Genomic DNA, 144,179 nt, shown 5'->3' with positions numbered 1-144,179 from the left:
AAATTAAAAAGGCACAGCAAACAACAATCAACATAAAATATAAAATATAAAATATAGTCACTTCAAATGCGTTAAAAAAAAATTTTTTTTAAGTGTCTGGTGCTGGATGTGCGTGTGTGTGGGGTGTTAAAGTCCAGGTCCAATAGGGGCAGGGGAGAGAGGAGGAAGGGAGGGGAGAGAGTTCAGCATCCTGACAGCCTGGTGGAAAAAACTGTTCTGACCAACTCAGCTGCACCCGACCAACAATGTCTGTCTGCCTCAGAGCTGCCTGTGCTTCTACTGCCTGCTTTGAGTACCACTTCCTCCCTCTAGTTACACTTGGCACCAGATTACTAACTAAGGTATCCTTACTCCCTGATAATTGCAGCTCTAACCTCACCTTAGCCCATTTAAGGTCCTTTGTTAAACCCCTGTCCCACTTAGGCGATATTTTAGGCGACTAAGCTGTCGCCGTGGTGTCGCCTGTATGGTCATGAGTGGTCTCCTCAGTCGCCCAAAGAGTCGGAGCGTCTTTCTGGTCGCCGCTGGATTTTCAGAATGTTAAAAAAAAAATTGGCAACAGTGGGTTTGACGCCAATGAGCATAGCTTGACGTATCCTGATGTAGGTGCTGTTGTAGGTTGTCGCCAGGTGACGTAGGTTGTCGCCGGAGCTGACTTCGGTGAATTCCATTGGTCTCAAAACCGGAGACCAAGATGACGTGATTTATCTTCAGTTGTGGCCAATAGGGTCAGAGCTTGTCGTGGGTGGACGTAGGTTGACTTCGGTTGTCGTAGGTTGTCGCCTGTGTGGTCGTAGGTGGACATCCTACTCGCGACGATTGGGTCGCCTGTTGTCGGTAGCTTGCTGAAGCTTGACGTCGACTAGGTGGTAGGTTGTTGTAGCTTGTCATAGACATTGCCATAGGGGGGTCCAGTCGCCGTTTTTTCGGCGACCTGCTACAACTATGACAATCACCGGTAGTCGCCAAAAAAATCGCCTAAGTGGGACAGGTAAGGCTAGGCAATGGTAAATGGAGAATACCTTTCCCCTATAAAGCCACATTACTAAGACACCATGGAACTCCTAACTATTTCCTAATATATGAATTAACCAATCTCTAACCTTTCCACCTTAAAAATTGGCACCACATATACTATCAATGGCCACATCAACCTTGGGAATAACCCAAACTGCAAACACCACAACTTCAACTTTCCTGGAGGCCCTGACTTCTCTATCCTTTCTAACCCATCAGTGACATCCTTTCTAAGTTGCTGGACCTGTTCAGTGTCATCCAACTTCCTCTTATACCACCTACCCAAACTTTTAGCCGGTTTCTCCATTATAGACGGGATTTCCTCTTCATCTGCACAGAACTTTTTCTCTACTACCTTTCCTCTTGCCAAAGAAATACTCCATGACTTACGAGGCTTAATCTTCAATCTAACCCATTTAAGATTATCATTGAACTTCTCGAACAACGTTCTTGTACAAGCTACTGTTGTGGTCACCAAGGTCGTATCATCCATATATGATTGGAGGGAGGCACAGCGCGTCCTGCCATCTCCCTGCCGACGACCTACCGTGATGCTCCAATCACTAGCCCCATCGTCATTGTAAACTCTCACGGGGAAATAGTACACCCTGCCATAATGCCCATCTCCAGTCTCTGCCATGCTGTGTAAAGTCAGCTGTACTAAAACACATTCGGACATCTTGGACATATGCTTTCACTAAATTTACTATTGATCCTGGAACTCTAAAGAAATCAAGAGCACTCCAAATAGGACCATGTGGCACAGATCCAAACGCATTTGCCAGGGCCAAAAACACTACAAGCAAATCTCTTCTCTCGAGCTTGGCTGCCTGAATCTGGTGCCACACTAATGTGTTCTATGCAACCTGCAAAACCTGGGATTCCTGCTTTCTGCACTGTGGTATTTATTAACCTATTCCTTTCTAAATAATTTGCCAGCCTCTGTGCTACGATGCTAAAGAAAATGTTGCCTCCTACATTTAGGAGATATATAGGCCTAAACTGACATACAGTAACCCTGAAAACTTTCTCCTTGGGAATGAAAATTCACCCTGCTCCACGCCAAATCCTTGGTATAACATGCTTCTCCCAAACTATTCACAAGAATCTAAGCACATCAGGTGCACTGTTATATACCCGGTAAGGGACTCCATTCGGCCCTGGGACCGAAGAAGCCTTTGCACGCCTTATTACGGCTTCCATTTCCTTCCAATTTGTTGGCAAAACATCTAACTTATACGGCGGTATATTGGGAGGGAAACCCATTTCCCTTTTCTTTTCTGGATCCGAGTATGTCCTTTTTTAAATAGTCCTTTAACTCTTCCTGTGAAGCATTGAGCTTTCTGTCATTTCCTGACTTAACGTTCTTTTAACAAACTTAAATGGATCCCTATAACATGCTGACCTGACTTTCTCTTCCTCCTAAGATGTTTTTGCCCTCCTTAATATTGCTAACCAATTTCTTAACCCTTCTTGCAAAACATTACTTCCTTCTCTCTCATCAACTTTAGACTTTCTTCACTGCTTTCTCAACTGTCTCCTTCACTAATCTCTTGATTTCTCTCTCTCGTCTAGATCTAACCACCTGCAATACAATACAATACAATACATCTTTATTGTCATTGTACCCAGGGGTACAACGAGATTGGGAATGCGCCTCCCATACGATGCAATAATTTAAGTAATTTAGACAACAGCAACCCAACGAAACGAAACAATTGTAACAGTTTTAGACAGGGTAAAGTGCAAGTTGATCTATGCGTTGTGGCCATCCGGCTCAGCAGGACCGGTTCATAGCGGCTATGGCCCTGGGGATGAAGCTGTTCCTGAGTCTGGAGGTGCGGGCGTAGAAGGCCTTGTATCGTCTGCCCGATGGAAGGAGTTCGAACAGACTGTTGCAGGGGTGTGAAGAGTCTTTGTGGATGCTGGTGGCTTTTCTGAGGCATCGTGTGTTGTAGATGCCCTCCAAGTCTGGTAGCTGTGTTCCGATGGCCCTCTGAGCTCTATGGACTACCCGCTGTAGAGCTTTCCTTTCTGCCTCCGTGCAGCTGAGGTACCACACAGGGATGCCATGCGTTAGGATGGGCGGCACGGTAGCGCAGCGGTAGAGTTGCTGCTTTACAGCGAATGCAGCGCCGGAGCCTCAGGTTCGATCCTGACTACGGGTGCTGCACTGTAAGGAGTTTGTACGTTCTCCCCGTGACCTGCGTGGGTTTTCTCCGAGATCTTCGGTTTCCTCCCACACTCCAAAGACGTACAGGTATGTAGGTTAATTGGCTGGGTAAATGTAAAAATTGTCCCTAGTGGGTGTAGGATAGTGTTAATGTACGGGGATCGCTGGGCGGCACGGACTTGGTGGGCCGAAAAGGCATGTTTCCGGCTGTATATATATGATATTATATGATATAGGATGCTCTCTATGGTGCAGCGGTAGAAGGTCGTCAGCAGCTGTTGGGGTAGACCAGACTTTTTCAGTGTTCTTAAGTAGAACAGTCTTTGTTGTGCCTTCTTGACCAGCGCAGCAGTGTTATTGGACCAAGTTAGGTCCTCCGAAATGTGAGTGCCCAGAAACTTGAAGCTGGACACTCTCTCCACACTGTCCCTGTTGATAGAGATCGGGGCATATTCCCCGTTATGTGACCTACGGAAGTTGATGATCAGCTCCTTGGTCTTGGTGGTATTTAGGGACAAGTTGTTATCCGAGCACCAGTCCGCCAGGTTCTGCACCTCCGCTCTACAGAGCCTGCACCTTCTTTTTCTCAATAACACCAAGCCTGTCCGCACCATATTGGTAAATAAACTCTCCCATCTTATCTAACTTATTTTCCACTGTCCCTTTCAGACTCTCTAGCGCCTTTACCAAATCTATATTAACAGTTCCCTTTCCTTCCTTTCACTTGCCCCAGGCCATTTAACTCTAGGTTTCAGCCCACCGTTCTTCTCCCTGACTGGCAGATTAACCTCACCACCACCAACATTCCCCTCTACAATGCTTGTTCCCTCCACATCGGTAACAGGGGTGATGATATCCTGCCAATGGTTGTACACTACCCGTCGCTGGGCTTCACTCGACTGACTTCTCAAGAAGTACTATAAGACAATAACTGCAGATGCTGGTACAAATCGAAGGTATTTATTCACAAAATGCTGGAGTAACTCAGCAGGTCAGGCAGCATCTCAGGAGAGAAGGAATGGGCAACGTTTCGGGTCGAGACCCTTCTTCAGACTGATGTCAGGGGGGCGGGACAAAGGACGGATATAGGTGGAGACAGGAAGATAGAGGGAGATCTGGGAAGGGGGAGGGGAAGGGAGGGACAGAGGAACTATCTAAAGTTGGAGAAGTCAATGTTCATACCGCTGGGCTGCTCAACACGATTCCCCTGCACTCCCTCTAACAACCACTTCTCTTCTTTCCCTGATGTGTTCTGAGGCCCTTTGCTGTTGTTACTTTCTGCCAACCACAAGAACAGATCTGGAGCTTCTTTCCCTCTCCCACTGAGCCACTGACCCTTCATTGATGCGCTAATCCTACTCGTAGTCTTTCCTGTCCCGTGGTCTGTAGCCGAGTAATCCAGTTGTGAGTCATCTTCCGCCCCCACTCTCACAGACTCTAGAGGTATCTTTCTTTTATTTGTTGTAGCTTTTCAAGGATGCAGCAAAACTGTTTACAATCGACGCCACTGCTGCAATGAGGTGCTATCCCATAACAGCTCCAGTGGGCCTATTCCTTCCTGTCAGCTGCAGGGGTGCAGTGCTGACGGAGTTCACCGGAGCGCCGCTCCGGCACATCTTTAAGAAAAACAACAAATAAACAGCGGGGAACTTTAACCAGCGGGGAATTTAACCACAGCCGCTCCGGCACCTAAACAATTAGCACTGCAACACTGGTCAGCTGTCTTTCCAAGCTGTCTTATGGACTTTCCCTAGTTGTCAGCATGATGATAGCACGAAAAGGTGGTATCCTAATTCCTCACAGAAGGTATCTACACACCTTTATTGGAATAATATATTTTACATTTAAAATGCTTAGGATGCACAGAACTAATTAAAATGAATGTAGATTACCATCTTGTTAACTTGATCATTTGTTGTCTTCTTACCTTTGTTAAACCTGTACATATTCTGCTTTTTATGTCTTTGTTGCACCAGACTTGATTATTATAATAATTTGGCTGACCTCCTTTTTTTGCAACCTCCATCTTAAGTGCATCCAAATTTCTGCTTCCCAAATCTGAGCTCTCAATGTAGGCGAAGCACCACTGGCCTCACGGACGTATAACAGTGATGACCTCTTCTCCCATCTCCTATGGTTCCCCTCCTCTTGTACTCCCCCAGACAGCCTTCTACCCTCTCTAGATCTTTTCATTTCTGACTGCCGGCAGGACATCAACCAACTTTTCCACTCCCCTTACCTACTCTAATCTCACCCGCTCTGAATGTACAGCTTTGCAGCAGTTTTCACATTATCAAACCCGTCGACAAGGGAGGTGGCAGGGTAGTCTGGCGAGCTGACCTACACTGGACTGAGGGCAGGTGCCAGCTCTCGGACACCTCCTCATACTTAATCCTAGACCATGATCCCACAGATGAGCAACAGGCCATTATCTCCCAAACTATGTCTGACTTTATCACTTCCTGCTATTTGCCCTCCACAGCCTCCAACCTTATCGTTTCCCAGCCCCGCACGGTCCACTTTTACCTTCTCCCCAAAACCCATAAACACAACTGCCCTGGCAGACCGATTGTTACTGCCTGCTCCTGCCCCACTGAAATCATTCCCACGTTCCTCGCCTCCATCTCCTGTAGATGCCCCTGCGACCACAGGAGATGCAACACCTGTCCTTATACCTCCTCCCTCAACTTCATCCAGGGACCCCGACAGTCTTTTCAGGTGAGGCAGAGGTTTACTTGCTCCTCCAACCTCATCTATTGTATGTGCTACTCCCGGTGTGGGCTCCTACATATCTGCGAGACCACGGTAGACTGCGGTCATTTTGCTGAACACTCACGCTCAGTCTACCTTGGCCTACATGATCTCTAGGTTGCCAAACACTTCCATTCCCATTCCCACACTGACCTTTCTGCCCTGGGCCTCCTCCGCTGTCAGAGTGTGGCCACACACAAATTGGAGGAACGGCATATTAGTTCAAGTCTCTTGCTGAGTCCCTGAACATCGCCCAGTCTACTAACTCCAGACGATACCAGAATCGTTCCTCCGTGCAGTCCACACTGTTGGGCCTGTGATCTTCAGTCACTGCCTTCACACAGGAGGAGAGAGCACAGCTAGCGGGTCAGATTGCCCAAAGTGAGGGCGAGGGATGGAGCGATGGGCACCTGTGATGGTGGAATAGCGGTGGTCAAGGGTGTTTAATCCTCTGGTACTGCAGGATATGTGCTGGACATCTCCATCCCGTTCCCACACAGACCTTTCTGTCCTAGGTCTCCTCCATTGTCAGAGTGAGGCTAAACGCAAATTGGAGGAACAGCATCTCATATTTTGCTTGGGCAGCTTACAGCCCAGTGGTATGAATATTGATTTCTCTCACTTCAGGTAGCCCCGACATTCCCTCTCTCTCTATCCCTCCCCCACCCGAGTCGCACCAGCTTCTCATTTTCACCCTACAAACAGCTAACAATGGCCTGTTTCCTTTATCATTGTTACTTTTTTGCATATACAATACAATACAATATATCTTTATTGTCATTGTACCCAGGGGTACAACGAGATTGGGAATGTGCCTCCCATACCATGCAATAATTTAAGTAATTTAGACAACAGCAACCCAACGAAACAGTTGTAACAGTTTTAGACAGGGTAAAGTGCAAGTTGATCTATGTGTTGTGACCATCCGGCTCATGGCCCTGGGGATGAAGCTGTTCCTGAGTCTGGAGGTGCGGGCGTAGAAGGCCTTGTATCGTCTGACCGATGGAAGGAGTTCGAACAGACTGTTGCAGGGGTGTGAAGAGTCTTTATGGATGTTGGTGGCTTTTCTGAGGCATCGTGTGTTGTAGATGCCCTCCAAGTCTGGTAGCTGTGTTCCGATGGCCCTCTGAGCTCTATGGACTACCCGCTGTAGAGCTTTCCTTTCTGCCTCCGTGCAGCTGAGATACCACACAGGGATGCCATGCGTTAGGATGCTCTCTATGGTGCAGCGGTAGAAGGTCGTCAGCAGCTGTTGGGGTAGACCAGACTTTTTCAGTGTTCTTAGGTAGAACAGTCGTTGTTGTGCCTTCTTGACCAGCGCAGCAGTGTTATTGGACCATGTTAGGTCCTCCGAAATGTGAGTGCCCAGAAACTTGAAGCTGGACACTCTCTCCACACTGTCCCCGTTGATAGAGATCGGGGCATATTCCCCGTTATGTGACCTATGGAAGTTGATGATCAGCTCCTTGGTCTTGGTGGTATTTAGGGACAGGTTGTTATCCGAGCACCAGTCCGCCAGGTTCTGCACCTCCGCTCTGTAGTTTGTTTCATCACCGTTGGTGATCAGTCCGATCACCGTTGTGTCGTCTGCAAACTTGACAATGGTGTTGGTGTCGAATGCAGGAACACAGTCGTGTGTGAAGAGGGAGTAGAGCATGGGGCTCAGAACACAGCCCTGTGGTGTGCCGGTACTCAGGGTGATAGTGGAGGACAGGTGCGGGCCCATTCTCACTGCCTGCGGTCGTTCCAGCAGGACGTCCAGGATCCAGTCACATAATGACGAGCTGAGGCCTAGCTGGTGGAGTTTGGTGATGAGCTTGGTGGGGATGACCGTGTTGAAGGCGGAGCTATAGTCTATGAATAGCATCCTCACGTACGTGCCCTGTCTCTCTAGGTGAGTCAGGACAGTGTGAAGAGCCAGAGAGATGGCGTCCTCTGTGGATCTATTTGCCCTGTATGCAAATTGATGTGGGTCCAGTGAGTCAGGGATGCTGGATTTGATGTGTGAGAGGACCAGCCTTTCAAAGCACTTCATCACTATCGGCGTTAGGGCAACCGGGTGGTAGTCGTTCAGGTTGGAGATCTTTGCTTTTTTCGGCACCGGAACTATGATAGCCGACTTCAGGCACTTGGGGACCGTAGCTAGAGATAATGACAGGTTAAAGATCCTGGTGAATACCTCAGCCAGCTGTTCAGCACAGTCCTTCAGTACCCTTCCTTGAACTCCATCCGGTCCTGCAGCCTTGCGTGGGTTGACCCTTTGCAGAGCGCGTTGTACCTCCTGTGTGCTCAGTTGCAAGACCTGTCCCTCCGCCTCGGCTGGGGTTCTTCCACTCAAGGTGGTTTTGCCAGTTCAAATCTTTCATTCATTGTTCTTTATCTCTCCACATCACCATCTATATCTCTTGTTTCCCTTATCCCTAACCAGTCTGAAGAAGGGTCTCGACCCGAAACGTCACCCATTCCTTCTCTCCAGAGATGCTGCCTGTCCCGCTGAGTTACTTTATGTGTCTACAGTATCTTTGGACATGTGCTGATGGTAGTTTGGAAGTGACTTCCCCAAACTGGCCATGTTGAAATCCCTGGTCATGATGGGAAAGGTGTGGGTGCACCATCTGGTGTTTGTTGACCAGGGTGTACTGCTCCTCCAGTGCTGGATGAATGTCTGCCTGGGGTGGGATGTAGACTGCAGTTATAATGGTGGTGGTGAATTCCCTCTGGAGATGGAGGGGTCTGTGCTTCACTGCCAGGTGTTCTGTGTGTGGACAGTCGGGGTTGGACAGAACCACACCATCTGGGCACCACAAAGAGTTTACCATGAGGTCCATGCGATGAATGGAGAAACCCTTGGGAGTTGGCGGTGAGCCATGTCACCTCTGACCTTTATTACAAAGGTCACCTGTCGCCTGTGTCCACCGATTATGTACCACTCTTTGTCCCGCTGTTCCCGTTTTCCAGCTTTCTTCTTTATTCACCCTACAATCAGCCTGAAGAAGGGTCTCGACACGAAACGTCACCTATCCATGTTCTTCAGAGATGCTGCCTGACCTGTTGAGTTACTCTAGCACTTTAGTAGGTGTGGGACAGGACCACTACATCTGAGCACCACAAAGAGATGACCATGAGGACCACGCGATGAATTGAGAAACCCTTGGGCTGGAGGGCTGAGCCTGGGGAGCTGGGGGTGAGCCATGTCCATGTGAAACGGACCACACTGCATTCCCTCATCTCTCTTTGATGAAGCTTTAATAAAGCTTTGTTTCATTTTAGATTTCCACCATTTGTAGATATTTAGTTGATCATGATCAGCATTATGGGAACATCTTCACCTAAAGTGACTGCAGCAAGTTACCACCTTGGCAAGAGCAATGAAGAAAGAGCAATGTGTATTAGCCTTGTTAACAGCAAATACGCATCCTGAAAAATGAACTAACCAAACAAACAGGCTGGTGCTTAACCATTCCAGGTGGTCCGGACACGTCCATAAGATGATGACTTCTACTCATTGTTATGAATTCCATTTTTAGCTCCTTTTGTGATGTTAAATCATGTCACAGTATGCTCAGAATATGTAACAAAATCTGCTTCCTTCTTACGAAAACAGACCTTGGGAGTAAAGGCTGCATTGCTATTGTTTATTTGATATTTTGACGTCTGAAACTAAAGGCACAATAGACACGCAGGTCCACCACAGGCAGATATTGTAACTGCTGGCTGACCAAACCCACCAAATCTTCTACTCAATTGATTTTTTACTAATGTATTGATATTCTTCACGCTTAGACTTAGCCTGAAGAAGGGTCTCGACCCGGAACGTCACCCATTCCTTCTTTCCAGAGATGCTGTCTGTCCCGTTGAGTTACTCCAGCATTTTGTGTCAATCTTTGGTGAAAACCAGCACCTGCAGTTCCTTCCCACAGAAGATTCACACTAATTTTGTTTTGGCAATATGTCAATTATCTGAATAATTTTGATGAGAGTTTTGGCAAAAGGCAACAGATTCCTTCAAAGATGTGATACAAAGCTGTGAAAACTTATTAAAATTAACTCAAATGTAAACCCAATAAAATGTCTTCTGAATCCAACCCCATGAACTGCAGATGCTGGGGCCTAGGGGAGGAACTTGGCAGGTCATTTGCACAGATGCTTCCTGACCCACTGACCACCTCCTGGTCCAAACCATACCTATTTGACATCTCTCTCCCCTTTCTTGATCTCGCTGTCTCCATCACAGGAGACAATCGTTTTCAAATACACAGGACATGATGTTAAAATCCAAAGTGCCATCCCTTAACTTGCTCCCGGTGGTGATGGGAGGCTTAAGCACTCACCCACGCTCCTCCGATGTTGAGAAAGGCTGGGCAGACACGTCATCAGGGTTATCAAGTGGATTCCTACTTTCATCAACGTTTCGCTGACTGGGCCCACGACGTCTCCAGTGGGCTCAGCGGTGCATTCTGGCGTCCCAGAGCCACCCCCCTCTGCATCTGCCTAGCCGGCTTATTTGGGAGACCAGATGGGGTCTTTCCTCCTCAGCCAGAGCCACTGCCTATTCCGCTCTGCCACCCCTGATGTTTCCTTGATGGCCTGGCGTAGGGCTTGTCCGCTGATCCCCAGGTCCTTCATCAGTCTTACAGTTGATGTCAACTATTAACCTACTGATTTCCACAGTAATCTCATTACATTTCCTTCAACCCTGCCTCTTGCACAGTCACTATTACCAACTCTCAATTCCTCAGTTTTCGCTGCATCTGCTCCCAAGATGAGATTTTCCATTTTAGGACATGCAAGATGTCCTCTTTCTTTTGTAAATGTCATTTCCCACCTCCTGTCATAGATGGATCCCTCACCCATCTCTCCTCTGTGTCCCTTAGTTCTGCACTGCTCCCCTTCCTCCCAGACAGAATAAGGATAGAGTTCCCTGGTCCTCACCTTTCACCCCACCATCCTCCGCATCCAACACATCGCCAACATTTCTGTCACCTCCTACGTGATCCCAACACCAGTCACATCTTCCCATCTCCACCCCTTTCCACCTTCCGCAGAGACCACACCTTCCCCAACTCCTTGGTTCACTCATCCCTATCCACACAAACCACCCTCTCCCCAGGTACTTTCCCCTGCAAGTGCAGGAGATGCAACAACTGTCCCCATACCTCCTCCTCACCTCCATCTAGGGACCCCAGCAGTCCTTCCAGGTGAGGCGAAGGTTCACGTGCACCTCCCTCAACCTCACCTACTGCATCCGGTGTTTCCGTCAGCGAGACCAAGTGTAGACTCGGTAACCGTTTTGCCGAACACTTGCATTCGGTCCTCTAAGGGCTACTGGATCTTCCAGATTAGTTTCACTTAGTTTAGAGATACAGCACGGAAACAGGCCCTTCGGCCCACTGGGTCCGAGCCAACCAGCGATCCCCGCACATTAACATTATCCCCCACACACTAGGACCAATTTTTACATTTACCAAGCCAATTAACCTACAAACCTGCATGTCTTTGGAGTGTGGGAGGAAACCGAAGATCTTGGAGAAAATCACAAAGGCCACGGGGAGAACGTACAAACTCCAAACAGACAGCACCCGTAGTCGGGATCGAACCCGGGTCTCCGGCGCTGCATTCACTGTAAGGCAGCAACTCCAGCTGCTAACCATTTTAACCCAAACCCCCCACTTTTTCTCCCCCCACCCCCTCCTTATGCCCCAACTAGACTATGGGGTCAAGGAAAGAGCGTTCACGTCGTGGCCCTGTTTCCACCAATCTTTCCACCACTACGCACCAGAAGCACAAGATGCCATTGTCTGCAGATACTGAGAAGTGTGTTCAGCTCTGGCTGCACAATTTCTAATCTTGTGATGTGGACTCGACAAGAAGATCTAGACTATCACATACTTCTCCCCCACTACCTTCCTCCGTCTGACCTCAATCCTGTTCACATCTTCTGCTTTCATCTCTGACCTTTATTACAAACCTCCTCTCGCCTATCTCTACCGATTACCTGCCACTCTTTGGCCCGCTGTTCCCATTTTCCAGCTTTCTTCTTCTTTCACCCTACAGTCAGTCTGAAGAAGGGTCTCGACGCAAAGCATCACCTATCCATGTTCTCCAGAGATGCTGCCTGAACTGTTGAGTTACTCCAGCATTTTGTGTCCTTTTTCAGTAAGAACTTTTTCAGTCAGAGAGTGGTGAAGGTGTGGAATTCTCTGCCTCAGAAGGCAGTGGAGGCCAGTTCGTTGGATGCTTTCAAGAGAGAGCTGGATAGAGCTCTTAAGGATAGCGGAGTGAGGGGGTATGGGGAGAAGGCAGGAACGGGGTACTGATTGAGAGTGATCAGCCATGATCACATTGAATGGCGGTGCGTACAGGCTCGAAGGGCTGAATGGCCTCCTCCTGCACCTATTGTCTATTGTCCTTTCGTGTATTAACCAGCCGCTGCAGTTCTTTGTTTCTACATACCCGTCTCTTTGCCAGAATTTATAAATAATTACTTGTTTCATTCCAACTCAGGACCAATCTATCTTTTTCCAAATATTTTTCATTCCGTACTTGGAACTTGCATCACACCATTACAAGCTGTTACCACCCGGCTCTCACTCCAACCTGAACCATCTGATTCTTTAGGATCATGGCTTTCTCAACTTCTCAATCTTTTCAGGGGATAGCTGCGCATTCAGTATCTACTTCAAGCCCACAGATTCCACATTTACATTGTCCACATTGTCTCTCACTCTGCATCCTGTATGGGCGTGATTCCATCCTTCCAGTTTCTCTGACTCTTGTATCTAGTGCTCTTACCCCTATTTTCTTTCCATAGTGTGTGTATTTTTCTTCAACTGTAGTCCACCATAATTATCAGGCTCCCAATATCTTCTATTCCGATCTCTGCTCTCACCCTCTCCTGCCCCAAAGTGAGCGATCCCCATTCTCTTCACCTAACCCCTCCACTCTCATCACAACATTGTCTGTCATTTCCAACACAAAAGGCCTTCTTTACTCCAGCATTTTGTGTCTACCTTCGATTTAAACCAGCATCTGCACTTCTTTCTTACACGCCTTCTTTAAGTAGTCCCTTGAGATTCAGGATGACTTGCTTCCCCTCTACTTTGTGGGTTCAGAAGTGGCTAACGAGGCTAATCTGAGAAATGCAGAAGCTTCCGCAAATAGGACAGGTGAGCCTGATGTAGATGGTGCTGGGTCTTCCTTTTCCTGCTTATGGGGCTCTTAATACCATCCTGAATGGTCCCTCTCCACTTTGAGCATTCAAACGTAACCGAGTGTGGATGTGGTGTGGATGGCTGTATTTCTTTAAAGGGGCTAACTAACACCTCCAATAGATTTAGATTTTTTTTTAGATTTAGAGATAGGATGTTAGCACAGGCTACATCTGCCCTGCCACGTCCAGCATTCTAAACAGACTGTTCATTCCATAAGGCTGTGGTCCATTCTCCCACCTACAGCATAGTACAGGTACAGGGCTTCTCAATCAGATATGGCACCGCATGGTAGAACTTAAACAGAATTGTTCTGATAGCAGTTATGCTTTTATCCCCCAATGACAATTAGGGATGGTCATTAAATAGACACAAAATGCTGGAGTAACTCAACGGGACAGGCAGCATCTTTTTCATATTTTCATATTTATTTCATTTTTCAGATACAGCTCGGAAACAGGCCTTTTCGGCCCACCAAGTCCCCGTCGCCCAGCGATCCCCGCACATTAACACTATCCTACACACACTAGGGACAATTTTTACATTTACCCAGTCAATTAACCTACATACCTGTACGTCTTTGGAGTGTGGGAGGAAACCGAAGATCTCAGAGAAAACCCACGCAGGTCACGGGGAGAACGTACAAACTCCTTACAGTACAGCACCCGTAGTCAGGATCGAACCTGAGTCTCCGGCGCTGCATTCGCTGTAAAGCAGCAACTCTACCGTTGCGCCACCGTGCCGCCCATCATCTCTGGAAAGAAGGAATGGGTGATGTTTCAGGTCGAGACCCTTCTTCAGACGTCTCTACCAGAAACATCACCCACTCCTTCCCTCCAGAGATGCTGCCTGTCCCGCTGAGTTACCCCAGCATTTTGTGTCTATCTTCAGTGTAAACCAGCATCTGCAGGGTGTTGGCCAGGGTATTGATCTACTGTGGCACAAGTCACAGATGATTTTAATGGTGGTCATGGGAGGAATGTGTCACAATACACAGTGCATGGCACCCTGCTGCGTATGGGGCTGCGTATGCGTATGGGGCACCCTGCTGCGTATGGGTCAGAGTGCCCATCATGACCCCTGTCCACCGTCGAAAGCACCTACATTGGCCACGCGAGCGTCGGAACTGGACCTTGGAGCAGTGGAAGAAGGTCGCCTGGTCCAAAGAGTCCCGTTTTCTTCTAGGTCACGTGGATGGCCGCGTAAGTGTGCGCCGTTTAGCTGGGGAAGTGATAGCACCAGGATGCACTGTGGGAAGACGACAAGCCGGTGGAGGGAGTGTGATGCTCTGGGCAATGTTCTGCTGGGAAACCCTGGGTCCGGCCATTCATGTGGACGTCAATGTGACACGTGTCACCCACCTGAACATCGTTGCAGACCAGGTACACCCTTCATGGCAATGGTATTCCCTGATGGCAGTGGCCTCTTTCAGCAGGATAATGCGCCCTGCCACACTGCACACATTGTTGGGGAATGGTTTGAGGAACATGATGAAATGTTCATGGTGTTGCCCTGGCCTCCAAATTCTCCAGATCTCAATCCGATTGAGCATCGGTGGGATGTGCTGGATCGACAAGTCCGATCCACGGCAGCTCCACCTCGGGACTTACGGGACCTGAAGGATCTGCTGCTAATGTTTTGGTGCCAGATACCACAGGACACCTTCAGGGGTCTTGTAGAGTCCATGCCTCGGCGGGTCGGCACTGTTTTGGCGGCACACGGAGGACCAACAGCATATTAGGCAGGTGGTCATAATGTTTTGGCTCATCAGTGTATACACACATATATACACACACACACAGCTACACATAGAGCTACACACACATATATACGCACACACACACACACATATATACACACACACACATACTGTATATACACACACACACAGCTACACACACATACACACATATATACATACACACAGCTACACACAAACACATATATACACACACACATATACACATGCATATATATATACACACACGCACACACAAATCTACACACGCACACATACACACACATATATGCACACACACACACACATATATATACACACACACACACACACAGCCACATAGCCACACACACACACACTTGATCATGCAATACTTAACTTAGGCTTTACCTATCTGTCTGAGTGCCAGTCATGATCTGCCACACTGGTCATGGTTTCTTCGCTGCATGAATAGAGTCCAGGGTTCTCTGCTCTTTACTTTGATCTCCTGATTCAGATGCTGACAGTCACTCGCTGAGCCTTTGCTGGCTGTGGCTGAGGTTCTGCACTGCTAACCACCAGGCAGAGCTATCACTAAAGACAGACACAAAATGCTGGAGTAACTCAGTGGGTCAGAAAGCATCTCTGGAGAAAAGGAATGGGTGATGTTTCGGGTCAAGACCCTTCGTCAGGAGTCTCAACCCGAAATGTCACCTTTTTCTTTCCCAGAGATATTGTCTGATCTGCTGAGTTACTCCAGCATTTTGTGTCTATCTTCGGTTTCTGCAGTTCCTTCCTACACGGAGTTATCACCGCCCTGGCTTGCTGATGGGACTCTAGTTATACCTTGCTGTGGCCTTCCGGAAACTTCACTTAGCTTGACCAATTGGACAGCAAGGTGGGAGGGCCATTGCTTGTCTTTAAATTTTCCGATGACACCATCGTTGTTGGACGGATTAGAGATAATGATGAGTCAGAGTTTAGGAGGGAAATCATTTTCCTGATTGAATGGTGCCAGAAAAACAACTTTGCTTCCAATGTCAGTAAGGCCAATGAACTGATTGTTGACTCTGGAAGAGGAAGGGTGAGGATGTACAAACCTGTCTTCATCAGCAGGTCAGTGGTGGATAAAATCAACAGCTTTAAGTTCCTGGACATGCATATCTCTGAAGATCTGGCATGGGCCCAGCACATCGATGTAAATATAAAGAAAGCCCATGAACGCCCTTAGAAGATTCTGGAGATTCGGTATGTCGATAAATGGCGGCACGGACTTGGAGGGCCGAAAAGGCCTGTTTCCGGCTGTAGATATATGATATGATATGAAATACTCCCGTGAACCTCTGTAGGTGTGTGGCAGAGAGCATATTTTACTGTATCACGGCCTGGTTTGGCAACTCGAATACCCAGGAATGTAAGAAATTACAAATAGTGCTGAACACTGCCCGGTCCGTCATGGGATCGAAGCCCCCCACCAACACGGGGATCTACAGGAGGCGTTGTCTCAAAGAAGGACCCTCAGCACCCTGGCCACACTCTCATTCCTGCCACAGGGCAGAAAGTATAGGAGTCTGAAAACTGTGACCTCCGGGTTCAGGAACAGCTCTGTCCCAACAACCATCAGGCCTTCGAACACTACAAACGGCAACAAACGTATGAACTACAAACTGTCTTGTTTGCTCGAGGGACTTCGGGCTTTTGTTTTGCACTCATATTGCTTTTTAAAATTTAGTTTAGTTTAGTTTACAGATGTAGCATGGGAAAAGACCCTTCGGCCCATCGAGTCCACGATCACCCGTACATACACTAGTTCTACCCTACACACAAGTGACAATTTACAGAAGCCAATTAACCTACAAACATGCACCTCTTGAGTATTGAAACTTCTTTTGTTTATTGTGTTATGAGTACTGTATTTACAGACCTGTTATGCTGCTGCAAGTAAAAATGGCACTGTTCCGTGTTCAGTACATATGACAATTGAACACCTTTGACTCTGAAGGTGATGAGTTTGGGCAAGGGTTTAAAGGGATTCTCCAAATAAGGTACAGGCAGGAAATGGAGGCTCCACGCAGACTATGCCTCTGTGGCATCTCTCTTATTTCTCCCATCACTGGAACCATACTAATGTTCAATATGGTATCACTCATTAAAGGGTCTGCATGTGGACAATGACACTGCCTCCCATAGCTATCTTGACTACACTTCTTCCCACCCAATTTCCTGTAAAAACTCTATCCCCTACTCCCAATTCCTCCGTCTACGCTGCATCTGCGCCCGGGATGAGGTGTTTCATCTTCCATTATAGATGAGGCTCTCACTAGGGCCTCCTCTATATCCCACAGCTCCGCTCTTGCTCCCCCTTTCCCCATTCGTAACAAGGATAGAGTCCCCCTTGTCCTCACCTTCCACCCCATCAGGCGTCATATACAACAAATTATCCTCCAACATTTCCGTCACCTCCAACGGGATCCCACTACAGCCAAACCTTCCCATCTCCTCCCCTTTCTGCTTTCCGCAGAGACCGTTCCCTCCGTAACTCCCTGGTCCACTCGTCCCTTCCCACCCAAACCACCCCTTCCCCAGGTACTTTCCCCTGCAACCGCAGGAGATGCAACACCTGTCCCTTTACCTCCCCCCTCGACTCCATCCAAGGACCCAAACAGTCTTTCCAGGTGAGGCAGAGGTTCACCTGCACCTCCTCCAACTTCATCTATTGTATCCACTGTTCCAGATGTCAACTTCTCTACATCGGCGAGACCAAACGCAGGCTCGGCGATCGTTTCGCTCAACACCTTCGCTCAATCCGCCTTAACCAACCTGATCTCCCGGTGGCTGAGCACTTCAAATCCCCCTTCCACTCCCAATCTGACCTTTCTGTCATGGGCCTCCTCCAGTGCCATAGTGAGGCCCACCGGAAATTGGAGGAACAGCACCTCATATTTCGCTTGAGTAATTTACACCCCAGCGGTATGAACATTGACTTCTTTAACTTTAGATAGCTCCTCTGTCCCTCTCTTTCCCCTCCCCCTTCCCAGTTCTCCCTGTCTCCTACTACATCCTATCTTTGTCCTGCCCCCTCCCCTGACATCAGCCTGAAGAAGGGTCTCGACCCGAAACATCACTCATTCCTTCTCTCCTGAGATGCTGCCTGTCCCGCTGAGTTACTCTAGCATTTTGTGTCTATTTCTTCCATAGAATCACTAATTTACAAGCTCAGACTGAATGTCTAGCCCATCTTGTTTTGATGTGGATCGGATATTCCATTTATCCATTATCAGATTGGCCAACTCCCTTTGAGTTGCATCTACCCTGTTCTGAGAGCTGCTTGATTGACAACATTCTTCAGGACTCAGCATGCATAATGAGCAATTCGGCCTTGTTTGCAAAATTTCTGGCATTCCTTGTTTGTTTCTCTTTACGCCGCTCCCCGACACACACACACACACACACACTGCTTAAGATTAAAATTTGTTTCCTCCACACCTCAGATATGACAGGCCAAACTTTTCCATCATAATGTGTGGGAAGGAACTGCAGATGCTGGTTTAAACCGAAGATAGACACAAAAAGGTGGAGCAACTCAGCAGGTCAGGCAGCATCGCTGGGGAGAAGAAATGGATGATGTTTGGGTCAAGACCCTTCTTCAGACTTACCCTTTGTGTCTGAAGAAGGGTCTCGACCCTAAACTTCACCCATTCCTTCTCTCTGGAGATGCTGTCTGTCCCGCTGATTTAGAAACATAGAAAATAGGTGCTGGGGGAGGCCATTCGGCCCTTCGAGCCAGCACCGCCATTTATTGTGATCATGGCTGATCGTCCCCAATCAATACCCCGTGCCTGCCTTCTCCCCATATCCCTTGATTCCACTAGCCCCTAGAGCTCTATCTAACTCAAAATCGCTAGCAGAGGATGGTTTGCTCCAGCATTTTGTGTCTATCTTTTCCATCATAATGCTCGGACAGATCAACAAAGGATGTGAGACAGTGAGATAAATGCATAAGGGAATAGCCCTGGGAGAATTTAAAACTGAACACTGGCCCAATGATGTACCATGTTGTACATTGCTAAGACTGGCATCTTGTACCAAGGTGGCTGAGATCTTACGAACATTATAGCTGTGGTGGGTAGTGAACGAACACGAGGGATAAATCTGCACTAGTCTATTTGTAGAAGATGCATCTATCCATGGCAACATTAGTAGAAATGACCATGCACAGGCATTGTGAAGGCATACAATGGTACAACACAGAAACTAGCCTTTCATCTACAATATCCATGGAGAATATGATGCCAAGTTACAAACAAAACCTCTGCCTGCACGTGATCCATATTCCTGCAATCCCTGCAAATCCACAATTCCCATCCTCACTCTGATGAAAGTTTCCATCGTATTGTGGCATTGAAGCGGTGCTGAGAACAGTTGTTATGAACTACAGCTGAGGAACTGGGAGAGAGAAAACTCAGAACAAAGTTGGCAACTCATAACTGGGCATTCGTAAGCTGCTGCTGTGTCTGCACCCCCACAATTTCCAACATGGCCTGGCACATTCCCTGGATTTTACCATCAACATTAAGCCGGGCGATCAACCATGATTTAAAGACGAGTGCATAACTTGCTGGGAGTAACACCATGCAAAACAAGGAAGTGTTACCAAACAGGCAAAGCTGAAATACAGACAATAAACAGAAAATGCAGCAGGCAATAGGTATCGTTTAGCAATCTCACAACCAATGGATCTGATCAAAGGAGACACAAGAGACATGGAATCAGGAGCAGCAAACAATCTGCTGGAGGATCCCACCGGTTTTTCCATAGATTGTTTGTTGATCTGATCAAAGGCCTGCAGATCTGCCATATCTATTAGTTGATAGCTGATCATGGTGGGCAATTAAATAACTGACAGGAGGGCATGCAGTTTCAACCGAAGATGGACACAAAAAGATGGAGTAACTCAACGTGTCAGACAGCATCTCTGGAAAAAAGGAATAGGTGACATTTCGGGTCGAGACCCTTCTTCAGACTGAGCCTCAAGTAACCTTGCATTCCCTCTTGCTCCACTTCCAAGCTTCAAAGTCGTCATGTGAGTCTCATTGTCTGTGCTCGTTCTCACCTAGGCCACAGCTAACAATGTTGTAGGAAGGAGCTGCAGATGCTGGTTTAAACTGAAGATAGACACAAAATGCTGGAGGAACTCAGCGGGTCAGACAGCATCTCCGAATAGAAGGACCCTTCTTCAGACTGAGTCCGACACAGCTAACAATGGCCTGTTTCCTTTAGCATTGTTACTTTTTTGCATATCTCTCCATATCACCATCTATATCACCCATTCCTTCTCTCCTGAGATGCTGCCTGACCTGCTTAGTTACTCCAGCATTTTGTGTATAAATACCTTCGATTTGTACCAGCATCTGCAGTTATTTTCTTACACTCAGTCTGAAGAAGGTTCATGACCCAAAAAGTCACCTTATCCTTTTCTCCAGAAATGCTGTCTGGCCTGCTGAGTTACTCCAGCTTTTTATGTCTATACTCGCATAGTTTACTCCAGCACCATCTACCAAACTCTTAATATCTACCACCAAACTGGAACAAGTCACCATGTTAATGGAAACACCAGTATCTGCAGGTTCCTCTGTAAGCTACTTGCCATCGTAACTTGGAAATATATCAATGGTCCCTCTTCATCACTGGCCTAGATTCTGAAAATCCTGAATACCAGATTCCTACTGCTATTTAGAAACATAGAAAATAGGTGCAGGAGGGGGCCATTCGGCCCTTCGAGCCAGCACCGCCATTCATTGTGATCATGGCTGATCATCCCCAATCAATACCCCGTGCCTGCCTTCTCCCCATATCCCTTGATTCCACTAGCCCCTAGAGCTCTATCTAACTCTTGTTATGTTCTGAAGGATGTTCTGTTGATGTTTACACAGTTTTTGTCATTGGTGTCCATGTGAAGTTTGAAATGACAGTGTTAGGTTTTATTCTGTCATTGTATTCAAGCAGGTGCTATAAAAATCAACAAAAATGTTAGAATAGTGAGTTGGACCAGATTTAGTGAAATTGTAGACTGAACGGGTGGCTTTGGAATTTTTGGCCAGAAAAGGGCCCTAACTTTGTCTACCTCCTTCCCCTCCTCCTCTGCTGGGCGGGGGCTTCAATGTCGGGAGCCACGACCGCCCCGACGTGCAGCAACAGCAACAGCGTGTTCGCCCGCCCCGGATCGGACTTATCATCGGCGGAGCCGGCCGTCTTCGGAGGCTGCGGGAGCGGCTGCGACTCGCCTTAGGCTCGGCCCGCTGCGGACCGTCCAGCGCGGCCTGCAACCACAACAGCCTGACTGCGGGAGAACGGCAGGAGAAGGGAAAGACATTGTGGCCTTCCATCACAGTGAGGAGAGGACTGGAGGAGACTCACTGTGATGGATGTTTCTTTGATGGATGTTTCTTTTTTTGTGTGTTTTTGGGGTTGTGTAATTTTAATGCCTATTTAATGCTTTTACTGTTGGACTGTGGATGACTGAATTTCGTCCAATTTGGATGACAAATAAAGCTATCTTGAATCTTGAATCTTCTTTATTTCCTGCTCACAAATGCTGGCAAGATAAAGTCTCGACCTGAAATGTCACCCATTCCTTCTCTCCAGAGATGCTGCCTGTCCCGCTGAGTTACTTCAGCTTTTTGTGTCTATCTTCAGCGAATCATGAATTCGGAGCCTGTTGTATACCAGGCACTAACAGAATGGTTCAGGCAGCAGAAACACAGTCTGCTGATGAGGGCTTTGCAGCACGACTCTTTTTGTGGGCACATCTTTTGTGAGTGTGCAACATCTTCACACAGAGGTGGGTCCTTTGGCCTGCTATGGTAGGCACACCAGGCAGAAAACTGTGACCATCATGATCATCTGGAACAACTGCACATTCAGTTTATAAATCCTCTTCTGGTTGTTGGGTATTCCAGGATTCAATTAAGTAGGAAGGAAGATGCTGGTTTAAACCGAAGATACACACAATAAGATCACCACTTCACACATACTCAAAGACTGACTCCAGTTTGCAAAGACTGCATCCGTCCCCACCCACTCCTCCCCAAGCAGCAATTCACACCTACTCAGAGACTGGCTGGAGTTTGCAAAGACTGGCTCTTCCCCCCACCACACCCCTCTGCAATCACCAATTTGCACATCCTCACAGAATCACTCCAGTTTAACAATAGAAATTGCGGAGGTGGTGAGGCTATTCAGAAAACAGAAAAGCCGGAAATCTCCAGGACAAAAATCTCAAGGACAATGTTTCCCCCTCTGCCCTCAAGCTCTGTGCCGAAAAACGGGCACCGATCTACACAGACATTTTCAACCAGTCCCTGCAAACCTGCACTGTCCCTGCCTGCTTCAAGGTCTCCACTATTGTCCCTGTACCCAAAAAGACAAGGACCACTGGTCTTAATGACTACAGGCCTGTTGCACTTACCTCTGTAGTCATGAAGACCTTTGAAAGACGTGCTGGCCCAGCTGAAAAACATCACAAACCCCCTGCTGGACCTCCTGCAGTTTGCATACAGGGCCAATAGATCGGTGGATGACACGGTCAACCTAGGCCTGCACTTCATCCTCCAGCACCTAGATCGCAAGGGGACCTATGCCAGGATTCCGTTTGTGGACTTTAGCTCTGCATTCTACACCATTGTGCCAGAGCTACTGCACTACAAACTCTCCCAGCTGACTGTGCCTGAACCCCTCTGTCAGTGGATCATCTCACTTCCTGACAGACAGGAAGCAGCATGTGAGGCTGGGAAAGCACATCTCAGACCCGCAGACCCTCAGCATAGGAGCACCGCAAGGCTGCGTACTCTCCCCTCTCCTTTACTCTCTCTACACCAACGACTGCACCTCCAGACTCCTCTGTCAAGCTCCTCAAGTTTACGGATGACACTACCCTGATTGGGCTGATCCAGGATGGGGAGGAATCTGCCTACAGAGGGGAAGTCACACAGCTGGCGTCCTGGTGCCATCGCAACAACCCGGAACTCAATGCTCTCAAGATAGTGGAACTAATTGTAGACTTTCGAAGAGATCCCCCTCCCCTCCCCCCACTCACCATCAACAACACCATAGTCACATCTGTGGAGTCATTTAAGTTCCTTGGAACCATCATCTCCAGGGACCTTAAATGGGGGGGGCACCATCGACTCCACAGTCAAAAAGGCCCAACAGAGGATGTACTTCCTGCGGCAACTGAGGAAACACAATCTGCCTCAGGCAATGATGGTCCAATTCTACACTGCTATCATTGAGTCTGTCCTCACCATCTCCATCATGGTCTGGTTTGGCTCAGCCACCAAGCACGACATCCGGAAGCTGCAACGGATCGTTCGCACAGCTGAGAAGGTTGTTGGCTGCAACCTTCCCCCCATTGACGAACTGTACACTGCAAGGGCCAGGAAGCGAGCAGGCAAGGTCATCTCTGACCCCTCTCACCCTGGCCACAAACTCTTCGAAGCACTTCCCTCTGGAAGGCGACTCCGGACTGTCAAAGCAGCCACAGCCGGACATAAAAACAGCTTTTTTCCACGAGTAATAGTTCTACTCAATAACCAGTCTCTTTTTTGCTCTGGTTTATTTTCACCCACATGTTTAGACCGTAATGTTATATCCTTATTGTTTTGATGTGGTTATGCTTTATTCTTAATTGATAACTGTATGTTTGTGTTGTCATTTGTGAGCGGAACACCAAGGCACATTCCTTGTATGTGCACATACTTGGCCAATAAACTTATTCATTCATTCATTCAAAACTGGAGTAACTCGGCGGGTCAGGCAGCATCTTTGGAGAAAAGGAATAGGTGACGTTTCGGGTCGAGACTTCAGTCTGAAGAAGGGTCTTGACCCGAAATGGCACCTATTACTTTTCTCCAGAGATGCTGTCTGACCCGCTGAGTTACTCCAGCTTTTGTGTCTATCCAGGATTTCATTGCGCTGTTTTCAATATGATGCATTCAACAAAAACCAAACAAACATCTCAAAAATCTATGCGATCTTTCTGCCTGATGTTTCCTGTAAAGGGTAGAGATGGTTTCTACTCTCCCAGAATAGAAAGCAGCTACTAAACCCTGATCTGGTAATGTGACACAAAATAGAAAATATTGAAGAATGAATGTACACTAACTTGGAAAGTTTCTGAAGCTTAGAAATTGAAGGTCACTATTAACCTCACCACGTTCATAAACATGGTATAACCAGTTGTGGTGAGGATCTATATCGTATAAGGATGCTATTAGCTTGTGTAGTTGATTAGTGATATTGATATTTTGTTGTAGATGGTTACAAATAACTTGTTGTTTTAGCTAATAGAAAATGAATGCCTATTTTAAGTAGTAAGCTGTGAATTGATGCTGCAGCACTGTTATCGGTAGTAAAGAATGTGTTTATTTGCTTGAGAGTGATTAATAGCAGACAGGCGCTAAAGGCCTCTTTTGTTCTTGAATGGGTGCTTTGTTTCTAGTATTAGTTTGGATGTTGTTGGAAGTAGAAGCAAGGTCGTGCAACTGCAGGGTGGCGTGAATAGTGAGATAATGACTGTTCTTTCTCAATAACTCCTTATATGGGCATGTGTGGAAGTAGAAAGGTTAGTTTCGATCCTCCCTCGGTGATGCGTTTCCCTGGAAGCATGTGACCTGTATTAACGAGTTATGTTTTGTTTTCTCTGTCACCATGTGAATTATCATATCATATCATATCATATATATACAGCGCGGAAACAGGCCTTTTCGGCCCACCAAGTCCGCGCCGCCCAGCGATCCCCGCACATTAACACTATCCTACACACACTAGGGACAATTTTTTACATTTACCCAGTCAAATTAACCTACATACCCGTACGTCTTTGTATTAAGGTTGTTCGGTGGCTGCATCTCATGATGTATCTCTGTCAACACTTCCTCACAGGAACATTTTCACCGCAAATATTTCCTCCCACTGAGATGCACCAAGAAAAACCGACTTCAGAGCACCTTTTGCAGAGAAGTTGAAGAGGAAGGAACTGCAGATGCTGATTTAGACAATAGACAATAGGTGCCATTCAGCCCTTCGAGCCAGCACCGCCATTCAATGCGACCATGGCTGATCACTCTCAATCAGTACTCCGTTCCTGCCTTCTCCCCATACCCCCTCACTCCGCTATCCTTAAGAGCTCTATCCAGCTCTCTCTTGAAAGCATCCAATGAACTGGCCTCCACTGCCTTCTGAGGCAGAGAATTCCACACCTTCACCACTCTCTGACTGAAAAAGTTCTTCCTCATCTCCGTTCTAAATGGCCTACCCCTTATTCTTAAACTGTGGCCCCTTGTTCTGGACTCCCCCACCCAACGTCTGATTTACACCTAAGACAGACACAGAATGCTGGAGTAACTCAGCGGGACAAGCAGCATCTCTGGAGAGAAGGAATGGGTGACTTTCGGGTCGAGACACTTCTTCAGACTTGATGCTTCGGGTCGAGACCCTACCTCAGTGTAGAAGGGTCTCGACCAGAGCCATCACCCATTCCTTCTCTCCTGAGATGCTGCCTGTTCCGTTGAGTTACTCCAGCGTTTTGTTTCTGTCTTTGTAGATAGGAATACAGACAGAAAATGCAATAGACATTCAACAGGTAGTTAACATATGTGGAAAGATCTTAAGGTTTCTGATTTTATTTCAGATTTCTGGGATATGTAGTTTTTCATTTTCACTAAGTGTTAAATTCATTGCCACCTGACTTCCAGGGGTACCAACCTTGAAGAAGTTCTCCTCGAATTTTTTTTCCCCCCAGTTTATAGACATGCTTCATTTTGCTGGGCCTCCAGAACTATACACAGGACTCCAATAGTGGTCTTGTACAGATGTGACATGATGCCCCAGTGTCTGTATTCAATATCCTGGCCGATGCAGGCAAGTGCCTTCTTCATCCAATAGACAATAGGTGCAGGAGGAGGCCATTTGGCCCTTCGAGCCAGCACCGCCATTCAATGTGATCATGGCTGATCATTCTCAATCAGTACCCCGTTCCTGCCTTCTCCCCATATCCCCTGACTCCGCTATCCTTAAGAGCTCTATCTAGCTCTCTCTTGAATCCACTTGTGTCACCAATCGTATGGGACAATGTACCTGTACCTCTTTGTCAAACCAAAATGCAATAATTTTCCATTTATCCGAATTAAACTCCATCTGCCATTCCTTTGCCCATTGACCAAGATCATGTTGTCATCTTAGATAACCTTCTTTACTTTACCATCAATTTTAGTGTTATCTGCAAACTTACTATCCTTGCTGCCTGATTAATATACAAATGGTTAAGATAAATAATGAACGACTGTGGAACGAACTAATACTGTTCCTGTGGCACAGCACTTTACAAACTTTTATCCTCGGTTTCCGACCTTCAAGTCAAGCTTTGTATCCAGTTAGCTGGATTACCCTGGATCCATGTGATCTAATCTTCCAGACCAGCCTACCATAACGGTCTGCTAAAGTCCATGTGGACAATGTCTTCTGCACTGTCCTCGTCAACCTCCTTGGACACCTTTGTGAGATATGCTTCCCAAGCAGAAACTCAAGCTGACCCCCCCCCCCCCCCACTGATCAGTCCTTGCCTTTCCAAGAATGTGTAGATCCTGTTTCTCAGAATCCCCAGCAATAACATACCCACTACTGATGTTAGGTTTATCAGTCTGTCGTTACAGCCTTTTCCTTGCAGTCTTTCTTAAAGAGAGGCACCACATTCATCCTCCTGCACCTGCAGTCTTCCAGCACATCACCCATGGCCATCAATGATCCAAATATCACTGCCAAGGGCTCCACAATTTCTTTCCCAGCTCCCACGATATCCTACATTGCAGGATCAGGGCCCAGGAATTTATCAATCTTTATGCGTTATAAGATCTCCAGCACCTCCTCTTCTGTAAAGTGGACTCTTCAAACATCACTATTGAATCATCCGGGTTCACTATCATCCATGTCTTTCTCCATGAAAGAATAGATGAGAAATATTCATTTGACAATTCACCCATCTCCTATGGTTCCACACTTAGATGACCTTGTTGTTCTCGAGGCCCTATCCTCTCCCTTCGTATACTTTTGGTCCTAATATACTTGGTTGGCTTGCAACCCATTGATATGAACGTTGAATTCTCCAATTTTGGGTGATCAACCAACAAAACCCTTTCCCATTCCCCCTTCCCCTTTCACTAGTATCCCTTCCTCTGTCTTCATATTTTGCGACTTGTCTCTCCTTATCTCACAGTATTTTGTCTTCTTCCAGTCTCTGGGCTTTGTCCACCCAACTTCTGATCAAAACCCTCCTCGATTGTATCAATCTATCATTTACCAGGCTCTGTCCTGCTCTCCACTCTCTTCTAGCGTTCTACCCTACCATCCACCACTACCATCAGTCTGAATAAGGGCCGCGATTCGAAACGCCATCTTATATGTGTATGTGACAAATAAACTTGACTTGACTAGACCATGTCCTCCAGAGATGCTCCAGCACTTTGACTTTTTTGTATAAAATATCCCAAGAAATGTTATGTACATTAAGGGAAAAAGGGTAACCGGTGAGAGAACAAAGCCCCTCAGATATCATAGCGGTCAACTCCGTGTGGAGCCACAGGAGATGGGCAAGGTGCTCAGTTAGTATTTCTCCTCTGTTTTTATCGTGGAGAAAGACATGAGGAACTTGGGGCAGTCACTGGAAGTGTCTAGAGGGCAGTCAGTATGCTGAAGGTACTGACGTGTATGAAGGTAGACAAATCTGCCGGGCCTTATCAGATATATTCGAGGACACTGTGGGGAGCTAGAGAGCAAATTGTAGATGCCCAGACAGAGATTTATGAGTCGTCATTAAATACAGGTGAGATGCTGGAAGACTGGAGGGTGGCAAATGTTGTGCCTTGATTTAAGAAGGGCTGCACAGAAAAGCATGGGAACTGTAGGGCAGTGAGTCTAACAACTGTGGTTGGAGTTACTAGAGAGTATTCTGAGGGACAAGATATACATGGATAACAGCTGATCAGGGATTGTCAGCATGATTTTGTACGTGGGAGATCGTGTCTCATAGATCTGGTTGAGTTTTTTGAAGATGTAACCAAAAAGATTGATGAGGGAAAAGCTATAAACATTGTATATACAGTGCATTCAGAAAGTATTCAGACCCCTTCACTTTTTCCACATTTTGCTATGTTACAGCCTTATTTTAAAATGGATTAAATTCTTTTTTTTAATCATCAATCTACACACAATACTCCATAATTAAAAAGCAAAACCAGGTGTTTAGAAATGTTTGCAAAGTTATTATGGGGTATTGTGTGTAGATTGATGATAAAAAATTTTTTTTAATCCATTTTAAAATAAGGCTGTAATGTAGCAAAATGTGGAAAAAGTGAAGGGGTCTGAATACTTTCTGAATGCACTGTGTGTGTGTATACCCAGCAGTATGAAATTGGATGAACAGCACCTCCTATTTCGCCTGGGCAGCTTGCAGCCCAGTGGTATGAACATTGACTTCTCCAACTTTAGATAGTTCCTCTGTCCCTCTCTTCCCCTCCCCCTTCCCAGATCTCCCACTGTCTTCCTGTCTCCACCTATATCCTTCCTTTGTCCCGCCCCCCTGACATCAGTCTGAAGAAGGGTCTCGACCCGAAACGTCGCCCATTCCTTCTCTCCTGAGATGCTGACTGACCTGCTGAGTTACTCCAGCATTTTGTGAATACCTTCGATTTGTACCAGCATCTGCAGTTATTTTCTGACACTTTTCTTACACTATATATATATATATATATATATATATATATACATGGATTTCAGCAAGGTATTTGACAAGGTTCTGCATGGTAGGCTGGTCTGGAAGGGCACATGGGATCCAAGGAGAGCTAGCCGACTGGATAGAAAATTGGCTTCAAGGAAGGGAGCTGAGGGTGATAGTGGAAGGTTGTTTTTCAGACTGGAGGCCTGTGACCAGTGGTATGCCTTGGGGTTTGATGCTGGGTCCATTGCCGTTTGTCATCTGTATCATTGAACGTACAAGGCGTGATTAGTAAGTTTGCAGATAACACTAAAGTAGGTGGGATTGTAGAGAGCGAAGATGGTTGTTAAACATTGTAGCAGGATCTTGTTTAGTTGGGCAGGTGAGCTGAGGAATATTTGATGGAGTTTAATACAGAGAAGTGCGAGGTGATGCATTTTGGGAAGTCTCACCAGTGACCAGAGCAGGACCTCTACAGTGAATGGCAGGGCCCGAGAGAGCGTGGTAGAGCAGAGTGATCTAAGCCTGCACGTGCACAGTTCCTTGAAGGTGCCTCACAGGTAGATAGGGTGGTCAAGGAGATGTTTGGGACATTGGCCTTCATCAGTCAGAGCATTAAGTATAGAAGCTGGGAGGTTATGATACAGTTCTACGAGACATTGGTGAGACCACATTTAGAGTATTGTGTTGATTTTGGTCACCCCGTTATAGGAATGATGTTGTTAAGGTGAAATGTCCGCCTTAACCAATCTGATCTCCCGGTGGCTCAGCACTTCAACTCCCCCTCCCACTCCCAGTCTGACCTTTCTGTCATGGGCCTCCTCCATTGTAATAGTGAGGCCCAGCGCAAATTGGAGGAACAGCATCTCATATTTCGCTTGGGCCGCTTAAACTCCAGCGGTATGAACATTGATTTCTCTAACTTCAGATAGCTCCTCTGTCCCTCTCTTTTTTTTTCTTCCCCTTCCCAATTCTCCCAGTCTTCCTGGTCTCCAACAACATCCTTTCTTTGTCCCGCCCCCTCCCCTGACATCAGTCTGAAAAAGGGTCTCGACCCAAAACATCACCCATTCCTTCTCTCCTGAGATGCTGCCTGACCCGCTGAGTTACTCCAACATTTTGTGTAAAAAAATAACAAGGTGAAAAGTGTGTAGAAGTAGATTTATGAGGATGTTGCCAGGACTTGAGGGCCTGGGCTATAGGAAGAGATTGGGCAGGCTAGCTTCATTCCTTGGAGTCCAGGAGGATGTGTGATCTCATAGAGGTATACAAGATCGTGAGAGGTATAGATTGAGTAAATGCAATGTCTTTATCCCAAGGTAGGGAAACTAAGAACTAGAGAACATCAGTTTAAAGTGGTGGGAGAAAGATTTAATAGGGACCCGAGGGGCAACTATTTTTACACAAAGGGTGGTAGGTATATGAAAGGAGCTGCCAGAGGAGGTAGTTGAGGTAGGGTACTATCACAATGTTTAAAAAACATTTTAACAGATACATGGACAGGATAGGTTTAGAATGATATATGGGCCAAACACAGGCAGGTGGGACTGGTGCAGATGGGACTGGTGCAGATGGGGCACATTGGTCAGTGTGGGCAGGTTAGGTCACTATCACTGCATAGATACAGGTATGTCAGCCCATCAAATCAATGCTGACCATCAATTATCCTTCCATAAATATGTTTACCATCATTTGGTTTGCAGTCTTCTATGCCTCAGTGATTTTAGTGCTCATCTAGATACTTATCAAAAGATTGTGGGAATCTCTGCTACCACCAGCCTCTCAATCAGCACATTCTAAATTCCAATCACTCTTTAAATGATTTTTAAAAATCTTCCTTATATCCCTTCTAAATATTTTATTTAATAAAATATGTTAAAGTTCCGTCTATGCTTTCAGACAACAAACCACATTAGACAACTTAAGAATGAAACGATGCCTTTTTATTCACGCGTGCGGGTGTTGGAGAGCAACCCAAGTAGTGGTTACATACTCACTGTCCCTCGTGGTCCCACACAAAGGTCCGATCCAAAGCTGTGCTTATTTATATGGGGGGGGGGGGGGGGGAGGTCCCAAACCTCTTTCATCACCAGCCCCTGGTGTTAGGACATGCTCGGACAAGCTCCTCTGCACTTTTAATCCTTTCTGGCACCAGTTCTTGTCTGGATCAGACTTGTCTTTCTGTGTGGTTTTACTTAACAATCGGGCATTGTTGTACTTCGTGTTGTATCTGTTGTACCTTTGTTATGACTCTGGACGGACCACAAGTACACGTGTTTAAAGGGTTAGAATGCTGGAGCTTAAATCCATGCTGTTTATTCCATGGCCACCTGGAACCAGAGTGACTACCAAATCACCTCATTCTCTTATATACACGTTACTATTCAGGCAAACAAAGTAGTCCTTGTGATACAACAAAGTAGTCCTTGCAATATCACAACAGCCATCTCATTTTTTAGTCACACCTTGGATGTTTTTTTCACAACATCACAATTTCAGCTAATGACAGCATTTTATCTTATATACACATATTTCTCTTTTGAGTCATTCCTCAGCAGTTCTAAAACTCTTTCAATAGGGTGGCAGAGCAAACTCAATGGCCTGATTCTGGCCTCCTCTTATGACCAGCACCCCCCCAGAGCCTGACCATTCTTGGTGTATGTCCTATCCTTATTTGATATCCCAAATCTCTTATCTTGCACTTATCAAGATTATATAGAAGCTGTCCAATTTACCAGCTGCTACCACTAATCATAATACCACCATCTGCAAAACTCCCACTTCACCATCCACATCGTTAATCTAAAACATAGCACAAAAAGTAAGGAAATTTGTGTTTGGTAGATTATTTCTTTGTTGTAACAATGCTTCTTGGCAATAAATCTTATACCGTTGGAAAGCCTGTTTATTTCCCTTTTAAATGGTGCCACATTTGTAAGGAACATGCATTTGTGGGATGAGCAGCAGAGCTGAGTATATGGGTTGCGCCCATGAACAATTTGCCAAATCTTCTCTGCCAATGCCAAACAGCTTATTCTGCTGTTGCTATTGACTCTTGTTTTGAGCTTCTGGTACCCCCAGGTGCTGACAATCAGGTGCCTGATTGGCACCTGATTGGCAGCATCTGTGAGCATGGGCCCTGCTACAGTGGTCAGTAGGTGTCTGCCCCAAGAATCGGCATGCCACGTTTGACTGATCTGGATAGGGCCCGTGCGATAGGGCAACTTCAAGCTGGTGTTCCGCAAAACCAAGTTGCGGCATTATTTGGAGTGAGCCCTAGTACCATCTCCAAAGTGAAGGTCAAGTTCCATATAATGGGGGTTGTCAGAGACAGGCCGCGAAGTGGGCGTCCCAAGAAGACGACACCCGAAGAAGACCGTTTCCTCATCCTGTCAGCACTTAGGAACCGTAGGCTGTCTTCTACAGATTTGCAGTCAAGGTTTGTGGGACGATATGGCCGACGGCTCTCTGCCCAGACAATTCGGAACAGACTGCACACAGCCGATCTCCGGTCTCATAGGGCTGCCAGGGGGTCTGCCATGACTGCCCTTCACCGTCAGGCCCGTTTGCGCTGGTGTCGGCAAAACGTGCACTGGAACCTGAACATGTGGAGGAACGTTATGTTCAGCGATGAGTCCAGATTCTGCCTACGGCAGTTGGATCATAGGTTCAAAGTGTGGAGAAGACGCGGAGAACGCTATGCTGATTGCTGCACCGATAGAGTAACATCTTTTAGTGGAGGCAGTGTGATGGTGTGGGGCAGCATCTCCCTCACTGGAAAAACGAGGCTTGTCATCATTGGAGGCAATCTCAATGCAGAGAGATATCGAGATGAGATTCTGCAACCAGTGGCAATCCCATATCTCCACAGTCTGGGACTGAACACTATCCTCCAAGATGACAATGCTCGCCCCCACAGAGCAGGGTTTCTCAGAGACTACCTCCAGAATTTGGGAGTGGAGAGGATGGAATGGCCTGCCAGCAGTGCTGACCTCAACCCCATTGAACACTTGTGGGATCAGCTTGGGCGTGCTGTTCGTGCCAGAGTGACCAACACAACCACGTTGGCTGACTTGCGACAAATGCTGGTTGAAGAATGGGATGCCATCCCACAACAGTGTGTGACCAGGCTGGTGACCAGTATGAGGAGGAGGTGTCAGGCTGTTGTGACTGTATATGGTTCTTCCACACGCTACAGAGGCTCCTGTTTATTAAATGAATAAATTGTTAAATTGCCAATATGTCTTGTTTCTTCAGACTTCAACCATTCAATCCACCAAACAACACCGAATAAGAGTCAATGGCAGAATAAGCTGTTTGGCATTGGCAGAGAAGATTTGGCAGATTTTTCATGGGCGCAACCCACATACTCAGCTCTGCTGCTCATCCCACAAATGCATGTTCCTTACAAATGTGGCACCATTTAAAAGGGAAATAAACAGGCTTTCCAACGGTATAAGATTTATTGCCAAGAAGCATTGTTACAACAAAGAAATAATCTACCAAACACAAATTTCCTTACTTTTTGTGCTATGTTTATATAACAAACAGTCGAGGTCCTGGCGTACACATTCTGATTACAGGCTTCCAATCACAAAGGCATCTTGCATCATCTTATTTTGATCAGTCTCTTATTTTGATTTTAATTTAAGGCATTTAATTAAGTATTTAATTACTTGTAATCAGCCACGTGAAGCTAAATAAATTGGACTTGAACAGATGCTAATTCCAAGTGTGCAATGAGCACAATTATTGTAACACGACCCCGGGATTGCAGCCACACCTTTTACAATTGCGGCGCCGCAGTTGTGTACTGATCATTATAGTTGACACGGACCCAGGTGGTCCACTCTCACCTCCCCGAATACCAAAGTTGGGTTGAGGTGTCCATCGTCGAGTCATCTCCGATTGAATAAGTTGGACGCGGATGAGCTGAATTTGCTGGTGTTTCTCTGCTCTTGCTCCGGTAGTATTATTTGCACTGTGTGGATGGTTAAATACATTCCTGGCTGCACAATGAATGTCAGTGTGTTCCTGGTCCCATCGCTGTAGTTTTGATGCCCTGTGCTTAGAGGGGGGGGGGAGGGGGGATATCAGGAAGAGGAGGGTGCTTTAGCGGCTTTTTTTTTTCCGTGTTTGGGCAAAATTTCGCGTCAACACATTTGGCAAAAGGCAGTGGCGAAGACACACGGACTGGGGCGTTTTCTAAAATAACGCTACCACCAAAATAAATGGCCATTGGCCTATCTGGTTTTTGTTTTTTTTGGGCCTCGTTTAAAGGCGAGCTAATGAGAGGTCAGACTGTCTGCAGAAGGGTCTTGACCCGAAACGTCACCCATTCCTTCTCTCCCGAGATGCTGCCTGACCTGCTGAGTTACTCCAGCATTTTGTGAATAAATCCGATTTGTACCAGCATCTGCAGTTATTTTCTTATACTAATGAGAGATCAGACTGTCTGAAGAAGGACCCCGACCCGAAAGGTCACCTGTCCATGTTCTCCACAGAGGCTGCCTGACCCGCTGAGTCACTCCAGCACTCTGTGAAACGTCACCTGTCCACGTCCTCCACAGAGGCTGCCTGACCGGCTGAGTTACTCCAGCACTCTGTGAAACGTCACCTGTCCACGTCCTCCACAGAGGCTGCCCGACCCGCTGAGTTATTCCAGCACTCCTCTGACTTTTGTCAACTAAACCGGTTTCCCCACACACTCATTGCGCCAAGCCCCATCGAGTTACGTGCACCATCCAGTCACAAACGTTGTGTGCCGGCTTCACACACAGCGTAAGTCGCCTCAGACTCTGCATCACCGTTGATAACGGCGTCTGTGTCCACCCCTGGTTTGCCTCTAATTTTATCTTGAGTTTGCACCGCTGTGGATTTTTTTTTACTCTTCTTGTAGACAAATATCGTGGCGGCAATTTGCCAGAACAGCTACTCTTCCCCCACCGAGTTTCACTTTCGTTTCCCGAATGTAGTTAAAATAATCACATTTCGAAAACCAAGTTGTTGTGACTCGCGTCTTTCTCAGCTGCGGTTTCGGTGACGCCTTGTACCTCTCTCTCTCTCTCTCTCTCTCTCTCTCTCACCCCTCTTCCCTCCCTCTATTTCATTTCACCTTCGCCTTGATAGCGATACTCCAGGCTCGAGTAGAATTTGACACAGAACCAACAGTCAAAATGTCCAGAAAACTAAACTTTAAGGAGAAACGTGAAGTGGGGCTGCAGTTTATAAACTTTCTCCAGGAGATAGGCGAGCAAAACGTGACCGACAGAGCGCAACTTAAATCTATTTACAATTCTCAATTCAGGGGCAGGTAACATTTCATTCATTTCATCCCCGTTCTGTTGATCTGTGTAGTAGTCGCGGCAACAAATGGCTGGTCAGTATTGTTTTTGTTTTTGTATTGGGTTTAGAATTTGTATTTACTTTACATGTTCAAAGACTCCAATGTTGTGCGTTAAGTTTGTGTGGGCAGTTGTGATATCCTCCATTATCTGAGGTGAATCGTAGCCCCCCACCCACCCACAAAGAGTTAAACTGACCAACATGGGGCAGCAGTTCTGCTGGAAGGTGGAGCGGGACAATGAAACATTTCCCCCTCAACTAGGAAATGGATCCATTTGCTGCTGCTTCCTATAAATGACTTGGTGTAACTGCTGTTAACTGTTATTGTCTGTTTCTGCGTCTTGACTTCCTGTTCTAGGGTGTACAGAAAGAAGTAAGGAGCCTGAATTGTGAAGGGCAGTAAAAGTACCAATGAAAAATTCTCACTTTTAATGCAAGGAATATCGGAACCATCAACAGTTTAAAAAATATCTGTCAGCACTTCCTCCTTTCCCCTAACGCAGTTTCTTTAAATGCTGGCACACTGCCTGGATGTTTAGGTCACTGCCCACTGTGTAATGGTTGTTTTGCATTTTGTCTTTAGCTGAACACGGCGCCTTACACCCAGAATCAAAGGCATGTTTTTTTTCCAGAGACGATATTAATTCCTTGTCTCTCCGGAGTTTGTATGTTCTCCCTGTAACCGCATGGGTTTTCTTTCGGTGCTCCGGTTTCCTCCCACATTCCAAAGACGTGCAGGTTTGTAGGTTAATTGGCTTCTGTAAATTGTTCCTATTGTGTAGGATAGAGCTAGTGAAGTGTATTCTTCTATCCTTCCTTTGTCCCGCCCCCCTGACATCAGTCTGAAGAAGGGTCTCGACCCGAAACGTCACCCATTCCTTCTCTCCTGAGATGCTGCCTGACCTGCTGAGTTACTCCAGCATTTTGTGAATAAATACCTTCGATTTGAACTGTTACCATGTTGTATCACTAAACTAAACAAGCTCATCTGAATTAAGATAGACACACAAAGCTGTCGTAACTCAGCAGGTCAGATAGCATCTTTGGAGAGAAGGACTAGGTGACGTTTCGGGTCCAGACTCTTCTTCAGACCACCATTTCTTTATAAATCTTGATAACTATCTTCACTGTCTATGATGCCACCTTATTTAGTGTCATCTTTGAACTTACTAATCATGCCTTGTACATTCTCTTTCAAATCGTTGGTATAGACAACAAACGGTAATGGTCACAGCACCAATCACTGAAACAGATCTGGAACTGAGTTCCAAGGCGAGGAGGAACACTACTAGTCAGCAGACTTAAAATAATCTGCTACCACACTCTGTTTCCTACCGTGAACCCAATTCAGTATCCAGTTAGCTAGCTCTCCCTGGATCCCATGCAATCTAACCTCAGAGAGCTGCTTACAAGAACCTTTTCAAAGGCCTTGCTGAAATCCATATAACCCCTCTCTGTGGCCCTGCCCTTATCAACCTGCTTGAGGTTGAAAGTTACAATGATGCCACAATGTGGAAATGGGCCCACACATGCAGTGTTGTGGTGTCCATCATCCACGTAAGCAGCAGTCCAAACTCCATGTGTACACCCTGTATCCATATCTCTCCAATCTATTAATCATTGCAGTTGCTTTAGTCACAAGCATGAAGCTTGCATCTGCAGCATATTTGGCAACTTCCTGGAGATGCTAAAGTACTCCACTGTTAGAAATACTAGATGACATTGTACGGTGAAAGGGGGAAAGTTTAAAGGAGATGTGCGGGCCAAGTTTTATTTTTACACAGTGGTGGGTGAGCGGTCAGGTGTGCACAGGTACACATGAAGTATTTAAGAGGCTCTTAGATGGGTAATGAATAAGGAGGGATATGATCACATGCAGGCAGAGGGGTTAATATGATTTGGCATCATGTTCGGCACAGACATTATTTGCAGACGAGCCTTAGCTTGTGCTATACTGTTATATGTAAGGTTTTTATAAAGGATTTTTGGAATCTAAGTTTTTTTGGCAATGGCACCATTTATTGAGTCATTGAGTTGTATAGCATGGCCCACCATGTTCGTACTGGCCATTGTACCTATCAGCATATGGACTGGTTTTAATGCATTTGGGGCAGTGATGGTTAACTACTGTCAGTCCAAAGAAGGGCCTCGACCCAAAACGTCACCCATTCCTTCTATCCACAGATGCTGCCTGACCCGCTGAGTTACTCAGTATTTTGTGTCTTCCTTCCAACAGTTTAGAACAATTAAAGTACTATAATGTTGATATGCTGGGAATTCGAAGCTTGTACTTGGTGTTGAAGATACGGCCGTTATGTTTCCAAGTCCGGTGGAATACGACTTGGAGGTGTATTCCTGTGGTTGTGGTCTGATTGAGAATGATCAGCCATGATCACATTGAATGGCGGTGCTGGGTCGAAGGGCCGAATGGCCTCCTCCTGCACCTATTGTCTATTGGTGAACCCAGGCTCCTGCCACTGTAGTCACAGTTGCTGTGCAGTGAACAAAGTGACTCGCCCTTGAAAACAATGCCAACAGGCAGCAAAGTAATCTGTTTCATTTAAGTATGGAAGTGCAGTCCATTCCTTGTATTCCTTAGTTAAAACAAACGCATGTTAGAGACTTAGAATAACACTAGTGTTATTCCTTCTGACAATAGACAATAGGTGTAGGAGGGAGCCATTCGGCCCTTCGAGCCAGCACCGCCATTCAATGTGATCATGGCTGATCATTCTCAATCAGACCACAACCACAGGAATGAGCTCTATCTAGCAATGCATCTCAGTAGTAAAGCTACACTTGGCATGTAAAACATAAAACTGTTTGCAGTTACGTTGTTGGATTTGTTCCTTTATTGTCACCAAATCCGGCATCTGCATTGTCGTGTCTCTTCTATTCTTTTTTTCCTTCTGCTCCCTATTTGCTGAATTACCTAACCTAAGTACGAGGAAAAGCTTGATAAACTGAGAAAGCTGGGGCAGAATGGAGAAATTAATTCAAGATTTAAAGAATGAGAGTTTTGAGGAAAGAAAAAAGAAGAGGTCTGATGAGAATCTGCCCACCGATGATCGCATAGAAGTGTCTAAAATCACGAGGAGAATGGATGGGGTGAATGCAGTCTGTTACCCAGAGTAAGGGAATCAATAACCAGAGGGCATGGGTTTAAGGTGAGGGGCAAGATTAAATGGGGATCTGAGGGGCAACCTTTTTGCTTAGAGGGTAGGTATATGGAGCTGCCAGAGGAGATAGTTGAAGCAGGTATTATAACCACATTTAAAAGATACTGGGATATGTGCATGGGTAGGAAATCGATAGAGGGATAAGGGCCAAACATGGGCAAATGGGATTAGTTTAGATGGAGCATCTTGGTTGGCATAGACAATTTTCACCCACATGTTTAGACAGTAATGTTGTATCCTTATTGTTTTGATGTGGTTATGCCTTATTCTTAATTGTTAACTGTGTTTGTGTTGTCATTTGTGAGCGGAGCACCAAGGCACATTCCTTGTCTATGCACATACTTAGCCAATAAACCTATTCATTCATTCAAGTTGGGCCGAAGTGCCTGTTTCCACACCATATAACTTTGGCTCCAAACGTTAGAATACATTTGAGTTTATACTGTCAGAGACAAAGACAATGATTAACAGTCAATTAGAAACTACCATGAATATTTAAAGATTAGGAGGCAGTGATCACAACATGATAAGTTTTACTCTGCAAATGGAAAGGCAGAAGGGAAAATCGGAAGTGTCAGTATTACAGTATAGCAAAGGGGATTCCAGAGGCATGAGGCAGGAGCTGGCCAAAATTGACTGGAAGGAGGCCCTACCAGGGAAGACGGTAGAACAGCAACGGCAGGTATTCCTGGGAATAATGCAGAGGTTGCAGGATCAATTTATTCCAAAGAGGTGGAAGGACTCTAAGGGGAGTAAGAGACACCTGTGGCTGACGAGGGAAGTCAGGGACAGCATAAAAATTAAGGAGAGGAAGTATAACATAGCAAAGAAGAGTGGGAAGACAGAGGATTGGGACTCTTTTAAAGAGCAACAAAAGTTAACTAAAAAGGCAATACGGGGAGAAAAGATGAGGTACGAGGGTAAACTAGCCAATAATATAAAGGAGGATAGCAAAAGTTTTTTTAGGTACGTGAAGAGGAAAAAAATAGTCAAGGCAAATGTGGGTCCCTTGAAGACAGAAGCAGGGGAATTTATTATGGGGAACAAAGAAATGGCAGACGAGTTAAACCGTTACTTTGGATCTGTCTTCACTGAGGAAGATGCACACAATCTCCCAAATGTTCTAGGGGCCGGAGAACCTAGGGTGATGGAGGAACTGAAGGAAATCCACATTAGGCAGGAAATGGTTTTGGGTAGACTGATGGGACTGAAGGCTGATAAATCCCCAGGGCCTGATGGTCTGCATCCCAGGGTACTTAAGGAGGTGGCTCTAGAAATAGTGGAAGCATTGGAGATCATTTTTCAATGTTCTATAGATTCAGGATCAGTTCCTGTGGATTGGAGGATAGCAAATGTTATCCCACTTTTTAAGAAAGGAGGGAGAGAGAAAACGGGTAATTATAGACCAGTTAGTCTGACATCAGTGGTGGGGAAGATGCTGGAGTCAATTATAAAAGACGAAATTGCTGCGCATTTGGATAGCAGTAACAGGATCATTCCGAGTCAGCATGGATTTACGAAGGGGAAATCATGCTTGACAAATCTACTGGAATTTTTTGAGGATGTAACTAGGAAAATTGACAGGGGAGAGTCAGTGGATGTGGTGTACCTCGACTTTCAGAAAGCCTTCGACAAGGTCCCACATAGGAGATTAGTGGGCAAAATTAGGGCACATGGTATTGGGGGTAGGGTACTGACATGGATAGAAAATTGGTTGACAGACAGAAAGCAAAGAGTGGGGATAAATGGGTCCCTTTCGGAATGTCAGGCAGTGACCAGTGGGGTACCGCAAGGTTCGGTGCTGGGACCCCAGCTATTTACGATATACATTAATGACTTAGACGAAGGGATTAAAAGTACCATTAGCAAATTTGCAGATGATACTAAGCTGGGGGGTAGTGTGAATTGTGAGGAAGATGCAATAAGGCTGCAGGGTGACTTGGATAGGTTGTGTGAGTGGGCGGATACATGGCAGATGCAGTTTAATGTAGATAAGTGTGAGGTTATTCACTTTGGAAGTAAGAATAGAAAGGCAGATTATTATCTGAATGGTGTCAAGTTAGGAGGAGGGGGAGTTCAACGAGATCTGGGTGTCCTAGTGCATCAGTCAATGAAAGGAAGCATGCAGGTACAGCAGGCAGTGAAGAAAGCCAATGGAATGTTGGCCTTCGTAACACGAGGAGTTGAGTATAGGAGCAAAGAGGTCCTTCTACAGTTGTACCGGGCCCTGGTGAGACCGCACCTGGAGTACTGTGTGCAGTTTTGGTCTCCAAATTTGAGGAAGGATATTCTTGCTATGGAGGGCGTGCAGCGTAGGTTCACTAGGTTAATTCCCGGAATGGCGGGACTGTCGTATGTTGAAAGGCTGGAGCGATTGGGCTTCTATACACTGGAATTTAGAAGGATGAGGGGGGATCTTATTGAAACATATAAGATAATTAGGGGATTGGACACATTAGAGGCAGGAAACATGTTCCCAATGTTGGGGGAGTCCAGAACAAGGGGCCACAGTTTAAGAATAAGGGGTAGGCCATTTAAAACGGAGATGAGGAAGAACTTTTTCAGTCAGAGAGTGGTGAAGGTGTGGAATTCTCTGCCTCAGAAGGCAGTGGAGGCCAGTTCGTTGGATGCTTTCAAGAGAGAGCTGGATAGAGCTCTTAAGGATAGCGGAGTGAGGGGGTATGGGGAGAAGGCAGGAACGGAGTACTGATTGAGAGTGATCAGCCATGATCGCATTGAATGGCGGTGCTGGCTCGAAGGGCTGAATGGCATACTCCTGCACCTATTGTCTATTAGTCGTGGGCAGGTGACCATTTGGTTTGAGACAGGACTTGGTGATATTAATGTCTTTATAGTGCATAATTTTCTCTTTTTAACATGTTTTGTATGTTTGCTACAAAGCCTTTCCAACTATACACGGCCTACTAGTATTTACAGCCTATCCACCCATTATCTCTTCCTTGTTAAATACAAAATTGCATTATGTTAATTTGCATGTTTATTTATATCCGAATGTGCTGTTGAGTTTTGCTTTTGTTCAAGAGTCGAGTTAATTTGAAAACTGCTTAATTTAAAATTTAAATTCTTAGTTAGTATTTACAGTGCCCTCCATAATGTTTGGGACAAAGATCCATAATTTATTTATTTGCCTCTCTACTCCACAATTTGAGATTTTTAATAGAAAAAATCACGTGGTTAAAGTGCACATTGTCAAATTTTAATAAAGGCCATTTTTATACATTTTGGTTTCACCATGTAGAAATTACAGCAGTGTTTATACATAGTCCCCCCCATTTCAGGGCACCATAATGTTTGGGACACAGCAATATCATGTAAATGAAAGTAGTCATGTTTAGTATTTTGTTGCGTGTCCTTTGCATGCAATGGCTGCTGGAAGTCTGTGATTCATGGACATCACCAGTTTTGTCTTCTGTGGTGATGCTCTGCCAGGCCTGTATTGCAGACATCTTTAGCTTATGCTTCTTTTGGGGTCTAGTCCCCTTCAGTTTTCTCTTCAGCATTTAAAAGGCATGCTCAATTGGGGTCAGATCAGGTGATTAACTTGCCACTCAAGAATTGGCCATTCTTTAGCTTTGAAAAACTCCTTTGTTGCTTTAGCAGTATGTTTCACAGATGAGGTGGTATGCTTTGGATCTTGGGCAGTTCCTTCTCTCCTCCATACTTTGCTCTTGCCATCACTCTGATATAAGTTAATCTTTGTCTCAACTGTTCACAAGACCTTTTTCCAGAACTGTGGTTGCTCTTTTAAGTACTTCTTGGCAAACTGTAACCTGGCATCCTATTTTTGTGGCTAACCAGTGGTTTGCATCTTGCAGTGTAGCCTCTGTATTTCTGTTCATGAAGTCTTCTGTGGACAGTGGTCATTGACAAACCCACACCTGACTCCTGAAGAGTGATTCTGATCTGTTGGACAGGTGTTTGGGGATTTTTCTTTATTGTAGAGAATTTCGTAAGCCTAAGGTTTGGCTGATGTCTCTAACAGTTTATTCTTGTTTCTCGGTCTCATAATGACTTCTTTGACTTTCATTAGCACAACTTTGGTCCTCGTGTTGATAAACAGCAATAAAAGTTTCCAAAGGTGATGAAAAGACTAGGTGCTGAGAGCTCTCTTATACCTGCTTTAAGGAGGCAATTAAACAGATCTGAGCAATTACAAACACCTGTGAAGTCATGTGTCCCAAACATTATGGTGCCCTGAAATGGGGGGGGACTATGTATAAACACAGCTGTAATTTCTACATGGTGAAACCAAAATGTATAAAAATACCCTTTAATAAAATCTCACAATGTGTATAACCATATGTGATTTTTTTTTCCAGTCCAGGTGCGGTCTCACCAGGGCCCTGTACAACTGCAGTAGGACCTCCTTGCTCCTAAACTCAAATCCTCCAGCAATGAAGGCCAACATGCCATTGGCTTTCTTCATTGCCTGCTGTACCTGCATGCTTCCTTTCAGTGACTGATGTGCTGAGGTTGCACCTCCTCTTTTCCTAATCTGACACCATTCAGCTATTTGCCTTCCTGTTCTTGCCACCAAAGTGGATAACCTCGCATTTATCCACATTACACTGCATCTGCCATCTCGCCCAACCTTACCCTGCAGCCTCATAGCATCCTCCTCGCAGCTCACACTGCCACCCAGCTTTGTGTCATCTGCAAACTTGGAGATGATCAACTGTGCTTAACCCAATGCTCTACACTTTCTATTCCCTTGAGTGTATGGCTGGACATTGCTCCAATGCCACCTTTACATTTGCAGATGATGCCACTGCAGTTGGATTAAAAATGGGTAATGGGGAGTTGCAGGAGGGAGAGTGATAATCTGATGCTGGGACAACAATCTTGCTCTCAATGTTAGCAAGACTAAGGAGTTGATTGACTTGAGGAGGGGAAAGCTGGGGATCCATGAATTTGTCTTCCATCAATGGCGCAGTGGTAGAAGAGTCAACAGCTTCAAGTTCCTCTGAGTGCATGTCTCTGAAGATCTGGCCTGGGCCCAGCACATTGATGGAAGCTTTTCAGTGCTTCAGCTTTCTTAGAGAATTGAGGAGATTTGGTATGTTGCCGAATACTCTAAGCCTCTACAGTCGGAAGGATACTGACTGGTTGCATCACAGTGTGGTTTGGTAACTTAAATGCCCAGGAATGTGGGAGGCTGCAAAAAGTAGTAGACTATCTGGTCCATCGTGTGCACTGACCTTCCCACCACTGAAGAAATCTTCAGGAGGTGCTGCTGAAAAAAGGCAGCAAACATCAAAAACCCACAGCATCTTTGCCAGGTTTTCATCTCACTTCTAGCATTGGGAAGATATAGGAGCCTGAAAGCTGTGCCTGTCTGGTTCAAGAATAGCTTCTTCCCAGCAAACATCAGGCTCTTGAACATGCACAATACTAACCACAAATGTACCTCATGGACTTTGCATTAGTTGCAGTATGGACTTCTGTTTTGTATGTTATGTCCAGTTACCTAGTATTACTGATTATTAATTTATGGTATATTGTGTTCCTGCAATAATGTGCCTGTAAAGCAGCAGCAAGTAGGAATTTCATTGCTCTGTTGTCCATACATGACAATGAAACACTTGACGTTCTTGACCCTTGAACCTGAATGTCACGCTTCTGTTGCAACCTGGATTGAACCTCCGATGGAAGCACTTGTGGGACTAAAGCCTAATTGGCGACAGGCACTGTGGCACGGGTTTGCCTTGACAATGAACGCTGAGCGGGTGAAACCAAGATGGGGTCATGGGAGATGTTGCGTAAGTTAAGCAGATCCAGGAATAGGTCCGATTTTGCTCTGTACGAACGTTCCATGAGCTGTTTTGACAGCTCGTTCAGCCAGCCCGTTAGACTGGGGATATTCCGGGCTGCTGGTGATGTGGCGAAAATTCCAGTGTCTAGCGAACTCCCTGAATTGTTGGCTGGCAAACAATACCTGGTGCTCGTGGATTCTTATTCAGGATGGCTCGACATGACATGAGTGACACCATTACACTAATCTACACTGATCAAATGGGTATCTGGTGCTATTGATACGGAGCATAATTTCAATTGGTTACATGGCAACAATATTGCTGAATGACTTTGAGTACGCTGGATCATAACTGTATCATATCACGAGCAAAGAGAAACTTCCAGTGTACTGCTGTTGGATTTGAGAGAGAATTGTCCGTAATGTTTTCTAACCTGCCTGATTGAAAACGGTGGTGACCTGTGTGAGGTTAGGTCGACGGGGTTGGGATTCATCATCAGAAATGTTTTGCCAATAAAAATGCCGTGCTCTGGTTAATGCTTCCCTGAAGCAGTAGATAAAGGGATCACACCTCAATGCCTCAACTTCCTGATGCACCTTCCCAGAGATGCAGCATTTCAGTGACAATCCAGGGACTAGACACAAGTGGAAACGTGGTGCTCGTTTACACTGAAGGATGCACAGTGCTGGAGTAGCTCAACTGGTCAGGCAGTCTCTGGAGAACAATGAAAGGTGATGTTTTGATCGGGATCCTTCCTCAGACTTCCAGGGAGTTCTCGTTTGTAAAGAGATAAGGGAATTCTGTTATTTACAATGGACAGGGTCTGGCAGCTAAAGAGATACAGTGGTTTGTTTTCAACAGGAAGCGCAAGACAATACCATTATTTACTGGCATCTTCTTTGTTTTTAAATGTATGAAAAAGTTAGTTGGTTTCTCGGGAACAAATCTCTGTTCTGTCTTGCAAGTTGCAGCAGTGTCTGGAACGACAATACTACCTTACAGCAAATCAAGTTTATTTGTCACATACACATACAAGATGTGCAGTGAAATGAAAGTACATTCACAGTCCAGCAATAGAGCAATAAAAATAAGCAATTACACACACAATCACAACCAACACAAAACAAAAAAAGAAACATCCATCACAGTGAGTCTCCTCCAGTCACCTCCTCACTGTGATGGAAGGCCAGAATGTATTTTCTCTTCCCCTGCCGTCTTCTCCTGCGGTCAGGCTTATTGAAGTTGCCATGTTCCAGGACGGTGAAAGGCTGCAGCCTGGCTGAAACACCGCCACAATTTTTGAAGCGCATAGTGCCATTTAGATGGGATCTTAGGAATGAGTAGACAGTAAATTTCAGGTGAGGCATTTCATCCAAAATGCCGTCTGACCATGCAGGAATAAGGTTAAAACATGCTACTTGATTCTTTCAGAGTATTTGTGGGACAAGCGTGGAGCTGGCATGGTCTTGATTAGGGTTAGAGACAAAACCGTTGCTCAGTCCCCAGTCACTGTAAAGTGTGTGTGGATGTTGGAGAGGATTGAGTTATGCTGTACTTGGTTGCATAAGTATGTTGATTCTTGCTACTTTGGCTTGCACTTGAGACAGTAGTTACTGGGTTGGGATGACAAGTTTATAATCAGTCCTTTCTTTTGGCAACTGAGTGGAATGGGTGAAAATTGAATGGAGAGCAGTTTGATTTTAAGATAGACATAAAAAGCTGGAGTAACTCAGCAGGCCAGGCAGCATCTCTGGAGAGAAGGAATGGGTGATGTTTTGGGTCGAGACCCTTCTTAGGCTGTTGATACTGTGTACACTGGATCTTCTGGATTCCCTGCCACCAGTGCCCTGGCTCACTCTTGCCCCTGAGTTTAGATTTTAATCAACTGCTTCTTCTTCAACTCAACAACTAAGTTTGATATTGTATTTGTCTTTTTCCAGAGATGGTGTTTTGAGTTTGAATTTCTCCAGTGTGATTTATACTCTGAAGAGATCGAACAGAGCCCGAGTGAGCAACGGTGAGATTTTCATGAACTCTCAGGTACGGTACTATTTTTATCACTTGCTCCCATTCTTGCCCACCCACCTGTCAAAACCATGGTGCCAGCTCTCTGGAGATTGTCCTGACAATAATTGCTCCCATTCCAATTGCCTGGAGGACAGAGGGACATTAACAATGGATGATAGACACAAAAAGCTGGAGTAACTCAGTGGGTCAGACAGCATCTCTGGAGAGAAGAAATAGATGTTTCTTGTCTTGTTGATACTGCACCAACTGCCGCTGTTGGGCTATAAACGTGCAGGAGGCAGAGGCTGAGAGCAATGAGGGTTGTTTTTGAGTGAATATCACCATGTTACTTGGAAGGTCGATACAAAATGCTGGAGTAACTCAGCGGGTCAGACAGCATTTCTGGAGAGAAGGAATGGGTGACGTTTCGGATCGAGACCCTTCAGACTGATGTCAAGGGAGGGGGCGGGACAAAGATAGGATGTAGTCGGAGACGGGAAGACTAGTGGGAGAACTGGGAAGGGGGAGGGGATAGAGAGGGAAAGCAGGGACTATCTGGGGTCTAAGCTGCCCAAGCGAAATATAAGGTGCTGTTCCTCCAATTTGCGCTGGGCCTCACTCTGACAATGATGGAGGCCCAGGACAGAAAGGTCAAATTGGGAATGGGAGGGGGAGTTGAAGTGCTGAGCCACTGGGAGATCAGGTTGGTTAAGACGGATTGAGTGGTTTCGCCGATATAGATGAGTTGACATCTAGAGCAGTGGATGCAATAGATGAGGTTGGAGGAGGTGCAGGTGAACCTCTGCCTCACCTGGAAAGACTGTTTGGGTCCTTGGATGGAGGTAAAGGGACAGGTGTTGCATCTCCTGCGGTTGCAGGGGAAAGTACCTGGGGAGGGGGTGGTTTGGGTGGGAAGGGACGCGTGGACCAGGGAGTTACGGAGGGAACGGTCTCTGCGGTAAGCAGAAAGGGGAGATGGGAAGATGTGGCCAGTACTGGGATCCCATTGGAGGTGGCAGAAATGTTGGAGGATAATTTGTTGTATGCGACGGCTGATGGGGTGGAAGGCGAGGACAAGGGGGACTCTATCCTTGGCACGAATAGGGGGAGTAAGAGTGGAGCTGTGGGATATTGAGGAGACCCTAGTGAGAGCCTCATCTATAATGCAAGAGGAGAACCCCTGTTTCCTAAAGAATGAGGACATCTCCGATGCCCTAGTATGGAACACCTCATCTTGGGCTCAGATACAGCGTAGACGGAGGAATTGGGAGTAGGGGGATAGAGTCTTTACAATTCCTACAGTGTTACTTGGGATATTCCTGGGGATTCCTCCGAGCCCTATGTGTGGAACTGAGAAGCAAGACTGACTGCCCTGGGTTTGTGCTATCGGCCTTCCCAATGGTCAGTAGGATTTAGAAGAGAAAATATGTCGGGGAATCTCAGTTGCAAGAATAATGAGGTTGTAACCATGGGGGATTTTAACTTTCCAAATATCAAATGGGGCAGCTACAGTACTGAGGGCTTGGATGGGGTGGAATTTGTTCGTGTTCAGGGAACATCTTTTTGATTAGTGTGTCGTTGGGCCTACAGTGAGTGCACTGCACTATCTTTAGGGAACTAAAGCAGAGCAGGTGGCAGACGCACGCGTTAGCGGGGGGAGCTTTCTGGGGCCAGTGACCAGAATTCTTAGTTTTAAAATCGTTACATAAAAGGAAAGGACTGATCCAAAAGTCGAAGTCTGAAATTGGTGCAAGGCCAATTTTGATGGTATCAGAGTTACAGCAGGAAGTGGTGGAGACGGGTGCAATGGCAACGTTTGAAGGACTCTTAGACAGATGCATGGAAGGAAAGATTTGAAAGGATATGGGGCTTGGTCAGCAGGGGTGAGTTGGGCTAAACGCCCTTTTTCTCTGCTGTATAACTATGGTTCTGTGGAGTTGGCGCTAGGAATGCAAGGATAGTTTTGGAGTGTGGAATGTTTTTTCCTTTCCCAGGGGAAGATAATGAAACAGTTGTCCTCTATGATATCGGTCTCCAAGGCCAGTTTTATTGATATCAGGTTCTGTTTAAAATTCTTAAGCTCTGTACTCTAGGCTTTCTCACTGGTGATTGTGAGCTGGTTGGTCCTGATGGTGGGGGCAAATTCTAAATCCGGCCATTGAGTCTGTCTTGAAAGACAAGGGGTTCTCTGAGAACAGGGACCTGTTGTTTGAAGGCAGCACAGACTGGGTGGTGTCGCGGGCATCACACCGTCACCAGCATTGAGGAATGAGCAAAAGATGTTGATCCCACTGGTAAACACACCTTGGAATCCCCCCCCCCCCCCCCCCAAAATCTGGTTTAATAAAATATAATCTTCATGAGAAATTAAAGGGACTGCAGATGTTATAATCAAGAACAACAAAGAAACTGCTGGAGAAACTCCAGCTGCCAGAGGCATATCATTGCTTTGGTGTGCCTGAGATTGTCAAATGCACTAAAGCAAGACAAGATATTGTAATTGAGGAATGGGTAACAGCCTGTTTGCCAGTGTAATGCGTATCAGTGCTTCAGGCAGTGACTCCCACTGCTGCCTGGCTTGCTGAGTTGCTCAGGCAGTTTGGTCTTTAATCTGTATCTGTGTGTGGCATCGCTTTTGTGCTGAAGGAGTGACGGAGGATGTGAATCTGTGTTTGGAATATTTGCTGCTCATTGTTATGGAATTGTCTAGGTTCATCTAAGGAAATAATAATAATAATAATAATGATGATGAGCAAAAAATAGTGCTGGAGGAACTCGGTTGGTCATGCAGCATCAGATGGAACTTGGATGAAAATGGGCAGACAACATTTTGGGTGAGACCCTTGAGACTTGCCCTCTGCAGATGCTGCCTGAACCCGCTGAGTTCCTGCAGGATTTTTTCTGTCAAGATTCCAGCTTCTGCAGGCTCTCGTGTCTCCAAAAATGACGGCGAGGTGTACTCTGAATCTGTCCTCGTGTTCCAGGCAGATTTATCCTTGTTGTAAGCGCCCTGTATTCCTGCAGCATCTGAGAACATCTTTGAAAGAAATGAACATAATCTCTTTTGGCTCTGCTCTTTAAAAAGTTGAATTTCTACCACTAATATAAAATGATGCAAGGGGGTAATGGCAGGTCTGCGCCCAACAGCAAACTTGGCACTGAGACAGAGGAGATGTTAGGAGTTAATTGGAAGCGTGGACCATTTTAAGTATCTTGGAAGAGGTGGAATGATTAAGGAGGGAATATCATTGCTTTGAGGTGACTAGCATCGGTAGGTCAGTCATTTGTGGGAGACGTGGAATTGGGACCACACAGGAAGAGAATTGGGGAACGCAAAATGAGGGAATAGATAAGGAGCGATGAATGATTGAACTGTTTGAAAATGAGGATTAAAAATTGGAGGTATCATAGGTATTCATCAGTCTGAAGAAGGGTCTCGACCCGAAACGTCACCCATTCCCTCTCTCCAGAGATGCTGCCTGACCCGCTGAGTTACTCCAGCATTTTGTGATACCTTCGATTTGTACCAGCATCCACAGTTATTTTCCTATTTAAAAAAAATGGAGCCTCTGCTGGGTCAGAAGGCAATGTGGAGCTGTAAGCATTGAGTAACCCGGAAGCAGAGGAGGGGATGGACAAAATGCCCGCGTAGAATGCTGCCGTCCAAAAGGAATCTGCACGGTAAGGCATTCCTTTGCTGCTGTTGGTTTTATCCCAGAGGGAGGTTGGTGTTTAAGGAAGTTGCATGGGAGTCGCCTTGAGAGGTTTGCTGAGTGCATCATGAGTCATAGTGAACTGGTGAAGGGAGTTAATGCTGACATGGAGGATGGATAGCAATCAAGCTCCTGGAAGATGCTGGATTTTGAGAATAAAGGAGCAGAATTAACCCATTCGGCCCAACAAGTCAACTCTGCCATTCATTCATGGCTAATCTATCTTTCCCTCTCAACCTCATTCTCCTGCCTTGCAGTTAAGACGTATATCTGGTTAGCTTGTCCATTTGAACAATGGTTAACTGGTACCCCACCCCTCCAAATATGATGACCAGAGAATCTGCTGCCAGAGATTGGGGTGGCATGGTGGCGCAGCGGTAGAGTTGCTGCCTTGCAGTGCTGGAGGCCCGGGTTCGATCCTGACTACGGGTGCTGTCTGTATGGAGTTTGTCCGTTCTCCCCGTGACCTGAGATCACGGAGTTTCTCTGAGATCTTCGGTTTCCTCCCACACTCCAAAGATGTACAGATTTGTAGGTTAATTGGGTTTGTATAAATGTAAATTGTCCTTGTTTGTGTAGGATAGTGTTAATGTGCGGGGATCGCTTGTCGGTGCGGACTCGGTGGGCCTAAACAATGGATTGAATTGTCAAAGGGAATCTTTCTTGCTGGTGGTTGCTGGCTTGTCCTTGGGTGGGAAATAATGTGCATTAGCTAAGTGTCCTCCAGAAATGATAAACTGGAATCTGAATCTTGGCTCCTGAGTAGCCTAGACAGCTGGATGTTGTTTTTGATTTGTGTTGCCCTTTTTGTTTCCATGTAACACAAGCAACTCACTCCCACTTTATTTCAAGGTTGCTGGTCTGTTTTCCATTTAAGTTTTAGGGAGGCCAGTAACTTGTAGCACAAATAGTTTCGTTTAGTGATACAGTGCGGAAACAGGCTCTTCGGCCCACCGAGTCCGCCCCCACCAGCGATCCCCGCACATTAACACAATCATACGCACTAGGGACCATTTACTTTTACACATGCCAATTAACCTGCAAACCTGTACGTCTTTGGAGTGTGGGAAGAAACCCGAGATCTCGGAGAAAACGCATGTGGTCACCAGGAGATCGTACACACTCCATACAGACAGCACCCCTAGTTGAGCGAACCCGCATCTCTGATGCTGTAAGCACTGTAAGGCAGCAACGCTACCGCTGCGCCATCATGTCTTGATAGTTGCCCTTCATTTGCAAAGATACCAGACTGTGTTTGAGATGACTAAATATTGTAAATTCTGATTCCACCTGGATTTTTTAAACTTTGGAATTCGACAATTTAATTTCTTTTTTGAGGTGATTTAATTATACTTCTGCCATGTCCTGTTATCTCCATTATCAGCCTTTGATTTTAGTCTTGTTACACGAGTTCAGCAGCCAAGATCTGTGTTCACGCGGTTTCATTCGCTAAGCATTTATGGAATGCCAATCTCTGAAAATGTTGAATCAATCAAGCATTTTGAAAAGGAGCATGATGATTTTAAAATGGTGAATTTGTTGTGCAAAACCCAGTGTGGACTGAGCAAAGGTGATGAGTAATCTGGAGGCAATGAGGAAATGGACAAGATGTCCAAATTGTATGGAGCATTTCAAAAGGCATCCTTACAGGTAATGAGGTTATAAGGCACCATGTTTAATTATTCTTGTGATTCATCATTGTTCTCTCATACTTTGGGTGTGCCTGGACTCAATCTCGAGGCTGCCACATCTTGCCCATGTGCTTTCTCTGTAGGCATGTGGACATGGGTGCTTTGGCAGATGTTCAGTGACTTTGTGTACCTCCGAGCTTGGTGTTGTTCAACACGACTGTGGTTTTCACTCTTGATCCTGTCCCAACATGTTCCAGCAGGATCACAATTGGGAACTCTAAGGCTGCCTCTTCCATTCCGCTTCCCCCTTTGCGTCTGATCCAAAGGCTGTTGGGTTTGTTGAGAAGGTCCACTTCTAACAAGCTTGCAGGAACTGGGAACAGAGCTTTGTCTGCTCACAGGGTTGTGCCTGATAAAGGGGAGAATAAGGTGGGATTATATTACGTTGGGTGCTTGATCGGTGGCATGGAGTCAGTTGACCAAGGGCCTGTGATTGAGTAAGCCTGTGAACAATGAAGTCCCTGGGTTTTCGAAACCTACAATGGCCTCCATGCCACAGTTAGGAAGGAAAGAGAAAATATTCATTAACAACTCCAATGCCACTTTCACTTCTTCACCTTTCTGCTTCCTGAGTTACTAAGCAAGGGAGGAGTCCCATTTGTCAAAGTTGTAATTAATATTCCCATACTCCTGGAGTGGAGTTCAGCACGAGGCAAAATATGGGCCATGTATTATCTGGAGAGAATCTTGTCTAAGGTAGACACAAAATGCTGGAGAAACTCAGCGTCTGCAGTTCCTTCCTTTACGGGAATCTTGTCTCTGCAGGTCAGGTCAGGTCAGTGCAGTGTCGTGCCTGCAATGTCTATTTGTCATGCTTGCTGCTGCCCTCAATAGGACTGCTTAACATCAAATGTTCCCTCCTTCCTAGAGGAGAACGGTAGTGTACGTCAACCAGTATTGGCAACGTCCCAAGTCCACCGACAATCTGGGATCAGCACAGTCTCCCGCCTTTGTCCATGAGCCCGGGAAGAGGGGCCGTGCCAAAAACATCATCCGCCAGCTGAAACAGAGCAGGTAAAGTTTGGGCCTTTCCAAGCAGTGGAGTCTCATCAATTGTTTTATTTGATGATATTGTTCCCCCTGGTCATTCAAGGTGCTGTGACCCTCTTGGGTGCAGCCCCGATTACCCTGACCCAAAGTACATGAGCTGTGGCAAACTGTATAAGCTGGCAGAATATCTTGGGCAATCTAAAGCAAAAGCAGAAAATGCTGGGGAGCCTCAGACAAGTCGAGCCGCATCTGTGGGAAAAGAAACAAGTCAATGTTTTGGGTTGGAGACTCTTTGTCAGTGGTTCTTTAGCAATTATACACTGACTTCCTGCACCTCTGAGCTTAGTGTTGCTGTTGAACCATGGAGTCTTGATCCTTGTCTGAACATTCTGCAGCAGGATGACAATTGTGCACGCTCGTGGGCTGGCTCTTCTACCAAATATGTCCAGCTATTTCTGTTTTTCTTCTAGATTTCCAGTCTTTTGTTTATCACATGTTGTGGGCAGTCCCAGTCCTCGCCTCTCCTCTACTCTCATCCACTTGCATCCATGTTGGAGACTCTTGGCCATCATGGGACAGGGAAGGGAGTACGTGCCCAAAGGAACAAAAACTCTGAGGCTTGATGAGCTAAAATGATTCGGACCGTAGACACAACCTGGGAGAGCAGTGGCAATGGTGGGATGAAGCAATGTGTAGCTTGTCATTTGCCACTCCAACCAGCTCCTGATAGTCACATCGCAGAGTTGTGATTGATTAGACTAATTGTTCTCTATCAGTTATTCTACAATTGATCAAGAGGTGAGGTGTAATGAGACTGATGGAGAGGTTTGGGGAACATGGACCCAGTCACCTCTTCCTCATGCATCATGGTGCAGTTGGTAAATCTGGTTTGAAACTAAATATTCTTCCCAAATCCCAAATGATTATCAGAAAGAAATCAATCTCGTTGATTAACTCGGCTTCCTTCATCTTGTGGAGCCTGTCCCATAGACGGAATAATCACTGGATGACGACATTTCCATAGATAGTTTTGATTTCATTAAGTTTGATTTGAATGATTACAATCTCTGTTAGGTGTGAGGAGTTTCTCCAGAGCTGTGGACTGCACCTAATACACTCTGGTCATGATGCACCACATGCCCCATTCTGATGGAAGCCAGGAGCCCATCTTGCAGCAGTGTTGAACTTGAACGCTGCTGTTAAACAGAAGCTGGGGGTGGGGAGGAGGTTGAGGTGGGGGGGGGGGGGGGGGTGCATTGAGGGCCCAGATGTCTGAGTTTCTAGCATTTAATAATCAGTTGTGGGTATGTGAACTGTGGTTGTATTTTTTAGGAATGAGTTGATCCAGAATAAACATGGCATAACGGTAAAGTCAGAATTTGACACTGATGGGGGGAAGATCCCAGTGCACGTCAGCTGCAATATGACGACAACTGTCAAGATCGAGGTGATGAACGAGGGGACCGATGCAGTGACGTTTGTACGATGTGAGATGCTTCGCCGGTTCCACGTCTTCACCTTGAAAGATGAGAAGAAGGTGACTAATTCCCAACCCTTGCAGCTGGATGCAGGTGAGATGCACACGTCTCTTCCCTGAGGCCATTCCCACACTGTTTTCTATTCATTCTTGGGATATACTGTGTTCTTATTAATTGATCTTCCCTTGAATAAGAGTTGTGGGCAGCTCTTGTGGGAAGAGTTTGGTGTCTTGTTATTCAAGTGTACCTTCTAGACTGAGGATGTGGTGAGAATGGGGAAGCACACATTTTGGGATAAACTGAATCCAGGTAAGTAAATAACGTGGAAAAGGGATAGATAGATAAAGGAGAAGGAGGCTCGGATGTAAATTTATTCTCATACTCTGCACTTCGGATAGACGCTATTGATCTTCAAATGCATCACATGCCTTCCCCTACTCTGGAATACAGATTGTCACTATGCTGTGTTGTTCGTGTACTTGGGTAAAACCCTTGCCCACCCCATTGTTTACCTTGGATATGGGAATGGAATTCTTCATTTAGATCACTAATGGCAAGACCCTCAATATTACCTGCAGGCTCTGCATGTTCACATAATTGCCACACAACAGGATCGATGCAACTCTAATGCTCAAGCCCATTTATAAATGCATTGTGGCTGTTTTAATGTGTCGGGGGGGAAAAAACTGCAGATGCTGGTTAAAATCGAAGGTAGACACAAAATGCTGGAGTAACTCAGCGGGTCAGGCAGCAGCTCTGGAGAGATGGGACCCACCACCCACCCCCTCCCCTGACATCAGTCTGAAGAAGGGTCTCGACCCGAAACGTCACCCATTCCTTCTCTCCTGAGATGCTGCCTGACCCACTGAGTTACTCCAGCATTTTGTGTCTACCTTCAGCTGCATTAATTTCCCTTCCTCTCTCTCCCATCCTTTTCTCGTCAGCCATTATTTACAATAGTTGCGCTGCCTAATTTCTCCCCTCTTAACCACTCTTTCTGATCTTTCAACAATCCATCTTTTCACTGTGGTACAGTTGCCCCATTAGTTTGCAGCCTGCCTTCCTTTATATTCCAAAAAACATGAATAGTAATGCCAATGTCTCCCTCGTACCTGTTGGCTTTCCCATTATTTGGGACTAATTCCTTTTATTTGGCTTGTGATCCAAATGGTCACAGTTCTTCCCATGTGGATTTTAAGTAAAGCAGCCATCTTTTCCATCTTTCCCCTTGGAATGTCCATTTGGTTATAGCCAAACCTTGTGGCATTAATGATCTTATTCCAGGAATTCCATTGATAACCTTGCTCTCCTGACTATGCTTTCATTACTCGGCTTGCCTTGTTGATGAGAAACAATTATGTGTTGGTCTGTACCCTTTTCTCTCTGGCACTTTCTGCCCTCGAGCTCTGCACCGAATGACTTCCCATCTTTCGTTATTTCAGTCTTCGTCTTTAATCGTGTTTTCCGTTTGAGAGCATGTTTGCACTCCTACCCTGCATCAATCTCGTCCATATAAACCCCAGCCCACAAACAAGCTTCATTTTGGCATTTAATGGGGCCAAACAAGTCTAAGCTGGATGATCGCGGGCAAGCCAAAGTGATCATTTTGCTGTACAGGTGCTCCTCCGTTTCCGATGTTGTTCCGTTCCGAGAAAGCCATCGCAAACAAAGTATTGTAGGTCGAAATGCGTTGTAATACACGCGATCACGTGGCCGGAATGCGTTGTAATACACGCGATCACGTGGCCGGAAGCGAGCAGCGGGTCGCTGCCGTTTGCACCATCGCAAAGTCGAACTATCGCAAGTCAACACTTTGTAAGCCGGGGCGCACTTGTATTTCACTTGCAACACATGCCACTTCAATCCTACTTTGGGGCTGTGGAGAAACATATGGAGGGGCATTCTCTCCCGACTCACTTTTAAAATCCCAACAGTTTATCCTCTAAGTAGATTTGTGGATATTGAATATTGGCCTCCCCTGAATTTGGTTTTCATCCCCATTAAATCTACTCTTTGAACGTATTATTTGACTCTTTGACTCATTCCTGCTCCTTTGAATCCAAAGGGCACAAACGGTTGGGTATTGGGGATAGCCTGTTAGCCATGTGACTAGTTGGCCCATGTAGAGCACAATCGGGTCTTCCTCTATCTCAAACTGCTCATTTAGTCCAGGCTTACCTTGGCATTTCAAAGGTAATTATTTGACGGTAAAGGCTTTACTGTATTGCAATACCTCCCCCCCCCCCCCCCCCATGTGTCCCACAGGAGGCGTGCAATAGTTTGCACCCAGCGTAAGAAGCTAATGGACTGCGAGGCGCAGTAGAGCTGCTGGCTCATAGCACCAGAGATCTGGTTGTTGTCATTATTTGTCATCAAAGTAGAGTATCTGAGTCACCTTTCACCCCTCGCTTTCCTCAGGCCCCTGTTTTTCCATTAGTGGCAATTTAGCTGAGGGGAACTAAGACAATTTCTAAGTTTGCTTATCAGAGTAGACGAGGTGGGGCAGCAGGGGTATGAATGAGCCGTGCACGGTGAGATTATGGTACATGGAAAATAAGGAGAAAGTTTGCGAAGTTATTTGTTTTAGAGCATGTAATAAAAGTGGAATAATTGGTAAACGTTGAGAGGTTGACAAGAGTTGATGTGCAAAGGAGCCTTGGTTTACTTGGACATCTCGATGAAGATGAATGTGCAGACGCAAGAAGAAATGAAAAGGGTCCATTTTGTGTTTACAGTTTGGATCTCTTTTTGAAGAAAGCATGGAGGGAGGTTGATGAGACCAGTTCTAGGTTGAAGGATGAGCGAGGATTGAATTTCTCGAGGGTTTATAGGATGAGGTGTTCTCATGGAAACATTAAATTGCCCAGGGTTGGTTGCAGGAAGATGTTTCCCCTGGTTGAGGAGTCGTATGTTGGGCTACTCGGTGCAGTTTGTCACATCCAGTTAAGTATTAAACATGAAGGAAATGGCTATGGCTACAACAGTAACTTCTTTCCTCATGCAGGAGCAACCTATAAAATTGAAGTCATTTGCTCGATGGCTCATCGTGGCTTTTTCCCGGTAACACTGGTCTTTCAGTTCCAAGATGAGAGCTTACAAACTTTTCACATCATTCGCTTCTTCTCGGCAAGGACACAAAGCACGCTGATCGAAGAATTGAAGCCCACCGCTCCCTACAAGGCGTGCCAGCTTTGCACCCTGCGTCCGACCGAAGAGATTATTGAAGAAGGAGAAAAGCCGGACTGGTGGGGCCCACTTTTCTTCTGTGATCTTGCAGTCATTACTCTCCTGCATTCTTCTATATCTCGCCTCTCGTGGCCGCTGTCTCCTGTTAGTCACAATGGCTGCTGTCTGTGCTCCCCTCCTTTGAAGATGCCTATTAAGCTTTGATTGCTTCAGTCATCGCTCCCACTATCTTTTTTTTCTGGTTTGTTGCGCTTGAGATTCGACATTAGAACTGTAATATAAATTGAACAATTTAAATCAATGAAATTATATTCTTGCATTTATTTTCCCTAAACATTTTGCAGCTGTGAAAGGTGGTAGAGTGGAAGGAATTTGAATTTTTATATGGTGCTATTCATGGTCTTGAAACAGCATGGGAAATGTTGTGGTCACTTTGTTTTATGCACTTTCTTCTGTCATGAACAGCGTTATGCTTGAGGGGGGCACCAGGTAAACGGATGTATGACAGTGTTAAATTGGTAGGGCGAAGATGAAATGAGGGGTGGTGAAGTTGGATGACTGTTTCAATATCAAGACTTGAGGGGAGAAGTTGTTCTTTTCATTTAAGAAAAAGAAAAATGAATAAGTACATCAGTGGAGGCAAATCACTTGTAATGTTTCATTCAGACCTGGCCTCCAGTAATTCCAGGTCATTGCCCAAATGCTTTGGCACGAAGCTTGCCAAAGCTCCTGGGATTGAAGACCAATTTCCTGTATACTTCTACAAGAAGTCTGGATCATAACCAGCGGTCTTAATCTGGTGAAACAAGGGACTGCAGATGCTGGTTTACAAATAAAATTACACTTCTGGAGTAGGTCAACAAGCCAGGCAGCATCGCTGGAAAACATGGATATGTGATTTTTCAGGTTGGGACCCTTCAAATACCCCCCCCCCTCAGATAAAATGCTCAACTGCGGTAAGGCTTTGAGGGTATGAGAGAAGGTCTCGCTCAAGTTGAGGGGACAGGAACATCGGCCGAGTGGGATGTTTTTAAAAGTGTACTGAAGAAAGCTCAGGATGTGTACGTCCCCGTTAGAGTGAAGGGCAAAGCAGGCAAACTTAAGGAAGCTTGGCTGACGAGGGAAATTGAGACGTTAGTCAAAAACAAGAAGGATGCATGGGACAGGTATACGCAGCTGGGATCAAGTGCATCCCTGAAGGAGTTTTGGGAACTAAGAAGTATACTAAAAAAGGAAATCAGAAGGGCAAAAAGGGGCCAGGATATAGCTCTGGCAGGTAGCATGAAGGACAATCCCAAAAGATTTTATAAATACATAAGGGGGAAAAGGGAAACTAGAGAGCAAGTGTATTTACTGAGGAGAAAGACAGTAGGACGGAGGAAATTGGAGCAGTCACTGGAAGTGTCGAGACCAGTCAGGGTTACCGTCAAAGCAGTACTGAAGGTATTGTCGTGTATGAAGGTAGATAAATCTCCAGGGGCTGATCAGATATATCCGAGGACATTGCAAGAAACTAGAGAGGAAATTGCGGGAGCCCTGGTTGAAATTTACCAGTCGTCCTTAAATACAGGAGAGATGCCGGAAGACTGGAACGTGGCCAATTTTTTACCTCTTTTCAAGAAGGGCTACAGGGAAAATACTGGGAACTATAGGCCGGTGAGCTTAACATCTGTAGTTGGTAAGTTACTGGAGAGTATTCTGAGGGATAGGTTACACAGGCATTTGGATGGGCAAGGGCTGATTAGCGAGTCAGCATGGTTTTGTACGTGGGAGGTCGTGATTCACAAATCTGATTTTTTTTAAGACATGACCAAAAAGGTTGATGAGGGCAGAGCTGTAGATGTCGTGTACATAGACTTCAGTAAGGCATTCGACAATGTTCCACATGGTAGGTTGCTCTGGAAGGTTAGATCGCATGAGATCCAAGGAGAGATAGCTGAATTGGATAGCAAATTGGCTCCATGGAAGGAAGCAGAGGGTGATAGTGGAAGGTTGCTTCTCGGACTGGAGGCCTGTAACTAGTGGTGTACCTCAGGGTTGGGTGCTGGGCCCATTAATGTTTGTCATCTACATCAATGATTTGGATGAGAACACACAGGGCAAGATTAGCAAGTTTGCTGATGATACGAAAGTTAGTTGTTTTGCAGATAGTAAAGATGGTTGTGAAAAATTGCAGCAGGATCTGGATCGTTTGGCCAGGTGGGTGGAGGAATGGTTGATGGGATTTAATACAGAGAAGTGTGAGGTGTTGCATTTTGGGACGTCAAACAAGGGCAGGACCTACACAGTGAATGGTAGGCCTCTGGGTAGTGTTGTTGAGCAGAGGGATCTCGGAGTACAGTTGCATGGTTCCTTGAAGGTCGAGTCGCAGGTAGATAAGGTGGTCAAAAAGGCTTTTGGCACTTTGGTTTTCATCAGTCAGAGTATTGAGTATAGAAGTTGGGAGGTCATGTTGAAGATGTTTTAAAAGTTGGTGAGACCACATTTAGAATATCGTGTTCAGTTCTGGGCACCATGTTATTGGAAAAATATTGTCATGCTTGAAAGGGTTCAGAAAAGATTTAAGAGGATGTTGCCAGGACTAGAGGATGTGAGCTATAGGGAGAGGTTGAGTAGGCTGGGACTCTATTCCATGGAGTGCAGGAGGATGAGGGGAGATCTTATAGAGGTGTACAAAATCATGAGAAGAATAGATTGGGTAAATGCACAGAGTCTTTTGCCCAGAGTAGGGGAATTGAGGACCAGGAGACATAGGTTCAAGGTGAAGGGGAAAAGATTTAATAGGAATCTGAGGGGTAACATTGTCACACAAAGGGTGGTGGGTGTATGGAACAAGCTGCCAGAGGAGGTAGTTGAGGCTGGGACTATCCCATCGTTTCAGAAACAATTAGACATGGAGAGGACAGGGTTATGGACCAAGCGCAGGCAGGTTGGACTAGTGTAGCTGGAACATTGTTGGCCGATGTGGGCGAGTTGGGCCGAAGGGCCTGTTTCCACACTGTATCACTCCATGACTCTATCCACCTATCACTTGTCAGGCATTGTCCTGGCCCCACCTCTCTTCCAACTTTCTCTCTCTCTCCCCCCCCCCCCCCCCCTCCCCTCCCCCCACACACACAATCGGTCTGAAGATGGGTCCCAACCCAAAAATCACCCATCTATGTTCTCCAGATGTTCTCTAGTGAGTTTTGCAAAATAATAAGTGCTTGTAGTACTGTGGTTACGGTGGCCCCACAGATACAAATTACCCACAGAACAGTTCCAGGAGCACAGGATCAGAGAAAGAGCAGCCCTCATTATTTTTCAACTGTCCCCTCTTGCTGATCTATCCTGTCTGTCCTTTTACCAGGATACATTGTTCAAGATATTTGTGAGTTCTGATCATCTCACTGTCCATTTGTTGATTTTGTACCTACTTTAAAATCTTTGCAGTTTTGTCAACAACCAGTTGGAAAGAGAAATCCCTCTTGGCTTGTACAAATACTCTAAAAGCTTTCACAAAGCTGTGAAGAGTGGACTGAAGGATGACCCTAATCTCAATCCTGATGTGCAGTCTGAGATACAAAGGATTAAGTAAGTACCACTGATAAATTTCAAGTTGAACAGATTGCAGGTTTGCGATTATATTTAAAAAATATATTTTGTATCCTTGTCTGGAAAATAATTATTAATGGCTAGTTAGACGTTAGAAATAGAAAGTTGAAACAGGAACTACTTTAACAATAAACTTGACATGCCAGGCAGCATCAGCACAAATAATTAAGATTATGGATGCCAGGCATTTCGATAGAACTGGAAACAGTACAGTGTTAAATATTTCAAGTGAGTAAAGATGTTGGGGCTGATTGGAGGAGCTGCTCATGTTGGGGTAGGAGGTTGGATTAATTCAATTACTGGTCCACCACCGATTTCTCCCGCACGCTTGGTTCCAGAGCCTTTCTTTTGCCAGACCAACGGAGGTCAAGGTCTCGGAGGAGTCCAACGGTACCGAGGAGTTGAGATATCAGCCCGCAAAGTCGGCTATGGGAATGGATCTGCCAGCTCTGGCTGGGCTACAGGGGGCAAATTCAAACTGGCGATCAACGCGGAAGTCCCGATTGAGGTTGAGATCTGGCACGCTGGCCCCAGGCGCCACATTTTGGTGGGGGGGGGGAAATTTCTAGTGCGCTCCTGTAATTTTGTCTGGGTTAAAGGAGGTGCTGGACCACCTGTTGCTGGAAAATCGACGGTGGACCTGTACTTAATCACTAGTGGATCCAGGTACAGGGAGATGCCAAAAGGAAAAGATAAAGAAACAAAGGTGGGTCAAGAGAGCTAGAAAGGACTCCCAAGTGCTGGAGTAACTCAGCAGGTCAGGCAGCATACAGCATCTCGAGAACATGGGTAGGTGATGTTTTGGGTTGGGACCCTTCTTCCGAAGGAGAATAGGAAAGTAATTACAAGCAGCTGCTGTCTGGTGGGAAAGGGAGCCTGGACCGTCACCTGTAGTTACTGAAGAAGCTTGAATCCAAGCTAATGTGAGACTGTGAAAAGATGAGGCACTGCTACTTGTGGTTCTGAGTTTTATTAGAATAGTGAAGGAGCCTGGGAGGGTTGGAGCATTAAAATATCAAAGCTCAAGAACTGTGCTCGCACATGAGCCTCCATTGCTGGGATTGAGTGTGATTGCTTATTTGTGGCAAGCTGCCAATGAGCCCAATCTCACATCTGTATTAAGGTGGTTCTCCTGAATTCCTGATCAGATTTAGGAGTGGATACTTTGGATCTAACTCCTTGCATGCAGAGTAGAATGTATTATCCATCCCTCCTCTCAAATCCCATTGTCAATCTAAAGACTCTTCCTAGCCTAAATTCTCCCCCTCATTCCTGAGAAGAGGCCCAATGATATTTTTTGGTCTTTCCTGACAACTCTGGAATAAAGTTTGTGAATCTATATTTTTGCACGTCAAGACATATTGCCGTTTTGGGGTGGGTGGGATTAAAACTGATACTCCACACGTGGTGAGGAAACTCAATCAGCAATGACTGAGGATGCAGGGTGTGAGGAAGCCCAGTTGTCATGCTGCTTACTGCTGTTCCAGGAGATGACCATCTAGCTCTGCCATTGTTAATATCAAGTCTAAAGATGGCGCAGGGGTAGAGTTGCTGCCTTGCAGCACCAGAGACCCGAGTTCGATCCTAACTACGGGTGCTGTCTGGACAGTTTGTACGTTCTCCCCGTGACCGTGTGGAGTCCAGAACAAGGGGCCACAGTTTAAGAATAAGGGGTAGGCCATTTAGAACTGAGATGAGATGAAGAACTTTTTCAGTCAGAGTTGTGAATCTGTGGAATTCTCTGCCTCAGAAGGCAGTGGAGGCCAATTCTCTGAATGCATTCAAGAGAGAGCTAGATAGAGCTCTTAATGATAGCAGAGTCAGGGGGTACGGGGAGAGGGCAGGAACGGGGTACTGATTGAGAATGATCAGCCTTGATCACATTGAATGGCGGTGCTGGCTCGAAGGGCCGAATGGCCTCCTCCTGCACCTATTGTCTATTGATTTTCCCCGGGTGCTGCCTTTTCCTCCCAAACTCCAAAGACGTAGGTTGATTTGGCTTCAGTAATTGTAAATTGTCCCTAGACTGTAGGATAGAGCTAATGCGCGGGGATCTCTGGCTAGCGTGGGCTCAGTAGACTGAAGGGCCTGTTTCTGCGCTGCATCTCTAAACTAAACTATAACCCTATATCTTGCCTTTTAGCGTGCTCTGCTCACAAAAGCTCTTTTTTTTTGTGCAGTTCTTTACTGGCATCTAATCTGGAGTATGAAAACTATGCTGAGAGATTCTCATTGTTGCTCCATCTGGAGGAAATTCAGATGGAAGTTGACATTAGAAAGTACAACATGGAGAATGCCACAATGAGTCGGGACGGAAGGCTTCTCGTTCTCAAGGTTAGTCCAAGTGTTTCAAAAGACTTCAATTGGATGGTGATTTGGGAAGAATTGGAACAAATGTCGTTCTTTGTTTCTCAAGGCTCCTCTGCCATCAGGTACTGAGTATTTGAGGTACAAGATTGAGGGTCATTGGCTGTAATGCATCATGCAAGCCGAGCTGACTTTTTGCTCAACTCTTTTTTTCCTACAGCAGTTTTTCAGTCCCCCTCTTATGACTCGGTTATGCCGAATTTGTACTTTGACTTCATTGATCCACTTTTGTCCCATTTCCACTGGATAACTAAGTCCCCATCTATTTTAGTCTTCAAAATTTCAATTGATTCCCAGCTTTGATCATTTTTTGTGAAAGAGTTCCGAACTTCCTCTGCTCTGAACAGTGGATGCTTGACATGATTTCTGACTAGCCTGGCGCTTAATTTGAAATTGATGCAATCAAGTTCCCCACCGGAGGAAGTGGACTAGGTGGAGGGATTCTGAAATCTTTCAATCGTCTTAATGAGGTGGTAACCTTCCAAAGTATGACCATCAACTGGGTCTATGTAGCTGATCGTAATTAAACCTAATTTGCCATGCTGTTGGATGGCATTCCTCCAACAGATGTCCAGTGACCTTCGAAACCACTGGTGGCGCAGCGGTAGAGTTACCACCTTACAGCGCCAGAGACCCGGGTTTCATCCTGACTACGGGCACCGTCTGTTCTGAGTTTGTACGTTCTCTCCGTGACCATGTGGGTTTTCTCATGGTGCTCCTGTTTTCGCCCACACTCCAAATACGTACAGGTTTGGAGGTTAATTAGCTTGGTTAAATTGTCCCTAAGGTGTGTGGGATTGTGTTAGTGTGTGGGGATCGCTGGTCGGCACGGGCTGGTTGGGCCTGATTCCGTGACTGATTCCGTGGTATCTCTGAACCAAAACTAATCAGTAGTTACAGTAGAGCAAAGGACCAGTTGCTTTGGCCCATGGTATCTGTACCAAACATGATGCCAAGTTGAACCGAGTAGGAAAACTGCAGATGCTGGTTTAAATCGAATGTAGACACCAAATGCTGGAGTAACTCAGCAGGTCAGGCAGCATCTCGGGAGAGAAGGAATGGGTGACGTTTTGGGTCGAGACCCTTCGAAGAAGCCAAAGTGAAGCCCCCATTGTCCTGACTGGGAAGGCCACAGTTTGACTTGAGATGACACTTTTGGCAATTTTCCACTTCTGATTCTCCCATCCCACCTTGGCAGGTCCCTGGTGTTGCTGAAAATAGACCCTCTGTGCTAAGAGGAGACCACCTGCTGGTGTCAAAGAGTGATGATCAAAGGCCACCAATAACTTGCTACAAGGGCTACGTGCATAAAGTGGAGCTGGAAAGAGTGAAATTAGGATTTTCGCATAAGTAAGTATTGGAAGGTTTCCCCACTGATGTGGATGTTCAGGGACATGGGACATGCATGCCTTTCTGCTCAGGATGTCTGTGCCGAACATGATGCCAAGTTAGACTAATCTCCTCTGCGTGCATGTGATCTGTAACCTTCCATTCCTCGTATTTCCATGTGCTTATCTAAAACTCTCTTAAATGGCCCAATTGTTTCTGCCTCCACCACCACTCCTGGCAGTTCTTCCAGCCACCTATCACTCTGCAGAAACAAAAATTAAACTTTCTTCGCGCGTCTTTAAACTTTGTCCCTCTCACCTCAGAAGGCAGTGGAGGCCAATTCTCTGAATGCATTCAAGAGAGCTAGATAGAGCTCTTAAGGATAGCGGAGTCAGGGGGTATGTGGACAAGGCAGGAACGGGGTACTGATTGAGAATGATCAGCCATGATCACATTGAATGGCGGTGCTGGCTCGAAGGGCCGAATGGCCTCCTCCTGCACCTATTGTTTATTGTCACCTCAAAGCTTTGCCCTCGAGCCTATGATAGTTCTACTCTGGGATTAAGGTTGTGACTGTCTATCCTATCTATGGTTTTCATAATTTGATGTACCTTATTTACTCTCCCCTCAACCTCCAACCATCCATGGAAAGCAATCCAGATTTGTCCAACATTTCCTGATAGCTAATGCTCTCTAATCCAGGCAGCATTCTTGTAAACCTCTTCTGCACCCTCTGAGGGCACCACGTCCCTCCTGTAATGTCCCACCACTCCTGGCACGAACTGGTACACAATAGGCGGCACGGTAGCGCAGCGGTAGAGTTGCTGCTTTACAGCGAATGCAGCGCCGGAGACTCGGGTTCGATCCTGACTACGGGTGCTGCACTGTAAGGAGTTTGTACGTTCTCCCTGTGACCTGCGTGGGTTTTCTCCGAGATCTTCGGTTTCTTCCCACACTCCAGAGACGTACAGGTATGTAGGTTAATTGGCTGGGTAAATGTAAAAAATTGTCCCTAGTGGGTGTAGGATAGTGTTAATGTGCGGGGATCGCTGGGCGGCACGGACTTGGTGGGCCGAAAAGGCCTGTTTCCGGCTGTATATATATGATATGATGCTCCAAATGTGCACTGACCAAAATCTTATAAAACTGCAGCTGGACTTCCTGACTCTTTATTGAATGCCCTTGACTGTACACTTCCCCTTGCATTCAAGCTCCCAAAGTGCAACATCTTGCACTTGCTCAAATTAAACACTATCTACTGATCCTCTGCCCATTTCTGTAGCTGGTCTATATCCCACTGTGCACCTTGACAGCCTTCCTCTCTGTCTGTAATTTCACCTACTTTGCTGTCGTCTGCAGACGTACTAACCAACGCATCTATATTTGCTTGCAAAGACACGCAAGCTTCTGGAGTAACTCAGCGGGTCAGACAGCATCTCTAGAGAAAAGGAATAGGTGACGTTTCGTGCCGAGAGCCTTTTTCAGATTGACCTCCAATTCAGACTGATCGCCTACATCCTTGGACTCCGCGCATAAATTCCCTCTATCCTTGAGTGGTTCCTCCTGGTCACCCTCTTGATTTTAATGTGGATAAAAAGCCTTGGGATTTTCCTTAATCTGACTCGCCAATGATATTTCATGACCCCATTTGACCCTTCTAATTAAGAGTTTGAGTTAATTCCTACTTGGTTTATATTCCTCAAAGGCCTTGCCTGATTTATCATCATAACCTTTGACAATATCCTTTTTCTTTTTGAACAGATTTGCTTCCTCTAGGGTCACCCAAGGTATCTGTACCTTGCCATCCTTATCTCTCCTGCTTGTTGAAATACGCTGGTCGTGAACTCTGATCATCTAACCTTCAAATCACTCCCACATGTCAGATGTGGACTTCCCCCATTTGCAACTACTGCCAGTTTCTCCCCTTGCTCCTGCCTAATAATGCTGTAATCTGTCTTGCCCCAATGTCGTACCTTGCACTTCTTTACCCAGTAGCATGGCCAAACTCGTTACTCCTATCACTTAACTCTCGAGGATGATGCATTGGGCCAAGCCAGTTGTTGACCTCCTTTAGAATTTGCACCTTTTAAGGTCCACTAGAGGTCATACAGTGCAGAAACAGGCCCTTTGGCCTAGCTTTCCCCTGCCGACCAAGATGCCCCATCTACACTTTTCCCACCAGCCTGCATTTAGCCCGTATCCCTGTTAACCTTTCCTATGCATACACTGTGAAAGAAACTTCAACAGGCCGAACTTTGCAATTTAAAGCAGGTGGGGGGAGAGGGAGCTGATGGGATCATGACTTCCACTGCATTAACTCGAATGCTTTCTATTTTTCAGGCTTTTGAATGATTTTATACAAAACATGAAGTTCAATGTCTCGTTCACGTTTAACCGATTCCCATTAAAAATGGAACATCGAGCAGCACAGTTAGCAAAGGACACGGGTATAAAGAATGTGCTCTTTCCAACATATTCCAACGGGCTGTCCATCCATCCTTTGGAAAGAAGTCTGACGTAAGTAAAGCCGGCGGAGACAGTTGGGTGGAAATGGCTTGGGCCATCGAGTGGGTTGCACGGTGCTGTTTGTCCTAGCTAGTGCTTTTCTTGGTTGTAAAATTATTTTTAATGTCATGTAACAGCCCCAAGAGTTTTTGATCGAACTTTGACGCCAAATTTCAGAAGAAGCTATTGGGACTGTTGATCAAGGGCTCAGCTCCCATCTATTCATTCTTGGAATCATGGCAATGTTAGTCAGATCGACATCCGCTGTTCATCATTGCATAGAACCTAGATAAGTACGACACAGGAACAACCCTTGGATTCACAATGTCTGTGCTGAACATGATACCCTTAATGTGGTGGTGTGCCACTACCTTGATCGGTTGCCTTTTCTGGTGAGGTGTTCCCTCAGGATCCTTGGAGAGGTTGTTCCAGGATGTATGATGTATTTCCAAGGTAGGATGATGTTTAACTTGATGGAGAACATGCAGACAATCTTATAGACAATAGGTGCAGGAGTAGGCCATTCGGCCCTTCGAGCCAGCACCACCATTCAATGTGATCATGGCTGATCATTCTCAATCAGTACCCCGTTCCTGCCTTCTCCCCATACCCCCTGACTCTTCTATCCTTAAGAGCTCTATCTAGCTCTCTCTTGAATGCATTCAGAGAATTGGCCTCCACTACCTTCTGAGGCAGTGAATTCCACAGATTCACAACTCTCTGACTGAAAGTTTTTCCTCATCTTCGTTCTAAATGGCCTACCCCTTATTCTTAAACTGTGGCCCCTGGTTCTGGACTCCCCCAACATTGGGAACATGTTTCCTGCCTCTAACGTGTCCAACTCCTTAATAATCTTATGTTTCGATAAGATTTCCTCTCATCCTTCTAAATTCCAGTGTATACAAGCCTAGCCGCTCCAGTCTTTCAACATATGACAGTCCTGCCATTCCGGGAATTAACCTAGTAAACCTATGCTGCACGCCCTCAATAGCAAGAATATCCTTCCTCAAATTTGGAGACCAAAACTGCACACAGAACTCCATGTGCGGTCTCATTAGGGCCCTATACAACTGCAGAAGGACCTCTTTGCTCCTATACTTAACTTCTCTTGTAATGAAGGCCAACATTCCATTGGCTTTCTTCACTGCCTGCTGTACTTGCATGCTTCCTTTCAGTGACTGATACACTAGGACACACAAATCTCATTGTACATCCCCTTTTCCTAACTTGACACCATTCAGATAATAATCTGCCGCCTTATTCTTACCACCAAAGTGGATAACCTCACACTTATCCACATAAAACTGCATCTGCCATGCCTCCATTCAAGTGGAGCCATTGTCCTTAGTGGTAGAGGTTGCAGGCTTCAGGTCTCTGGGTCTCTGGCACTATGAGGCAGTCTTGGCACTGTGGAGGCAAAGGGATGGTTGACATTTTAGGTCAAGACCCAGCACCAGGACTGAGTGTGAAGGGAAGGTGGCCATTCTAAAGAGGTGATAGCCCATATGAAGGAGAGACGGATGAGCCTGGAGCTGGCAGCTGATGGATGGACCCAGATGTGGATGGTTTGATGGGGAAACGGAGCCAGGTGGAGGAGCGAGAGGTGGAGATGGTGGCAGAGGTTGGGGAGGGGGTGTGGGGACAACAAAAGGCTGCAGATTATGAAATCTGTTAAGAAAAGGTGAGGAGTGGAACCATATATGAAAGGATTGGTGGGCAGATGGGAACAGGGAGGGGAGCCATCCATGTAGGCTGTGCTCTGTCTCCTTTGAAAAAGTGGCGTCTGAAAATTGCAGCTGATTGTTAAAAGTGGCGATAGAACCTGGTGGTCATTTAATTCCATGTGTTCATATATCTTGATCTGTTTTTTTTAAAGCTTTTATGATCGGTCTCTTGAGGAAAATCCTGAACAAGCCAGAGCAGTCAGCTGCATCGTTGCTGGGATCTCCAGACCTGCTCCATACTTGATATTTGGTCCACCAGGGACTGGGAAGACTGTCACTATTGTGGAAGCTATCAAACAGGTACCAAATACTGTTTGTTCTCGTGCACAAGTGGATGGATTTTAATTTCCAAATTTCCTGGGTTTTTTTTTTAGTGACGCCAATTTTGAGTCTCGGTGCTGATTGGAAAAATATCTAAATGTCTCCTTCCTCACCCCCCCCCCCAGTGTGGGCAGGTTGGGCTGAAGGGCCTGTTACCACACTGTATCACTCTATGACTCTCGTGAACCCATTTTAGTTTGACCATTCTCTCATCTTAACTCTAGTGAATCTTAATTCACTGATCTACACTCTGCAACCACACCACAACTTGATCCTTTTTCATCCTAGTGTCATTTTGGTGAAGTTGCCACAAGGCCAGCACTGTTCAGAGGCTTAGAATCTTCCCTGTGGGTTATTGTATAGCGCTGGGTGTAATACAAACCATGACAGCAAGTTTAACTCGCTCAGAATGTAAATAATTATGATATGTTGCTTGTTTGAATTTGGTGATTATATCCGGTGTGATAAATGGCTGCCAAATATTTCTCCGAATCTGAGATTGGATTTGACTTCAGAAAGGAGTTGTAGGACGAATGCACACTTTACTGGTACCATTTACCGACTCATAGAAACATAGAAAATAGGTGCAGGAGAAGGCCATTCGGCCCTTCGAGCCAGCACCGCCATTCATTGTGATCATGGCTGATCATCCATGATCAGTAACCTGTGCCCAACTTCTCCCCATATCCCTTGATTCCACTAGCCCCCAGAGCTCTCTCTAACTCTCTTAAATTCATCCAGTGACTTGGGCTCCACTGCCCTCTGTGGCAGAGAATTCCACAAATTCACATTCTCTCCAAGACTCATTCTCTCCAATGTGTTTTAACAGCCAATGAAGTATTTTTTTAAACTAGTTGCTGCCACTGTAATGTAAGAAAGGCTGTAACTACACAATGCAAAAGACGCGATGGCCATCTTGATGCCACAATATAGCCTTGGGAACTCCATGTTTTCTTTGGTCTCAGAATCTTTCATGTTCACTTGAAGGATGTTTGTTCATCCAATCGATGACCATTGTGATTACAATCAAAAGTCCTGGGTTGAGAGTATTTATCTGGATCTTTTGATGGAGACTTTTGGCATGGAAAATAAACTTTCTAACTCGGGCAGGGGTGTGACCAGAAAATCACCATTGGCACCAACCATTTGGTTTGGAGATACAGCGTGGAAACAGGCCCTTCCACCCATTGAGTGCATGCTAACTAGCGATCCCCGCATACAGTGCCCTCCATAATGTTTGGGACAAAGACCCATCATTTATTTATTTGCCTTTGCACTCCAGAATTTGAGATTTGTAATAGAAAAAAAAATCACATGTGGTTAAAGTGCACATTGTCAGATTTTAATAATGGCCATTTTTATACATTTTGGTTTCAACAGGTAGAAATTACAGCTGTGTTTATACATAGTCCCCCCCATTTCAGGGCACCATAACGGTTGGGACACAGCAATGTATTGTAAATGAAAGTCATGTTTTGTATTTTGTTGCATATCCTTTGCTTGCAATGACGGCTTGAAGTCTGCGATTCATGGACATCACCAGTTGCTGGGTGTCTTCTCTGGTGATGCTCTGCCAGGCCTGTATTGCAGCCATCTTTAGCTTATGCTTGTTTTGGGGGCTAGTCCCCTTCAGTTTTCTCTTCAGCATATAAAAGGCTTGCTCAATTGGGTTCAGATCGGGTGATTGACTTGGCCACTCAAGAATTGACCATTTTATAGCTTTGAAAAACTCCTTTGTTGCTTTTGCAGTATGTTTGGGATCATTGTCTTGCTGTAAAATGAACCGCTGGCCAATGTGTTTTGAGGCATTTGTTTGAACTTGAGCAGATAGGATGTGTCCATACACTTCAGAATTCATTATGCTACTACCATCAGCAGTTGTATCATCAATGAAGATAAGTGAGCCAGTACCTTCAGCAGCCATACATGCCCAGGCCATAACACCCCCACCACCGTGTTTCACAGATGAGGTGGTATGCTTTGGATCTTGGGCAGTTCCTTCTCTCCTCCATACTTTGCTCTTGCCATCACTCTGATATAAGTTAATCTTCATCTCATCTGTCCACAAGACCTTTTTCCAGAACTGTGGTTGCTCTTTTAAGTCCTTTTTGGCAAACTGTAATCTGGCCATCCTATTTTTGCAGTTAACCAGAAACATAGAAAATAGGTGCAGGAGGAAACCATTCAGCCCTTCGAGCCAGCACTGCCATTCATTGTGATCATGGCTGATCGTCCCCAATCAATACCCCGTGCCTGCCTTCTCCCCATATCCCTTGATTCCACTAGCCCCTAAAGCTCTATCTAACCCTCTTAAATCCATCCAGTGATTTGGCTTCCACTGCCCTCTGTGGCAGAGAATTCCACAAATTCACAACTCTCTGGGTGAAAAAGTTTTTTCTCACCTCAGTTTTAAATGACCTCCCCTTTATTCTAAGACTGTGGCCCCTGGTTCTGGACTCGCCCAACATTTAGAACATTTTTCCTGCATCTAGCTTGTCCAGTCCTTTTATAATTTTATGTTTCTATAAGATCCCCTCTCATCCTTCTAAACTCCAGTGAATACAAGCCTAGTCTTTTCAATCTTTCCTCGTATGACAGTCCCTGCCATCCCAGGGATCAATCTCGTGAACCTACATTGCACTGCCTCAATTGCAAGGATGTCCTTCCTCAAATTAGGAGACCAAAACTGTACACAATATTCCAGATGTGATCTTACCAGGGCCCTATACAACTGCAGAAGAACCTCTTTACTCCTATACTGAAATCCTCTTGTTATGAAGGCCAACATTCCATTAGCTTTCTGCACTGCCTGCTGTACCTGCACGCCAACTTTCAGTGACTGGTGTACAAGGACACCCAGGTCTCGCTGCACCTCCCCCTTACCTAACCTAGCACCATTGAGATAATAATCTGCCTCCTTGTTTTTGCCGTCAAAGTGAATAACCTCACATTTATCTATATTATACTGCGTCTGCCCACTCGCTCAACGTGTCCAGGTCACCCTGCAACCTCCTAATATCCTCTTCACAGTTTACACTGCCACCCAGTTTTGTGTCATCCGCAAACTTGCTAGTGTTGCTTTTAATTCCCTCTTCCAAATCATTAATATATGGTAAACAGTTGCGGCCCCAACACCGAGCCTTGCGGCACTCCACTCGCCATTGCCTGCCATTCTGAAAAGGACCCGTTTGCTCCTACTCTTTGCTTCCTGTCTGCCAACTAATTTTCTATCCATGTCAACACCCTACCCCCAATACCATGTGCTCTAATTTTAGTCACCAATCTCCCATGCGGGACCTTATCAAAGGCTTTCTGAAAGTCTAGATACACTACATCCACTGGCTCCCCTTCATCCATTTTACTTGTCACAACCTCAAAAAATTCCAGAAGATTAATCAAGCATGATTTCCCTTTCATAAATCCATGCTGACTTGGACTTATCCTTTTACTGCTATCCAAAGGCACCGTTATTACCTCTTTAATAATTGACTCCAGCATCTTTCCCACCACCGAAGTCAGGCTAACTGGTCTGTAATTCCCCATTTTCTCTCTCGCTCCTTTCTTCAAAAGTGGGATAACATTAGCTAACCTCCAATCCACAGGAACTGATCCTGAATCTATTGAACATTGGAAAATGATCACCAATGTGTCCACTGTTTCTAGAGCCACCTCCCTGAGGACCCTGGGATGCAGACCATCAGGCCCAGGGGATTTATCATCCTTCAGTCCCATTAGTCTACCCAATACTATTTCTCACCTAATGAAAACTTCTTTCAGTTCCTCTACCCCCCTAGATCCTCTGTCCTCCAGTACATCTGGGAGATTGTTTGTGTCTTCCTTAGTGAAGACAGATCCGAAGTACCTGTTCAACTCTTCTGCCATTTCCTTGTTACCCATAATAATTTCACCCGTGTCTGCCTTCAAGGGACCCACATTTGACTTTGCTACTCTTTTTCTCTTAACATATCTAAAGAAGCTTTTACTGTCCTTTATATTCCTGGCCAGCTTCCCCTCGTACTTCATCTTTTCAGCCCGTATTGCCCGTTTTGTTACCTTCTGTTGTCCTATGAAAGTTTCCCAATCCTCTGGCTTCCGGCTACTCTTTGCTGTGTTATACATTTTTTTCTTTTAGTTTTATTCCATCCCTAACTTCCCTGGTCAGCCACGGTTGCCTCCTACTCCTCTTAGAATCTTTCTTACTTTTTGGAATGAAATTATCCTGCGTCTTCCAGATTATGCCCAGAAATTCCTGCCATTGCTGTTCCACTGTCAATTCTGCTAGGATCCCTTTCCAGTCTACCTTGGCCAGCTCCTCTCTCATGCCTTCATAGTCCCCTTTGTTCAACTGCAACACTGACACTTCCGATTTAACCTTCTTCTCAAATTGCAGATTAAAACTAATCATTACCTCCAAGCGGTTCCTTTAACTCGAGTTCTCTTATCAAATCTGGTTCAGTGGACAACACTAAATCCAGAATTGCCTTTTCTCTGGTAGGCTCCATTACAAGCTGCTCTGAGAATCCATCTCGGAGGCACTCTACAAACTCTCTTTCTTGGGGTCCAGAACCAACCTGATTTTCCCAGTCTACCTGCATATTGAAATCGCCCATCACCACAGTGGCGTTACCTGTCCTACATGCCAGTTTTAACTCCTGCTGCATCTTACACCTTACATCCGGGCTACTATTTGGGGGTCTGTAGATAACATCAATTAGTGTCTTCTTGCCTTTACAATTCCTCAACTCAATCCACAGTGACTCTACCTCATCAGTCCGTATGTCTTCCCTCGCAAGGGACTGAATTTCATCCCTCACCAGCAGAGCTACCCCACTGCCTCTGCCCACCTGCCTGTCCTTTCTATAGGATGTATAACCCTGAATATTAAGTTCCCAGGCCCGATCCTCCTGCAGCCACGTCTCTGTAATCCCCACAATGTCATATCTACCAACCTCTAACTGAGCCTCAAGCTCATCTACTTTACTTCTTATACTTTGTGCATTCATATACAATACTTTTAATTCCTTACTCATCTCAACCTTCACATCGATGCCTATTACACTTGGCCATACTCTCCTATCCCTTTGTGAGTTTTCATTCCCGTTAATTCTGGGGTCATTAACTATCCCCTTTACTCTCTTTCCCTTTAACTTCATCCTTGACTATCACATTTGACACCCTCCCCCCCCCCCCCCCTTATTTAGTTTAAAACCACCCGTGTAGCAGTGGCAAACCTGCCTGCCAGAATGCTGGTCCCCCACCTGTTAAGGTGCAATCCGTCCCTTTTGTACAATTCCCCTTTACCCCAAAACAGATCCCAGTGATCTAGGAATCTAAATCCCTGCCCCCTGCACCAGCTCCTCAGCCACACATTCAGGTCGTGTATCTCCCTGTTCCTGCTCTCGCCAGCACGAGGAACTGGAAGCAAACCGGAGATAACCACCCTGGAGGTCCTGCTTTTCAGCATTTATCTGGGCTCTCTAAAGTCACGCTGCAGAATATTCGTCCCCTTCTTTCCGACATCGTTTGTGCCAACATGCACTACCACTTCTGGCTGTTCACATTCGCCCTTGAGGATTTCCTGCACTCTGTCCGTGACATCCTGGATCCTGGCACCAGACCATTCTCGAATCCCACCTGTTGCCGCAGAAACCTATGTCCATACTTCTCACAATGGAGTCTCCTACTACCACGGTGTTGCCTGACGTCGGCCTCTTTGGTTTTGGCTCAACAGCACTTTTTGCTTCGCAAACCAGTCTGTCGCTTAGTGTGGCAACGTCTTCTTCCTCGACAGCTTCCAAGTGGGTGAACCTGGTCTCGAGGTACAACACCCGGGGGCCTTTGCATTCCATGTTTCCTTCCCTATCTCACCGTCACCCACCTTCTCTCTTCCAGTACCTTCGGTGTAACAATCTCACTGCAGGACTTGTCAAGGAACGACTCAGTTTCTCGGATGAACCTGAGGTCATCCACTTGCTTCTCCAGTTCCCCAACACGGTTCTTCAGGAGCTGTACCTGGATACACTTGTCACACTTGTAGCAGCCAGAGGCACCAGCAGTGTCCCTGACCTCCCACATCCTGCAAGCATCACATTGAATCAACTTGCTTGGCATTTCCTTCTTGCGTCTCACCCTCTCCAGCGTCTGGTGTGGCCTCCTCTCTCAGCCTCCTCGCCAAACCAGTGGTTTGCATCTTGCATGTAGCCTCTGTTTCTGCTCATGAAGTCTTCTGCAGACAGTGGTCATTGACAAATCCACATCTGACTCCTGAAGAGTGTTTCTGATCTGTCGGACAGCTGTTTGGGAATTTTTCTTTATTCTAGAAAGAATCCTTCAGTCATCAGCTGTGGAGGTCTTCCTTAGCCTGCCAGTCACTTTGCGATTAGTAAGCTCACCAGTGCTCTCTTTCTTCTTAATGATGTTCCAAACAGTTGCTTTTGGTGAGCCTAAGGTTTGGCTGATGTCTCTCACAGTTTTATTCTTGTTTCTCAGTCTCATAATGGCTTCTTTGACTTTCATTGGTACAACTTTAGTCCTCATGTTGATAAACAGCAATGAAAGTTTCTAAAGGTGATGGAAGGACTGGAGGAAAGACTAGGTGCTGAGAGCTCTCTTATACCTGCATTAAGGAGGCAATTAAACACACCTGAGCAATTACAAACACCTGTGAAGCCATGTGTCCCAAACATTATGGTGCCCTGAAATGGGGGGACTATGTATAAACACTGCTGTAATTTCTATATGGTGAAACCAAAATGTTTAAAAATGGCCTTTAATCAAATCAGACAATGTGCACTTTAACCACATGTGATTTTTTTTTTCTATTACAAATCTCAAATTGTGGAGTACAGAGTACATAATGTCCCAAACATTATGGAGGGCACTGTATTAACACTATCCTACACACACCAGGGACAATTTACATGTATACCAAGCCAATTATCCTGCAAACCTGTACATCTTTGGAGTGCGGGAGGAGACCGGAGCACCCGGAGAAAACCCACGCAGGTCACGGGGAGAACATACAAACGCCATACAGACAGCACCTGTAGTCGGAATCGAACCTGGGACTCTGGCATTGAAAGCACTGTAAGGCACCAACTCTACCGTTGCCCTGCTAGAGTGCCACCAGAAAATGCAGATGGTAAATCTTGAACAAAAAGCAGTGCTGGAGGAACTCAGCAGATCAGGCAGCATGTGTGGAGGGAATGAGCAGGTGACTTTGATTCAGAATCTGAAGAAGGCTCCTGGCCTGAAACGTCACCTGCCCATTCCCTTCAGAAATGCTGTCTGACATGCAGAGTTTCTCCAGTACCTTGTTTTTGTTTATAATCAAAATGAGAGCTTATCTTACTTGAATTGATGGCTTGGGGGGAGAAGGGTAGCAAGGAGAAAAGGATTGTTCAAATGCCTGTCATTTTGAGTGTTTGCTACACTTGAGCAAGTAATTTTAATGCCTAGTGCTTAATTATGGACAACTCTAGGACAGTTTTTGCTAGCAACTGACCCAGATGACGCACGATGTTTGCTGTTATCAATTACACTCGGGCATGAAGGTGCTAAAATGGTAGTGAAACTGAGATCACTGTAAACAGGAAAGACTGAACTGAAACATTTTTTTTTAAATAGTAAAGTAATCTAATGGTTCTTGAAATGGTGGAAGGATTTCATAGAGTAGTCAGAAGTGCACAAGAAATTGTAGAGAATCGTGGACGCAGCCCAGACCATTGCACAAACCAGTCTCCATTCCATTGACTCTATTTATACTTCGCGCTGTCTCCAACATAATCAAGGATGAGTCAAACCTCGTTACTCCCTCTTCTGCCCCCTCTCCCGCCCCCTCTCCCACCGGGCAAAAGGTACAGAAGTGTGAAAACGCACACCTCTAGATTCAGGGACAGGCAATAAACCAATCCTACCACAACTATGGCAATCATAGCTGTTACTATAGCTTCTTCTGGCAGCTCGTTACAGATATGGATTGCCCTCTACATGAGCACTTCTTAAATCTTGCCCTTTCATTTTTAAGATTCTGCCCTCTAGTTTTGTATCCTCGACCTTGGAGGAAATAAAACCTTGTGTTCACCCTTCCTATACCCCTCATAATCATGTACATTCTAAGCCCCCCCCCCATCAGCCTCCTACACTTCAAAGAAAAATGTTCCATTTTAGTCAACGTCTGTCTAACTCGCACCTGCAAGCCCATGTAACATCCTGGTGAATATCTTTTGCACCCCATCCTACGTAATGACATTCTCCTTATAGCTGGGTGACCAGAAATACACGGTTCTGTGGCCTCGCATGGCTGAAGGGTGATCTTCTCGAGGTGTATAAAATCATGAGAGGAATAGAGAGTGCAGGCACAGTCTTCCCCAGGCTCGGGGAATCAAAAACTAAAGGGCACAGCTTTAAGGTGAGGGGGGTTAAATTTAATAGGAACCACAGGCTCATCTTTTCCAGAGGGTGGTGGGTATATGGAATGGGCTACAGGCGCAAGTGGTTGAAGCAGGTACAATAACATGTAGAAGACATTTGTATGGATAGGATGGGTTTTAGATGGGTATGGGCAAGGTGCTGGAAATGAGTACATCTTGGATGAAGCATCTTGCCTTGAGCACGAGTGTCTGTAATGGAAATGGCTGAAGATCATTATGGTCCTTCCTGCATTACCTTTATTTATTTTTTAGGGTGGCACTGTAGGGTTGAGCTGCTACCTCACAGCACAAGACCTGGGTTTGAACCTGACCCCGGGTGCCGTCTGTGTGGAGTTTGCATGTTCTCCCTGTGACCACATGGATTTCTCTGGGCGATCCAGTTTCGTCCCGCATCCCAACTATGGGAGGGTTTGTAGGATGTCTGGCCTCTGCAAATTGCCCCTAATGTGTAGAGTGTGCAAAAGTGGGATAACGTAGAACAAGTGTGAGCAGGTGATTGATGGTCAGCGTGCACTTAGTGGGCTGAGAAACCTGTTGGCGTGCTGGAACTAAAACACCAGCCAGGAGGAAATCCAGTTTTCTTTAAAATATGCCAGAGTTGATTGTTCTGCCCCTCTTTATTCAAAAATAGTTTGTGGGATTCTCGCCTTCAATTCAGGTGTGGATATAACAGTGACAGCAGATTCAATGCGGAGGCTCGAGCTCATGGAGGACATGGTTCCTTATGGAAACACATTTGGAAAGGATGGTCAGGCTTTGGAGAGGGTGAGGAGGATATTTAAAAGAAGGAACTTGGGTTGATGAGCCAAGAGCAGTGAAGTTTATTAAAGGTCTTCAAAACGAGATAGGGTCAGGAGCCAGCAATGCAGATAATGAGCAAAAAAGCTTTGGCTAATTATCAGCTTTAATTTGGGACATGTCCAAAAGAGTGAAGCATATTCATTGGTTGAGTTTTAAAGAGAAACATGATAAATGTCTGAGAGAAATTTGATGGAGTGAAGAAAAATATTAAATGCTGTAATTGTCATTGTTTCTCAGAAGCATCAATTGCTTCCGACCCTGTTTCTGCACATCTCTTGGTACTGTTGTGGTTCCCTGAGCCTCAAAATTAAGACAGGCGACACGGAGAATTCTTCGAAGTTGAAAGCTTTTATTTGCAAACAACGGCTGGAACAACCGCCTGACTGCCCACTTAATCCTATTTTTATAGGATTCTTCCAAACCTTATCTTTACCTTACCTCATACCCACACTCCTTTCTTCAATCATTCATTTCTTTGCAGTCACCCGTCTGTCCCGCCACCATTAAATCCCATTCAGTAATTAATCCTTATCTTAATGCTCACATCCCTTCACACTTCGCCACCCTTATTTTCTATCCTAGTCCATCCATCATCCCAAGACACATGTCTTTTCTTATCTCGCCACCATTATCTTTCATCCAAATGTGACACGGATACAGACAGTTGCAAAAGGTCAAAAGATAATGTTTGGTATACATCAAAGTATAAAGAGTGCTGAGATAAATATAAAGAATGCCTAAGTACAAAAAGAGATAATGTTTGGTACACATCAAAGTATAAAGAATGCCTAAGTAGTTAATGCCTAAGCAGTTACAATGTAAAGAGTGCCTAAGCAGTTACAATGTAACCGGTAAATGACTCTTAATGTGTTCGTACGTAAATAACATAATTAAATGGCCAATATACAAAATAGCAACTCCCATAATACTTATAATGTAAATATTGATGTTGGATGTGACTTTCAGGTGCTGCTCTGTATACCGACTGCCCGAATCCTTGCTTGTGCACCATCTAACAGCGCTACTGACCTCCTGTGCCAGAGGATCAGGAGGTCCGTGGAGAAGAGATACGTTTACCGCATCAATGCTGTCAGCCGTAGCTGGGACACTGTACCCTCAGATGTGAAGGTTGGACTTCTTTTATAGCTCTTCATTGGCAAATACAATAATCGGCACTTTATTTAGTCTCGGAGTTGTGAAATTGTACTACAGGGAGTTATGGCTTCTGGATGCACTTAAGAAGCTAGAAAAACAACAGGAGAAAAATAGTTTATGCTGATGTCTTTCCATGCATTGGCTGGGCTGAGAGATATTTGAACCATATCATAGGACTCTGTTTTGTACCATTGTATGCAAATGGTAATCTCAACCCTGGCAATACTCAGTTTAGCTCCAGGTATTCAATTCAATTGGGAGTAACTAAATTAAATGTGTATTGATTGTGGTATCTATCATCAAACAAGGAAGTTGCATCATGGTGTATGTGATAATGACCTAATCTAAATCTGAAATCACCCTTTACCCTCTCATTCCTGTGCACCCCCCTGTCCATCCACTTCCCCCTACATCCCCCACTCTGGCTTTACCTTTCATTCCTCTTTACTCCTCATCTGACACCCTTTTGTCTCCTTTCCATTATCTTTTGTCCACCCATCTGACAATCGACACCCCACCCACCTGACATGTCCCACCCTGACTTATTTCCTACTTTCTCCACTTACTACAATTAGTCTGAAAGGTCCCAACCCAATCGTTGCCTGTCCATGTCCTCCAGAGATATTTCCTGACCTGCTGAGTTACACCATCACTTTGCGTTTTACTGAAGTCTCCCCTCTGTTTTACTGTCCTCTGGTCGCCCCTACCTGTCTGGAAAGTGAATGATGGTTGTGAAATATCACCAAGGCTGTAGGAGAGTTTGTAGAAGTGGTGACTGAAGAGCACCCATGATGTAAGCAGGTACTTTGCTCTTTAGCATGTCTTGTCTGTGCAGGGAGTGTTTGATGAAGCAGCATTGGGATCTTTACTTCAGCTTGCCTTAGCTGTATTTGCGGGACTGTGGGGACCTCCACTTTATCTAATCTGCACTGTTTCAGGGGAAGTGGTGTGTTAACTTTATTCTCTCATCGTTCATCGTCTTCCTTCAGCTCTTGGCAAGAATCTTCACGTGTGTCTCCTGTACTATCGGGTTATCAGAAAAACGATTCTGGATCTCAGCAATACTTTCTCTACAGTCTGGCACTGCTTACTTGCTAATGGTCAAATCCAGTCATTTTTACAGGGAAATCGCAGCCAAATTGGTGCATAGAAATCTCTCGGCTGTAATATAATTACACCTGCAAGTTAGATTTCATGGTTAATTGCTAAATGTTGAAGGCCCACTGGGCGAATGGCACTCCTTTTACGGTTGCTATGGATTCTTGTGCTCACTTAGGGGAAGATAGGGCTTTGGCTTAACCTCCTCTGAATTCTCTCAGCTCATGCTTGGGAGATTACTGTAGGCTTTGTGCTCGATTCTTCACACAGAGACTTGAGCACATAATCCACTCCGTGAATGAAGCATTTGCAAACTTCCCAACATTTCCAAATGTCTACCCCTTTCTGCTTTCCACGGAGATTGTTCCCTCCACAACTCCCTGGTTAACTCATTCCTTCCCACCCAAACCACTCCATCCCCAGGTACTTTCCCCTGCAACGGCAGGAGACACAACACCTGTCCCTATACCTCCTCCCTCGACTCTGTCCAAGGACTCTGACAGTCTTTTCAGGTGAGCCCAGAGGTTCACTTGCACCTCCTCCAACCTCATCTACTGCTATTCCAGGTGTGGACTCCTGTATAAATGCTAGACGAAGCGCAGGCTCGGCAATCGATTCGCTGAACACCTCCGCTCAGTCCACTGAGGCCTACCTGATCTCCCTGTTGCTAAACACTTTAACTCCCCCTTCCATTCACACACTGACCTTTCTGTCCTGGGCCACCTCCAGTGTCAGAGTGAGGCCCAGTGCAAATTGGAGGAACAGCACCTCATATTTTGCTTGGGAAGCTTACAGCCCAGTGGTATGAACTTTGATTTCTCTAACTTCGAGTAAGTCTTGCATCAACTCTGTCTCCATCCCTCCCCCCACATCCTAGGACTCCAACTAGTTCTACTGTCCTGATTAAGTATTAATTATTGTATGGTTCGTTGTCACCTTCCCCTCAGCTAACAATGAACCAGTCCACATTTCGTTAGCATCTTTGTTAGCTTTGATCTACCCTTGCCCTTCCATAATCTCTAGACTCCCTCTCCCCTGAGTCTGAAGAAGTGACTCTACCTGAAACGTCACCCATTCCTTCTCTCCTGAGATGATGCTCGCCCTGCTGAGTTACTCCAGCATTTTGTGTCTATCTTCGGTGTAAACCAGCATCTACAGTTCCCTTCCTACATATTTCCAAATGCTTTACAGCCATTGAAATGCTCATCGATGAAAGGCACAAAAGAGTTCTGGCCTGGCAGGGCAGACGTGAAGCTGATATTTCACTTGGTTGGGAGTCTAGTACCAGCAGTGACAGGGTCAAAATAAGGAGTTAACCATACAAGACTGAATTGAGATGACTGTTCTGTCACCCAAATAGTGGTTAATCTTTGGAATTCCCTGCTCCGGAGGGCGGTATTGAAGCCCAATCAATTCGATTTGTAGTTATATTCAATAAAATGAAGCACTGCCTTTTAAGTGAAGAGGTTTAATTACTGAGTCATGTCTGATGCCCAACTAATACCTAACTCTGCTTTCTGTTAGGAGTGCTCAAACTGGAATGAAGACAGTGAGAGTTTTGAGTTCCCATCCAAAGAGATACTAAAGCAATATCGAGTCATTACCAGCACTTTGATAACTGCTGGAAGGTAAGGAATGAAAACGGTGAGGCTTGTGTCAAATGTCATTGGCCCAGCTCAAAAGTGCCTGTACCACTTGTTAAAAGACCTGTCCAGTCAGTGCCCTGTGAATTTTATTCATTCGAGCATTTATCTAAATCTCATTTGGAAAGATATCACTGAATTTGCTACTTTGATCCTATGAGCAATCCGTGGGTACTTAAAATAAAATGCAGAGTAACTCCCTTTTGGCTGCCAGTCCTCAGTGCAAAGCATTCCCCATTAACACAACCCTTCAAGATTTTGAACACTGCCCGTAACTTCCTCTGTCCTAATGAAATGTAATAGTTTAGTTTCTTGAACTGCTATCTCTCCTGCAACAAAGAGCAGTGCTACACTGTGGGAGGCTGTCACAGTGGTTGTAGTCTCATATACTGCATGGTGAGGGCATAATTGACCTTAAAGAAGCAATCCCCTCTTCCACCTTAAACATTACTGTTTTTAAGAACACAGAACAGTGCAGCACAGATACAGGCCCTTCGGCCCACAATGTTTGTGCCGAACACAATGGCAAAACCAACTGTTGTCCCGCCTGTTATCTATCCGTGCCCCCTCATTCTCTGCATTATCCATGTGCGTGTGCAATAGTCACTTAAATGCCTCGATTCGATCTGCCTCCCATCATCCCTGGTGGTGCGTTCCAGTTACTCATCACCCTCTGTGCAATCAACTTGCTCTGCTCTTGTTTATAGTGGAGATACAGTATGGAAACAGGCTCTTCAGCCCTGCGAGCCCACACTGATCACACTATATCCTTCCTTTGTCCCGCCCCCCTGACATCAGTCTGAAGAAGGGTCTCGACCCGAAACGTCACCCATTCCCTCCCTCCCGAGATGCTGCCTGACCTGCTGAGTTACTCCAGCATTTTGTGAATAAATACCTTCGATTTGTATCAGCATCTGCAGTTATTTTCTTACACACCCTTTCACACTAGTTCTGTTATCCCAATTTCACATCAACTCCCTACACACTAGGGGCAATTTACAGGGGCCGATTAATTAACAAACCCTTGCATCTTTGGCATGTGGAAGGAAACCAGAGCACCCAGTGGAAATCCATGATGTCACAGGGAGAGCATGCAAACATCACACAGGTGGCACCCGAGGTCAGGATCTAACCAGCTGCTCCTGTGCTGTGAGGCAGCAGGTCTACCAGCTTATCTATGCCTTGAATAATTGTATATATTTCTATCAGATTATATACAGCAAAAATGGCTATCAAAGGTTATAGCAGGATAATGTTCAGTTGGGCAAGTGGGCATAGAAATGATTAATGGAGTTTAATACAGACAAATGTGAGGTGTGGCATTTTCCGAAGTCTAACCAGGGCAGCATCCTCATAGTAATGGCAGGTCTCTGGGGAGTGTTGTAGAGCAGAGGGATCTAGGAGTGCAGGTCTATAATTCCTTAAGTGGCGTCATGGATTGATCAAGAATGCTTTCAGCACATTATCCTTCATCCGTCATGGTATTAAGTACAGACATTTTGACCCTGCTGTAGGAAAGATGTTAAGCTGGAAAGAGTGCAGAGAAGATTTATGAGAATGTTACCAGGATTTGAGAGCATGCGGTATGGGGAGAGATTGGGAAAGCTACCATGCACTCCATAATGTTTGGGACAAAGACCCATTCTTTATTTATTTGCCTCTGTGCTCCACACTTTGAGATTTGTGATAGAACAAAATCAAATGTGGTAAAGTGCACGTTGTCAGATTTTAAAGGTAATTTTTATACTAACTTCTGCCCTGCCCTCAAATTCACTTGGATGATCACTGACACCTCTCTTGTCTTGATCCTCCTTCCTTCAAAGGGGACAGCCTATCGACTGGCATCTGTTACAAACCACTGGCTCCCATAGCTACCTTCACTACATCTCCCACCCTGCTTCTTGCAAGCACGCATTTGCTTCCAAGATGAGGCTTTGCACTCCAGGACATCCGAGATGCCCTCTTCAGTAAACATGGTCTTCCCCCTGTTGTGGATAGAGTCCTCGCCTACTGCTTTACTCTTGCTCCCCCCCCCCCTCCCCAGATGGAACAAGGATAGAGTTCCCCTGGTCCTCTCCTTTCACCCACCAGCCTCCGCAACACCACATAATTTTCCATTTCTGCCACCGTCATCATGATCCCATCATCAGTTCATCTTGCTGTCTTCACCCCATTCTGTTTGGGGAGATCATGCTCTCCACAACTCCCTGGTTCATCCAATCTGTCTTTTCCCAAAGTACTTTCCTCCAGCAATCACAGGAGATGTTCTACCAGACCCTAACACCTCTTTCTTCCATCCAGGGACTCCAGCAGCCCTTCCAGTGTACCTCTTCCAACCTTGTCTATTGCACTCGGTGCTCCCGAAGTGGCCTCCTTCACTAGGCGACTATTTCGTTAAACATGTGCTCTGTGCACAAGGCCTGCTGGAGGTCCTGCTTGCTAACCGTTTTAACTCTCCTCATTTCCACACTGAACTTTCTGGTCCCTGGCTTTTCCATTGCCAAGGCCGCAAGCAAACTGGAATAATAACACCTCATATTCCACTTGGGTAGCTTACAACTCAACAGTATGAATATTCAAATCTCCAATTTCAAGCATCTATTTGTCTTCTCTTCCCACCCGCCCCCCCAACTTCACCTGGCACACAAACATTTATTTCTCCCACTACCCCAGATGCCCTGCTTGTTTCTCCTCCTTCATAGAATGTAAACCATCGGTCTGAACATTGATTTCTCCATCTTCAAGTAATACTCTATCCCCTCTTATATTCGTTCCCTCCCGTGCCCTGCTCCTTTCCCTCCTTTGTATAGTCATCTCCCATCCCTGATACCCCAATTTTACTTCCTCCTTCCACCTACATCCCTCTCAGCTTTGCATTTCATTCCTCCTCCTCCTCTGACATCCTTTTTGTCTCCCCTTCACCTCTAGCCTTTGTCACTTTATTCACTTTCCCAACTGTATCAGTCTGAAGGGTCCCAACCTGAAATGTCACCTGTCCATTCAATCCCCAGATGTTGCCTAACCCGCTAAATTTTTCCAGTGCTTTTTGATTGAGATTCTAACGATTGCAGTCTTCGGTCACCACTGTACGTTGAAGCATAATGGTGCACTATAATCTTGCACCATTCTACTGTTTTGCACCAGCCTTACTGCGTGTGTAGTGTTCCTTGTGAGCGTTATGTGAACAAGGAATTTCCTTGCACCCTGGTATTTATGACAAGCTAATCTGAATCTACGCTTCATTATCACTGAAATATCATTTTGGTATTCATCCTTTATAACTAGTCTCTCACTCGTTTCACACAGTCCTTTAATTTGGTACCTTGTCTGGTTCCACTCTACACATGGGAGTGGAGACCAAGCAGTAGATCCACCAAGACACGTGAATGTAGGGAGTGCTAATCACGCTATGGCCACTGTGCAGCTGGTGGGTTAGGAGGGTTCGTCGGGAGTTAAGGGATTTCTTAGCACAAGTGGTACCTTTGATTTTTTGGATTTTTTTTTAGATTTAGAGATACAGCACGGAAACAGGCCCTTCGGCCCACCGAGTCCGCGCCGCCCAGCGATCCCCGCACACTAACACTATCCTACACACACTAGGGACAATTTTTACATATTACCCAGTCAATTAACCTACATACCTGTATGTCTTTGGAGTGTGGGAGGAAACTGAAGATCTCGGAGAAAATCCACGCAGGTCGCGGGGAGAACGTACAAACTCCGTACAGACGGCGCCCGTAGTCAGGACCGAACCCGAGTCTCAGGCACTGCATTCGCTGTAAGGCAGCAACTCTACCGCTGCGCCACCGTGGGAGATGGGAGCAAGGCTGGGTGAAGGGTTGCAATGTATTATGTTTTGTTATCTATTTTTAAACAGGTTGGCTTCTGCAAATTTCCCACCTGGCCATTTCTCTCACGTGTTCATCGATGAGGCTGGACATGCTGTCGAACCTGAAAGTATCATTGCCATAGCAGGTACAAAAATGTGTGGATCATGTCAAAATCTTTTTTTCTTCCGAGTTTGCATCCCTCACTTTTTTGCTTTTTGTGAGAGAGCAATCATTCCGGGAATAGATAACACATTGATTTGGGTCTCTGATCCTGATAGCTTCCTGATCAACATTACAAGACATAGGGGCTCTTATTGAAACATATAAGATAATTAGGGATTGGACACATTAGAGGCAGGAAACATGTTCCCAATGTTGGGGGAGTCCAGAACAAGGGGCCACAGTTTAAGAATAAGGGGTAGGCCATTTAGAAGGAGATGAGGAAGAACTTTTTCAGTCAGAGAGTGGTGAAGGTGTGGAATTCTCTGCCTCAGAAGGCAGTGGAGGCCAGTTCGTTGGATGCTTTCAAGAGAGAGCTGGATAGAGCTCTTAAGGATAGCGGAGTGAGGGGGTATGGGGAGAAGGCAGGAATGGGGTACTGATTGAGAGTGATCAGCCATGATCGCATTGAATGGCGGTGCTGGCTCGAAGGGCTGAATGGCCTACTCCTGCACCTATTGTCTATTGAGCCAAGGCCATTCAGCCTCTTGATTCTACTGTGATTCAATCATGGCTGATTTTTTTTCCCCCCTTGCCCCCATTCTCCTGCCTTCTCCCCAAAACCTTTAATGCCCTTCCCAACGAGGAACCTACCACTCTTTGCCTTTATAATACTGAATGTATAAGCCTCCAGGGAGGCAGTGACAGACCATCCAATGTGCCACAATATCTTCATCAAAGGGCTTCCGTGGCATGTTATACTTCTACTGCCTCTTTGAAAGATGTCTCGTGCTAGAGTGGTGGGAAGCAAGTAGTTCAGAGACTCCTGAGAACATCCTGCTCTCTGACCAATATTCATTTCTGAATATTGAGAGGAGAAAGCTGAGCCTCGCCCCAGAAAATGGGATTCTGAGCATAGTTTCAAAAGGGAGGAAAACCAAACTGGAAATGGAAGGCCAGAAATTAATGGGAAACTTCGAAAGGCAGAGAAAATGCAGCCTGTGCATCCTAAAATGTGTATACCTAAATTGCAAGGATTTTATTGAACAAGAGATTTTATTGAGAGATGCAGGGAAATACAGTAGTTTGGCTATTGCCATAACATGACTTGAAGAGGGTCAGAAATGGCAGCTTAATGCCACTGGTTAATGTTTTCAGATGACGCGTGGATATGACAAGGGAGGACAGTGGTCCGAGAATGTCAACCCGTCCAATAGACAATAGGTGCAGGAGGAGGCCATTCGGCCCTTCGAGCCAGCACCACCATTCAATGTGATCATGGCTGATCATTCTCAATCAGTACCCCGTTCCTGCCTTCTCCCCATACCCCCTGACTCTGCTATCCTTAAGAGCTCTATCTAGCTCTCTCTTGAATGCATTCAGAGAATTGGCCTCCACTGCCTTCTGAGGCAGTGAATTCCACAGATTTACAACTCTGACTGAAAAAGTTTTTCCTCATCTCAGTTCTAAATGGCCTACTCCTTATTCTTAAACTGTGGCCCCTGGTTCTGGACTCCCCCAACATTGGGAACATGTTTCCTGCCTCTAACGTGTCCAACCCCTTAATAATCTTATACGTTTCGATAAGATCCCCTCTCATCCTTCTAAATTCCAGTGTATACAAGCCTAGTCGCTCCAGTCTTTCAACATATGACAGTCCCGCCATTCCGGGAATTAACCTAGTCCATGCCAACCAAGTTACTTAACCGAGCTGGTCTCACTAGCTGGACAGACCTGTATCGCTCCAAACTTTCCCTATCTATGTACCTGTCCAGTGTTAGTGCTGAGATGACTAATTCATTAGAGAAATAATCACAGCTGAGCGCATAGCTGTGTGCGTGTTTACCGGGCGGCACGGTAGCGCAGCGGTAGAGTTGCTGCTTTACAGCGAATGCAGCGCCGGAGACTCGGGTTCGATCCTGACTACGGGTGCTGTACTGTAAGGAGTTTGTACGTTCTCCCCGTGACATGCGTTCTCCGAGATCTTCGGTTTCCTCCCACACTCCAAAGACGTACAGGTTTGTAGGTTAATTGACTGGGTAAATGTAAAAATTGTCCCTAGTGGGTGTAGGATAGTGTTAGTGTGCGGGGATCGCTGGGCGGCGCGGACTTGGTGGGCCGAAAAGGCCTGTTTCCGCGCTGTATCTGAAATTTAAAAAAATTTTAAAAACAAAAAAATCTTTGAGGTTGAACTGAAAAACAAACAAAAAACAAACTCAGTTGGTTGGGAGTGTATCGTGGAGCTCCAACAATCTGAAGGAGATGGACCAAATTGGCCTTGGCTCCTATGTCTTGTGGTATTGTAGTGTTGAGCAGGAAGCTATCAAGATCAGAGGCACAAATCAGGGCAGTATTTGTGGGGAATTTCAATTACTATAAAATATTAACTGGAGGCAGTGTAGTAAGTGATCAAAATCACAAAGTTAGGATGTGAAGTTAATTTGTACCAGGCCCAGATCTACAATGTGCCAACATCTCCAGTTTTATGAGATTTGCCTGTTTGGCACCAAGGATGAGAAACTGGAAAAGCGGTGGCTGTTCTTAGAGCTGGAAGGTTAAAATAAGTTTTGAATAAAAACATCCCCATTGGAGACTGAGAAAGAATTAACAAAGAAACCCTTTTAGTCTTTTTGGAAATCACAATTCTAAATAATTAGCAAAATATTCCAAAAGGCCATTATCTATTTGATGGGAGGAATTTGCAGGACTACTGGGCGGCACGGACTTGGAGGGCCGAAAAGGCCTGTTTCCGGCTGTATATATATGATATGATATGATATGATACAGCATATGAAGATGATTGAAATTAACTGGATGTAGACACAAAATGCTGGAGTAAATGCTGGACCTTTCAGTCTCGACCCGAAACCTCACCCATTCCTTCTCTCCAGAGATACTGCTGAGTTACTCCAGCATTTTGTCTACCATCGATTTAAACCAGCATCTGCAGTTATCTTTCTTAGGAATTAATTGGAGTGTTCCTTCAAAGATCCTGCAGAGCCCTGATGGGAGGAATGGTCTTAAATGTGCTGCGTTAGATTACATGTTTTTTAGTATTCACTGTGGGTAGCAGCTGTTGACTGGAGTTGTTTTGATCATCCCTTGCGGGGACTGTGCGGGTCGGTCGGGGACGAGCTGTCTGTCCGTGGGCGTGGGGAAGAGAGTGGAAGTTTTGTTGCCTCCATCACAGTGAAGGGGTGTTTGGAGTCACTGTGATGGACGTTTGTGTTGGGGTCATGTGTCTTGGGTTCTTTTTTTTATGTGACTGCTATGTAATTTTGTTCGGTACCTTGGTACCGAATGACAAATAAAGCTATGTATCATTGACTTACCTAGTTGCAACGCCCTGGTATTCTGTTTAATGAACCTGGTGCTTGCGTGATGAATGCAGCAGAATTTGAATAGAGAAAGCTAATTGCATTTAGTGTATTTGAGATGACCTTGAATTATGCCGCACAGAATGAGTCCATTCAGCTCATGCCTCTGGTAGAACTCTATCTTGGTTCCATTCCACTGCTCTTTCCCCATTGGTCTGCTTTTCATGTGTTTATCTAATTTCCTTTTGGGAATTTTTGTTCTGCCTTCTGCCTACAGTTCTTTCCTGAACATAACAACCTGCTGTGCAGATAACAGAATCTCATCATTTTGTTCTGCAGACAGCCTGTCAATCTGAATCACAGTTCTCTCCACAAGACTACCCGGCCAACTAAGTGTTTGTCATCTTGTTTATTAGCAGATGTTTAATGGCCCTGAAGCCTGGTTACCAAATATTTGCCACAAGAATCAATGTTTTTCTTATTCAAAATTCTGAAATTTCAGTGTTTGTTTCACCTCCTGAAATTTCTGATCTAAAGGAGAACAATCAATCATGATTCACAACTGTGCCAGATGAGGTGACCACTTACACCATTTCCCCTCCAAGATGTTCCCCTGTCCAAAATGTGTAAAATCATTAAGGGTATCACAAAATGCTGGAGTAACTCAGCGGGTCAGGCACCATCTCTGGAGAGAAGGAATGGGTGACGTTTTGGGTCGAGACCTTCAGACTGATGTCGGGGGGGGGCGGGACAAAGAAAGGATAGAGGTGGAGACAGGAAGACAGTGGGAGAACTGGGGAGGGGAAGAGGGGGACAGAGGAGCTATCTAATGTTAGAGAAGTCAATGTTCATACCGCTGGGCTGTAAGCTGCCCGAGTGAAATAAGAGGTGCTGTTCCTCCAATTTGCGGTGGGCCTCACTATGGCACTGGAGGAGGCCCATGACAGAAAGGTCAGACTGGGAATGGGAGGGGGAGTTGGAGGGTAGACCCGAAACGTCACCCATTCCTTCTCTCCAGAGATGCTGCCTGACCCGCTGAGTTACTCCAGCATTTTGTGATACCTTTGATTTGTACCAGCATCTGCCGTTATTTTCCTCCACAAAATCAGTAAGGGGATCATTTTCAAGTGCAAACACTGAGGGGGATTTGAGCTTTAATTGAAGCTGAACAGTGTAGAGCCGTTGATCATCAGCTCTCACATGGACTCCATTTTGGTCCAAATACAGGGCTGCCACCCTGCTCCATCTGCTACTTGGAAGGCTCTGATGTAACACAAGCTACACAGGCTCTGATGTAGCACAGCACTGCCCTTGTTTTCCTTCCTTGAACTGGTAGTATTACCTGGCATACTAAATAAATATCACCGAGTGCAGGAGAGCTCTACCAAGTTTGGGGTGAGATGAATTGGCAGTGACGAGAGAGAGCGAGAGAGCTTGACTCTGTATCCATGCTGTACCAGCCCGGTTGCTCAACTGATATCCATTATTTACTCTTCAAGGATTGCTAGATCCAATGGATGTGGAAAACAACAAAGATGGTGGCCAGTTGGTCCTGGTTGGGGATCCAAAGCAACTGGGACCAGTGCTGAGATCCCCCATCGCCATCAACCATGGACTAGGTAAGTAGATCGCTTCGCTCAACACCTGCGCTCGGTCCGCGTTGGCCAATCTGATCTCCCGGTGGCCGAGCACTTCAACTCCCCCTCCCATTCCCAGTCTGGCCTTTCTGTTATGGGCCTCCTCCAGTGCCATAGTGAGGCCCACCGGAAATTGGATGAACAGCACCTCCTATTTCGCCTGGGCAGCTTGCAGCCCAGTGGTATGAACATTGACTTCTCCAACTTTAGATAGTTCCTCTGTCCCTCTCTTCCCCTCCCCCTTCCCAGATCTCCCTCTATCTTCCTGTCTCCACCTATATCCTTCCTTTGTCCCGCCCCCCCCTAACATCAGTCTGAAGAAGGGTCTCGTCCCGAAACGTCACACATTCCTTCTCTCCTGAGATGCTGCCTGACCTGCTGAGTTACTCCAGCTTTTTGTGAATAATGGACTAGGTAAGTGTGGATCGGATGTGTAGGAGGGAACTATAGATGCTGGTTTACACCGATGATGACACAAAATGCTGGAGTAACTCAGCGAGACAGGCAGCATCACTGAATAGAAGGAATGGCTGACGTTTCAGGTCGAGACCCCCCCCCTTCAGTCTGAAGAAGGGTCTCGACCCAAAACGTCGGCCATTCCTTCTATCCAGAGGTGCTGCCTGTCCCGCTTACTCCAGCATTTTGTGTCTATCTTAAGTGTGGATTGGACATGCCTATCTGCTCTCCTTCCTCCTCACTATCCCTCTCCAATATGTGCAAACCTGTAACTGGACTAACTGCCCGTTTGGTGCTGGACTCCTTTCTGATATCTCGTGCTGGTGCTGCAGTTTTATCCAGTTGCAAAAATCTGAGTAGTTGGTTGCCTTACCAACCAAACTCTGACTTTTCCATCCTATCAGCAACCTCTTGACCATCAACCATTCATTCCCATTTTTTTTGTGACAAACGAAATTGATACAGTTTCATCTATTCACCCAAGCTCAATAACAGACATGAAGTTGATTATCTCCGATTAGTACTGCAAATCGCACACACTTTGATCTCAAGGGTAGGATTGGGATTTAGCCGTGGAACCTTAATTGATAACCTTGGCATTCTAGTACCATAAACCCTAGTTATAATGACCATGGCGGGGTTGGGGGCGAGGAGGGGAATGGTGTACGTTTTTGCCGATTGTCCACTAAAACAATAAGGGATTGCTGAGTAATAGAGTATCATTGTATAAGTAGTAGAGATCAAGAACGGCTGATACTGGTTAATGCACAAAAGGGCACAGTGCTGGAGAAACTCAGCAGTTCAGGCAGCGTTTCTGGCGAATGTGGATAGGTGACATTTTGGATTGAGACCCTTCGATTCTTGGTTCTGGTACTGGGCCTGGAATCCAGGTGAGTTGATGGAGTTGTTGGTTGCGGCCCTTGTAGGTGAGGAGTGGAGGTGGCGGTGCATGCTGGTGTCAGCAGTCCAGCCAGGCAGTGATGGTTGGTAGGTCAGGCCTTGAAGCAGCTGGGGTGGTGGTATAGTTCCTGGGGGGGGGAGGGGGTCATTGGCAGTCTGGCCTGGACGCATCCAGGGGTGTCAGCCGGGAATTGGCGAAGGTTGGTTGCTCCGTCCAGCCTAACTGAAACCCTTTACAATAAGGTCCACAGTAATAAGCAACTACTGTATTGGCTGAATGAGCGAGCTCTTGCCGATCCATACAGCTATGTTGTATTTTTTAGTGGTTAATATCTCGATGCTTCAAGGCAACATGATCAAACATTGGAACAGTTGTCTTAAAAACCTGCTGTATTAACTGGGGTGAAAGAGATATCTTTATGAAGAGTGGCAGGGTGTAGCGATGCAAGAAGGAAATTCTGAAGCTGATAGACAATAGACAATAGGTGCAGGAGGAGGCCATTCGGCCCTTCGAGCCTGTACGCACCGCCATTCAATGTGATCATGGCTGATCATTCTTAATCAGTACCCCGTTCCTGCCTTCTCCCCATACCCCCTGAATCCGCTATCCTTAAGAGCTCTATCCAGCTCTCTCTTGATGATCCAGGCAGTCGAAGGCAAGGCCGGCAGTGGCTGAGTCAAAGATTTGGGGATGTGTAAGTGGTTAGCATAGGAGGAGCAGAGATCAGAGGGTTGTGGAGCTGGAGCAGGTTACAATGTTAGAGGGCAAGTACCAAGGAGAACTTTTTAAAACAACTGAAATCTTAAAATATATGTGTGGAACAGGGTGCTCGTGTAGATCTGAGTACAATCACTGATGCTTGAAGGTGAATGCTGCTCTCAATCTGCTTTGCCGTATCCTGTCTTATGGTGCTGTAATTTGTCACAATGTGCAGTTCCTGGGTGGACTGCCACACTGGTGCAGTATAAACACTTCTGTTCTCCATTTTACTTAAGAAGGAAGGTGGAGGTTCCAATAAATATTTAATAAAGACTCAAGACAGCAGGGCGGTGCGGTGGTGCAGCAGTAGAGTTGCTGCCTTGTAGCGCCAGAGACCCGGGTTCGATCCTGGCTATGGGTGTGTTCTGTAAGGATTTTGTACGTTCTCCGCGTGACCGTGTGGGTTTTTTCCGAGACCTTCGGTTTCCTCCCACACTCCAGAGCCGTACAGGTTTGTAGGTTTGGTATAAATGTAAATTCTCCCTATTGTGTGTAAGTTAATGTGCGGGGATTGCTGGTCGGCATGGACTCGGTGGGCCGAAGGGCCTGTTTCCACACTGTATCTGTGGAATACAGTAAAATAAAATAAACTAAACGGGATGGAGATCTTCATTAACATGTTTCCATTAGTGGGCAGACCAGAACAAAGGGATGTAAACTTAATTCTCATCACTTTTTTACCTTTATAGGTTAGTTGGGCTGTTTGGACTGCTTCTGTACATTGGAACTTTCCTAACATTAGTTGTTTGCACACATTATGAACCTGGCTTCTGATGCACAAAGTTCACGCCTATCTGTTGCTTATCAACATTTTGGCTTTCTGAACATTTTGAAGAAGGGTAGCTACTGGAAACGTCACCTATTCCTTTTCTCCGGAGATGCTGTCTGGCCCACTGAGTTACTCCAGCTTTTTGTGTCAATATCTTCGGTTTAAACCAGCATCTGCAGGTGCTTCCTATACATTTTGGCTTTAAGTCCTGGCTGTTTTTAGTGTTTGACAGAGGATATCAAGTAGTGTTGATGTACGCTATCTGTGGGAGTCCAGCAATGTTTTAGCCTAGGATTGTCTATTGTGTTTTGAACTTCCCAGCTATCTTGGTTTGACCAGGAGGCATTCCTCTGTACACTGACACCTAGTGGCCAGACAGATATTGCCTGGTACTACTTGTAGTGGGATAAACGTCGCAAAATGTTCCAGGATTCTTTATGGTGGAATAATTGGGCATAAACAGATACATGATGCACATTAGGAAAAGCAACTGAAAGGTATGTTCTCAGGTTAGGAAGGGAAATGAATGGGGAGTTTGTGGTGTCAATTCCGGAATCTGAATCTGCAGGCCAGTCATGAGAGGAAAGGCATGTAATTTGCACTGAATTTTGAATTGGAGGCACATGGATCTGCAGAGGTGCTGGGGACGAAACTCTGGAGCAATTCAACCACATAAATAATTGTTTTGAATAAGTGTTGTATTCCCCGAGAGAAGTAAATCAAGATTTGATCCCAGCCTTACTTTCCGGCTGAAGAGGTCGTCTGTGAGTGAGAGTAACGCATTCTGCCTTTCAGACTTGTCTTTGCTGGAGCGGTTAATGAATGGAAACACACTCTACCAGAAGAATTCAGATGGATCCTACAATCAAAACTTTGTAACAAAACTTCTACGTAATTACAGGTGCGACCCGTGTAGCTTTTTGTCTACAAAAAAAGTATATGCCTGTGATGTCTAGGAGCCATCCTCTGACTAGACTAGGGGGTCTGAACTATTTCCGGTGAACTTTCCCCTTCCTTTGGAATATGGTTACAGTTATCTTCTGATGGCTCACCCAAGTTCTCACTGTTAGATGAACAAGTCTTGCTGTGGGGTTTATCGTTTTGTTAGCTACTTAACCGCTGTGCACTGCATAAAAGTCGTATCCTTTTCTTCCTGTTCTTTCCCGCACTTCGATACTTTACCAGAGCCTTTTTTTTAAGCTTCTCTTCCTCCATTTGGTTCTTTGGAGAACTCTGTACCTTGCCCAACAGCTACACGTTATCTGCCATCTTATATTGACATTGTCCGCAGTGCATAGTGGCTGTCACTTCTTGTCCTATACTCTCAGAATCTCTTTGGCCTCCTATTCTGTTTCACATAGCCCAACGCAAACTCTAGGAACAGCAAGTCATCTTCTGAATTGGCATGCTGCAATTCTTGGGAGTCTAGTATATTCAGTAATTTCAGATAACCTGCCATTCCTGTTTGGGTATCAATTCTGATTTAAGGAAAGCCACCAAGTTAATAAGTTTTTCTATCTCCTCAGATGCTTCCTGATATTGAACTCTTCTCCCAGGCCAATTTCTCTGGCAAGGAGTCCTTGACAACCTGTCCTCCAGTCTCCAACATTCCTCCTCCTCTTGGACTTCCCCTGCTGGGCTTTCACACTCTGGGCCTTTTTAATTTCTATTAGCTGGTAAGACATCTCTCCTGAGATGCTGCCTGACCTGCTGAATTACTCCAGCATTTTGTGAACTACACACAACCATCTGGACTTCTCCACTCCCCATTCCAATCACATCCCCTCTGAATATGCAGCCCCTGCTCACTCAATAACAATCCCAATAATGTAATCCAACCCAAAGGCTAACTAACCTCTACTATGCTGAGGCCAGGCGCTAACACTCAAACATCTCTTCACACCTATGCCTTGACCATGGCACAATGAGAAGGTCTTGCTGCATGTTTGACTATTTACAGTAGTGTTTGTGGTTGCTGTTTATTAGATCCCATCCTCAGATCCTCAAGATTCCCAATGAATTGTTCTACGAAATGGAGCTGGAAAATCACCAGGATCCATTAGTCAGCAACTCTTACTGCCAGTGGGAACATTTGCCAAAGAAGGTACGCTTAATTATATGAAAAATTATGTTTTACAAGAAACTGTAACTGAACGGAAAATGACGAACAAAATTCAGTGCTGAAAAATGAAAAACATGAATAATTGGCTAGCATTTTAGCAGCATTGTGTGGAGGAAGTTCTGGGATTTGGACCTATTGATAAATGATCGGCAGGGTGGCACAGCGGTAGAGTTGCTGCCTTACAGTGCTTGCAGTGCCAGAGACCCGGGTTCCATCCCCACTATGGGTGGTCTGTAGGGAGTTTATGTTTTTCCTGTAACCTGTGTGGGATTTCTCCGAGATCTTCGGTTTCCTCCCACACACGAAAGATGCACAGGTTTGTAGGTTAATTGGCTTGGTGTATGTGTAAATTGTCCCTAGTGTGTGCAGGATAGTGTTAGTATGTGGGGATCACTGGTCGGTGCGGACACGGTGGGCCGAAGGGCCTGTTCCTGCTCTGTATCCCTAACTAAACTAGTTTCTCTTCTTTCTCACCCACCACCTCCTCTCACGCCTGACGGATCCCTCCTTGTTATCGGCGACCCGTCCTCCACCGACTGCTGGGACTCGCGCTGGCCCAGCGCTCACACCATCATGGCCTCCGGTCCCTCACTTCAGCTCCCAGGAACATGTTTCCATTACAGAATTGGCCCACTTCATCAGTGCTAATGATTATGATGTATGAGAATTTCTTTATACATTTACTATAAATACATCATAATCAACAGGACTAACTAACCGGGCCAGGTGGGCCAATCCGGTAATGGAAAAATATTGTTCTTATGTTAAAATACTCCTAAATTCGTACACATTGGTACACATGAATCAGATTAACGGTGTATGTGTAACTTGTCCCTAGTGTGTGTAGGATAGTGTGCTAAATTAATGCTATGTTCCATACTTTAGGTCTCTTTCTCCTTTATCTTCCTCCCACCATGCCATGTCAAACTCGACCCTGAAGTGAAAACATCCATCGACCGTCATAATATGAAAGGTCTCCCTGGGTTACTCTTCATCCATGCAAAACATACTTTAGTGTGATCTCTTTCCTGTTGGATCATTTTGTTCTAGTACAGAGACCACCTCGAGACAATGTTAACATTGCACTGAGGTTACCCGGTTTTCCAGATTACAATTTGGCTTGTGGGTGTAACTGGCATTGATGGCTTTTTTCTGCAAGAAGATCCTGTGGTAATAATGCCCTCTCTCGCATGCATAGGGTATGAGACAATGGTCTATGCTGGATGAGTTACAGAACAGTTATGAGGCAGCTCGCATTGCTGTGGATTGGACTGATGCATAAACTAGTTGTGGTGAATCAGATGACTTGTGCTAGAATTGATTGCCTTGTATTCACTTTCATCTTCATTCATGTTCAGTTTCTGAAGACAATATAAACTATTCCAGAGAGCAAACTGGTGTTTTTGAGCAAGACTGATCACGTTGGGTTGTGGGGGGGGGGGGTGGAGGAAAATTTAGTAACTGGTCACTGTGCCAAATATTAAGTTGGTTTTGTGTGCACTCAGCTTGTTTCAGTGATTGGGATCCTGATGCTGAATGTTTTGGAATTCTAGGATTTCCCGTTAATCTTCCACGGAGTTCTTGGACTAGATGAGAGAGAAGAAAAGAGCCCGTCCTTCTTCAATGTTGATGAGATTGATGAAGTGCTGCTCTACCTCAAATACCTGCTGACCAACCAGGGGAAGAAGGGAATCGCCAAGATTTCGCCCAAAGAAATTGGTGTGATTGCTCCGTACAGGAAACAGGTTTGGAAACGCCACTTTCAATGGAATGTTGATAAATATCTTCTAGGGAATATGCAAGGAAAGTCGTGACTGGCCACTGTTCCCACCACCTTTTTCCATGGCATCATCTTCACTTAAATAACATTTGTTCAACTTCTTGGTCCATCTGCCACCCAAGACTAGATCGCCATAAAATTTAAAAAATCCTTGTCCCTCCCTGATTATCTGCTTGCCCAGAATATTCTGACAATGTAGACACTCTGCCTTTCTGTTATCACAACAGCTCAGTGTACACTCGCCCTAATCTACGCCTCTGCCCTTTTCCCCAAAACTCTCCTAAAGACTGCTTTTTTCAAGTATTTATCTAATTGTTGTTGTTTAATCTGTGTCCACCATTCTTTAAGACTGAGTGGACACGATCACAAAAAAAAATTCTCTCCTGTTTCTTTTCTCAATTACCTTTTTGAAAGGACCTTTTCAACATCAAAAATGTTCACCACACATCTGAGATGCACATGCTGGTTTAAAGTGACAACAAATGGGAGATGCTTTCTGCAGATTAAGGTTCTGGAGGCTTAACCTGAGGTGGAGCTTGGTGGAAGGATGTCCAGTGAATGGGACCCATTTATCCACAGTCACGACTGGCAATGATGAGGTGTACTGATGTGATGTGCGAGAGGCTGGGATGGAACAAACGGTAGTTAAGAGATGCGAGTTAAAGTAGATAGACACATCATTGGAAGTTGATCAGTTGGAGGAAGCTTGCTTAAAGCTCTCTCCTTGCTGACTAGATCTCTCCCCATCACTATATCTTGGGGGAAGCCGGAGCCAATTTTGCAGCCCTTGCACACTTGTCAAGATCATCTGAGAACTTGGCGACATTTTTAAGTTCTATTTATGAGACAAGGATACTAAGGGTGTACAGAATTAAGAAATGGCCGATGCAGATTGACATGGTCTGGCTGAATTTCGGAATGTGATCAAGGAAATGAGTGGTTGCTCTTGTGTTATTCACCACCAGAGGGAACTCTTTCAGCAGTTCTTGATTTATCTTAATTTCTGCAGGTGGAGAAAATCCGTAGAGCAATAAACGTGGTGGACAGGGAGCTGAAGGGGATGAATGACATCAAGGAATTGAAGGTATATGTTCCTGAAGTGTCTGCAAATGTCGCATTCTTTCCCTGGTTTCTTTCTTGCCCTTTTCTCACTAATTAGATCTTTGTTTACGTTGTGATGGCAAATGGTTACAAGTTGTTGCTGGAGTAAAGTACATTACTGCACTCCCAGATAAAGTGCTGGATTTTAAAATTCTCATCATTACAAACCTTCCCTCCCTGTCTCTGAAACCCTTCAATCTTTGTATCTCAAATTATTGCCTCTTGAGCATATCCAGATTTAATACCTGTATTATTATGGCTGGCCATAGCTTTGAAATTGCTAAGCTTTGCTTTGAAATGGCTAAGCTTTGAAATTGCTGGCCTAACATTTTCCACCTCCTCAAAACCTACCTGTTATTCCTGATACTCAAAACTCTGGTCCCAATAGCAATAATATCTAGTATAAGAAAATGACTGCAGATGCTGGTACAAATCGATTTATTCACAAAATGCTGGAGTAACTCAGCAGGTCGGGCAGCATCTCGGGAGAGAAGGAATGGGTGACGTTTCGGAAACGTCACCCATTCCTTCTCTCCCGAGATGCTGCCCGACCTGCTGAGTTACTCCAGCATTTAGCAATAATATCTAGCTAGTTTCAGTTGCTGCTCGAGTTACGTAAGGACATTGCATTGTTCTGAAATTTAATGAATTTCACTAGGTGGGGTCAGTGGAGGAGTTCCAGGGCCAGGAGCGGAAGGTAATCATCATCTCCACTGTGCGAAGCAGCTCGGACTACCTACAGATGGATGAGAATTTCAACCTGGGTTTCCTCAAAAACCCAAAGGTACTTTGACACAACTTTCTCCATTCAGCATCTCATTCTCCACCACACCTTTATATCGTACTCTTCTCCAACTCACCACTCCCATACTGTGGTCAGCCTGGGCTAGTCTGCGAACTGCCTTACTACAACAAGATGGGGGAAAAAAGAACTTGTCTTTAGGAAGTCCTGAAAGAAGTTGTAGTCAATTTAGTACTATTGCTGTAGATTACAGTTGTTCCTTGGAAGTGTGAAAATCCTTTGCAAATGGCAATTTGGTCATGTCCATACAATCTGGCTTTAGGTGTTGGTTGGGAGCTCAATATACATCCCTGGAACGCTGTTGCTTCAGTTTTAGCTGTGCTATGGAATCCTGAGAAGATGGTTTAACACTTCAAATGAAAGAAGGCAATTCCAATTTGACAGCATCCTTTTATGATTGAACACAGATTATGTGCATTGGGTTTGAAAGGGAGGTGAATACTCAACATTCTGACTTGGCATAACTAGTGTCTGCTGAGCTGAGTCTTGGTCCTCTCTATAGGATATTTATTATGTCTAGAGTTGTACAAAATGTGTCCTTCAAATCACCATATATCCTTGCCAACAGTCACAGTGATAGACTGGAAACAGGCCCTTTGGCCCAACTTGCCCACACCGGCCGACATGTCCCAGTTACACTAGTCCCACCTGCCTGCGTTTGATCTATATCCCTCTGAACTTGTCCTATCCATGTACCTGTCTAACTGTTTCTTAAATGTTGGGATATTCAACCTTTTTGCCCATCTTTTCTAATCCCGTGTGCATTAGGGGAGGTTGAACAAACTCTGGGTCGTTTATGCTAGAGTATCAGAGGCTGAGTGAGACAAGACCTGATGGAAGTATGTAAAATTGAGGCATAGATAGTTTAGATAGTCGGTCTCTTTCCCAGTGTGGCAATATCAAATACAAGCAGTCATAGATTAAAGTGAGAGGGTGAAAGTTTAAAGGAGATGTATACAAGGCATACTTTTGGACAGCTGTAGCCAGGGAAGGTGGTGGAAGCCACATTTAAGAGACATTTGGAGATGAACAGGCAAGGGAGATGGGAGATGGAGAAGGCAGATGGGATTCATTTGGTTAGTATTGTGATTGGCGCTGACATGGTTGGCTGAAGGTCTTGTTCCTCAGCTCTTCTGTATTCTAATTGTTTTATTCTCTCCCTTTCCCCGTGATATTTTTGTTTCCCTTCACACCCAAAACTAAACCAGATTGGAATACCAAAGAGTGCTGTAAGCAATGTGAAAAAGTGAATGAATCTTTGATTAATCATCTTCCCTCTTTTCAACAGCGGTTTAATGTCGCAATGACCAGAGCCAAGGCCCTGCTAATCGTGGTTGGAAACCCTATAATCCTCACCCAGGATCCAAACTGGAACATGTAGGTGTAGTTTCCTCCCCATTACAAGTAGCCACTGTGGGTGGTAATGCCCCTTTTGATAAGAGGTAAAGGTGACTCATTGTCTTAAGTTCTTGTATCATCTTTAAAAGATGGCCCCAGATAGGGCTGGTGGTGTCACTCAACATTCCAGATAATACTGGAATCTCAAACAATTTAAGGTTAATTTCCAGAACACCGTTTGAAACAATTCAGTGGCGGCAATCGAGACTCCAGGATGGTGTGTTGTCGTCCTGGTGTCATGATCAGTGGCCCAGTGGTAGAGTTGCTGCCTTACAGCACCAGAGACCTGGGTATGATCCTGATTATGGGTGCTGCCGGCACGGAGTTTGCACTTTCTACCTGTAACACCATGGGTTTCCTCTGGGTGCTCCAGTTTCCTCCTGCATTCCAAAGACAGATTTGTAGGTTTATTGGCTTTGGTAAAACTGTCCACAGGCGGGTGAGAGGCTGGAAGTCGGCATGGAAGGAGATGAAAGTTTAGTGGACAAAATGGGTACGAGCTAGGCAGGGAGCATGTTGGGTTGAGTTGCACTTATTTTAATATGAGAGACCTGATAGATAAAGCAGATGTACTCTGTCGATAGGTACATGCGAATGAGACCTGGCTGGCAGCTCAATGTGAAGGAAAAAACCCTACAAATGCTGGTTTAAATCGAAGGTAGACACAAAATGCTATAGTAACTCAGCAGGTCAGGCAGCATCTCGGGAGAGAAGGAATGGGTGACGTTTTGGGTCGAGACCTTTCTTCAGACTGAAGATGGGTGTCGATCCGAAACGTCACCCATTCCTTCTCTCCCGAGATGCTGCCTGACCCGCTGAGTTACTCCAGCTTTTTGTGTCTACTGGCAGCTCAATGTTCCAGGGTACAGGTGCTACAGAAGAGATATTGAGATGTTGCTTTATTCCCCTCACACCAAGGGGAATTCTTTGGAGGCAGCTGGGAGCATTCTGGCTGTCCACATTTGACACTGATATACCATCCATTATGATGTATATTGTGCTACTTGACATGTTTTTTTTTAAAAAGTGACACTTGGTTTTACTCATGAGTTGTGCATATCCCAGTGCAGGCTGTCTCTTGGAAAGGAGAAAGCTGAGGTGCCTAATAAAAATGTATAAAGTTGTGCAAATGTGATGGGGTGAAGAGAAGACAAAATATTCCCACATGGGTGATTCCAAAATCAAAGAATCGTGTTTTAGGAGAAACGTGGAACTATTATGTAGTTGTGCCCAAAGATACTAGAGGAACAAGATGGTCTACTCCGTTGAAATCGCCTATACTGAAGTGTAGTACGCAAAGGAGCCATTTTAGTAGGCAAAACCCGCTGTTCGCTCTGCCTCTCGCAGTGTAATCAGTGTTTTGGGGGAACAGTATGTGTGATGATACCATAAAAATGCAGAATATATCTCATCTATCAATTCACAGATTTTTGTTATTTTTCTTTTAAAATGTTTCTGCAAGATTTTGCCTACTAAAATGGCGTCATGACAAACTACGATCTTGGGGTAGAGTGGCCTATCTTGTTCCTCTAGTATCTTTGGTTGTGCCAAATACCATAGTTATTTAACTTTTGCTTAAACATATCTAGGAAAAAAAACAAGGAAAAAAAAAATAATAAAAGGGTTTGACTGTGTGCTGTGGGAGAAGCTTTGTGGAGCATGTACACTCGTTTTGGCTACTTGTCAAATAGCCTGAAGAATTCCATTTGAATTGTTAATTTGAAATTCCTCTCCAGTCTGAGAGTTTTTGAAGAGGGATGGTCGTTAATTCCTGGGTCAATTGCCTGGTTCCATCTATGGGAGTGTGAGTGTTTCCTTTGGATCAATCCTTGCATGTTGCTTCTCTGGTCACGGTTGATCTGGTCTATTTGGAAAAATCGGGAGAGAAGGCAGCACTGACTACAGCCATCAGTTTTCCCACCTGACCCAAGCCAGAGGTTGCAACATTTTAATGCCTGATCTACCAGGCTGTAGCTGGAATAAAGATGCACTTCTTGTGCATTACCCACCTTTATTCTAGCTACAGAGTGCCATGTGGGAATAGAGTAAGGAGGAACATGGTTGCAGTGAGAATGGAACAAGATTTTGAAAAAATGTAAGTGTGGATTACAAAGGTGGCTGTTCAGGTTACTCACCACCACCCCTCCCAACCCTTCCAAATTTGGTGGAAAGTTTCCGCTTTCTTATTTCGTTCCCACCATTCCGATTTCGTCTCATTTATCCGCAAAATAGTTGGTAATTGCAATTTGGTCGCTAGGGGTTCCGCGAGAAATCCCCCCGCCCTGGAAGTCTCCCTGAAAATGTGGCACCTAGGCTGGGCAAGGCAGCCAATTTCAACCTCATCGGGACTTCCTTGGCCAATCGGTGGGTTGAATTTGCGGCCAGGGCTCTGGAACTTCAGCTCAGCTGGAGCCAGCACATCTATCCCCATCGCCAACTTGCTTGGCCGGCTGGATAAACCAGCAAAGCTCTGGAACCAAGAGTGCCAGAAAATAGTGGTGGAACTGTAATGAGTAAATAGTAAATTTAAGTGCAAGATTATAGAACTAAATTAATTAAGACAGTGTTAAAATATAAAACACAGCAGAAAAGCCAATTACCACCCTTTTGGGCTGATTATCAATTAATTTGCGAATTTACTTCAAGTACTTCCGTATGCTTAGTCGAGTCGCATATATCAACTCTTTGTTCATAACTTAGTCATACATTTTATGACCATTATTCTTTTATTCAAAACCAAGAGAATTGGGATGTGTAAGGAAAAAGCAAAATAGAAAAAACAAAACAATTTTTTCTTTGTAAAAAGTATTTCTGTTCAATAACCTTTCTAAAAATAGCAGAATATACTCATGTACATGTCAAGTCAAGTCAAGTCAATTTTATTTGTGTAGCACATTTAAAAACAACCCACGTTGACCAAAGTGCTGTACATCTGATTAGGTTCCAATGGGAACAAAAAATGAAACATACAGTAGCACGCAAACAGTTCACAGCGCCTCCTCAATGAGCCTCAAACGCTAGGGAGTAGAAATAGGTTTTGAGCCTGGACTTAAAGGAGTTGATGGAGGGGGCAGTTCTGATGGGGAGAGGGATGCTGTTCCACAGTCTAGGAGCTGCAACCGCAAAAGCGCGGTCACCCCTGAGCTTAAGCCTAGACCGCGGGATAGTGAGTAGCCCCCAAGTCGGCCGACCTGAGGGACCTGGAGTTAGAGAGGGGGGTTAGAAGATTTTTGATATGGGGGGGGGGGGGGGAGTGTCCATTTAGGGCTTTATACGTGAATAGGAGGAGCTTGAAGTTGATTCTGTACCGTACAGGGAGACAGTGGAGAGAGGCCAGAATCGGGGTGATGTGGTCCCTTTTACGGGTGCCCGTCAGGAATCTCGCTGCGGCGTTTTGGACCAGTTGCAGGCGGGACAGGGAAGATTGGCTGATCCCAGTGTATAGGGAGTTGCAGTAGTCTAGGCGGGAGGAAATGAAAGCGTGAATGATTTTTTCTGTGTCGTCGAATTGGAGGAAAGGTTTGATTTTAGCTATGGTTCGAAGTTGGAAGAAGCTGGCTTTTACCATAGCGTTGACTTGCTTATCAAATTTTAATGCAGTCAAATATCATGCCGACGCTTTTGACATGCGGTTTGACTAGGCAGGATAGACTTCCAAGACTGCCTGTTATCAATTTGATGGAGTCGGGGGGGCCGAATAGGATGACCTCAGACTTGCTCTCATTTAATTGGAGGAAGTTCTGTGCCATCCAACATTTTATGTCCTCAAGGCAGTGTAAGAGGCTGTTTAAATTTGACTGGGTTTCAGGGGGAGGTAAAGCTGAGTGTCATCGGCATAGCAGTGGAAAGAAATGCCGTGCCTTTGAATGATTTGGCCAAGGGGGAGCATGTATAGAGAGAAGAGAATGGGGCCTAGGATGGAGCCTTGTGGAACTCCGCAGGAGAGGCTAGCTGGAGCAGAGGAATAACTGCCTATGTTGATGGCGAAACTCCTATCTTTGAGGTACGAAGCGAACCAGCTCAGGGCAGTGCCATCAATGCCAACCGCGTACCGGAGACGGTCAATAAGGATGGTGTGGTCCACTGTATCGAACGCTGCGCTGAGGTCGAGAAGGAGCAGGATTGCACAGTCGCCGGTGTCGATGGCGAGAAGCAGGTCGTTGTGTACCTTCAACAAGGCAGACTGTGCTGTGGTGGGCTCTGAAACCTGACTGGAAACTTTCCAGGATGGTGTTTTGGTGCAGGTAGGGCACTAATTGGTTTAGAATTGCCTTTTCAAGGACTTTTGACAGGAATGGCAGTTTGGAAATATGTACATGTAGTCCAAGAACTATAGACTGTTGGAAATAATAGTCTTTTTCACACATGGATGTAGCTCAACGCGTATGCACATATGGCGTGCATACTACTTATTTGCTGAAAAGTTGCATTACACGCTTTGTTATGAATTTTTATGTCATATTTTGAACATCTAAATTATGAATTTGTAAAATCAAATGCTGGGAGGTCTGTTCACCACTGATTCTGGTAATTTCATTGCCAGGTTCCTAAATCACTGCATGATCAATCAAGGTTATACTGGCTACAGATTTGAAGATGATGATGTTGAAAATGACCTCGTTGATCACCTTGATCAGCTCAACCTTGGCACTGAATTAACAGGTGATGACCCAAGCCATTTTGAAGTGGCTATATTTTAGATAAAATCTGTGATCAAACTACAACTAACTCAATGGCATGAATATTGACTTTTCCAATTCAGGTGACCCATTCCCTCAGTTCCTTTCCCACGCTCATCAAGCCACCCAGGTTCTCTTTTCCCATCCATACTCCTCCCCCCTCTATCATTACCTGATTTCAACCCCCCATCACCCACCTGGGTTTCATCTCCCTTTCTTCCATCTACCCAGGAATGATGAGTTAACCTATGATGAGCGTTTGTTGGCACTGAAACATAGAAAATAGGTGCAGGAGGAGGCCATTCTGCCCTTCGAGCCAGCACCGCCATTCATTGTAATCATGGCTGATCGTCCCCAATCGATAACCCGTGCCTGTCTTCTCCCCATATCCCTTGATTCCACTAGCCCCGAGAGCTCTATCTAACTCACTCTTAAATCCATCCAGTGATTTGGCTTCCACTGCCCTCTGTGGCAGAGAATTCCACAAATTCACAACTCTGGGTGAAAAAGTTTCTTCTCATCTCAGTTTTAAATGGCCTCCCCTTTATTCTAAGACTGTGGCCCCTGGTTCTGGACTCGCCCAACATTGGGAACATTTTTCCTGCATCTAGCTTGTCCAGTCCTTTTATAATTTTATATGTTTCTATAAGATCCCCTCTCATCCTTCTGGGCCTGCACTCGCTGGAGTTTAGAAGAATGAGGGGGGGGGACCTCATTGAAACATACAAAATAGTGAAAGGCTTAGACAGAGTGGATGTGGAGTATGTTTCCACTAGGAGAGTCTAAGACGAGAGGTCAAAGCTTCAGAATTAAAGGATGTTCTTTTTAGGAAGGAGATGAGGAGAAATGTCTTTTGTCAGAGGGCGGTGAGTCTGGATTCTTTGCTACAGACGGCTGTGGAGACTAAGTGGATATTTTTACGGCAAAGATTTTTGATTAGCACAGGTGCCAGGTTATGGGGAGAAGGCAGAATGGGGTTAGAAGGGAGAGATAGATCAGCCATGATTGAATGGCAGAGTAGACTTGATGGGCTGAATGGCCTAATTCTACAATTACTTACGACCCATTATCTTTCCCGTATCTGGTTCCACGTCTATCACTTAATTTCGTCCATCCTTCTTGGCTCTATATACTGGCTTTCTTCTCTCCATACTTAGTCCTGATGCAAGATCTTGAGCCGTTATGTTGACCGTCCCTTTGCCTCTGCAAATGGTCCTTGATCTGCTGACTTCTCCCAGCAGTTTTTGCTTCAAATTCCGGCACCTGCAAGTCTCGTGTCCACAAACAACCTCACCCTGCTGCACCAAGATTTTATTTTGGCCATTTAAATGGAATGTGGACTCCTAGAAATGCAATGTAATCTTTTTTATTAAGGTTATACCCTCACTGGGCTCCCACATGAAGAACGGCCTCTTGAATTAGATACAATGCTGGCAGGTCTCTCTGAGAAGGAGGTGTGGCAAGATTTAACACAGATAATATAGATAAGATAACATAGCTTGGCATTCAGAAATTTGTGTCTGAGATATTTGAGTGTGTAGACTACCTTTGATTGGTGTTTGAGAGTATTAAGTTTCAGAAGCTAAATTAAATTACTCAGACAACAGGTACAGCACAGATCTTGAGTGAGTTGAGAAATGAAATGGGGGGAAGATTTTAAAAAGATTTTCCACTTGGTAGTAAATGTGAAAAAACTCAATCTTTCATTTTAAGTTTGAGGGTGAATATTAGAGTGTTAAAATTGCAGATATGTTTAGAGGATAGTAGTAGACAAAATAACTAGGGAATCTATATAATGTAAGGCATGAAGTAGACATTAGCTTGGAAGGGGCATCAATGGAGCTGGTAGTTTGTTCTGACTGCATTTTCTCATATGAAGCACCATTTTTGACTACTGTATTGAGAAAACAACTCTGAACTAGTGGTATATTGTACAAGGAACTGATTATTTGTTTTGGTTTCTCAGCAAATCCTGATGACATCAGCATTGTCCAACAACAGCTGGATCCACAATGGAGGAATGAAGTTTAATTGAATCTGTACAAGAAAACATGTATCACACCCTCACCATTTGAGTGATTTAAAATTGAAGACAATGCTGTCTGTTAGGCAAATCTTTATACAAATATATATATTTAAACCAGTTGGAAATTCATTTCTCAATTGAATCTGGCCCAAAAATAATTTAATAAATTTCAGAATTGTGCAATTTTAATAATTTTCTACTGATGTCTTTTTGTAGTTTTATGTCACTGCTGCAGTTCTAAATTAAGGTTTCTCAGAATATTTTTCTATGGCTGCATTTGTACTGTTTTGGTAAATATTGAAGTGGTTTTTGAGTCTTGTATAATTCAAGTTCCATTGTAAATTGCTTGGGCACTTTGAGACAGACCAGGAATACTCCCCTTTTTGATCAGTTGAACTGGCTTAATTTGATTAAACCCAGGTCGCAGGGCTTGGCAATTAGAATGAGTGTGCATCAACCAAAGATCCTTATGTCGGCAAGCACAGACTTTAGGAAAGTGCAGAATGATTTGTCCAACAACTTTCATAGTTATGTGGCCCATTTCTCTGGGTGACAGCACAACAATAAAACAGGTTGCTAAAATGTGAGTGGGAAATACTTGTCATATCTGCTGCCTAATCATTTGCCTTTGATTAGCGTTTGCTTCATTTAATCAACAGAGAGCTTTTCTCCGAAGTAGTCATCCTCAAATTGGGAAGCAAGTTAAGATGGAGAGAATTTAAAATAGTTGCACGATAGATGTGAATTTCTTTTTTCGTTCCTCCAACACCCAAATCCACGTTTCCTCATTTTTAGTTTCATTAAAGATGAAATGAAAACTACTAAATGTGTTGGCAGTGTGTATCTTGAATATTTTGTCCATGGAAAGTTCAAATAAAGTGTATTGTATAAAATGTTTGAATTTGAGTCTCAATAAATATGGTGGATAAGTTCTGTAAAGAGACCCCAAAAGTATTTGAGGAAGGAAAGTTGGTTGGAAAACTTCCTTTCTTTCTGTTTTACTCCAAGCATTTGATCCTAACCACTGATAAACTTTGGAAGAAGTATACCTCGAGACATTTTCTGCTCATTAATTTCCATGCCGGCATCTAGCATTTCAATTGTTTAAGGTGTTTCCAAATGCCTTGTTATTGGAATTGCCTTTTTTACACTGCCTCCTTTCTTGAACTATTTTTTGATACCTTTCTTTAATAAAAGATAATCTGGTGTTAAGCTTTGGCACTGGCCTTTCCACTTGTAAATTCATTTAAAAATGAGCTACGCCTCTGATCCTGAGAGACAGTCTGGAAAGCTGGAGCAATAGTGGCAGAGAGAGGTTGGGTTGATGGGGCTACTTGTCATACCAGTGAATATTGAAATTGGAATTTGTGCAAGGGCATGGATGACCAGAGCTTAGGCTCATAAGGAATAGGAGTAGAATTAGGCCATTCGGCCCATCAAGTCTACTCCACCATTCAATCATGGCTGATCTATTTCTACCTCCTAACCCCATTCTCCCTCCTTCTCCCCATAACCTGACACCTGTATTAATCAATGTTCTAGGAAATTAAGTGTTGAGAAAACAGCCTCTTACTTTTAAACCGTTACATGTGTAATGCTGTCAATAAGTTGAGAGTGGAAGCAAGTAGTAACAGTAGGAAAAACCCCCCAGCTGTTGTGCAATGAAGGAAACCAGATCAGATGACCCTGATTTTGCACCACTTCCCCATGTAGCCATAACATATAAGAGCAAGGTTCATGAGTCAGTCTTCAATTCTCTCTGCATCCATCTGGCCCAACATTGAAAATAGGACCAGGAGCCAAGGTGTGCAAGAATGTAAGCTGCTATCTGAAAGGACAAAATGTCAGAAATGGATGTCTGGGAGTGCAGTATTTATCATTGGAACAGCATGCAAGTTTTTTAAAGTGGCTATTGCACTGTGGACGCGGAAGAAAAGAACAAGTAGAGTTCAAACCTCGATTGTTAACCACTTTTAAAGTTGAAATGAAAAAGTGCTGGAAAAATTAGGAAACAGTATCAGATTACTTTAAGCAAAATCAGCATGGCAAGCAGCAACTGTGGTGAGACAGATTAACATTTCAGGTTCCCGGTTCCTTAAACAGGGAATATGTGGAAGGAATATGGTGGTAGGATTTGCTCGGGTAATTTAGATGTTCCAAGAGTGTTCTGGTTGATTAGCAGCTCAGATTTGCATTTTCACAGATATTTCTAAAAAAAATAGTGGAGATACCTAATGGCAGTGCATTTTGAGAGAGAAAAACCTGGTGAATATTACAGATGAACACAAGAGCAGAGCAGGCCTGCTGTGTAACAAATAGAAAAAAGACAAGTTATTGAAAATACTAAAAATAGACCTAAAATGCCAGTTACTCAGCGGGACAGGCAGCTTATCTGGAGAGAAGGAATGGGTGACATTTTGAGTTGAGACTATTCTTCAGACAATTTGGGGTACGGGAAACGAGAGATATAGATATTAATGTGCGGGGATCGCTGGGCCGAAGGGCCTGTTTCCGCGCTGTATCTCTAAATCTAAATCTAAACAAAATCTAGACAGTGATGTAAAGAGATATAGAACAAATGAATGAAAGATATGCAATAAAGTAACTATGATAAAGGAAACAGGCTGTTTGCTGGGTGCGAATGGGAACCTGGTGACTTGGGTGGGGGAAGGATGAAGGGAGTGCAGAGCTACTTAAAGTTGGAGAAATCAATATTCATACCACTGGGCTGTCAGCTGCCCAAGCGAAATATGAGATGCTATTCTCCAATTTGCAATTAGCCTCACCCTGACAATGGATGAGGCCTAGGACAGAAAGGTCAGTGTGGGAATTGGAAGGGGAAAATAAACTGGCATCCGGGAGGTCAGGTAGGTCCAGGAGGACGGAACGAAGGTACGAAGGTGATCAGCGAAATGATCGCCCAGGCTACATTTGGTCTCGCAGATGTAGTGACGTACATAATGTTTGGGACAAAGACCCATCATTTATTTATTTGCCTCTGTACTCCACAATTTTGAGATTTGTAATAGAAAAAAATTACATGTGGTTAAAGTGCACATTGTCAGATGTTATTAAATCGTATTTTTATACATTTTGGTTTCAGTGTAGAAATTACAGCTGTGTTTATACATAGTCCCCCCCTTTTAGGGCACCATAATGTTTGGGACACATGGCTTCACAGGTGTTTGTAATTGCTCAGGTGTGTTTAAATGGCGGAGCTGCCATAGCAGCTGCGGTTTACCTGCGGTCCATTTGTCTTTGTGTTTTTGTTGTTTTTTTTGTCTTAATTGTAGTTGTGATGTCGTGTTTTTGTGTTTGTGTAGTGTGTGTATGTGGGGGGGGAGGGGGGGGATCGTAAAATTGTAAATATGTGTCCCTTCCGAACGGAGACCCGACCTTTGTTTTCTGGGTGTTGTCTCCGTTCCTGCTGCGGCCTACCATCGGCCCAACTCCTGGAGCTGTCGGCCTCCAGGGCTCCGGTTCGCAGAGCCCGCGGACTGGACTTACCATCACCGGAGCCGGCCGTCTTCGGAGGCTGTGGGAGCGGCTGCGACTCGCCTTAGGCTCGGGCTGCGTGGATACTGACATCGGGAGCTCCGGCAGCAGCAGCGTGTTCGCCCGCCCCGGATCGCGGGGCTTGGGCCGCGGACATTTCACCGTCCAGCGCGGCCTAAAATATGCCGCGGGATTTTTCTCTGCTGGGCGGGGGCTTCAATGTCGGGAGCCACGACCGCCCCGACGTGCAGCAACAGCGGCAGCGTGTTCGCTCGCCCCGGATCGGACTTATCATCGGCGGAGCCGGCCGTCTTTGGAGGCTGCGGGAGCGGCTGCGACTCGCCTTAGGCTCGGGCCGCTGCGGACCGTCCGGCGCGGCCTCCAACCACAACAACCTGGCCGTGGGAGAAGACGGCAGGAGAAGGGAAAGACATTGTGGCCTTCCATCACAGTGAGGAGAGGACTGGAGGAGACTGTGATGGATGTTTCTTTGATGGATGTTTCTTTTTTTGTGTGTTTTTGGTGTTGTGTAATTTTAATACCTATTTAATGCTTTTATTGTTGGACTGTGGGTGATTGAATTTCGTCCAATATTGGATGACAAATAAAGCTATCTTGAATCTCTTGAATCTTGAAATGCCTCCTTAATGCAGGTATAAGAGAGCTCTCAGCACCTAATCTTTCCTCCAGTCTTTCCATCACCTTTGGAAACTTTTATTGGTTTATCAACATGGGGCCCAAAGTTGTGCCAATGAAAGTTAAAGAAGCCATTATGAGACTGAGAAACACGAATAAAACTGTTAGAGACTTCAGCCAAACCTTAGGCTTACCAAAATCAACTGTTTGGAACATCATTAAGAAGAAAGAGAGCACTGGTGAGCTTACTAATCGAAAAGGGACTGGCAGGCACTTTAACCACATGTGATTTTTTTCTATTACAAATCTCAAATTGTGGAGTACGGAGGCAAATAAATAAATGATGGAGGGCACTGTACGAGTCCACTGTACGACTCCAAACATTATGGAGGGCACTGTACGAGTCCATATCTTGAACAATGGATACAATAGATGAGGTTGGAGAAGGTGCAAGGGAACCTCTGCCTAGCCTGAAAGGACTCGGGGTCGCTGGACAGAGTCGAGGGAGGAGGTGTTGCGACAGATGTTGCATCTCCTGTGGTTGCAAGGGGAGGGGGTGGTTTGGGTGGGAAGGGATGAGTTAACGAGGGAGTTGCAGAGGGAACGGTCTCTGCGGAAGGCGGAAAGGGGTGGAGATGGGAAGATATGACGTGGTGGGATCCTGTTGGAGATGGCAAAAATGTCGGAGGATTGTGTTGTATGTGATGGCTGATGTGGGGTGAAAGGTAAGGACTAGGGGGACTCTGCTCCTGTTGTAACGAGGGGGAGCAAGGGTGGAGCTGCGGGGTACCGAGGAGACACGTGAGGGCCTCGTAAATGATGGAAGAGAGGAACCCAAGTTCCCTGAAGAATGAGGACATCTGCGGATGTCCTGGTATGGAACATCTCATCTTGGGCACAGATGCAGTGTAGACGGAGGAATTGAAGGTAGGGGTTAGAGGGTCCTGAAAGCTGCACTATACACAAAGATGAAGCACACAGTCCCTCAAGCCTTGTTTGAAAAAAGACCAAGGGGCCACAGATTGTCAGCGATAGTACCCAGAAGCCCAGGCTTGCCCCTGCACATGAACAGAAGCATTTTGCACATAAGTTCAGAATTGCATTCAATGTCCAATTTTTACATTTAAATCTATAAACTAAAGTACAGAAGTTTGGAATAAACCTGATAATGTTTACCAAATCATGTTAAGTAGGGGATTTTACCTTCAATGAACTAAATACCATGGAAGTTGGGCCTTTCAGCCCACTGTGAGTCAATCAATCACCCATTTACGCTAATTCAAAAAAAATTCTGTCACATTCTTGTCTCCAGCCACATTCTATCACTTGCCTCTACATGAAAGGCAATTTACTGTGACCAATTAACATACCAACTTGCATGGCTCTAAGGTGTGTGAAGAAACCAAGCACCTAACCACCAGAGGGTTATAGAGAGAACATGCAAACTTCAGTCAGCAATTGGTCAGAATTGAATTCTGGTCACTGAAGTCAAACAGCTGCTACTAATTTTGCTACTGTGCTCTACTGCACTTTGAGGTGAGGCCAAAGTAGCTAGTTTATTATAAATGTGCCGCTTTCCCCAATGTACCCTCAAAATAGTCATCTGGCTAAAAGATAACAATGAATAGCGGTGCTGGCTCGAAGGGCCAAATGCCCTCCTCCTGCACCTATTTTCTATGTTTTCTATGAACCAGTCAAGTCGAAACTAAGAGCCTCCTTGGTCTTCCAACTGTAAACCACAGGGCTGGATGGGATCTATTGCCAGTTATTGAGATGGGTGATTGCAGGGCCCTTGACAAAGATCTTCTCCAACCACAGGTGAGATCCTGGAGAACTGTAACCAATGCTGTTCCTTTGTTTAACAAGGGAAGTTGAGATAGTCTAGGAAATTATGTTCCTGCCTCATGTCAGTGGTAGGGAACCCATTGGAGAGAAAACAACAAAATGGCGGCACTGCCCTAGCAGCTGCCGCTCACCTGCGGTCCATTTGTCTTTGTGTTTTTGTTGTTTTTTTTGTCTTAATTGTAGTTGTGATGTGGTGTTTTTGTGTTTGTGTACTATGTGTGTATGTGGGGGGGAGGGGGAAACTGTAACACTGTAAATATGTGTCCCTTCAGAACGGAGACCCGACCTTTGTTTTCTGGGCCGTGTCTCCGTTCCTGCTGCGGCCTACCATCGGCCCAACTCCTGGAGCTGTCGGCCTCCATCGGACTTACCATCCAAGTCCGTGGATCGGACTTACCATCACCGGAGCCGGCCGTCTTCGGAGGCTGCGGGAGCGGCTGCGACTCGCCTTAGGTTCGGGCCGCGTGGATTCCGACATCGGGAGCTCCGGCAGCGGTAGCGTGTTCGCCCGCCCCGGATCGCGGGGCTTGGGGCGCGGACATTTCACCGTCCGGCGCGGCCTAAGATGGCCGCGGGATATTTCTCTGCTGGGCGGGGGTTTCAATGTCGGGAGCCACGACCGCCCCGACGTGCAACAACAGCGGCAGCGACAGCGTGTTCGCCCGCCCCGGATCGGACTTATCATCGGCGGAGCCGGCCGTCTTCGGAGGCTGCGGGAGCGGCTGCGACGCGACGCACCTTGGGCTTGGCCCGCTGTGGACCGTCCGGTGCGGCCTGCAACCACAACAACCTGACTGCGGGCGAGGACAGCGGGAGAAGGGAAAGACATTGTGGCCTTCCATCACAGTGAGGAGAGAGAGGACTGGAGGAGACTCACTGTGATGGATGTTTCTTTGATGGATGTTTCTTTTTTGTGTGTTTTTGGGGTTGGGTGGTTTGAGTGCCTGTTTGATGCTTTTATTGTTGGACTGTGTTTTTGGGGGTTTTGGGGTGTGTGATTTGAATGCCTATTTAATGCTTCTATTGTTGGACTGTGTTTTGGGGGGTTTTTGGGGTTGGGTAATTTGGGTGCCTGTTTAGTGCTTTTATTGTTGGACTGTGGGTGATTGAATTAACATTTTGTTCAAGATGGCCGCGCCGTTGTGTTTGGCTGCCTGCCACTGTATGTTTCTTTTTTTTCCTAGTCAGATGTGCAGCACTTTGGTCAACGTGGGTTGTTTTTAAATGTGCTATACAAATAAATTGACTTGACTTGATAGTTTGGGATAGGATTTGCTTGCATTTGGAAGAGAATGTGCTAATTAGGTACAATCTGCATTGCTTTGTCATGTATCATCTCTTACTAACTTGATTGAGGTTTTTTGAGGAGCGGCACGGTAGCGCAGCGGTAGAGTTGCTGTTTTACAGCGAATGCAGCGCCGGAGACTCAGGTTCGATCCTGACTACGGGTGCTGCACTGTAAGGAGTTTGTACGTTCTCCCCGTGGGTTTTCTCCGAGATCTTCAGTTTCCTCCCACACTCCAAAGACGTACAGGTATGTAGGTTAATTGACTGGGTAGATGTAAAAAATGTCCCTAGTGGGTGTAGGATAGTGTTAATGTGCGGGGATCGCTGGGTGGCGCGGACTTGGTGGGCCGAAAAGGCCTGTTTCCGCGCTGTATATATATGATATGATATGATGACAGTGATTGATATGGGCAGGACAGTAAATGTTGCCGAAATGGATTATATCATGGCATTTGATTGAATCCTTCATGGTAGGCTGATCCAGACGGTTAAGATGCATGGGAACTATGGTGACTTGGTTGTTTGCATTCAGAAGTACTTTACTTGTAGAAGACTGGGTTATGGTGAAGGGTATTATTCTGGCTGGAGGTCTGACTAATGGAGTTCTAGTGATCTGTGCTGGCACCTCTGATATATATAAATGACTTGGCCATAAAAGTAGATGGGGTGGCTAGTAGGTCAGATGATACCAAAATTGATGGAAATGTAGGGAGGAAGGCTGCCAAAGGATATGCAGGATATAGATCAGCTGGAGAAATGACAGCTGGTTTAATCTGAGCAGCCATATTGGGGAACTGGATATGGTTGCAAAGGAATGTTCAGAAAGTGGGATGCTTTTAAAAGTGTGACGACAAGAGTTCAGGGTGTACATGTTACTGTTAGAGTGAAGGGCAGGGAAGGTGGGTGAAAGGAAGCCTGGATTATGAGAGAAATTGAGGTGCTGGTCAGGTAAGAGGTACAGGCAGTTGGTATCAAGTGTATCCCTGGAGATGTTTCAGGAACTCACAAGCACACTTAAGGAGGAAATCAGGAGGGCAAAAAGGGGGCTTGGAGATAGCTCTCCAGATAATATTAAGGGAAATCCAAAGAGATCATATAAGTACATTAAGGGAAAGAAGGTAACTTAGTCATCTCTGTGTCCCAGGAGATGGGCAAAGTCCTCAATGATTAATTCTCCAGTTTTTACTGTGGTGAAAGACATGAAGACTCAGGAACTTGGGACAGTTAATGGAAGTGTCTTGAGGCCAGTCTGCATTGTGGTCAAGGAGGGTGCTGAACATCAGAAGGCATATGAAGGTAGACAAATCACCCCGGACTAATCAGATATATCCAAGGCCGCAGTGGGAAGCTAGAGAAGAGATTGCAGGCGTCCTGGTGCCTGAATCATCATTAGATACAGGTGAGGTGCCAGAAGAGTGATGGGTGGTTATATCACATGGGATCCAGAGAGAGCCAACTGGATAAAAAATTGGCACCATGAAAGGAAGCATAGGGCGATGGTGGAAGGTTGTTTATTGGACCCAAGGCCTGGGAATAGTGGTGTGCCTTAGGGATCGGTGCTGGGCCGATTGCCCTTTGTGGTTTATATCAATGATTTGAATGAGAATGTACAAGGCATGATTAGTATGTTTGCAGATGACGCTAAAGTTGATGGTATTGTAGTGAAGATGGTTATCAGCAAGATATTGATCAGTTGGATGGATCAGCTGGGGAACAGTTAATGGGAGTTTAATGCAGATAAGTGTGAGGTGTTACATGTTCAGAAGTCAAACCAAACTAGAGTGGATAAGGGAGAACCAGTCGATGTGTTACATCTGGACTTTCAGAAGGCCTTCGACAAGGTCCCACATAGGAGATTGGTGTACAAACTTAAAGCACACGGTATTGGGGGTTCAGTGTTGAGGTGGATAGAGAATTGGTTGGCGGACAGGAGCAAAGAGTAGGAATAAACGGGTCCTTTTCGGAATGGCAGGCAGTGACTAGTGGGGTACCGCAAGGCTCAGTGCTGGGACCCCAGTTATTTACAATATATATTAATGATTTGGACGAGGGAATTGAATGCAACATCTCTAAGTTTGTGGATGACACGAAGCTGTGTGGCAGTGTTAGCTGCGAGGAGGATGCTAGGAGGCTGCAGAGTGACTTGGATAGATTAGGCGAGTGGGCAAATGCATGGCAGATGCAATATAATGTGGATAAATGTGAGGTTATCCACTTTGGCAGCAAGAACAGGAAAGCAGAGTATTACCAGAATGGTGGCCAATTAGGAAAAGGGGAGATGCAACGTGACCTGGGTGTCATGGTGCACCAGTCATTGAAAGCAAGCGTGCAGGTCCAGCAGGCAGTGAAGAAAGCGAATGGTATGTTAGCATTCATAGCAAGAGGATTTGAGTTTAGGAGCAGGGAGGTTCTGCTGCAGTTGTACAGGGCCTTGGTGAGACCAGACCTGGAGTATTGTGTACAGTTTTGGTCTAATCTGAGGAAAGACATTCTAGCCTTAGAGTGAGTACAGAGAAGGTTCACCAGATTGATCCCTGGGATGGCAGGACTTTCATATGAAGAAAGACTGGATAGACTAGGCTTATACTCGCTGGAATTTAGAAGACTGAGGGGTGATCTTATAGAAACATTTTAAATTCTTAAGGGGTTGGCGAGGCTAGATGCGGGAAGATTGTTCCCGATGTTGGGGGAGTCCAGAACCAGGGGTCACAGCTTAAGGATAAGGGGGAAGTCTTTTAGGACCGAGATGAGAAAACATTTCTTCACACAGAGTGGTGAGTCTGTGGAATTCTCTGCCACAGAAGGTAGTTGAGGCCAGTTCATTGGCTATATTTAAGAGGGAGTTAGATGTGGCCCTTGTGGCTAAAGGGATCAGGGGGTATGGAGAGAAGGCAGGTACAGGTTACTGAGCTGGATGATCAGCCATGATCATATTGAATGGCGGTGCAGGCTCAAAGGGCCGAATGGCCTACTCCTGCACCCCTATTTTCTATGTTTCTAGGACAGAACCATCGCAGCAAATGCCAGGATATTGGGATATCCTGAAGAAGGGTCTCGACCCGAAACGTCACCCATTCCTTCTCTCCTGAGATGCTGCCTGACCTGCTAAGATACTCCAGCAATTTGTGAATAAATGCCAGGATATTGGAGAGTGGTATAAAAAAGGATGTGTCATACAGTGTGGAAACAGGCTCTTCGGCCCAACTTGCCTATGCTACCCAACATGCCCCCTCTACACTAGTTGCACCTGCCTACATTTGACTCAAATCCCTCTAGACCTATCCTATCCATGTACCCGTCTAAATGTTTCTTAAATGTTGTGATAGTACCTGCCTCAACGATCTCCTCCAGCAGCTCGTTCCATCTACCACCCTTTGTGTAAAAAAAAAGTTGCCCCTCAGTTTCCGATTAAATCATGTCCCCCCCCCCTCTCCTCACACCTTAAACCTATGTCCTCCGATTCTCGATTCCCATACACTGGGTAAAAGACTCCTGCTATTCCATCATGTTCTTCTACATCTCATAAGATCATCCTCATCCTCCAGTGCTCCGAATAGAGTTCCAGCCTGCTCAATCTCTCTCTATAGCTCCAGCCCTTGAATCCTGGGAAAATCCTCTTAAATCTTTTTGCGCCCTTTCCATCTTAGTAACATCTTTACTATAACAGGGTGACCAAAACTGAACACAATACTCTAAATGTGGCTTCATCAATGTCTTGTACAATTGTAACATGACCTCCCAAATTCTATGCTAAATACTCTGACTGATGAAGGCCAATGCGCTGAAAGCCTTCTTGACCACACTACCTACTTGTAACACCACTTTCAAGGAACTATATACCTCCACTCCTAGATCCCTCTGCTCCACAACACTCCCAGTACCCTGCTATTCACTGTGTAGGCCCTGCCCTGTTCTCATGATGTGGAGGCTCAGGGGAGACCTGAAAGAAGTGTATAAAACTGAGAGGTATAGATAGGGGAGCCAGTCAGTATCTTTCCCTTCTCATCTCTTCCCTCCCCCCCCCCCAGGTGAAAATGTCAAAGTCTGGAGTTCTGATCAAAGTTTAAAGGAACTGTACAGAGCAAGTTTTCTTCTTCTCTCCCTGCCACTGTGAAAGGCCAGTAACGATAGGCCCTGTGGAACGACTTTTAGCTGTAATGAGCTACATTGTCTCAGTATAGTGGAAAGATTCAAGAGAATAACAGGGTGGAAGAGGCTAGTGGAATTGTCAATAGCAGTCTGTGACAGTACAATAAAAATATGGTCGAAGGTGTAGAATATTTGTGCCTGGGCCTTTATTTATCTCAGTGAATAAACAAAATTCTGATGTCGCATTATCACCTTAGAATGCAAATTAAGAGCCAAACTTTTAGTTTGGTTGAAATGTAACGCCTATCTCTACCCACAAAAACAAATATCCCATTCATTTCTGCAACAAAACAGTCATATGAGACAGCTGTTTTGCATGTTTAGCAAATCATTGATTCTACAGGTTGGATCCAAATGTCAGACTGCATTTGATCAACTCTTCAAAATGGCCACCTCACCACTTCTCTATTTCCCTTTGCCAACTTAATCAGAATTGTAGTGTAGGAACAGGCCCTTCAGCCCACATTTATTGCCTGTCTATACTAATCTCACTTGCCCCCTTTAATTGATATCCTGGTATGCTCTACTTATTTTGTGTACCTGTCCATATGCCTCTTAAGTGTTCCAGCCTCCATCTTTGACAGCAGTTTACAGATAAATCACGAGAAATTTACCCTTGGATCTATGAACCTTCATTTCACTTAAACCTGTACCCTCTAGTTTGGCTGTGGCCCAAAATAATCCATTCCCCAGCTTCCCAGGATATACTTGGTCAAACCCCGGAGATTTAGTCACCTTTGTTTGTGACCTTCAGCGCCTTGTAACATTTTAAATGCTCCAGTATATCAATTCCCTCCCACAAATTCACTCGGTTTAGAGTCCTTCTCCACAGTTATGCAAACAGTTGCAGGTAGTTGTTCGGCTATAATGCAATAGTTGCACTTGTAGAAATTGAATTATTTTTTAAATGGCAATGAAAGAAAGGGGGCTATGAGCTACTGTTTCAGACTTGCAATATATTTAATCCTGCAGAAAAAAAACATTTAAGATCTTAAGTATTTTGTCACCACAAGCAAAAAAAATAAAGACCACCCGCCGTTAAATAGCAGGTAGGCTCTGGAGACAATGGGGCCCAATTACTGTGGAGAAAGAAATCAAGAACGCGTATCCTTCAGTTTTCCCCATTTGGGTGGCACGGCAGTAGAGTTCCTGCCTTACAGCATTTACAGCGCCAGACACCCGGATTCGATACCGACTATGGGTGCTTGTGTGCACAGTTTGTACGTTCTCCCCATGACTGTGTGGGTTCTCTCCCGCACTCCAAAGACATACAGGTTTGTAGGTTAATTGGCTTGATATAAATGTAAATTGTCCCTAATGTGTAGGGTGGTGTTAATGAGCAGGATCATTAGGTTGGCACAGACTCATTGGGCCAAAGAGCCTGTTCTAAACTAAACGTTAGCTATTGCTCCCGCATATTGCCAATTTCACCCATGACTAACAGGGACCCGTTAGTTTAATTGCTGGTCCTGAACGCCATTTAAAAGGCACACAGTTGACAAATGTCCTCCACCCGTGAAGTGAATCGAGTTAGTAACCACTGGAAGCTTGCTCTAGGCTTGACTGCAATGAAAACGTTTCAGGTTTTGTTTTAAATGCATCACATCCACTTGCTTGAAATCACATGCTGGGCAGTTTCACATTTGGAACAAAGTCTAAATTCCTCATTTGATGTATTGAAGATATCTTGTGATTTGGCAAAAGACGGCTAGTTTTGGATTCGTCATTCGTAAATACCAGGTCACCCTTTCACTTTAAGTGCATGGTTCAAAAGCAACGTAGTAAGATAATATACTAACCACTGCCCTGTAGTAACAGCTAAATTATGCACAATCCACCTTGGAGACAAATATTAATTTAGCCAAAGCACTCCTCGAGTAGGTCCCTATTTTACAATACTGTAGACTGGATCTTGTCACAAGCTAAAACTGATTAGTGGGCAACTATGGGCACCTCTATTCAGTTCAGATGTTGGTGTTAAGCCATCTTGTTGTTTCATTTAAAAATTCCACTTCCCCTTCTGAAGGGGATGCAAGACAGATCAGAGCTGTAATGCTACAAGGTTACCTGTTTGCAATGGGGTTCTCTCCATGGACACACAATCTGATGAACATTTATAGCATTCTCCCATTTTAATTATAGATCCATCCTCAGGTGTCTTGCATTTCAGACGCTCAGTAAAAGCAACTCTGGCCTCAGCCTATTCATCCCTCCCCCCACCCTCCAATTTGTTTTCTCACTTTCCCAGTACTGAAGGAGTCTTTATCACAAACATTAACTGTTCATTTCTACTGTTGCTCACTGGTCTGTTAAGTGCTTCCAACAACTTCCATTTAGAACTTCCTACTTATGGATAGTACAATTCTGAAGATGCACAAGTCAGTGGGATGCTACCAGTCCCAATGGTCAACATTATTTCAGAGACAACTCCTAGAATATAGACTTTTCTAAAGAGGGTCAATTCAACCTTGTTTGCCTTGGGTTTTGCCAGTTGGATCAGGTATGGGACAAAATAGCATGTGTTTGCTGCACAAAGCTATGTCTAAGTTTACAGTTTCAGTTCTCCATTTCAATTAAACATTTTCACATGCACAAAATCTTGAACCAAATGATAATTTTTTATACTGCAAGTTCAATTACAGGCACAGTTAAAGTATTCCATTGAATTTATTTCTAGTATTTTTTAATGTTTGGTAAATGCCAACTGTCTGAATGTTATAACCCAGGATAAAAGCAAAATGATATTGCATTGAAGCCACATCATTGGTTATTGCATACAAGAGAAAGACATGCTAGCTGTGCAGGCTGCAGATAACCAGAGCCAATGTTTAGGAACATACTTTGGGTAAACTGCTTCAGCAACTTGTCTAGCAATTGATTAACAAGGCAATTACAAGTCTATTGTACAAAAGGAGCAGAGCCTGAGCAAATGTAATACAGAAATATAGCTCAGTCACAGAACTCAGAACATGGTTAACTGCAAACCCTTAGAAAAGGTGCTTACAATCAGGTATTGACAGTTAGCATTTTATATAAATCAGCTTCAATACAAATGAATTTCAATACAATAAATCTACAAGAAAATCTGATGCTTAACGGAATGCAATTATACAAAAGCCATTACACTACCATTCACAGGAGTTAATTACACTACTGCGAGATTGGCTTGCGATGCTTAGAATGGAGGGGAAAATGTAAAATGTAGAGATTTTTTTGAAACTTAGTAAATAGTGATTAAGGTTACAGAATAAAATGTTTACACAAACTAATTCATGCTTTGTATCAAATGTTCAAGTTAATGAAACTATGCAGAAAAGGTGTTTTGACACTAGTTACCTTGTTTTTATAATGAATTTATAACAAGGTAGATACCCAATTGGTACCAAATCCCAACCCCTGAACTTACAGTACATAAACCCACACTGTCATGAGGTGCTGGTGTTCATGGTCAAGTCAACACTAAATTCCTCCCATTGCCTATTTCAGATACTAAGCATTACACAACAAGTGAAAGGCTCAGACTAAAGTGTTTGAAAAGTAGCCATTCAGAAACCAGGGGAAGAGCAAGTCTTCATATACTGTGTAAAGAGTTTGATAAATGTTATTACGTCCAATACAGTACATGCGATAGTATGCATCAGATTCCTACAACAAAACACACTTGCGTCTTTTCTTATGCTTGACTTGTAATGCAGCCCGTGTAGCCATCTCAAAGACTTCCCGAACTCCTTCCTTTGTTTTGGCTGAGCACTCCATGTATCCAAAAGCACTGATCTTGTTGGTCATATCCCTTCCTTCCTCTGGCTTTACAGGCTCCTGATGGGACAAAATCATGAATTAATACAACCAACGTACAACCTTTGAGATAACAATGTTTAAGTTGTTTGTGCTCAGCGTCAAATGCAAAGCAAGTTCTGCATAAAAACTACTTCAGAAATAAGTGTTCCTCTACCACTAATGGATCAGTAACAGGGCCAAACTTAAATTGTTGAACCTGCGTGAGGAAGCTTTGTCTAAGTTAGATTTGGGAACTTGTTCCATTTCTGTGCAAAACCAAAGGCATTCTGAAAACAGATCAATGGTGAAATGTGACTTGGCCATGGATGGATTTAAATGTGACATTTTGTTAGTGGACTACTACAGGACTAGAGTTCATATAGATCAACCAGCACGTATAATGGAGATAGCTGCAAGACAAGAGTTACATTTATGATGCAAGCCTCGGGACCAAAGTTGAGAAAAGTGAATATTAACATTGGCGCAAACGTCTGGAAAACGTCTCTACCTTGATAAAAATAATGTCAAAATTACAGCTATTTAGTTTGGCTGCAATCAGTCAAAAGAAAATCCAGCAGCAAGTACCTCAACCAATAACGTTGAGCATAACATGGTGACAATCAGACAAACAATGCTACCAATACCATGTAAACAGATGAAAATACAGATCTGAATAAATAGAAATATTCAACCTGAAATCAAACACAAAATTCCATCTTTGACATACTTCTAGGCAACAGTTTCAGACTATTCACAAAAACAAGCTAAATGGTTATGTCAATTAATGCAATAACAAGGACTGGTAAAAGTTGCTCTGGCAAGGTTAAGTCAGATAAAAACCAAGCTGCACCAAAAGACGATCAAATCTGACTTGAAGCAGAACTACCAGAGGGGGAGGGGAGTTGGCAGCACCATATCAGATTACAAAAACTAGATATTTCCTTGAACACCGGAAACAAGCCAATTTTAGCTCAACTGGGAGAGCAAGTGCCTGTAGGCAAATAAATACAAAGCGGGGTGGAGTAAACATCCTGCTATAATATTGAACTCTTAAAATAGCTAATCCAGTTCTGCTGTAGGTTTTGAAAGCAGTCTTCATAATTTCCATTTTAACATGTAAAATTTCATTCAAGTTAGCACTTGGTCATTGGTCTTAAATATTGTTTGCAGTTCCCTCTGACTGCGGCTGGAGACTTTAAGAAATACTTGCAAGTCTCCATCCACTTCCCCCCACCAAATTAACCTGCATTCAGATGCTGCTTATGAGACAAAGGCATTGAAGAGTAGAAAACAGCAACTGTTGTCACCCCTCTTGACAGATAGAAAAAGAGTCACGGTAAGTAAAACTGGTAAAGTTAAACAGATATAGTCAAATTTTAAATGATGCGCTTTCACTTGCCGCTCATTTCCTTGTTCTTCTCATTTAACTTCTAAAATGGCAAGCAAAAATAGAGAACTAAGTTCTGCCCTTGAAATGCAAGATTCAGATTAGATTAACCTAGTGTTCAGCTGCTGACCACATGTTTTGTAATTCTTTAATATATTCAAAGGTAATGCAAATCATTTGTTTAAAACATTAGCAGCTGTACATCCAAAGTAGGAAGTGCACAAAATAAAACCTGGACAAATGGGCAAGTGGCAATTTGGTGTGAAAACTTTGAGAAAGACAGCCGAATGCTAATAAATTTAGGCAGCAGTGCCTCACAGCACCAGAGAAAAGTGGTGAGGTCACATTAAATAAGTTAATCTTTGATTGGAAAAAGTGCAAGTTATACGATACGATAGAACTTTATTCATCCCAGGAGAGAAATTGGTCTGCCAACAGTCAAAGCACAAGATACATGAAATTAAAGTGCCGAGTGGAAAGTCCAGGATTTGGGATGTGCAAAGATTGGGGGGGGGGGGGGGGGGGGGGGGGGGGAGAAGTCAATCTACTCCACGAATCAAGGCTTTGGAAACTATACCAAAAACCATCTGTCCAATCACTTGCTTTGGCAGCCATAGAAAATCTTTGAGTATCAAGATTTGAGGTGCTCAAAACGTGGGTCTGTGTACCGTAGCATTTAGTAGAATGATGATCTATTTTACACAAATGTCATGGTTGGCATGGGCGAGTTGGGTCAAACAACTCGTTTCTGTGCTGTATGACCATGATAAAGGAATGCAAATATTGTAAGAGATCTTGGGCATGCCCAGCATGTAATGTACATTCAGTTATTTAGCAGGAGCTGCCTTGTGCATCAATGTTTTGAAAGCGTATTTAAAGTTTTCCCATCCACATTTGGAAAGTCCAATCAGGAACATCCCATTTCCTCCAATAGGGTTCACCAAATTGTCACTTTGTTCAATGGGTTATTAAACTCAGTCACCAAGTTATCCACCAGCATTCTCGCAACATCTTCAAATCATTATCACCCTTCTCTCTCTCTGCACAATGTTGTTCTCAACAATCAAGAGCTCAACTCACCAGAAAGTTAATGTTTCTTTGCTGTAAAATATATTCGCTCAAAGCAGTTTTGAAAGACCAAATGAAGACTAGTCACCACTTTGTTAGTAAGGCAATATTTGACTATACATGATTACAAAGCAAACCATTCACAATGGACAAAGGAAAAAGAGCACAACATTTATTGCAAGATAATGTCTGATAAAATCAGATTAAAGATAGTTCAAAGGTCTCCAATGGGGTAAATAAAGATTTAAAAGAGTGAAGCAATTGTAATGGATCATAGCAGATCCTCTTCTGGGACCAGCACACAAAGAATCGCCTAGCTCCAGCACCATCTGCCCTTATTATTCTTAATGTCAAAGGGACTCCAGAAGTTGAACAGCAACTAATTAAAAGACCAGCCTTTTAAATTGTTACACTAATAATTGCTTTCATTTTACTAGTATTTACTAAAAATACTGGCAATATTGCTATTTCATTACCATTTCCTGATCACAATACTAATCATATTGTGGGGCAGCCCACATTTGAACTGCCTTTTACCCTACACGTTTCCTGCTTGGTTAACTTGTTTAAAACCTAAAGTTCAGTCTTGATTCAGTGGTTTCTTTCCGATTTTAGCATCAGTTGTAATCAGCCAAGTCACTTCTCAGCCAGACCAATTATTGTCTCAAGGACAGGATGAAAGTACTCATCTGATCACTAGTTCAGCTTTCTAATTGCATTCCATACGAGGTTGATACTCTTACAACATTGACCAAACAATGTTCAATTGGACCAATATAGGCAACAGGTTAAAATATTACAGCTTTGCCCTGAATGGAAAGGCAAGTGTGAAGGAGCAAATCCAAATTTCATTCAGAATGAGAGTTATTCAGCAGTGTACGAAGCACTAAATGATAAATACTTGCCTGTTTCATCTTGGCAAGTTCTTTCCTTGTGTTTTCATCGTTTCTCAAGTCTTTTTTATTTCCAACTAGAATTATAGGCACACTGGGACAAAAGTGCTTCACTTCAGGTGTCCACTTCTCAGGAATATTTTCTGCATGGTTATTTAAAAACAATTAAGGTCATTTACTGATACAGTTGTTATGTGATGTTTTGCACTTGAGTATTAGTTACAATTTAAGATTTAAAAAAGAACTTACCTAAGCTGTCTGGACTATCAATTGAGAAACACATCAAAATAACATCAGTGTCAGGATAGGAGAGAGGCCGCAGTCTGTCATAGTCTTCTTGCCCAGCTGTATCCCAGAGTGCAAGTTCGACCTGCAACACAATGAAGCTTTGATTATTGGAATTTAGTTCAATTATGGCAAGCAATGTTGTTAGAGAATTATAAATTTAAATAATCAATTCCACAGCTATGACATCACTACAACTGACAAGACAATTGCATTTAGCCTGATCAATAACCAAATGATATGATTTACCGAAAATCTTGTGGGCCAATTACATCTACAAGTCTTTAATATAATTAATGCATAGAACATTACAGCAGAGGAACAGACTAAGTCCATGGCAAACACTGCCATGTTAAACGAATTTCCTCTGCCTGCATGCGATCCACATCCTTTTATTTTCTGCATGTCCATGGAGCTATCCAACATCCTCTGAATGCCACTATCATATCTGCCTCCATCACCACCCCTGGTAGAACATTCTAAGCACACACCACTAAAAAACCTTGCCCCACACCTTTAAACATTGCCCCTCAAGCCAAGTCCTTTATTGTGACTATCTACCCGACTTATAGCCAATACCCTAATCATGACCCTTTTCTAGTAAACCTCTTCTGCACCCCAAAAAAAACATCCACATCCTTCAAGACCCCAAGATCTCTACATCAGAACTGTTAAGGGTCTTGCCATTAACTATACTTTCCCACTACATTTGACCACCCAAAGTGCAATGCCACACTTGCTAAACAAACATAATTTCTCCACTCATTTCTGTAACTCATCTATATCCCGTTATATACAATGACAGCTTTCGTCACTATCTGCAACTTCACTTTCGCAGTCATCAGCAACCCATCTACATTTATGTCCATGTCGTTTATATGCACCATTGATCCCTGCAGAACTTTGCTGGTCGCTGACCTCCAACCAGAATAACCATGTCTTGAGCAAGCCTGTTGTAAATCCAATCAGCCAAATCACTGTGGGTCCCATGCATTTTAATTTTCTGGATGAGCCTACCATGAGAGACTAACAAATGGCTTAAAATCCACGTAGACAACGTCCACAGGTGACCTGCTACAAGCAAAGCCATGCTGACTGTCCCCAATTAAGCCACTCTTCCAAATGCCACGTAAATCCCATCATGAAAAATCCTTTGCAATATCTTCTTGATTACTGACAAGTCTCGCTGACCTATAATTTCCAAGAGTATCTCTACTTACCTTAAACAAAGGACAAACGTTGGCTACTCTACCATCCTCTCTGACCTGTGATCTTCTCTTGCTAATCTGGGATACATCCCATCAGGCACTCAGGATTTATCCACAAATGCTCTTCAAAGAGCCAACTGCCCAAGCACATTAGTATGCAAAGTGTTGCTTAGTACCATGCCTTCACCCTCCGACTCCAAAAACAAATCCTCCCCTTTGTCCTTGGTTACCCTCTTGCTTTTCATTATACACATAAGCCTTGGAATTTTCATTAATATAACTCACTAATGATATTTCATGTCTCTTTAGGTCTTTTTAATTGCCATGTTAATAGAGTTCTTTCCTGCTTGCATTATATCCCTCAATATAATTCATCTGTCTAAACCTTGCATATACTACTTTAACCAAATTTACAACAACTTTGGTCATGAACGTTCCCTGGCCTTGCCATTCTTAACTCCCCACCTTATTGTAACATTCACATCTGAACTCTGATCAGCTGACCTTTAATCACCTCCCACATCAGATGTGGACTTATCAACTAACTGTTCCAAATTTATTCTCACCAACTTAATACCCTTCCAAGGATCAGACATGTCCTTCTTCATAACCATTTTACACATTATGGAGTTGTGATCACCATTTTCAAAATATTTCCACAGAAACAGCAGTCACCTGGCCAGGCTTGTTTCCCAGTAGAGGGTCCTCATTCCATTTACACATAAAGTTTCAGGAAACCTTCTTGGATACAGAACAAATTCTGCCCCATTCAAGTCTTTTGTGCTGACTGAATTCTAATCAATATTGCCAAAGTCACCATAATGTCACCCAGTTGCTTTGTCTTTCCCGCGGTCCAGGCTTAAGCTCAGGGGTGACCGCGCTTTTGCGGTTGCAGCTCCTAGACTGTGGAACAGCATCCCTCTCCCCATCAGAACTGCCCCCTCCATCGACTCCTTTAAGTCCAGGCTCAAAACCTATTTCTACTCCCTAGCGTTTGAGGCTCATTGAGGAGGCGCTGTGAACTGTTTGCGTGCTACTGTATGTTTCATTTTTTTCCTTAGTACCTAATCAGATGTACAGCACTTTGGTCAACGTGGGTTGTTTTTAAATGTGCTATACAAATAAAATTGACTTGACTTGACTTAATTTGTCTACATACCTGTTCCTCTATCTCCTACTAGCTATTGTGAGGCCTATTGTAAAAATCACATTGGAACAATTACATAGCTCTAATGGGATGAGAGATTGAGACCATCCATACTACCTCAGTGGGCAAAATAACTCCAGTATGTCTTGTGTCATAGTGACCCACTCACAACTCCTCCACATCTTTTACCTCTCTCTGTCAAGTTCTTGGAATGTTTATAAGCCAATTGTATGAGCAATATGCAACCCATCATGATTGGGAGCCAGGTGTATAGCACTCTCAAATACTGAGCAAGTAATTTTCAATATAGCCTTTGTTTGATGAAATACAAACTCATTTTATTTCAGGAAATGCTTAGAAAACCAAACTTTTAAATTAGCAATTTGCAAGCTTTGTTTTGCAACAATAGCTGGCAATGAGCAATTCCAAATTCACAACCAACTCACCTGTTTGCCATCCACTTCAATGTCTGCAATATAGTTTTCAAAAACAGTTGGCACATACACCTCAGGAAATTGGTCTTTACTGAACACAATCAGAAGACAAGTCTTGCCACAAGCACCATCGCCAACAATCACCAACTTTTTCCGAATTGCAGCCATCTCTGGAGGGAAAAGAGCTCAAGTTAGCAATAAGGACAATAATAAAAAGTTGAAATGTGGCATGATAAGCAATAATGGAACAAAATTCATATTATGCTAGTTCAAATCCCACCAATTCTCCATTAATTTCAATTGGAGACAAAACCAAAAACATTCATTGGCTGGAGAAGGTAGATCCTTGGTGTCTTACTGGAAGTTAAGGTGCAAATGTTAGGTTGGTTTGTGCTTGTCATAGCTTGCTAATACTATCCACAATGCCTTTCACAACCCCCAATCATCCCAATGTTTAAGCAATTAAGTACTTAATTGAAGACATTGCAGTGGATCAATACTGGTCACTGGAAGAACTCGTGTACTTGAGTCACAAGACAAAATGAGGCACTGACAAGTCAATGTTTATCCTACCAAAATTTAACAACAGGCACAATATTACTTAAATGGTGAAAGATTGAGAAACATCGCCATAAAGGAATCTGAATGTCCTTGGACCCCAGCAACCGATTGCAAACATGCAAGCACAGAATAGTGAGAAGTATTCAAGGTGCATCACTAAATCCAGTTGAAAATTACTTTCCCCCTCTAATCAATGCTCCAACACCATATTTGGGGAATTAAAGAAAAGTTTGCATTATCAACCACAAAAGTTCTAAATAATCTACAAAGTCTATAAGTCATTAAGTTTTCAAAATATCCTATCCCAATGGGCACCAATTTGAAATTGGGCAGTGAACCAAATTAAAAATCATTGTATTCACAAAACGTTTCATTTGTTCAAATATTTGGCTTCCCCATGTCTCATTGGCAATTAGCCCATAAGCATTCTAGAAAAAATAAATTCCAATACAATTGTCAATTCTATTAAATTTATATACTTTAAATTGAGGGCTGTGGGAAAGAAACAAATGTACCTCTGACAGAGCCTACAAGATTAATCTGTAAAACATACCCAAGTCCAGGAGTACAAAAGTTCCCTTCTGATCAGACCCACCAAGCTAAATTTCAGACTTCAAGAGTTGAAATGGAGTGCCCATTTGTCAAGTTACAACTGTGAGTCAAACTATTAATTTGAGTATTGGTTTGGAACAAATGTTGTGTTTCCTGTCCAACGGGCAAAGTCAGTCTGTGAAAGGGAGGATCACTCAAATGAACTAGCAACATGAATACAACCTTTACAAATTGGTAGGCCAGACTAGCATCCAGGAATTAATTTAGTTGCAGCTTTGTTCAGTTTGGAAAAGGAACAGGGGAAAAAGGAAAAGGTTTTGTTCAGTGGGACTATTGCTATTTGGAAACTGTTACACCATTAAACCAGTTTTAATGGGACTGTACACTGCACGGCCAGAAATACAGAAGTTATTTTGCCTTCACTCCAATCCAAGGTAAACAAGCATTAAAAGGTCACCCAGTCATCTTTAAGAGTTTGCCACATGTTTGTCAACTGCTAATAGAATAAGCTGGGACTCATTCACGTCTGAAATAATTCAGACCTACAAGAGGTAGGAGAATTAGTGTCAATTCTTGCAAATAGAGCAAAGCTCAGATCTACTGCATTCAAGTTGCCTTAATTACATCAAACAAGGAACAACAGTGTTCAATAAGTTAAATAATACAGATCCAACTCAGAAAAGTCAAATAACCAAGGAAATCCATATTAAAGCAACTACAATCTGCCACAGGTAATGATGGTCCAATTCTATACTGCCATCGTAGAGTCTGTCCTCACCTTCTCCATCATGGTCTGGTTTGGCTCAGCCACCAAGCACGACATCCGGAGGCTGCAACAAATCCTCTGATCAGCTTCGAAGGTTGTTGGCTGCAACCTTCCTCCCATTGACAAACTGTACACTGCAAGCGCCAGGAAGCCTGCGGGCAAGATCATCTCTGACCCCTCTCACCCTGGCCACAAACTCTTTGAAGCACTTCCCTCTAGAAGGTGACTACAGATTGTCAAAATCGCCACAGCCAGACATAAAAACAGCTTTTTTCCGCGAGTAGTTGCTCTACTCAATAACCAAAAGTCTGTAGTCTCTTTTTGCACCGGTTTATTTCACTCACATGTTTAAACTGTAATGTTGCATTCTTAGTGTTTTAATGTTTTATGCTTTATTCTTAATTGTTTACTGTATGCCCGTGTTGTTACTAGCGAGCAGAGCACCAAGGCACATTCCTTGTATGTGTACATACCTGGCCAATAAACTTATTCATTGACCATTTAGAAATTGCAAAGAACAACCATCAAATTGCTTTGATGTGGTGGTTAATGTGAAAAGATTTAATTTAGACTTGGTTAACAATCTATGAGCATTTTCACATCATCACAACAAAACACCGGCTCAAGAGATTGTTACCATTTGTCTTGAACCTAGTATTTAAACGCATCTAGAGTGAACAATGCAATTTGCAGCCAAACAAATAGGAGTAATGTTGGACAAAATTGCTGGAGGAACTCAGCTAGTCAGGCATTAACTGTGGAGGGAATTGATAAACAATGTTCTGGGTCCAGATCCAGACCAATTGCATTGGGGGGGGGGCTTGGAAAGAGCAGATGCCGAGGTAGATTCAAGTGAGGGGGGGGGTTAATTTGCAAATGGGTAGACAAATGCTAAAGATTAGCCACGGGCAAAGGTGAGGAATGAAATCTAAATCCAGAGGGAGGGATATTGGTGGAAAGGGAAGAGCAAGATAGTGGGTGAAATGGGTGTATTAAGGGGACAGGAAAGAGGGAGGAAGGGGTGTTACACAAAATTGAAATTCAATGTTCTTGCTGTTATGTTGTAAGCTACCCAAGGCATTGCTCTTCCAGTCTGCATATGGCCTTGCTCTGGCAATGGAGGCAGCCCAGAACAAAAATGTCAGTTTGGGAACGGGAAGTTAAAATGGTTAGCAACCGAGTACAAATATTCAGCAAAATAGTTGCCTAATCTACGTTTAGCCTTGATGTAAAGGAGGCCGCATCAGGCTCACAGAATGCATTTTTAAGAGGTTTTGAAGAGACGCATGTGAGTAAAGTTGCAGTTAGTTTCAATTAAAACAACTGGCAATTCTGCTTTGAGCTCTTCAAACAACTTGACAAAAGAGATATAACAAATGCCAAAAACACAGTTCTGGGATTGGAATATCAGGTGTTTTCAGTCAAATTAGCTACCGAGAGAAGTTAATAAACCCAGTCTAATTTTGGCAACATCCTGGATGTGGCAGATTTCAATGGGGTAATGACAATGAAATGTAATGGTCAAATAATTCCTGCATAACCTACCAGTTTATGAAGCTGGTAGGTTCATAACCGTACCAGCTTATGAAGCAGACAGTAAGCCATTCAATCTGCTCATTTCAATACAAGCATTTTAAAAAAATTAGTGGTAACTGCAAAGTTTTCCAGTCTTACAGAAAAGTCTGAAATTGGGAAAGTTAGTTTTGGATCAGTCTCCCAACTATCCAACTCTGAGCTATGAAGACTCACGCACTGCCAGCCACATCTTGTTATACAAATAGAATCCAAAACTTTATTCAAAGTGTTGGTATGGAAAGGGATTGATTGAGATCTACCTCTGTACAGTGTGCTGAACTTATAAATTTCACTTGACTGACAAATTGTCATTCCACGAGAGACTTTGACATGCATATGCACATATGTGGTCTGCAGAACCCAAAAGCTAAGTTCTGGCAGGTGTTTGTTAGATTTTTCCTCTCCCTCAATTGCATCAATACATTGGTCTTTATAGTGCACAGCTCAAGTGAACAAGAAAATATCAGAAAGGTCAACATTTTAATTCTAAATTCAGAGAGAGTTTTTGGTGATGAAAACTTTGGTGAAACTTGCAACTGAACTGACAAGGTGAGCCACACTTTTGAGCCTGTTCTATCAATCAACCTCGGTCTTCTTGCACTAACCCCATATCTTTATCACCATCCAGAAAGCATGTCAATGAAGCCAATGATTGAGCCTCCACTGTACAGAGCTGGAGAGCTGGAGAACTGAAGATTTGCCACAGTAGAAATTTCTTCAAAATGGCCAATCTCTCGAGAATGATTGCTGGTTCCAGACAGCAGAGAGTAACACCTTCTCTTCAACCTGTCAAGATCATACAGGCTTGATCTCCAGCAAAATCTCCTTCTAATTAGCAATGTCGTGTAGACATCAACTCTTGACCTGTAATGTCAGTCTTATTTCTGATATTGGCAAAGTCTTGTCTATCACTACACTGGTGGAACAGTGCTTGGGGCTCAAGCTAATTTAGCCCAAATACGTCAATTATTGCACCTCAGATGGTATTGAACAGAATTCTTATTCAAAAACGTTTGAAGACCTTCAGAGGACGAGTCTCATGATGTCCTGTTCTTTCACCATGCTTCTGGATACTAAATCCCCAGTATTGCTCTGCTGGGTGGCATGACTGTTTAATGTAAATTAAAAACCCATAATTTAATAGAAGTGCAAAGCACATGATAGCAGTCCAAAGAAGCATTCCGACCTGAACCGTCACCTACTCATGTTCTCCACAGGTGCTGCCTCACCAACTGAGTTATTCCAGTACTTTGTCTATTGATTGAGGAAGGTTGTTTGGCGTACCTGCAGTTCTTGGCACATGGTATTAGTGGAGAATTGGGAATTGCCTTCCTGCTGTTTCAGTGCTACTACAGGAAATTATTTTTTGGGAGAGGGGTGGGGAAGGAAAATGGTGCCATTGGAATTGTCATTTTACTGTGTATTGCTAATCTCTTTTTTGCCTTTTAAGTCTGCACTGAATTTACATCGAGATACAAATGGCAATTCCACAGTAATCTTTGATGGCACTGGGTGGATTTGGTGTTGGTACTTTAAAATGATTTCAGTTTGTGATATAGCTTCCAATTAATTGCCTCCTGAGTTGGAGGAGCAAGAAGACGACTTTTCGTTCCTGAATGCAATCAGATATATCCAAGGACATTGTGAGAAACTAGAGAGGAAATTGCGGGAGGCCCGATTGAAATTTACGAGTCGTCCTTAAATACAGGAAGACTGGAGGGTGGCAAATGTGCCTTTTCAAGAAGGGCTGCAGGGAAAATGCTGGGAACTATAGGCTGGTGAGCTTAACTTCTGTAGTTGGAAAGTTACTGGAGAGTACTGTGAGGGAATAGGTTATACAGGCATTTGGATGGGCAAGGCCTGATTAGGAGTGGTTTTGTAAGTGGGAGGTCGTGTCTCATAAATCTGATTGATTTTTTTTGAAGACGTGACCAAAATGGTCGATGAAGGCAGAGCTGGAGATGTTGTGTACATGGATTTCAGTAAGGCATTCGACAAAGTTCCGCATGGTAGGCTGCTCTGGAAGGTTAGATTGCATGGAATCCAAGGAGACAATAGAATGGATAGCAAATTGGCTCCATGAAAAGAAGGAAGCAGAGGGTGATGGTGGAAGGTTACTTCTCGGACTGGAGGCCCGTGACTAGTGGTGTACCTCAGGGTTGGGTGCTGGGCCCATTTCTGTTTGTCATCTACATCAATGATTTGGATGAAAACACACAGGGCAAGATTAGCAAGTTTGTTAATGATACAAAATTGAGCGGTTTTGCAGATAGTGAAGACGGTTGTGAAAAATTGCAGCAGGATCTGGATCGATTGGCTAGGTGGCGGAGGAATGGTTGATGGAATTTAATACAGAAAAGTGAGAGGTGTTACATTTTGGGACGTCGAACAAGGGCAGGACCTACACAGTAAATGGTAGGCCTCTGGGTGGTGTTGTAGAGCAGAGGGATCTCGGAGTACCGTTGCATGGTTCCTTGAAGGTCAAGTCGCAGGTAGATAAGGTGGTCAAAAAGGCTTTTGGCACTTTGGCCTTCATCAGTCAGAGTATCAAGTATAGAAATTGGGAGGTCATGTTGCAGTTGTATAAGATGTTGTATAAGATGAGACTGTATTTAGAATATTGTGTTCAGTTCTGGGCACCATGTTATAGGAAAGATATTGTCAAGCTTGAAAGGGTTCAGAAAAGATTTATGAGGATGTTGCCAGAACTAGAGGGTGTGACCTATAGGGAGAGGTTGAGTAGGCTGGGTCTCTTTTCCATGCAGCGCAGGAGGATGAGGGGGGTATCATATAGAGGTATACAAAATCATGAGAGGAATAGATCGGGTAGATGCACACAGTCTCTTACCCAGAGTAGGGGAATCGAGGATCAGAGGACATAGGTTCAAGGTGAAGGGGAAAAGATTAATAGATATCCGAAGGGTAACATCTTCACACCAAGGGTGCTGGATGTATGGAACAAGCTGCCAGAGGAAGTAGTTGAGGTTGGGACTATCCCATCGTTTAAGAAACAGTTAGACAGGTACATGTATAAGACAGGTTTGAGGGATATGGACTAAGCGCAGGCAAGTGGGACTTGTGTAGGTAGGAAATTGTTGGCCGGTGTGGGCAAGTTGGGCCGAATGGCCTGTTTCCACACTATCACTCGATGACTCTAATTGCTGGTTTAAAAACGTCAACATGCTGGAGGTTAGGCTTTATCTGGACAGCAATGAACAACCTCTGGTAAGTTGAGTATTGTAGAATGGTGCTTTCGAACTGCATCCAATGTGATTTTGGTATCCAGAGTAATAGATAAGGAAATGATTGTGCATCAGTAACTAGACAGAAGCCATATTTTGCCTAAATTGAGAGCTTTCAAAAATGTTTGGCAAATGTTGCATTAATCAATGTTTTGTCAGCAAATGTAGTTTTGGGCAGTTGCTCAGTTGACGATCTATTCAAATTTTGTTCTGAATGGAAGATGTCTGAATTTCTTGCACATCTGCTGTTAAGATTTAACAAATAGGACATAGTCAAATAGCAAATAAAGATGAAGGTCTGCTGTACATGGCATACGAATGGACAAAAGCAAACCCTCAGTGTTGCTCTCTACACTAAGCCTCTTCCTATGTAGCTCAATTTTTTCCCCTGAATTCTATTCAGACAGCAGTTGATGCCCAGAAAAGATTTATGAGGATGTTGCCAGAACTAGAGGGTGTGACAATATTGGTAATATTGCATTATTTTGTTCTGCGTGCTAATGGGCATGTTAATGGGTCTTTGCATGCGATTTCCTGGCTGAAAGTGAATCATTCTTGGGTCAAGATCCTCTTACTTGGCTGCCATGAATAGACACCGAATTACCGTCTTTGACCTTGAGCCAATTGTCTCTGGGTTGCACGTACTATACTCTGCTCTAGGTCAGTGGATTGTTTGAAATTTCTTCAGGCTGATTTTGAAATCAATATTTTAAAGTGCTGCTCGTTTAGTTTTATACTGGAAGTTCAACACTCCAGTTTGCTCCCATTTTATTTTATAATTTGAAGTATCATGACATTAATTGCTCTGGTTTTTGTGGTTCAGAATAAAATGATGGAAAGGTGTAAATGGTTCACAATTGGGTTACTTTTCGTGAGCCATAATTGCTTGCCCATCACAAATATAACCTGAATTGTTCCCCGTGTTAATAACTGAAAAAATAATTTAAATTGCGTTTGGTTACTTTGGCAGAAAAGATTTGAATGAGAATTTAGGTGCTATTAGCTATTCTATGTCTGCCCTGAAACTTAAACATTTTTATCAGATCTTAAAGCTGTATGTACAATGTACAGTGAGTTTTGTGTAATGCCTTGACAGAAAAAGAATGCAACAAGGTCTAGGAATACTTAGAAGTTTTCAGGGCTTCAATGGTGCTGTTAACTTAAGCTAATCTTCACTGCTGTTTGGAAAGGGTGGATATGTACTTGAGGTCGAAAAAGGATAAATCAGCAAAAGTATTTAAAAAATATGTCATGGTGAGGCTCTAAGGATTTGCAAGCAAGTTAATTCTGGAGCAGTAAGCATTTACATGCATTGATGAGTAAACTGATAAATGAGTGGAGTATGGTATACAGGGTGCCTTTGGGGTTCTAATTGGGCTCTTTATGGGTGAGAAATCAAAGCTAGAGGATGACCAGTGTGGATGAGTTATGAAATGAGCAATATAGGTGAAGTTATGGAGAGGGAATTACTAGTTTGAGTTTCAAAATGATCAGACTGTTAACATGCAGGCAGCCAGGGCTCATTGTTCAGTATTTGTGACGAAGAATAAGCAATGGACATTGTTTAATGTGCGGCAGGTTTTATGAAATGGAATTATATATTAAGCACATTCATGGTTGCTGTTTCTTCGTTGGCCTATACCAATCTGAGGCAGAAAATGAAATGGGAGTCCCATCATTGGGGCTTTGCTCCAGCAAGCATCCTACACTTTGTCTCAAATGCCGCTGCTGATTTGCTTTCCTGATGGCATCTAAAGATTCATTGGTCGATTGCAGCTGTGACTATTGGACTATATAATTGGAACTCAAGTTACTTTCAATTGTTTTTTTCCCACTGGAAGGGACTTGAATGAAAGGTGTCTTAAGATGCTGTGAAACCTTGGTTATGTGGACCTGTAAACTGATATATTGCAGTAATTAAATGCTTCTGAAATGGCTGTTCAATTACTTGAACTTGTGTTGTTGCTTTGAAGATAATATTTTTGTTGCTTGCTCTCAGTTTGTATTGAAGATACTGCAAATATGTGTTGTAATGTTGTTCTGAAGGACCTGCAAAGTTTCTCCATTAATTTCTTTTGCTCAAGATTTGCCCTTTATCTCTTTCATGTCTCTAACATGCTAAAAGGAATTGTTTGGGGAAAAAATGGGCATGTTTGGTGCATTTAAGATGCGTAAAACGTCAAAAGGGAGAAATGAAAGTGACCGTTTTAGCACTTTTGTCTCTGGAGCAGAATTGGCTTTGGTCAATCCCAGAAGTGGGAATATTACGCAGAACCATTGTTATTGGGTTTCTTGTAACATTGTACTTGCTAATGAATTAAGACTGTAGTGCCAATTTGGGGGTCCTAGTTACTGTTTGGCTTGTGCATTTCCAAAATGGATTCCTGTGCATAATAAAACTGTTTTTCCTTCTGTGTGAGTGCAGGTATTCATTGTACTGACAGTGCTTTGGACTAAGGTCAAAAGTAATAGGAATAGAATAAGGCTATTCGGTCCATCAAGTCTACTCCGCCATTTGATCATGGCTGATCTATCTCTCCCCATTCTCCTGTCTTCTGCCCAGAACTTCTGACACCTGTACTAATCAAAAAACAAATCAAGTAAGCCGTTTGTTTAAATGGCATTAATTTAATTGATTTCTGTTCTAATTTGATACCTTTTTCCATGTGTTGTCACTGTTAAATTTGTCCATTTTAATGCCAAGATTTCCAGTGTTTACTTAAGTCATTGGAGCAAGAGGTCAATGGTGAAAGATGACAATAGTTGGATGAAACACGTTCAGTAAAAATTGCACAATTCATCTGCCAGTGCATGAAATAAAACCTGAGCTAGACTTGTAGGTCATTGAAATGTTTGGGGTAAACATTTGGGTTTGATGCAAATCCAGAATATAATTGGAATAAGGATAATCACAATTATTTTGCCAACATTCCTGAAGTGCAACTGCAGGTGTCTTTTGTAGAATGGGGATTTGGCAAGCTCAGTAGAAAGGGATGGACAGATGTTGAGTGAGTTGCAGGATCTCATAATTGCATTTGAGATCTCTGCTCAAGATCTGAGCACGTAACATACTATCTGCATCTCTGCTCTGGTTGTCAATATTTGTACCTTTTCTGCTTTGTTACTAGTGTCAAGCTTGATCTAATACAGCCCTCATGAAAACAGGCTGCTCAATGTTTCAGGGGCAAACAGATGTGGTTCACATTAAGTTCATTAAAGCAAAATAAAAGTGCCATGTAGTCTTTAAGAACCCTTGGACCCTTCATGAGGAAGATTATCTGCTTCACATCCAATCACTCTACCCTAGTTCTACATCTTGCAATTAAGTTTAAAGTTCTCAAAGTCTAAGTGGATAAGTACAGAAGGCTGCCACTTAGATTCCAAAAACCTGTGCATGAGGAGCTGTCTCTATTTCAGAACACAAGCAGCACTGATCAAAAAGGGCACAAAGAGGTTAAAAGACAGGGAGGACTAAAAAAGCAAAAGTTACATTTTAACACAGGAGTGTCATATGCACCAAAAGGTATGAACGTCAAATTATCTCCTTGTTATGACAAAGAATTGTTAAAAACATATTGTATGTTGCCAAAAACAGCTTAGAGCTCTTTAACAATTAATAGTTAAATGCATTAAATTGGTGACCTCATTTTTATCTTACTTCAATTGTAAACGGTCTGTTACACATTTGGGTCATAGAATGGAGATCATTGCTGTAAGTCTCAGCATTACGTACAAATGCATCCAACAGTGCTGATGGCCTACATTCAGACAGTTACTTTGATAAAATTAGCAAATTGGAGTCAGTGTCATACAGCACAGAAACAGACCCTTCGGCCCAACTTACCCATGCCAACCAGGATGTCCCACCTACACTAGTCGCATCTGCCCATGTTTGGCTCATATCTCTAATCCGTTCCTATCCATGTACCTTCCAAATGCTGCTATTGTACCTGCTGCAACTACATCCTTTTGGCAGCTTGCTTCAGATATCCAACATGACAAAAGGTTGCCACTCATGATCCTATTAAATCTTTCCCCTCTTACCTTAAATTTTGTCCTTTGGTTCTAGATTCCCCTACTCTGGATAATAGAAAAAAATTATATATATATATATAGTGATAACATTTACAGATGCTAACACATTATCAATGCCATCACCTGCAATGCAAAGTAGAATGCAAAAAATAAATTGCAAACGCCATCACAGACAAAATAATTGCAACCCAAAGATTCTGTAGACTTAAATTGCACAAAGACACATCTAAAGTTTCTACTGCACAAACTTAAAATCCCCAATGGTAAAATTGTTCATGGATACAAAGCCTTCTCCCAACTGTCTCATGCACACCTTCAATTTTACTGGCAGCTTATGCCAGTTAAAACAGATTAAATCTCACATTTGTTTCAGTATTATCCACCTGTCAAATATTTGACAAGCATCAGAATATGGGGACAGGTTAAATGTGCAACATAAATAGAATTGTAGGGCATGCCAACTGGTAATCTGCAACTCGAGCTGAAAGCATATGGGTAGATGACACTATGCGAAGTTGGGGGGGGGGGGTGGAGGGGAATGAGGCAGAGAAAAACCCCCAGTATTGCTGTACAATGGGCTAAATAATATCACAGCCTCAAAATTCTTCCCCATCCACTGGCATCAAAACGTTCGCTTTCCATTCCATCCCCCCCCCCTCCTTTACTTAGTGCTAACACTACCTTTGTGTCACAGAAAGTGAATTTTCTGCCCTGAAGGCTTTGCAACTTTTTCTCTTCATTCAACTATGGATAGCAGCAAACATTAACCCCATTATCTAAAGGATCAATTGCAGTGAGCAAGTCCAGACTAAGTATCACAAATATTTCTAGCAGTTCCTCACACATCCTTCCTAATATTATGCAAGGACTGATTTAAACTGAAAAACTGTCATAGCCTGCAAAATAATTCAGCAAGGAGATTGTGCAAGAGATTTTATAGACTAAAATTGTACAATTAAAACCTTTTGCTGCAGGTCAGCCAGAAAAAATACTTAACATAAACAGCTTATATTTATACTGGACTGGAGCAGAAAAACCCTAAAGCACTTTAGAAGCATTACCAGTAGTGTTCTTAGCCAAAGATATTAGAAATGGCTAAAACCCAGACAAAGGTTAGTTTTAAAGGAGGCTCCACAGAGAGGAGCAGGGAAGGAAATAACACATAGGAAGTCAGAGGGAACAGGGCAGGATTTTTCAGAAAGTAAAGGACGTTCCAAGGCATTGCGCAGCCAATGAACTTCTTTTGAACCAGTTACTGGTATAATGACATACGAAGCAGCAATGATTCACATCCAAGCCTACATCACAAAATGCATGTCTGCCAAAAACACTGGCCTCAGCAGACATTTGCACGTTCCAACTTTTGGATCACAACTCTTATTCAAATGTTCTTTGATAAACTTCAGTTTGACAATTTAACTTTTGCTCCTTCTCCAGCTCCCTATTTTTTTTTCTTTTTAACCAACTGCTAACCTCCTCATTACTATCCACACCTCAGCCATTTAACTCCATCATAATCAAAAAGCCCACTCAATAATTACTACTCACTGCCCTTACCCACCCTACTTCTTCATTAATCTTCATAGGAACTTTATTATTTGCCTAATATTCCAATCACCCTGTTCCTACCTACTTCAACCAACATCCATCCATTCTTATTCCATTTACTAATCTTCACTTACGACAATCAATGTGCACTCTCTATCCCTCCCACTCACTAACAGCTCTCACCTACTGATCTACAAGGATCTGTCTCACAGCCAAATTTAGCACTAGCCCACCAATCCCAAATTCTGTACCCTACCTCCTCCCACTAAACCATCGCACCATGAGTCCACCTAACGTTTACTCAACGAGCCACAAACATCAATTTACTTCCTCACAATCAGCCACCTTTCCTCACAAAAAAGGAATACAACTCTCTGGAAATTTCAATATCACGGTCTGAAGGCAGTCATTCAAAATACTCGGCAGAGATTAGCTGATACAAAAGTGTCAAGGTGTACAGTAGGGGAGTGGCATCAAAATTCGACTATCCATGACTGGAATGACTGAACAGGCTCAAGGATCCAATCTGCAATGTTCCACCTGAAAGCACATCTACATTTCACTCTTTTGGTTCTATCCACATCAATCATTAATAACCCACTGCCCCACACTACATGGGGCAGGGCTGGAGACCACTTCTCCAACCCTCAACTTTTCACCCTCTTCCACCCCCCCCCCCCAGCAGACAATCTTATTCATCACCATGCCACAAGTCACCAACAGTACATATTATTCTACCCATCACTTACCTCCACCTCAGTCTCTACCCACTCACCATCCTTTCACCATGTCTGCCCCCCCTTCCACCCCCACCGTGTCTCCCTCACCTCCGCCCGCATTGTGTCCCCACCCACCCTCACCATGTCTCCCTCCCTCCACACCGTGACCCCTTCCCCCTCCATCCATCCTCACCATGACCCTTCTCTCTCCTTCCCCCTCACACTTCCCTCCCCTTCTACCCTCAGCATGCCTGCCTCCCTCACTGTCTGTCCCCTGTCAACCATGCCTCCCCTCAGCATGCTACCACCCTTTCACCCTCAGTGTCTCCCTCCTCCCACTGTGTCTGCCCCCTCACCATGCCCCCCCTTCCACCCTCACCATATCCCCCTCCCTTGTCTGTCCCCCTTTCAACCATGCCTCCCCCCACCGTGTTACCACCCTTTCACTCCCTCCCCCATCGCATCTCCCCCCTCCCACTGTGTCTGCCCCCTCACCATGCCCCCCCTTTCACTCACCATGCCCTTCTACCCCTCTTCCCTAACAACCCTCATCACCTACTCTTCCCCACCCACTTCTACCCCACGACCCCCTTCCACCCACACCATTCCCTCATCGCCCGTACCCTCACCTCACCACCCACCACGTCCCCACGCCACCTTCTCCGTCCCCTCACCCAACACCACCCTCACCGTCCCCATATCCGCGACCACCCTCAGCATCCACTCACCCCCAACCCGCTCCACCCTCACCACCCCCCCCGCATCCTCCTCCACCCTCACCACCCCCCCCGCATCCTCCTCCACCCTCACCACCCCCCCCCGCATCCTCCTCCACCCTCACCACCCCCCCCCCGCATCCTCCTCCACCCTCACCACCCCCCCCCCCCCCCGCATCCTCCTCCACCCTCACCACCCCCCCCCCCCCGCATCCTCCTCCACCCTCAGCGTCCCTTCTTCTCCCCCCCCCCGGCCCGCTCCCTTCCACCCTCCCCTCACCGCCCGTCCGCCAAGTAACCGCTCCCTTACCGCCTCTTTCCCACCAGCTTGACCGCTTCCCACAACCGGCTGCGCTAACTGCCCGATCCCCCACACCAGATATGGGCCCGGCGCTCTCTCAGCGAGCGGCCTTACCCCGCTGCGAGCAGCGCTGTGGCCCACACCCAGCCCTGGGCGTGGCGGCCAAGCAGCAGATAAAGCCGCCGGTCTCGGCAAGTGTGTGTGTGTGTGTGTGTGTGTGTGTGTGGGGGTGGAAAACTTCCTCAGACGGCAACCCGCAGCAGCAGCCGCCCGCCCGCCCGCCACCTCACCTGCTCCGAGCGCTCGACTCGACTCGACCCGGGACACGGTAACGGCGCGGCCTCCTTCCGACCCACTCCACTCGGCTCCACTCGGCAGCGGGCGGGAGCAGGGGGAGGGGGGGGAGGGGACCGTTAACGAGCAATTGCCCACACCCCTCGTCCACGTGACACAGCTCCGATCGGCGGCAGGGGGGCGCGGCTAATGACCAATTGCCGACACCCCTCCCCCACGTGACTCGACTCCGATCGGCGGCGGCGGCGGCGCGCGGCTAATGGGCATTTGCCGACATCCCTCCCCCACGTGACTCGGCTCCGATCGGCGGCGGCGGCGGCGGGAGGGAGGGGGGGCGCGGCGAATGAGCAATTGTCCGCGCCCCTCCCCCACGTGACCCTCCCCGCTAGGAATCACGGGACTGTCCATTCGAATTGAAGATCTCCCGCCGCTCCCCAGCAACCGTCCAAGGCCTACAGTGGCGCCTCCAGTCAAGAGTGTTTTATTGTCATCCCAGACCAGGTGCTGCACCAGTGCGCCTCTCCTGCATTGGTGCAGCACTCCCTCCCCCCCTCCCC

At 44.8% G+C, this 144,179-nt stretch overlaps 2 protein-coding genes across 4 annotated transcripts; one reads left to right on the top strand and one right to left on the bottom strand.

The window, feature by feature from the left end:
• The first annotated feature begins 33,507 nt into the window (after positions 1-33,507).
• LOC144605390 (putative helicase MOV-10) lies at positions 33,508-108,874 on the top strand. Of its 3 annotated transcripts, none has more exons than XM_078420562.1 (22): positions 33,508-33,600; positions 45,873-45,972; positions 52,212-52,357; positions 53,666-53,904; positions 56,816-57,056; positions 60,430-60,570; positions 62,772-62,925; positions 64,157-64,308; positions 66,628-66,804; positions 68,669-68,816; positions 79,037-79,198; positions 81,848-81,951; positions 85,844-85,941; positions 90,772-90,891; positions 94,590-94,695; positions 95,781-95,898; positions 97,470-97,661; positions 98,706-98,780; positions 99,456-99,581; positions 100,888-100,976; positions 105,541-105,659; positions 107,643-108,874. In XM_078420562.1, exons 2-22 carry the CDS (start codon positions 45,961-45,963, stop codon positions 107,705-107,707), a joined length of 2,784 nt encoding a protein of 927 aa, XP_078276688.1. In that variant the 5' UTR covers positions 33,508-33,600; positions 45,873-45,960; the 3' UTR covers positions 107,708-108,874. The 3 variants fall into 3 exon arrangements, with proteins under 3 accessions (XP_078276688.1, XP_078276686.1, XP_078276687.1); XM_078420560.1 differs by lacking the exon at positions 33,508-33,600 and adding an exon at positions 34,677-34,947; XM_078420561.1 differs by lacking the exon at positions 33,508-33,600 and adding an exon at positions 34,883-35,013.
• Positions 108,875-121,711: 12,837 nt separating this feature from the next.
• LOC144605389 (rho-related GTP-binding protein RhoC) lies at positions 121,712-143,859 on the bottom strand. The gene is made up of 5 exons (XM_078420559.1): positions 143,619-143,859; positions 129,326-129,483; positions 126,489-126,609; positions 126,252-126,382; positions 121,712-122,930 (listed from the first exon to the last, which is right to left on the bottom strand). Exons 2-5 carry the CDS (start codon positions 129,479-129,481, stop codon positions 122,760-122,762), a joined length of 579 nt encoding a protein of 192 aa, XP_078276685.1. The 5' UTR covers positions 129,482-129,483; positions 143,619-143,859; the 3' UTR covers positions 121,712-122,759.
• Between the last annotated feature and the right edge of the window lie 320 nt (positions 143,860-144,179).

This window comes from Rhinoraja longicauda, chromosome 24, assembly GCF_053455715.1.
Source record: "Rhinoraja longicauda isolate Sanriku21f chromosome 24, sRhiLon1.1, whole genome shotgun sequence".
Lineage (NCBI taxonomy): Eukaryota > Metazoa > Chordata > Chondrichthyes > Rajiformes > Arhynchobatidae > Rhinoraja > Rhinoraja longicauda.
Note: the sequence above shows the minus strand (reverse complement) of the source record. Positions and strands in the feature narration are given on the sequence as shown.

What these genes read in the sequence shown, in the direction of transcription:
- LOC144605390 (XM_078420560.1), top strand. Translation starts at nt 34,811, where the DNA reads ATGTCCAGAAAACTAAACTTTAAGGAGAAACGTGAAGTGGGGCTGCAG. An exon ending in TTGTGGAAGCTATCAAACAG is followed by an intron (nt 68,817 to 79,036) that starts GTACCAAATACT and finishes TGTGACTTTCAG; the next exon opens with GTGCTGCTCTGTATACCGAC. An exon ending in AAACTTCTACGTAATTACAG is followed by an intron (nt 94,696 to 95,780) that starts GTGCGACCCGTG and finishes GCTGTTTATTAG; the next exon opens with ATCCCATCCTCAGATCCTCA.
- LOC144605389 (XM_078420559.1), bottom strand. Translation starts at nt 129,481, where the DNA reads ATGGCTGCAATTCGGAAAAAGTTGGTGATTGTTGGCGATGGTGCTTGT. An exon ending in TTGAAGTGGATGGCAAACAG is followed by an intron (nt 126,610 to 129,325) that starts GTGAGTTGGTTG and finishes ATTGTGTTGCAG; the next exon opens with GTCGAACTTGCACTCTGGGA. An exon ending in TGATAGTCCAGACAGCTTAG is followed by an intron (nt 126,383 to 126,488) that starts GTAAGTTCTTTT and finishes ATAACCATGCAG; the next exon opens with AAAATATTCCTGAGAAGTGG.